The sequence below is a fragment of the Diceros bicornis genome, chromosome 4 (genome assembly GCF_020826845.1).
Source record: "Diceros bicornis minor isolate mBicDic1 chromosome 4, mDicBic1.mat.cur, whole genome shotgun sequence".
In the NCBI taxonomy this organism is placed as follows: Eukaryota; Metazoa; Chordata; class Mammalia; order Perissodactyla; family Rhinocerotidae; genus Diceros; species Diceros bicornis.
The window spans coordinates 43356820-43491710 of record NC_080743.1 but is presented as its reverse complement, the minus strand read 5'-3'; the positions used below and the strand labels follow the sequence as shown (position 1 = coordinate 43491710).

At 44.6% G+C, this 134891-nt stretch overlaps 4 protein-coding genes across 5 annotated transcripts; 2 read left to right on the top strand and 2 right to left on the bottom strand.

Annotated features, from left to right (window-relative positions):
* Nucleotides 1-21921: 21921 nt before the first annotated feature.
* On the bottom strand, nt 21922-27750 carry PROK1 (prokineticin 1). The gene is made up of 3 exons (XM_058537190.1): nt 27679-27750; nt 24599-24724; nt 21922-22951 (listed from the first exon to the last, which is right to left on the bottom strand). Exons 1-3 carry the CDS (start codon nt 27748-27750, stop codon nt 22832-22834), a joined length of 318 nt encoding a protein of 105 aa, XP_058393173.1. The 3' UTR covers nt 21922-22831.
* A 37172-nt stretch (nt 27751-64922) lies between these two features.
* Nucleotides 64923-69397, top strand: LAMTOR5 (late endosomal/lysosomal adaptor, MAPK and MTOR activator 5). Its single transcript, XM_058538753.1, has 4 exons — nt 64923-65030; nt 65996-66057; nt 67993-68110; nt 69060-69397. The coding sequence occupies exons 1-4, from the start codon at nt 64996-64998 to the stop codon at nt 69118-69120; spliced, it is 276 nt and encodes a 91-aa protein (XP_058394736.1). The 5' UTR covers nt 64923-64995; the 3' UTR covers nt 69121-69397.
* A 10455-nt stretch (nt 69398-79852) lies between these two features.
* SLC16A4 (solute carrier family 16 member 4) lies at nt 79853-104200 on the top strand. Of its 2 annotated transcripts, none has more exons than XM_058538750.1 (9): nt 79853-79903; nt 81139-81257; nt 87322-87454; nt 88171-88314; nt 88488-88649; nt 89960-90478; nt 92781-92992; nt 94064-94157; nt 103494-104200. In XM_058538750.1, the coding sequence occupies exons 2-9, from the start codon at nt 81171-81173 to the stop codon at nt 103616-103618; spliced, it is 1476 nt and encodes a 491-aa protein (XP_058394733.1). In that variant the 5' UTR covers nt 79853-79903; nt 81139-81170; the 3' UTR covers nt 103619-104200. The 2 variants fall into 2 exon arrangements, with proteins under 2 accessions (XP_058394733.1, XP_058394734.1); XM_058538751.1 differs by lacking the exon at nt 79853-79903 and adding an exon at nt 80501-80607.
* A 12467-nt stretch (nt 104201-116667) lies between these two features.
* Nucleotides 116668-124526, bottom strand: RBM15 (RNA binding motif protein 15). The gene is made up of 2 exons (XM_058538749.1): nt 121080-124526; nt 116668-117040 (listed from the first exon to the last, which is right to left on the bottom strand). Exons 1-2 carry the CDS (start codon nt 123943-123945, stop codon nt 117018-117020), a joined length of 2889 nt encoding a protein of 962 aa, XP_058394732.1. The 5' UTR covers nt 123946-124526; the 3' UTR covers nt 116668-117017.
* Between the last annotated feature and the right edge of the window lie 10365 nt (nt 124527-134891).

The window sequence follows — 134891 nt, the reverse complement described above, 5'->3', positions numbered from 1 at the left end:
TCTCAAGCCAACACAGGTGAGGCCACCGCCAGAACCTGTCTCCTGTTCCACCTTATGGTCTTTAAAGAGGTCTGTTCCTATGAGACCCTACTCCTATGCTAGCTGCCTCCCCCCTCTGGGCTGACTTCACAAGGAACTGGCAGCCTGCCCTGTCCAGGAATCTCCTAGCCCAGTTTCCCAGGGGGCACTCAGTCTGTTCCTGAAGTGGCATCTGAGGCAGAGAGTGCTTGGTCACTCTATCACCGTGGTCTAAGAGAGGTGACATGCCCAAGGCTCCTGCACCTCCAGGGCTGCGGACTTGGTTCCATGTTAGAGGGCGTTGGGAAGGTGAGGAGTGGGTGCCCGATGATGTGAACAGTCGGGAGGACTGGGGAGGTGAACAGGGAGGGCAGACACGTGCCACACACAGAGGGGAAGGAGGGAGACATGGCGTGATGGTCAGGGTTAGGGAACAGGTTACGCCAGGACTCGGCATCTGAGTCCCATGCAGGGGCCTCAGGCCTGTAGCCTGAGAGAGAATTAGGACAAGATGGAAAGCAAACACAGTAGCCGTGAAAGTGGTGGAGAAGATCATGTCCTAGGGGTGAGGGGACATGGAAAATCAGGATCACTTCAGGATAAACAGAGGCTTCAGGACCGCAGTTGTGCGGGAGACCACGGTGCCAGCCACCGACGTGCGGGACAGACGTCTGCGTGGTGAGGGAGGCCTGGTGGGAGCAAAGGAGGAAAGCGTGGAACTGGGACAGAGACGGCGGGCTGGGCAGCTGAAGTGGCAGGCGTGTGGCGGGCGCCGGACACAGCAGGCACTGCTGAGAGGGACAGACCCAGAAGTGTCCCGTATTTGACTTGTAAGTGCCTCGGGAGGGAGCCTCAGGAGGCCCATCAACAGGGCAACTCAGGGTTTTATGACAGGATTTAGGAGGACAGCCAGATCTGATCGCTGCCGCGGCAATCGCCCACAGCATCCCTTCCCAGAAGGCCAGGACACTGCTCCTCATGCCCCAGGAGGCAGCCACGAGCACATCCAGCTGTCGCCATGGCACCCTCCTTCCCCAAAAGCCAGAGAAGCAGAGAGAAAAACATGCCACTAAATGGTACAATTTGTCTCCTGCTTTCTTCCCTGAAGACGTTCCCCATCAGGCCAGGGCCCGTGCGTCCTGTCTGACAGCCCTGCATCTGAGTGGTGTTTCCTCCCACACACGAGCACCGAGTGAGACTGAGACGCACAGTAGATGCTCAATGAATGTTGGTTAAGCAAATGAACGAATGAATGGTCTTCCCACCACCCTTCAGGAATAGCAGGCCACGTCTTTATGATGTCCTGCAGATGAGGAGATGGAGGCTCAGAGAGGATAAAGGGCTTGCCCTAATAAAGAAGAGCTTGAACCACCCTCAGACTCCTGGTCTGACGCACTACACACTACACCACAGGGCCTGGCATGCTATGGGAATTTCATTCGTTTACAATGTCAAGTCGGGGGCAGCTCTGCTTCTAGCTCACTCCTACCAACCTCTGGACACCCCTTGGGACAGCCACACCTGTGTGCAGTGGGCACTTCCTGCAGCATCTGCGGCTGGGACCCTCTGGGGTCAGCAACATCAGGTGGGAGCATTGCACCACTCTGCTCCATGTCACCAATGGCCCAGCCTGACCCAGCAGCAAACGATCCTGGACAACGGGCCTTGGAAGTCAGGCTCAGCCACCTCTCCCCCTGGAAGGTGACCCTCAAAGCCAAGAACCAAAGATCCCTTAGCACCGATTGCTCTGGGTTTATTCACAAGATTGGGATCATTCCAACAGCATTCAAGTGCACCCTCTCAGGAATGCTGCCCCAGATAGCACAGAGCATTAGGACTGCTTATCCACGAGGAGCAGGCCAGGAACTGCAAAAAGATTTTAGAAAAGTCATGGTAAGATTTCATCACTGGCTAACCGGTACCAGGTAAAGATGACTCTCCTTGGTCTAAGATGCCTTGTGCCTGAGGACTGACCCACCAAAGCAGCTAAAACAAAATCAGGCCCAGAGACAACCTCCACTGGGCACCCAAGCTTGTGATCTCCCCAGACACGAGCAGCAATAGAACAAATTCAACTCAGTTTCTTGAGCATCTTCTGTGTGTTCACACTGGACATAGAGCTATGGGGCTGATGTCATCTCCACCCCGAGGCAGCCCACAGTCCAGTGGGACACAGATTGGCTCTAACATGTGACCCTGTTTTGATAAGAACTATGAGAAGAAGTCCACAGGGACAGACACCTCCTTCCGCAAGGGGCCGGGTGGCAAGGAGCATGGTTTGTGGAAAGTGCATGTGTGGCTATGCTGGACTTGAATCCTGGGTCTGCCACACGGTGGTATGACCTTGAACAAGTCCCTTTACTTCCCTTAGTTTCCTCTTCTGCAGAGTAAAGACAATGATATGTGAGGTCATGTGAGGACAAGATGAGAGAGTCAAGTGCTGTCCTTCGTAGGCCTTCTGCAAATATGAGTCATGCATGTCTGCAGTGGTGTGACTCTGAATGTTTCACGTCATTCCCCAGCCCAGTTCCTCATCTGTGGAATGTGGGATTTACAAGCTCATGGAGCTGGTCTGAATCTCAGGTGCATACAAAGCATCAGTTCTCCTCCTGTTCTAAAAATCAGTTAAATTTCTGCACTTTCAGGCCAGGCGGCAAAATAATCTTAGTGAGGTTTGCGCAAGCCCCACAGATGTGCTTCAGCACAGGTGACTGGCCAGCATGCCAAGTTGCACGGTGTGACCGGTAGTCTTTCCTTGTCCCTGCCTCGGCCCCTGTTGCCTTCCTGGGCCACCTCAGCCTTCTGGAAGCTGTCATGGTCATACTCCCCCAGACAGGCCACACGCCAGTCCTCTCTGGTCTTGCCACCTCCATGGGCCACCCCCAGGAAGCAGGATCCAGGTCCCTGCCACTCAGGACCTGCCTGTCTCCCCTGCTTCTTCCTTCTATGTCCTCCGAGGAGCCCCAGCTTCTCCTATGAGCTCAGGCTTCAGGCATCAACGTCCTGAGCTGGAAATCCTGCAGGTCACTTCTGCTTTCCGCCCTGCCCACATCCTCCCTGAGGCAAAGAAGGGCAGAGCTGGCTCTTCCCTTCCTGAAGAAAAGAAAAATGAGAAGGTTTTTTTGTTTTTTTTTTCCTGAGGAAGATGAACCCTAAGCTAACATCTGTTGCCAATCTTCCTCTACTTTTTATATGTGGGTTACCATCATAGCACAGCTGGAGAGTGATGTAGGTCTGCACTTGGGATCCGAACCCGAAAACATGAGCCACTGAAGTGGAACACGCTGAATTTCACCACTACGCCAGAGGGCCAGCCCGAGAAGATTGTTTTTTTAAAAAATCATAAATCAGTATCTCAAAATATTATTCAGCCACACTAAAAGTCTATAATGTGTATCATATGCTTACTTAGTGTCAGACGCCATGCACTTATTCCTTTAAAATATCTCCATTTTACAGGACCGGCCAGGTTGCATAGTGGTTAACTTCGCACACTCCGCTTCAGCAGCCCGAGGTTCATGGGTTCAGATTCCACACTTATCAACACACCACTTATCAAGCCATGCTGTGGCGGCGTCCCACATGTAAAGTAGAGGAAGATGGCCATGGATGTTAGCCCAGGGCCAACCTTCTTCACCAAAAAAATATATATATATCCATTTTACAGACAAGCAAACAGGAGCTTAGAACGCTTAACTAATTTTCCAAGTCGCTCAGCTAATAAAAAATGGAGCTAGGACTGAAACTTGGGTCTGTTTGATTCCTGACTGCACGTCCTCTCAATTCAACCACATGACCCTTCCCAGCACCAAAATCCTTCAGTTCTGCAAAGATGACCACATAGTGTCCCTACTTGACAAGCTTCAGGCTGAAGAAGATCGAGGGGCTCTGGGGTCTTTAATGTAGGTTAGAAATGGCAACGGCCAACTGGGGGAGACTCCAGGAGGGCGAAGACCTGGAAAACACATCGGAAGACAGCCCTGCACATTTGCAGAAGTCCCCACCCTTCTCCCTTCCTGCCCCCCGAGCTATCCCTGTGAGTGATGTACATACAGGCATGTCCTTCCTGCCATGGTCAGCAGAATTTTCAGATGAGAACAGCCCCCAGCCTCCAAACCTGCACCTGTCTTTGTTCTACATCAAGCGCCCTGGGCCCTGGAAACCTCTGCCCAATGCACCATGGAATTGCCAGGTCCTCTTGGGAGAAGGGTGTGGTTGGGGGTCCCTCCCTGCACACAGGAGAGCACATTGTTAGTTACGGGAAACAGCAATGGGGAAGCCCATTCTGGCTTCCTGAATGGGGCGGGAGAGGAGAGGGAGAAGGGAGGAAGGAGACAGGGCATTTCCCATGGCTCTGATACAGGACTCTGGGCAGGTGGGCAGCTCCCAGGAGAGAGAAAGGAGAGAGAAGCACACAGGCTGGTCATCCAGCACCTCGCCACGCTGCTCCTGCTGGGAGCCCTTATCAGCAGAGTCTGCTCCCGACCGAGCTCTGACTGTCAGGTGTGCGGCCCAGCCACCTTCCCAGCCTCACCTCCCACAGCCTCCCAGACAGAAACCAGGCACAAATACTCATTATGCCCCGATCACGACCCACGTGTTCCTGCCTCCGCACTCTGCATAGTGGTTCATCTAGACTAGATGCCCTCTCCACGTCCCCTCCATCTTGAAGATCTTCCCCCCAACTCCTGCCCCTGCCCCCGACTCCTCGGCTGTAGCACCAGCACCCATTCTCACAGCCAAGTCCACACCGTTCACAGGGCCAGCTCTTTTGTACCACATAAAAGACACAAAAGCATTGCTATTTCACTTTTCCTGGATTTTTATTTTATTTCCCTAATTAAATTATATCCTGCTGAGCAGGAGTCAGCAAACAGCAGCCTGTGAACCAAATCCAGCCTCCCGCCAGCTTTTGTACGGCCTGAGGGCTGAGAATATTTTTTACATTTTTAAATGGTTGAGAAAAATAGAAAGAAGAACATTTTATGACATATTAATATTATGTGAAATTCAAATTTCGGTGTTCACAAATAAAGTTTTATTGGAACACAGTCATGCTCATTCATTTACCTACTGTCTGTGGCTGCACTAGAACAGACTTGAGTAGTGGTGACAGAGACCATATGGCCCACAAAGCTAAAATATTTACTATCTGGCCCCTTTACAGAAAGAGCTTGCTGACCCATGGTCTAGAGGCAGGGAACACATCCTACACTCCTACACACATGCACACACTCCTACACACACACACACACACACACACAGAGCCCAACATTGGGTCTTGTTCAATGTGAGTGACTGAAGGAAGCAACGTTTACCATACACCAAACACCTCTTGATTCTCTTTAATGCAGCGTGCAATTTCTCCCCGCACTGTGCTTTGCCTATGCTGTGTCTCTCCCCAAATGCCCTGCCCCCCCTTCTCTGCCTAGGGATCTCCTTCAAGATTCTACTCAAAGATATGTCCCATGTGAAGATGTCCTTACATCTCCTACTAAATCAGTTAGGAATGAGCTTGGCTGCAAATAACAGGAAATCTGACTTCAGCGGTTTAAGTGAATATCAGTTTATTTTTCTCACAAAACAAGAAGTCCAGAGGTATATGTTATCGGTTTGCTGGATATCTCTGCCATTCTTTTGACCTTTTCCTCATGGCTACAAATGACTGCTGCAGCACCAAACATCACATCTAATCTCAAAGCAGGAAGAAGTGGAAGAGAGAAAGAGCAGTGTCAGCAGACTTCCACTCACACCTGATTTGCTAGAACTTCCTTTTATGGCTGTCTCGGGTATCAGGGAGCCTGGAAAACTGAGTATTTCACTTTATTGCCAGTGTATAGAAGCAGGCACTCAGGTGCTGTTGAGCCATACCACAGGGTCTGCAGCAACCACTCTACCCCCAGCACAGTTTGCTGCTCAATCTTTGATGCTCTCACAGTGCTTATCTCACTGCAGAGCGACGGCTTACACACCAACCTCCCTCTGGACTGTGAACTTGAGGGCAGGAACTTTTATTTATCCTTATAACTCTAAACACCTACAACAATGCCTGACCTACAGTGGGCATTCGACACATGCTGAATTTATTCTCTCATTCACTCAACAAATATATACATGGAAGAAATAAGCAAATGAGGCCATGGAACCTTCTTCCCAGAAGAGGTCTCCAGGGGTCAAGACCAGGGAATAGGTGTCCAGATGGTGCACGTATGGACTCTCAGTGGCCAGTGGTCCACCATGGCTACACCACTTCCCCTCTGCCAATGAGTCACCTGGCCCCTGGGCCAAGCACTGAGCACGTAAAGATGAGTAAGGTTCTCTCTCTGCCCTCAAGGAGCTCGTAGTCTAGAGGAACACACAGACATGCAGACGACTAAGTATAATTCAACGCGTGTGTCCTTTCATCGGCTTATGGACGAGGCACTGTGGGGGCAGGGAGAGCAGAGCTCTTGACTCTGCTGGGAAGGGCTGGGAGCTTAGTCGGGGAAAGTACACGGATATAATGGAAAGAGATCTTAACCCTGCCCCTAGGCAGCATCCAGCACATTTCTGGGCAAGTCTAGTCAGGGAACCCAGCTGACAGGTGCTCCACCGGTCAAGGTGGCCATGGAGATAATGACAGATGCAGAGGGAGAGACAAGATGACCCCTGCACAATCCTCTTCCCCCCAGCTTGGACCCTCTAACTTGCTCCCAACTGGATGTTAGTTACATGATGCTCCTGCCACCAATATTTCAGGATAATCTGGGGGAGATAGTGATGGGAGATCCAGCTGCCCTCTCAGCCAAGCATCCAGCTTAATGATGTAATGTTGGTTAAGTACCTGCTCCTGATCAGGCACTACCCTACGCCCTTCACGGGAACAAAGTCATTTATTCCCAACCACAAACCACCACAATCCTGTGAGCTAGATCCTATTTTGTTCCATTTTAAAGAAAGGGAAGCACAGATCAATTAGGTAACCTGCCCAAGAGCACACAGCCAATAGTGGCAGACTCGGGATTTAGACTCAGGTAGTGTGACTCCAGAATCATGCTCTGGCCATGACAACAGGCAGTTGGAGGTGACACTTCTGGCTTTGTCATTACAGTTACCTTCCTGGCAGGCACCTCGGAGAGAGGCGGAAGACATCTGGAAGCAGAGGAGATGCTGAGTGGAAAGCACAGGACGAAGGCTCTTTTCCTCCTGTAAAGCAGCTGGGTGGGTCAGGCTGGCTTCCGTCTCCACACCAGGGAGCGGGTGCAGGGCCTCCACGGGGCAAGCACGTGGGAGGAAACAAGACAGTCAGCGTCCACCCCTGGAGCCCCATCTGCTGGAAGAGGGGCAGGGCTCCCAGCACCTGGGCCTTCCCGGCCTCTGTCTACAGCTCTATCCCACTCTTTCCTGCGTGTCAAGAAATAATCCAAAACGATTTTCCCCATTCCTCTAAAGGACATTATTAGGACAACTAGCAAATCAAGGTCTCTAGATCACTGTGTTGTGCATCTCAAGATCATGAATGTTTTGCCTTATAAATGCAATTTTAAGGAAAGACTAAATAGTTGGGGCAGAGGACTTGGTCAAAAATGTAAGTAATAGTATTGAATTGATGTCAATATCCTGGCTTTGATATTTATAACTGATTTTGATTTTAACAATTATAAGAAAATGTCCTTGATTTGCAGGACGTATATTTATATACAATCATGCACCGTATATCAATGTTTCGGTCAACGATGGACCACAAATACAACAGTAGTCCCATAAGATTAGTACCATATAGCCTAGGTGTGTAGTAGGCTGTACAATCTAGGTTTCTGTAAGTACTGTAGGGGAGGAAGAAATTTTTCTCTACTCTTCTAAGTTCTTCTGGCTGGTCTAAGAATTAAATTGACATAAGACACATTAACAGGAGAGAAACAAACAAAAATTTAACAGCATGTATACGTGGGAGAAACCCAGGAAAATAGAGTAACTCACCAAAATGGCCAAAGCCCTCACCTTAAATATCATCCTCAGCTAAAGACAATAGAAGATTTGGGGGAGATGTCAAGGACTTCAAAAGGAAGGAAAGCAATTCACAGGTAGGTGAAAAGGAGCAAACATTTGGAAAACAAGCGTTTGGCTGCACAGACACAGAAGAACACAGAGGGGAGCCCAACAAACAGGCTTTCCAGGATCCTCCCAGTCTATCAGCTAGTTCTTGTTATGCTAAGGTGACAGCTTGCTTCCTGAGCCAGGTTTTTCTATCTGAATTCTTGTAGGCAGCTAAGGGGGAAGTAACAAGAAACACTTTGCCTTTTGTTTCTTAAAAATAATCAGCCTAAAATAATCCTCATGTTAAAGAGACACATTTTGGGGTGGAAAAATTTGTTTCCCTTCAGTACACTTTATGATGTTCACACAATGACTAAGGCTCCTAAGGATGCATTTCTCAGAACGTGTCCCCATCGTTAAGGGGTACGTGATTATATATACAGAGAGAGAGAGAATAAAGCAAATGTGTCAATATTGGGGGTATCTGAGTGAAGGAACGCAGGAATTCTTTGTACTGCTTCTGCATGTTTGAAATGATTCCTAAATAAAGTGTTTTAGAGATTCAGATCATCCACAGATCTCTCCAAATAAATTCCATATTTATAAATTTGACACATGCCGTCCAGCACGTCCAGAAAGAAGAGGATGGAAACTAAACAGCAACAGAGCTGGCTACTCGGGATCCCAGGCCCTGCTCCAGGGGAAAGCCACCCAGCTGAGGCTGCAGGGCAGCGAGGCCAGCAGCCGGGCCCTAAATCCCATTTGGGGCTATTTCTCATGGTCCTTATCTGTAAACATCTTCCACCTCGTAGGGTTTTTGTGATGATCCATGAGGCCGTGTAAGGTGCCTGGTAGACAGCAGGCACTCAATAAATGCAAGCTCTTGTTATCATTCTCCTCGCCTCTATGCATCACCAAAAGCATACAGAGTAAACATTATTACCCATATTTTACAAATGAGAAAAATGAAACAAAGAGATTGAGTCACTTACCCAGCTCCCAAATGAGAATATGGTGGTGCCAGGATTTCAATCCAGGACCAGCTTGTCTCCAACCCGTGATCTTTCTCCTCCACCCTGCAGGGGCCTCATTTAACACTTGAGAAACCTGAGGCTAAGTGACACTGGGCAGGAGGACAAAGCTCAGATGCGCGCAGGGCCAGGCAGGTAACACAGAGCAGTGTGATGGACAGTGTAAGAAAAATCATCGGCCAGAGGTCCTACCAAATAACGTTTGTTTTTACTAAACTATGGGTTAAGCACATAACATAATATGAGCCTACATGACACTGGGGATTATGTTTCACATTCTAATTTTAATGGAAATATTGAAAAATAGACATCTGCAATTAATTTAATCCCTTGCAACAATTTTTTTATTGATGTCTTAATAGTTTATAACATTGTGAAATTTTGGTTGTACATTATTGTTTGTCAATCACCATATACATGTCTCCCTTCACCCCTTGTGCCCACCCCCTACCCCCATTGCCTCCGGTAACCACAATACAGTTTTCTCTGTCCATGTGTTGGTTTATTTTCCGCATATGAGTGAGATGATCCCTTGCAACAATTTTTAAGCATAGTGCAGGCCAACGCTGTGCAGACCAAACAAATTATTTGCAGGTCCGATGCAAACTCCAGCCACCCGTTGGCCACGCTGAGGAGGGTGCAGTGGAGACCCCAGTGAATGGTGGGTTCAGGTATGTCTACACTACCACCACCAACTGGCCACCACAACTACCAGTCAGCACCATTGTGGGAGCCCGACCCAGGGATGCTAGGATTCTCCATTTTCCAAGAGATACAGGAAATGTGGATTTGGGGGAAAATATATCACCTATTAAATAAGGGCAATTATTTATTTTTACACCATACAAACGAAATAACGTAGGGCAAGCCCCCAGGGTCGGTCTCTGGTATGAGCCACGTCACTTATTGGCAGAGCCCAGGCTAAAGGGAAGTCCCGGACTCCCAGGACACGATGAAACCAACCAGTGGTTCTCCAGCCTGGACTAGCCCAGAACCGGAGCAGGAGGTACAGAGGAGAAAGGATGGGTGGAGGGAAGGAAGTGCAGGACGTCCAAACCTGACAGTCCCAGCCCGAAGAGACGGGTCTACAGGAGAAACCGACTGCAGGGTTCACTTATTTTCTTCTATCAGATTTTTGCCTGAAGCTACACCCAAAGACTTTTGGCTGCCCCACAACCACGGAAGGACTACACAACATCCAGCCACATTAGTTGAAGAGGATTTTTTTCCTCTGAGATGAATGTGTGTTAAAAATATCAAATATTAATCACTGGCAACATTAATTTATAATAATGCCTGTCTCCCTCTCAATTTCCAAGTTGACATCTGGCGTGACTGCTTTGAAATTAACACCCACTCCATCGCAGGAATTATAAATAGCCCCATTTAAAATCTGCACCTTGGGGTGAACAGACTGACTCCATGGGGTGGTTTACAGAATGAGGAGGGCTGCAGCGTGCACTGAAGTCCGGGGTGGGTCTATTTGGGGTAATGTTTAAAACTTTAAAAAAAAAAAGACAGCAGTTGTGGAGCGGGGGAGGGCAGGTGATAGAGGGGCAGGAGCAAGGAGGAGCTCTGACCTGTGTCCTCCTTGTGGGGTCAGTGGAGGTCAGCCTCACTCCCATCTGGCCCATTTCATGATCAGTCAGAGGCAGGACGGGACACGGGACACGCACTGTCTCATTCCACCCTGGCTAAGTTCACGGTCCAGTTTCTAGACTTGCCCTTTGGGCATTGCCTGGTGCAGACACCATCCTTTATTGAAGGAGAACAGAACCCACTTTACATAAACAGAAGAACAATTCATCTATCAGCCGACAGAGCACTTTCAGTCCACGAGCTCCCGCAGTAATCATAGTTCCCACTGTGCGTTCACGATGTGCCAGGCCCGGGACTTGCACCACCTCACTCAGTCCTCACAACAACCCAGTGAGGTAAGTTCCAGTGGGAACACCATCTTACCAAGGAGGAAACTAAGGTTAGAGAAGCTGCTTACCCAGAATCATCCAGCCGGCAAGGGGTGGGCAGAGTCAGGATTCAAGCTCAAGAGTGAGTCCCTGGGATCTCCTTGCCTCATCCCTTTCCAATGTTTCTCCAGCTGCTAAAGCTGCAGCTTCCCAGGCCCCCCTCCAGGTATTGGGATCCAGCGGCTCTGGGATGGGGCACAGGACCCTGGGTACCCAACAAGCACCCACTGCCGTGGGGTACTCCTCATGGCAACCCTACAACGCAGCAGGAATTATTGCCCCACATATCAGATGTGGAAACAGATTCTGAGAGCCACCTAACCCCTCAGGGAGCTGAGATGAGAATCTGAACCTTTGGTCTCAGTGTCACCAGGAGAGATTGGACCCCCAGACGGAAGGGCAGGGAGAGGACAGAGCACTTTGTGGACGGGAGAAGATGGGTGGGAGATGGGGAGGGCAGTGTCTGGGAAGGAGGGCGGGAGATGCTGGGGCAGCATATGGTCCCATTTCTGATTGTCCCCAGCTCCCCAAGGGCTCAGGGCATCTCTGGGGCAACCCAGCGAAGCCCATCCTGGCCCACATGCTTTGCAGTTAGACGGTCTCCACAGGTCTCCCCTGATCAGGGCTCCCAGGCGGGTGCAGGTTGTCTGGGGATGTGGTGGCCATAGGCAGCCTTTCCCATGATCAGAGGCCCTGAGGAGAGGAAGAAAATGGATATCCTGAGACCAGGCCACTGACAGAGCACCACGTAGTAATTTCACAGCTGCCCCTCCAGTTAGGGCCCTGGGGGTCCACCTTGTCCACTGTGTCCACCTGAGACTGCAACTGGGCAGAAGGCAAGAACCTTCTCTCCCATCTTTCTCCAGCTGGGGCTCAGGCACCCTGCTGGGACCAAATTCTCCCAAGTGCTCTGTCCCCCGAGAACACCCACAGTCTCCTCCCTCTGACCTGCCTCACTGGGCCTGCGCCTGGGCCCCTTCTCAGTGTCGCTTCTTGGAGACGACCAGGGGAGGCATGTCTGACAGAGTAGGGCTCTCAGATGTTTAATTCCCTTCCCCTCGCCCTGGGAGGGAGCTGTGGGCTGCCTCTGCCCGTGGGGCTGCTTACTGAGGTACCCGCCTCAGCAGGCTCCACAGTGGTGCAGCCCCTAGCCGAGGGGCCTAGGGCCCATTTCTGTTACCCTGACTCCTTACTAACACCCCCTCCTGACACCAAGCACCCCATTTGGGGGCTCAGGTCCCTGTCTCTCCCTCTCCCAGATGGGCCCCAGATGGGGGCTGGGAGCACATGTGGGACATGTGTGTGCCTCCTGGCTGGGGCCTCGAGGCTCCCAGTGCCCCTTGTCACCTGCAGGCTCTCCAGCATCCAGGTGCCGGCCCAGCTGCTGGCCTTCAAGTGGGCGGAAATTACAATCCCTTAAGGGAGCCTCCTCTCTCCCCCACAGTCGCCCCACTCTCTGTGTTCCTTTCTCCCTTTGCCACTTTGATGATTGAGGTTTTCACAGGAACAATCATACCCTCTTTGAAACCTAATTCCAGAGGGACGCAGACCCAGGCACAGCCACGCACAGACCTTTCTGTCTTGCTTTCCCCTCTCCTGTCTTGCTCGTCCTTGTTTTAACATTAAGACCACACTCTAGCTTCAGTGGAGCTTTTCCTAATGGAAACTAGTCTCTCTGCCCCTTGTGGAAAAGTTAGAATTTTCATTATATGTTTAATTTAGCTCCTCCAAAGGTTGGGGTGACAGTAGAGGCGCAGGGACCACCTGCATCAGTCATAGCTGGAGGGGGCTTGTTAAAGGCCCCGCTGAATCCGAGTCTCTGGTGGTAACCCAGGAATCAGCATTTTAACATCCTCCTTTGGGCTTCTATACACTAAAGTTTGGGACCTGCAGGTCGAGGGGGTAAATGACATTTCCCAGTACTGCCTGCTCCTGGGGGACGGCCACCAGCCACGGTGAGGTCTGTCTCAGGGGACATGCACACTTTCGCAGGTTTAATTTGAACACAATCTGAGAAGAGCCAGGATAGAATGCAGGGCCCACTCTCCTTATGCTTTTTCTAGAAAAAAAAAAATTGAATAGCGCAGTATAACAATCATAGCCCATATTGAGCAAACATTCCATTTTACGTGGAAACAGTGACTCACGTTTTTAAGGAAAGTATTAAGAAGCAGTCAGATCAGATTTGCATCTCTGTGTTCCAAACGGAGCTGTTACGGAACTTTGCCCACACAGACCTGCGCGTCTAGACTCCATAACAATAACAGAACACGATCTTGACAAACTGATTCCTTCCTACTCTGTTCAAATTCTGCGGACTCGAAGCACATCCTGAAGAAGGTTTTCCTTCCTTCCTGGCAGTTTTGTTCATTAACCCCTCTGAGGAGATGCCTCCAGGTAGCCGGGCCTCAGGAGCCGGAGAGGCACCGGCACCTGGTAGACGGATCCCAGTGCTGATGGTCAGAGACATCTTCATAAATAAGCAGAAAGTATAAAACATTCCCACAGTGCTTCCTCAGCAGCCCGTCCTGAGCACTTTGCATGCACTAACGTTTAATCCTCACAGCAACCCTGAGGCAGGTATTATTATTATTACGGCCATTTTACAGATGGGGAAACTGAGGTAGAGAGGTTTAGTAACTCACCCAACGTCTGTAGCTAGTAAGTAGCCTGACCAGGGTTCAAACTTGCACAGTCTGTGGTATTGACCACTGCACTACCCACCCTGTCAGAGAGATAAACAAGGTAAGTTTGCTGCGAATTCCACGAGAAATGCCCACCAAGCAAAATGCAAAATGACAAGAAAATGTCAAGCTGCCATCAACATATTTGTTTACTCAGTCTTGAACGCTGAGTTTTGTGACAGAATTTCACGGGTTCGTCTGTGCCTCGTCTCTGTCAGGACTGTGCCCATGGCTTCTGACTCATCAGTGTTTTTCTCTGTCTGGACCCAGTTAATCCTCTTCACTAATCTTGGGCCCCAAAATAAAGGCCCCTCCATCCTTTCTAGGCCGGGAGTTTTCTCCTGCCTGGTATAAAGTGAGGTGCTCCGGGGGCTCTGATCCGTTTTAAGAACCACACGCATATTTTTCCTCCAAGTTGCATTAATATTCCAGGTAGACAGGGACTGAGAGAAGAATCTTCGGACAGAAGGGCCATAAATCATATCTCTCTTGTGGCCTGGGCTACGGGGTCTTCTTGAGGCCCAAGTGCTGTTCCCTCAGGCATGCGGGAGAGATCTGACAGGAGAGAGCGCGTGTGGCGGCAGGCTTGGGCCCTTTCCTTTATAAACCTCTAGTGGAAGGCCTCAGCGGTGGGTTGTGGAGGTCCAGAGGGGCCCCAGGAGGGCTGAGGGGATAGCTGAATCTTCCACCACCTAAAAGTTGTTCTCCACAGTGACTCTACGGCTTGGGGCTTCTGAGGCTAGGAATGGCCCCAACCAGGGTTGGGACAAGTTGTGGACCATATTTCCTCCTTGTTCCTACCCAGGGTCAGCTGTCCAGGGTGCAATTCTCAAAGAGGCACAAAACATCCCTGTAATAAATAGGATACTTGGTGCCACTTAACTCAGCTGCCACATAGGAACTTCTCTGCTCCCACCCACATGGGCAGTGCCCCTCAATGGAAAAAATACAAACATTCTTGCAGAAGACATCTTGCCTCCAGAAAACATTTTTGCAGCACACACGTGTGAGGCCTAAGTGCAGCAACAGGGCAGTGTCGTTTCCGTGGCTCTGAGTGCAGCCAGTGACACTCGCTTTAAGATGCAGTCACGATAAACTGCAACCCGACTGCACCGTGCACGGTAGAGTGCTCTGTACTGCTAGTGAGGGATGCTCTCATTACCCAAATGGTACATAGTTTAGTATACCACTCAAGAAGTTGTCTGGTGCAGACAACCACATATTACAAAGGCCTTATTTGGTGCCTCATCCTCCCTCCTCCACAAAATAAATGTAAAGTGAACATTAAAGGACACCAAATCATTTGCCAGCCCGGAATGTCTCAGCCCAAGACCCTGAGGACCTCCCGGGTCCCTGGAAACACCAAACTTTAGAAGCTGAGCCCTGGTTTTGGTAAAGATGGGCCCTTTTGTCCAGCTATGAGCAGCGCTGAGCCCCATCCTGGCCTCATTCCCTGCAGCCTGGGTGCATTGGCCACACCCTGTGAACGAAATTTGGGGAACTATTGCTTTCTTTTTTTTTTTACTTTGTGGATTTTCATATTTATTTTTTTAAACAGCTTTATTGTGATATAATTCACATCCCATATCAATTCATCCATTTAAGGGTATAATTCAATAGTCTTTAAGATATTCACGGGGTTATGGAACCATCATCACAATCTAATTTTAGAACATTCTTGTCACCCCAAAAAGAAACCCTGTACCCATTAATAGTCACTCTCCATTTCCCCACCCTCAGCCCCTGGCCACTACTAATCTACTTTCTGTCTCTATGGATTTGTCTATTCTGGACATTTCTCATAAACAGAATCACACAAGATGTGGTCTTTTGTGTCTGGTCTCTCACTTAGCATAGTGTTTTCAAGGTTTGTCCATGTTGTAGTGTGTATCAGTACTTTATTCTTTTTTATGACTGAATAATATTCCATTGTATGGATATAGCACGTTTTATTCATACATTTATCAGTTGACGAAGAAGAGCTGTGTGTGAAAGATGGTTCTTCGCTTTCCTTTCTAATTCCCCATCAGAAAGAGAGTCCCTGAAGATACCCAGACAGAGAGCGTCCCCCCAGGGCCACCTTTTGCTTCCCTCCCCATCCAGTAGGATCTGATTTTTGGTACACTCCTGGTAAATCCTCCAGGTTGACTCTTGGGCTGCTCTGAGAGCTCATACAGGGCAGATTTTCCAGTAGCAATTTCTGGAATCCAGGATTGTCACTGTCAAGGGTCTTAAGGAGCAGGAACACCAGCGTTGTCCTTGGGGGCTTGAGGGCCTTGGTCCCCTCTCAACCCCGCCCAACCAGCCTCCTAGATGAACACACAGTCTAAGTAAAATTGTGTTTGCTGTGCAAACTCAACTCTGAGACAAGTCCCAGCCCAGGAGCCTCTGCCGAGCTGACCCTTCTCCTTGGCCGAGGGAGGCTTGTGCTCCCTCCTTGGGTCTCACCTCTGCTCCCTGCCCCTGGAGCCTGGTGGCCAGCATCCCACAGACGGGAGAAGGGGAGAGCAGAGACAGCCATCCCCGTGAGCTCACCCTGTGCTTGCTTAGTTGTCAGCCAACTGGAGTTCTATCGACTCCCCTATCGCACTATCTCTTGTTCACCGGTAAACATTCAGGGGAGGAGGGCTGAGCAGCACACTCTGCTTCATCTTCTAGCATGTTAGGCCATCAGGAGACCTCCCTGGCAGATTCTGGGCTCTGGCTCCAGGTGCTGGCCCACTCGGCTTCCCTCGGGCCCTCCCTGCTCAGCTCACAGCTCTCTCCTAGGACTCCGATGGCATCTCTGCTCCATTCACCGCGGGTTCAGGCCCCTTCCCTCCCCTCCCTCCAATTACCATTCTCTTCCACTGGCAGGTCCTTTTTTTCCTTGTTTCTGCTCCTACAAAGTCCATCTAAGAAAACTAGATGTAATTTACAGGCATTAAGATTTTCTCGCTCACAGGCAGAGAGCGTTCCTGCACACTCCCACCCCTGTCCTGCCTTCTGAAGCCCCATCCTGCGGCACCGTCCTGCTCTCTCAGGGCTACTGGGACTTCGTTCTGGCTCTCCCCCATCTCCGGACCTCAGAGGCCCCCTGTGTGGAGAGAGAAACTGGAAGAGGACCATGCACAGTGAGCGCTGGGACTGTGGGGACGAGGGGAGGAGGGCTGTGACAGGCAGAAGCTAGGGAACCCCCAGGTCCCAGAGGCCCCTGAGACCCACACCAGCTGTCTCCTCCTAGGAAGTGATGCTGCTGCTGCCGCTTCATACATTCATTCATTCAGTCAGTCAGTCAATGTTTATTGAGCCCTGCTATATGCCAGGCACCAGACACAGGGGAAAAAAGCCATAGTCACCATCCCCCAGTGGCTTACAGTCCTCGGTTCACCATGCAATGAAGGGATCCCTTAGTTAATAAATTAGATCGAACCGCCGTTCCACTTCAGATGACCAGAAACTTCTCAACCCTCTCTTGGCCCCTGCTGAGATCAGCCAAGGTGCCCCACTATCTTCTCCATCCACAGCACGAACCCAGGCTTGGTTCCTGAAGGCCCGACCCCTGGTCCAGCCTCTCAACCCCGAACACTGGGGGTCTGGGCCAGGCAGGCCAGCTCAGAACACACCTGCCTCCTCCCCCAGCTCCTTCTGCCGTCAGTGACAGACCACAGTGCAGAGGGCAGGAGGCCACTGCCTCACGTACCTGGGGGTCTAGAGAGAGGCTGCCGCAGGTGGCAGGCAGCGCACCACCATTCTTTCTCAGGTGCTCAGTACACCTGGTACAGCCCTGGGTTTGGTGTGTTGAGAACTTTGGCCCCCAAACCCAGAAGCCAGCCCTGTCACAGGTGGCCTGTGGCCCCAGTGAATGCAGGGATCTGCTCCTGAGGGGCTGTGAGACCTTGGGAGGCCAGCAGGCCCCTGAGCCTTCTTCCTCCTCCTCTTCATCCCCTGTACTACCCGTGGGCCTAGGTCACTCTTGGTCCCTGGGCCTCAAGCCCCTGGGGGTTCAGTCTGCTGAGGGTCTGACTGGGCTCAAAATAGGAATGGGATCCACGCTCAAGGCAACTTTTTAAACTGCACCCTGAGCTGCTTCTAAGATGAAGAAAGAGAAGCTGGTGGAACTGGAGCCATGGCAGGGCGAGGCCAGAGCCTGCAATCTGCGCTGGACACAGGAGGGGAGTCCAGCCCTGGGGAAGTGAGGCCACCAAGAGGACAGGCTGGGGGGTATGCCCTCAGCTGAGGCCTCCATCCTCTGGCTGTGCGGCTGCTCCAGCCCTGGCCGCCACCGTTCAACCCTGGGGACTCACACAGGACTCAACATGCCTTCCTTCTCTCCCGGGTGGAGGCTGACCTGGGCACGAGTGCTTTCTAAGAGCAAGTGCCAACTCGGTGCCTGAGCTGTGTGCCAGGTGCTTTGTGTGGACAGATGCAGATGGGGGCGGGGGCCACATCTGAGCTGATCTTGAAGGATGCACTGAAGACAACAGAGGAGGAGCAGAGCATTCCCCGCAGGGGGAACCTCCCAGGCAAAGACACACACGGCATCTTCCACAAACTGTAGACAATCTTGAGGCCCGGAGCCTGATGGGTAGGGTGGAAGGGAGAGAGAAAAGCGGGCCAGGCCAGCCCACAGGGGCTTCGCACTCCCTGCCAAGGGCTGGGCTTTCTCTGGTGCTGAGAAGCCTTTGGGGAATTTTTTAGTTTTTTAATTATAGCCTCTTTTTTTTTATTGATGCCATAGTAGTTTATAACATTATGAGATTCCAGTTATACATTATTGTCAGTCACCATTTAAATGTGCCCCTTCACCCCTTATGCCCACCCCCCAATTCCCTTCCCCCTGGTAACCACCAAACGGTTCTCTCTGTCCGTGTGTTAGTTTATATTCCACATATGAGAGAGGTCATACAGTTTTTGTCTTTCTCTGTCTGGCTTACTTCACTTAACATAATACCCTCCAGGTCCATCCATGTTGTTGCAAATGGAACGATTTTGTCTTTTTTTATGGCTGAGTAGTATTCCATTGTGTATATATACCACATCTTCTTTATCCAATCATCTGTCAGTGGACACTTGGGTTGCTTCCACTTCTTGGCTACAGTGAATAATGCTGCGATGAACACAGGAGAGCATAAGCCTCTTTGGATTGTTGATTTCAAGTTCTTTGGATAACTACCCAGCAATGGGATAGCTGGATCATAAGGTAATTCTATTTTTAATATTTCGAGGACTCTCCATACTGTTTTCCATAGAGGCTGCACCAGTTTGCATTCCCACCAGCAGTGAAGGGTTCCCTTTTCTCCACATCCTCTCCAACATTTGTTATTTTTTGTCTTAATGATCAAAGCTATTCTAACTGGTGTAAAGGTGATATCTTAGTGTGGTTTTGATTTGCATTTCCATGATGATCAGTGATGTCGAACATCTTTTCACATGCCTATTGGCCATCTGGATATCTTCCTTGGAAAAATGTCTGTTCATATCCTCTGCTTTGGGGAGTTTTTCATGGGGAATGAACTGGGTAAATGTGTTGCCTAGAAAGATGACAGGTAGACGTGCATGGGTGGATTTGAAGGGGAAAACTGGAGGCAGAGAGAATAGGTTGGAGCAGTTGCGAGAGACTGTGCTGGGCGGGATAATCACTAGACACAGCCAGGCTGGAGGGAGAAGGGGCAGGACTGAGAGACATTTAGGAGGAAAAACAGAGCTCAGTGACCAGTTAACAGGGAGTTCGGGGAGAAGGGACAGTAGGAGAAGAAAAATCTAGACTCACCTTGAGCTTCAGACCTGGGTACTGGGGGGTGGTGGGAGCACTGAGATGACCAGCAGAGAAAATGGAGACTTGGGGTGAGAGGCAGCTCTTCCAGTGCTGTGCCCTGGAGCACACAGGTAGAGGGGGACGGCTTCCAATCCCCCTATATTGATCTCCCCCAACCTCCACTTTCCTGATCCTGGAGAAGCTGTGAGAGGAGATGCCACCAGAAGATGACAGCCACTTCTGAGAAAGACGTACCTGGGATGGGGCAGGGCCCAAAGGGGCAACGAAGCATTTCTCCTGTGCTCCTTAGGGTGACAGACCTCTTTGCACAGGTGGAGACGTTGTCCGTTTAAGCCTCTGATTGACACTTGGGGATATCTGGGGAATGGGCCCCATCTACTTTGGGAAGCTTGCATCTTTCTGACGCTTCCATCTTTTCCACCTCAGCTCTTCTTGCCATCCCCACTTTAGCCACTAGATGGCACCAGACTCCACCAGTTGGGGAGGAAGGCTTGGGGCCAAGTAAGGGGAGGCAAAGGCTGTCACTGAAGGGGCCTGCATCTTGAAGGGGTGTCGATTTCACCTAATCTTAATTCAATTTAACTCTTCTAGGACACATTCTTATTGTGGATATATTATTCTTATAAGCAGATTCTTTTTATAGCTATATCGATGAAGAATATATAGAATTCTCACAAATATGCTGTTCTTAGCCTCACCAGCCTCCTCTCTGCTCTTCAGACAACAGAAAAAAACAGCAGGCAACTGAAGTAGAGACCAATTACACATTCCTCAAAATTCTGATATAAAAAATGAGAATTGGTGGCCGGCCCTGTGGCCTAGTGGTTAAGTTCAGCACGCTCTGCTTCAGCAGCCCGGGGTTCAGTTCCCAGGCGCATACCTACACCACTCATCGGTGGCCATGCTGTGGCTGCGACCCACATACAAAATAGAGGAAGACTGGCACAGATGTTAGCTCAGGGCCAATCTTCCTCACCAAAAAAAAAAAAAAAAGAGAGAGAGAGAGAAAGAATCAGTCCAGTTATATTAAAAGGGTGGTTCTCCCCATTGACTAGTCTGCAAACTGGCCAGTTCCCAGGCCTGGATGGTGAGGAGCGGGAGGCGGCCTGTCAGTGCACACCACACCTTGGGCATCTTTGTGCCTGCAGCAGCATTGCCTCACCTCGAGTGGCTCTGCTGCAGGGAGGGCACAGCGTGATTGGGAAAGGTCCCCAAAGAGAGCGTGACCGGGAGCAATCGGCAGTACGCGGAGCTCCAAAGGAGAAGGAGAGGCAAACTGGAATCCTGTACATGGAGAGGAATTCTATATGCAGGACCTGAGCCTGAAATTAGAGGGAAAGAGACTCGTGGGCTGCAAGAGGAGCACAAGTCAGCAGAGTGGCCACAGCATCTGTCAAAGGAGCAGAAACCAGAGAACAGCCCCTGCAGGGGCCAGGCCTGGCCTGAGTGGGTCCTGGGGTGAAGCCTGTCCTGAGCAGCCCCTGGCCAGGGCGCTGACGGGATCAAGGGCAAGGGCAGAGCAGCCCCTCAGGGAGAGCAGAAGAAGCCCCCAGGCCTCAGAAACCACAGTTTTCTTAGGGGCTTCTGAGAAACAGGAGGATACGATGTACTTTCATCTTACATTTTGCATTTTTCTAGACGAGGAATTGAGAAGAGAAGGGGCCATGGGACCAGCAGCCTGGCACTTAGGAGAAGCTCCCAACCCTGGGTTCAGACACAGGGCTCAGGGCCTCACCAGCCCATCCCTGATATGGATGTCCTCGCCCCATACGTGGTGGCCTGGTGGCATCAAGTATTTGACACTAAGCAGAAGGGACTAAATTGCAGAACTGGGAAATCACAACCAGTCCAGATCTCACCAGTGGAGTCTTCCCTCCCAGATGCCGGCTCACAGCCCCCTTCCTGCCTCCAGTGCATCAACCCCTCTGAGCCACACCCTCCCTCCCGGAGCCCACAGAGCTGCCTCTCAGCCTTCATTCAAAGAGACCCTGAATTCACTTTTTCCAAAAAATGCCCTAGCTGGGAGGAACACTAGTCACATCCTTCCCCAACCTGGACCCAGCCCGGTGCTGCCCCCCACCCCCTGCCGCAGTCCCCACACAGGTATAGCAGGAACACCACGGCCACTCACCTCTTGTTCATGCTTTTATTCTGCAATTGGCAGGTCAGTGTGCACAGCTCCTGGCTTAACCCGCTGTCCTGGGTGAGCCTCGGGTGGGGTGCAGCTGTGAGGTGCTGAGTGGGCTGGGCCAGCGCTTTGAACGAGGGTGGAGGCCAGGGACACCACCCCTGACAAACCGCTTTGAACTTCAGGAAGCCCGTGCTCTCCAGGGAAGATGCTGACTGGGTGAGGGGCCTGTGCTGCCTGGCTGTCGTCCTTGGGTGGTCTTTGCCTTCCTGTGACCCCGCCTGCTCCGCCCCTCCCCCCACCCCCTGCTGCAGCTGGGTAGAAGCGAGTCCTCCTCAAGGTCACAGACCTGCTCTCAGGGGCTGATGCTTGGAGCCCAGCTGCTTAAGCTAACTCCCTAATTGCCTCCTAAAATGTCAATAGCTGATTAGACTGACGGCCACCATCTGCATTTTAATGGGGAGGCTGTGGGAATTGAGGGCTCCACAAGTTGACATTAGAGTGTGCTAGGAGGGCCTTGAGGCATTGCAATTCTGGCCTAGCGGGCAGGCCACAGTCTGGTCACGACAGGGGCGGCCCGAGGCTGACTGACCTCCCTGGCTCCCCACACCTGAGTCAAGGTCACTGTCCACTGCCCTCTGGGAAGGGGTGACCTTGGGCCTGTGGCCTACAAATAAGGAGCTAGTCCATCAAAGGAATAGGTCACCTCTCAGGTTGATCCTCACAGGCCTCAAAAAAAGGGACTGAGGCTCAGGCCAGGACCTGTGACTCCAGCCTGGCACCCAAGGATCTGTGGGGGGAATGTCCAGTCCAGGCAGAGGAGCACGTGCAGGGAGGGAGAGCGGCAGGGCCCAGGGAGGAGGACAGGTCACCTCTGAGGAGAGGAAGGGTGCGCGAGGCAGGGATCAGGGAAAAGAATACCCTTCCTGATACTTACACCCCTCAGGCAGCCTGAGCCGTGGAGAGAACCAGCCAGGCTTCCTCCAGGACCACAGCCATAGCTGGGACACCCTCAGGCCGGCCTGGTGGACCGTGTCACGGGTGTCGTGTGTCTGCACACATGCGCATGTGCACTAGGAAGGAGGGATCAAGGTGGGCAGTGTGGGGAGAGGGGACGGGGGCAGCTGGGGGGAAGCCGGGCCATGTGGCAGAAATAAAAGTCTATAAGAGACGGCCCGAGGCTGTGCTCAGGAAGAGGCCCGGTGGGTGTCCTGAGACCAGACAAGCTCCTAAAAGTTGAGGCCCTTCAGGTCCCCGGAGCAGCGGTACCTGCCGTCCAGGAACCTGGCGCACAGCAGGTTGGGCAGGCAGGGACATGTGTGGTGCCGGCGTTTTCTGAAGAAGGGGATCTGGGGAGAGAGGAGAGGACGGATGACACCTTCACCAAAGGGGCGTGGCCTCCTGGCAGGAGCCTCTGGTCAGCCCAGCCCTGGCCAATGTATCATCACCCCACCCCAGCACAATAAGAGCTACGAGAGACGAGGAAACTGAGGCACAGAGTGGCTAAGCAACGTGCCAAGATCACACAGCTAATTCGTGGAGGAGCCAGGATTTTAACACAGGCAATCTGGCTCTCAAGACCATGTGATCAGCCACAGTACAATGCTGTCCACCCCCAAGCCTAAAACCCCACAACCCCCAACACTGCCACCCAGGTCCCCTCACTGACCCAGCACACTTATGCACGCACACACTCATGCACACGTTCATTGATTGAATATCACTTATAGCTCACCCATTATGTGCTCGACACTGGTGAGTGCCGGGGATGCAGCTGGACAGACAGACACATCTCTGCCCTGTGACTCACACCCAGAGGAGTGCTGAGCCACTGAGCTTTCCGCAAGGGGGGTGGAACAGGAGCAGTTAGGAGCATAGGTAGTGTCAGATTGCCTGGGTTCAAATCCCTGATCTGCCACTTCCCAGCTACGTGACAACTGACAAGTTATTTAACCTCTCTGTGCCTCAACTTTATTATCTGTAAAATGGGTTAATAATTGCACCTACCTGATATGGTTGTAAAGAGGTTTAAACTACATATTTACAAAAGGCACTTAGTATGAAGAGGGGAACCTAGTAAGCCCTCGGCTTTAGCTTTTATTACCACTGTTGTCCCCTTTGGGAATACAAATCTGTAGCTGAACCACCTCACACACCCCAAGGGACAAGGACTGCTGCTCTGGCCCGTCTTATCTCCCCGCGCCTCCTCGTCCCCCAGGTGGGCCCTGATTGGGAGGGAGACTACTGGAGGATGCCCTGAGCCCAGATGAAACTGGGGCCCCTGGGGGCATGCACGTCCCACAGGAACACCAAGGACCCTTTAACCACACGAAGCCAGGAAAGGGGGCTGGCAAGCCTGGGCTCCGCGCAGGCCCCGCCCCGCTCCTGCTGCTTCCCTCGCCCACGTGCAGGCCCCTCCCTGCTTTGCCCGACCCATCAGAAGCAAAGGCCCGTGGCCCTGCTTTGCCCTCTGGGCTGGGAGCTGGCTGTCACGGGTGAGCTGGACAGGAGCAAGGTGCCTAGAGCACAAAAGAGTGAGTGCCTCCTTACCGTGTGTGCCCTACACCCCGGCTGGCCTCACCCTAGGCCGGCCCTGGATGGAAGGCCGTTTTCCAGGGCTTATTTCCTGTGCTTAGGGGGAAGTTCTTATGGAGCAAAGGGCCTTCGGGACCCTTTCAAAACCTGAATGTGTCAGATCCAAAAGAGACTTTAAGGGTAATTGGTCCACTCCCCTCGTTGTATACGTGAGGTGACTGCAGCCCAGAGCAGTTATGCTAATTGCCCAAGACCCCTCAGCAAATGAGGAGCTGGGGTCCCAGCCTCTAGATGTACAGGCTGTGTGATTAGCACCCACACTCCACCCCAGGCTCCCCCAAAAAGCAAGGAGGTAGTGCCCAGCGTGAGTGAGATATTACTAGAGCTGGAGCCAGAAAACTGCGGTTCCGGTCCCCACCCTGCCTCGCCTGCTGTGTGCCCCGAGCAGGTTGGCGCAGTACCTTATGGCTGCCAGGGTGGCAGTCCTCTCCTGCCCGCCCCAGAGGCGTGCACATGCGCAGCCCGCGCAGCCACAGGCTGACCGCACAGCAGGTGCCCGGCCAGCACTGGACGTCCTGCTCACAGGCCTGCGGGGAGAGACAGAGGGGGGGGCCTTAGTGCCTGTTAGTGGCCACCCGGAGAAACCAGAAGGAAAAGGTACATCCAAAACCCCTTTGTTGGGGGGCGGGCAGGAGGAGGGTCTGAGAGCAGCCTCCATCCCCCCTCAGACTCGCAGGACACCTTGGGCTGTGCATCATTATTGCCCCTGCTCCCTTCATGGCAGGAGGCTCAGGGCTCAGCAGGACGTCAGACCTGGATCTGAGGAACCCTCCTAGCTCCTCTGAGGCCACTCAGTACGGAGGCAGTCCTCCTTTTCTGACAAGCCTAGAGGTCAGGAGACATAGCTTTCCTAGCGCCGGTAGGTGCTCAGTGGATGCTGGTGGAGCTGAATTAGTTTGAACTCATAGAGCAGGGAGGGGCTCTGACGGCCCCAGCTCCTAGGTGGTCAGTGCTGAGTTTCCTTGGAAGGGGGCTCTCCAGCCCTGACCCTGCACCCGGGGTTGGTGCCTTCACTCCCCACATTGGCACTCCCTTGGCCCTCACCAGAAGACCAGGCTCATCTGAGGTGCCAGCGCCCCACAGACCAGATATCTCCCCCAGTGCTTCTCTGCTGGCCTCCCTGACCCCCAGATAGGGATGGACCCTCCGGGCTGGGCTCCCAGAATAGAGACTGAGTGGCCCTGCCTGGTTTCTGCAAGGTGCCATTTGTAAAGAAGACCACACAAGCCCACTTTTGACAGAAGCCTGGATTGAGGAAAAGAGAACTCTGAACTGCTCCAGACCCAAGGGGGGCCACGATGGAGAAGCACCCAAACTTTCCACTTCCAGAGAAGCTTTGCGGCTTTTCTGAGCTGAAGTTCAGAGCTGTGTCTTGGTTCCCTCTTCTTCTCCAACAGAAGGCCATGGAGCACCCTCTGGCTGCCCATGGGGGACGTGGCAGGAACTGGAAGCTCCCAACCCGCTTGCCTCCAGGAGGGAAGTGGGGGATGCTGGGGCTGCTTGTCACTCAGAGGAGGTGCAGGTGGTGGTCACCTGGCCGTGCCAGTCTCCAGCCTCTTGAGGGCACATCTCACACACTGACCAGCCCCTGAAAGCTCAGGGGTAAGCCCAAGTAGACCCCACCCGACTCTCCTCCCACAGAGGTGGGCTGTCACTGTCCCACTGTGGGAGGAGGGACCACCCAGGCCTGAATTCAGGAGGTCGCAGTCCAGGGAGCAGGGTAGTGTGGAGATGGTAGAATAGCGGCCTTCCTGAGAGTCCCACTGGGGGCCCCAGTGGGACTAAGACAGGGCATGGGGAGGGGAGGGAGGCTGGGAGGCCCGACCTGCCTTCTGCGCCCGGTTCTAACCGCCCACATCTGTCGTGCATTCCTCGTGCCCTAGCTTTCTCTCTCAATGTGCTTTTCAAAGGGGCCCCTTGACGGCTTTACCAGGAGGATGCTTTCCCACGTCTCTCAGAGCTGCTTCCTGCTGCCACTCTGGGCCAGATGTCAGAGCTCACGCGGTGAGGGACCTGAGTTTGGAGTCACCCTGCTGCTCGAATCTCAGTGGGGTACCCATGGCTTCCCTCCTCTGCCCTTACCCTCCCGGATCTTCACGCTGCACAATAGGAGGACGGCCTCCAGGGGTGTACACTCATTCCGTATAATTCCACCCGAACCATTTTATTTATGCTCTGGGTCTCAATGGCACTGGCTTTCCTTTAATATTTGCTCTTCTTTGAAACTCAGTCTTTTTTCTCTAAAAAGGAGAAGAAAGCAATTTTCCTTTCTATGAAAATTAAAACTAATCCGATTCCAGGAATTGTTTGGCATTTCTCTACATTTCCATTCTCTATGTAAAAAGTTGGGAGAGGTTGAAATAAAAATGAATTTCTCTCTCTTTTTTTCTAGTGGCTTTTATCTGGAAAGCGCTCGGGTGACGAGTTACTTTCTGTTTTAATAAGAATGGTCCCACCACCATAACACCACCTGTGCCCCATTTGAGGGTGTTCCACGTAAAGCCAAACTTCTGAGAGAGGACCACAGCCTGAGGATTTTGAACACTGAAGTGTGCAGTGCCCATGTGGGCAGAAGCTCTGCTGTGGGGCTGGATTTCTCCTGTTATCTGAGGCCTGCTTTTGGGGACACTCAGCCAAACGTTGGTGTCGCCCATATTCCTATCAGAACTGGGCACAGAGTGAAAACACACAGTGATGGAAAGAAAGAGATTCAAGAGTAAAGAGGGGCTGGCCTGGTGGCTTAGCTGTTAAGTTTGCACACTCCGCTTCAGGGCTTCGTTGGCCCGGGGTTCTCAGGTTTGGATCCCGGCGTGGACCTACGCACCGCTTGTCAAGCCATGCTGTGGTGGCGTCCCATATATACAGTAGAGGAAGATGGGCACAGATGTTAGCCCAGGGCCAATCTTCCTCAGCAAAAAGAGGAGGATTGGCAACAGATGTTAGCTCAGGGCTAATCTTCCTCAAAAAAAAAAAGAAAAAAAGAGTAAAGAGATTCAAGACAGGCTTTCCTAAGAGTAGAGACAGCGGAGGTTAAACGTACCCAGTAGAAGTTAATAAGATCACCACCTTTAACGAAGTCAACATGCTGTATAAATTAGACTTGGCACGTGGACCAGACAGTATATGAAAACCAAAACTTACACAAAACATAAATTAGGGGGTGCTAATCCACTTTGTAAAGGAATCCCTTATTACACAATAGGAATCCTCATTTTACCAAAGAACTGAACTTCAAAATTTTCAACGCTCTCCTAATGCATTGAAAACAGGATTGATTTACACACGGCTTCTCAAAAGCAGATATCCTTTAGCAGGGTGAGGTGTAACGAAGGGGAGAATCATGTGGGATCCCTCTTGGAAGTGCTGTCTGATGGCTAACACCCCGTCCTTTTGGTCTGCCTCCTGTGTGGTTCCTGCTTCCCCTCTCATGCAGACCCTGACACCCTCCCAAAACCCAGGCAGAGACTGTGAGAGGACTTACCCCCGTGATCACGGCACAGTCGGACACAGTCACCAGGAGGAGCATGAATGAGACTCCCATGGCACCTCTCATGGTCACTCGGGGTGAAGGCAAACACTGCCCACTCAGCTTCCTCCCACTCAGCCTGGTGCCACCAGCTGGGAAGGCCAGGAGCTCCGGCCCCCTCCTTCCTCCTAGATTTATATGGGCCGATTCAGGCTGCCTGTGGACGCCGGTCTCCTCTCTTCCCTTCCCCATCACCAGTGTTATTCAGATGATCTCAGACACGAAGATGAGACCTGCATCCCTAATGACATCAAATCACCATCAAAACCAATAAAAATGAACACATCGGGGGCTTTGACAGTTGCTGTAACTCTCCAAAGAACGCAGCGATCCATGAGTTATGCACCTTGCACTCCATAGTCTTCTCTGCCTCTGGGGGGTCCTTCTGTTTTGCTTGGGGTAGGGGTAGGGCTTTGGGAATTAATTAAGGGATTTGCAGCATCACCATTTATCCTTCCCTGCACCAAACCGTGCAACATATAAGACCATCCGTTCCCTCACATTCAAGCCAGCAAGAACTATCTGGGCATATACTGTCGGCTCAGCACGGAGTTGGCGGCTGAGAGGACACAATGGGTAAGGCAGTGTCTCTGGTCCTCTAGAAGGTTAAAATTCCAATGGGGAGACATGAGATGGTGAGACAACAAGGTCAGACTGTGGGGTTGATGTTCCTGAGAGGCGCACATAAGGACGTGCTCTCTAACAAGCTCAGGATGCACACCGAGTGTCACTTGGTACAGGAACCAAAGGCCAGAAGATAAGCCAGCACGCAGATCCCTGCAGAGAAGCGTGCTTGAGCTGGAATGCAGCTGAGAGGTACCAGGAGCCACACTGTGCCTTCCTGTTTTGTGAGTGAGCGTGAGAGTGGCCTCATCTACAGGCGAGCAAATACCGTGGGCTCAGACGCCAGTCTTGTGGGAAGTGGACTTTGGGCATGGCCCCCCTGGTCTCAAACACCCCCCCACCCCAGTGCGAGACAGCCCAGAGATTGCTCCCGGGATACTCTGTCTGACAATTCGACTTCCCTCCACAGTGATAAGAGCCATCATTTCCCAAGGTCCGTCCTGCAATGTGTTAATAGGCGCTACACACACAAATGAATAAATAAAAGATCTCTACAGCCAAAGCTTTGAGAAACACTGATTCCACAAGTTCGACCAGCTTTTTCACTGCAGGAATTCTCAGGGTCTTTCATACGCCAGCAAGCGTTTGAAACACCAAGCAGGGAAATGCAACGTGTCGTATTTCCCACACAGATTCATCCACAAAACGCTTTCTTGGAGTGTCTCAGGGGAAGAGGGCTTCCACACAGAAAGGTCGACAGATGTGCATGAGTGCAGAGAGAGGACCTAGCACAGCAGCTAAGAGCTAGACCCCAAAGACAGACGTTTGGCTTCTGATCCCAGATGGCTCGTCAGCTTCGTGCCCCTGAGAACAGTGTTAACCTCTCTAAGCCTCAGTGTTCTCGTCTACAAATGGGGGTAATAGTAGCACTTACGTGGTGGGGTTTTGTGAGTATTCATCCACTTATTTATTCAGTGACTGTATATTTATTTATAACAGCTCTATTGAAGGCACCTTTCTTAGTGCTGGAAATAGAACAGTGAGCAAAACAAGGTCCCTGACCTTACGTAACTTTGATTCTAGTGGGGGAGAGGGGTAATAGAGAAATAAACAAAAAGATTTCTAATAAATAAAAAGCTAAGTGTGCTGAGTGCCATTAAAAAGGAAGGCAGGGAAGATGACAGAGCGTGATGATGGGTGCTATTTTAGATGAGGTGGGGGTCTCTCCGAGAAGACACTTGAGAAGGCCTGATAAAGTGAAGGAATGAACTGGGCAGAGCCTGGGGGAAGAACCAGTGCAAAGGCCCTGTGGCCTTTGGCCCATTCCAGGAGCAGCAAGGTGCATAGTGAGCAGGGGAAGGGAGGGGAGGGGATGTGGTTGGAGCAGGAGCCAGGGGCCATGCCCTGCCCACCTTGCAGGACGTGGGGTGGGCTTGAGTGCAGGTGTGACGGGAGCCCTCAGTGGGTTTGGAGCACGGGAGGAGCAAGATGTGATTTACGCTTTGAAAGGATCTCTCTGGCTGCACGTGGAGAATTAAGTGACATGATGCATGTGAAGTGCTCAGTGGTATGGCACTTAGCAGCATTTGCTAACTATTGGTGATTCCTATCATAAAAATGATGAGGCTGTCTGCCTTAACATAAAATTCTCCTGAGAGGTGAAAATCAGAAGAAAAAGTCTGTACGGCCCACCTGTACACTGTGACACTGAGCCAGGCACACGACAGGAGAACCAAGAGACCACTCCTGCCTGTCAGGAGCTCAAGGGACCTAGGGAGAAGGCAGCATCGGGCTCTGGGTGCCCTGCACAGACGGCCCCACCTCACACAGGTCACCTTGCGAGAGACAAAGTTCAATAATAGCTGATTCTCAGGCTAGCTCCTCCATCCCCTCCCACCTCCCATTCTCACCCTCTCCCTCCCCAGCTCCTCCCTGAAACACACAGAACTCGTTATCCCACACAATGGCATGAAGAATTGGAGCGAGAAATACTATTGCAAACAGAACCAATAGCGTTGATTGAAAGCATGTTATTTATCTTGAGCGCTGGTGCTTGAGGAAAAGCCAGTTTCATGAGAGAAAGGCAAGGGGTGGATGGTGACTCAGTGGAAATCTCAGAGGAGACTTTGGGGAGCTTTAGGGGTTCTTTACCCAATTACTCGATTAAGCAAACTCTCGCGGAGTGCCCTCTACACAGTCAGGACCGGGGGCTCACGGTTATTGTGTCTAATTTTTCTCTAGAGCTTAGAGCTCTCCCGTTCCTGCACAGGTGCATTTCAACTGTATTCTCGACACATTTTAGCCAGATTAGGGTTACTTTTTGGCTGACAGATGTCATGCAGAAAAGGAGAGTGGGAACTAAGCAGGCGGGAACGGGAGGAAATAGAGAAGGAGGTGGGAGGTGAAGTGAGGGGGGAAAAGCGGGGAAAATGGTGACAAGTGCTGACAGTGCACTTGCTCCTCTTAAGGGAGAAGAAAGCTAGTGAGCTGTGCCAGGCACACCTTTCCTGGACTCCGACCCATCCAGAGGGAGTGGGCGGGGCAGGAGGCAGCCCACTGTGGAACCTTTGTATGAGAGGGCTTCACCTGAGACTGGGGACTAGGCCCTACGTCTCTACTTTGGTTTATGCCAATGTCACCATTTTCCAGGACTGTACAGCTGTGTGTGTGTGCGTGTGTGTGTGTGTGTGTGTGTGTGTGTGTGTGTGTGGTGAGCAAGGGCCACTCTCTCGGGTGCAGGGCAAACCCTGGGACGGAGGTCAGGGCCCAGGACAGCCCTGACCTGGCCTAGTGCCTGAGGTTGTTCATCTGCAGAATAAGTTGGCCTCCAAGGGGGTCTGGGGCCCCTTCCAGCTCTACCAGGGGGTCAGTGAAAGGGGGTGCATGAGTGTCACAAAACGTGATCACTTCTTTATTTGTTCCTTGCTAACGATTAAACAAGAGTTGACTCTGACTCATTTAAGAAAGATATGAAGAAAGAAATAAGCAATCCAACAGTGGAAACCCCAGCATCTCAACCAGGGTGCTCCACCTGGGTCACAGCCCCCCCAGGAGCTCACTGAACAGAACTCAGAGGATCCATGAACTTGGGTAGAGAAAAGAATTGTGTCTTTATTCTCACTAACTTCTAACTGAATTTTAACCTTTTCTTCTACTCTAACTGTAGGCCACAAACACAGAAGTATTAATAGTACCTGTGTCTTTGTCACCAAGAGAAATTACGGACGTTTCAATATCAGATTACTGTTGTTGCAAGTGGCTCAAAACATTTCTGCTCATCACTACACTGAAATCGTGGTAGTTATCAGGCCCACTGCGAGACTATTTGATGTGTTAATAAAGAAGCATATATGTTACCATATCACAAATTTGTTTTTAACATAAATGTTGATAACTGTATTTCAATATAATTGATTTGCTTTGTAATCTTACATCTTTTATTGTATACATTTAAAAACATTATTCTGAGCAGGAGTCGTGGGCTTCAAAGGGGTCCGCGGTACAAGAATAAGTAAGAACTCCTGAGGCACAAGGAGGAGACTTAGAGAAAAGATTCAGTTTAGTGACACGTAGGGTCATAAGTTTGGGCTAGTTAAAAGAGAGAACCTGAAACTGGACACATCTGAGAAAAGATTGTAAAGAAGGAGAAGCAGGAAGAAGAGGAAGGAGAAGTAGAGGACACAGCAGCAGACAGAACAGGCAGGAGAGAGCAGTCTCTGGGGACAGAACAACAGGACTGAGAGAGTCGGAGGCTGTGTCCACATTGAAGGGCCACAGGAAGAGTTGGCTCCTAATCTAGCTCCAGGCAGACTCCTTCCCCAGTCCCTGAGTCTTCCTAACTCATATATAACTTACGTCCCCATCTACCTCATCTTCAGAACCCTTTGGGTTTTAAAAAGCCAATGTTGGGGCCAGCCCGGTGGCGTAGTGGTTAAGTGTGCGCGCTCTGCTGCCGCAGCCTGGGGTTCAGATCCCAGGCACGCACCGAGGCACGGCTTGTCAAGCCATGCTGTGGCGGTGTCCCATATAAGGTAGAAGAAGATGGGCACAGATGTTAGCTCAGGGCCAGTCTTCCTCAGCAAAAAGAGGAGAATTGGCAGATGTTTGCTCTGGGCTGATCTTCCTCAAAAAAAAAAAAAAACATATTGCCAATGTTACCGCACCAGATCCGTTTCTGCCCGCTGGGCAGAAAGCCAATCACAGACACAACGAGATTGCAGAGAGAGAGGGTTTATTAATCACAAGGCAGCCAAGTGTGGAAACGGGAGAATGAATCTCAATTCCACTTCCCCGAAAACAGGGACTCAGGAATATTTATGGGGTAGTGGGCAAGGTGGTCTGAAATGATTGGAGGTGAGGAGAGGTGAGGTAATTGATGATCTGCGCAAGCGTAGTCAGGCTTCATGCCTCTTCGTAGGATGCATGTTCACAGATTGGTGGTGTTAGCATGCCCTGAGGATGGAGTTCTAACCTATTGACGTCAAAAGGTCGCTTATTGGACATATGTCTGCGTGGGCCCAGTTGATGGGTTGGTGGTCTCAGTCTGGCCTGAAGTGGACAAGAGGTTCAATTCCTGAAGAAAATAGCTCAAACACCCATTACCATGGTGACTCGGGCTCCAGGGGGATGTTACCTAAAGGAACCTAGTGGGAGTCAGATAGCGTGTTGCTTAAACAGCACAGTCAACAATGGGTAAGTTTATCAAGCAGATTTAAGTCCTCCCTTCTAGTTCTGATAAGTTTCTAGGTAAGGCCATCCCCTCCCCCTCTGGTACAGGGAAGAAGATACCTTTACAAATGGAGATTTCTTTTACAAATGTAAATGTCTCTTACAATGTTGTAACTAGAACTAAGAATGGGCATAGTAAGGACCCTCCAGGTACCTGGAGATGTCTATGGTGCTGGCCTGTTCTGTGAGCAGGCCTCCCATCCCAAACTCCTTTGGTCAGTCAGTGGGGGTGGGGCCCAAATTGTCTTTCAGTTAGAGACATATTTTGAGGTGGCCAATTCTCATCCCCCATAGTTACTAGCTGCTTAACCATCAATGGCTAACTGTTTGCCGGTTTCACCAAGGACCAGCTTCCCATCAGTCCTTAAAACTTGAGTTTCCAGGGTGGGCCCGGTGGCATAGCAGTTAAGTGTGTGTGCTCCACTTCAGCGGCCCAGGGTTCCCAGGTTCGGATCCCAGGTGCAGAGTGATGCACCGCTTGTCAAGCCATGCTGTGGCAGCGTCCCATATAAAGTAGAGGAAGATGGGCACGCATGTTAGCCCAGGGCCAGTCTTCCTCAGCAAAAAGAGGAGGATTAGCAACAGATGTTAGCTCAGGGCTAATCTTCCTCACACAAAAAATAATAATAATAATAATAATATTAGAAAAAAAAACTTGAGTTTCCACTCAAGTTACTTTGATCCCAGTTGTCTGAGTTTCCAATGGTTGCAAGACATCTTTACTCTACAACTTGAAGATGAAATTAAAGAGAAGACACCACTGCAATAGTATCAGAGAATAGCAAGTGCCTAAGAATAAACACCATGATACCCTGGACCTGGCGTCGGGGGTTATTCTGACGACACCATCAGTATGGAATGCTCTCTGCTCGCTGCAGTGCCCTTCCACTCGGCCTTGAACACAGCCCTCTTCTCTCCTTTAGCTTGCACATTATCATCTTCTTCCCTGCACAGCAAGCTTCTAGAAAGATAGTCTACATTCCTCTTCTGCTATTCCTTCAACTCACTCCAAGCTCACTTCTGCTCCCACCACATCAGTGAAACTGCTTTCTGTAAGTCACCCTTGTCCTTCTAAATGTCAAATACCAAGTGTTATTTTCAAACCTCATCACACTTAGACTTTTGTGGCTTTTGGCACAGGCAACTACTCTTTCTTTAAATTCTTCTCTCTTTTCATGACATTGTTTTCTCCAGGTCCTCCCTCTTTCTCAGTCTCCTCTAGAGGTCCCTCTGCTCCTTTCCAGCCCTTCAACAACGCTGTTCCATGAAGTTAGACACTCAAAAGTCTCCTATCCCGCAACGTGCCCCTGAGTGAACTTCATAGCCACTTAATTGCTTATGATCCCAAATCTGTGTCCCACCCTAGGCCACCCAGGCCCCTTGAACATCACCACATTGATACCCCACTGGTACCTCACACTCATATGCCCTGTCCTCCAGCATCCCTTTTCATTCTCACCCCTAAACCCATTTATATTGCTCAGGGTTCTTTGTTGCAAATAACAGACTCCAGTCTGGCTGGCTTAAGCCAAAAGGGAATTTAATAAAGACTAATAAGTAACCTGCTGAATTGTTTGGGGTCTTGAGAAACAGGATAGAGCTGCACATCCAAGAACAATGCCCAGAACCACACACAGAATCGTCTAATGAGGAAAGCACCTTCCGAAGGCAGGTCTGCTGCTGGCGTCCAGGCTCCCAGTGGAGCCTCTTTCTTCACCTTGCTTCATTCCTACGGAAGGTGCATGTGGGCTGTCTGAGTGCAGAGCTCGGGTCTCCCACCTGCACCCTTCTGTTATGAGTCGGCTCATAACTCATAACAGAACACTGGGGAAGTGTTCAGAGCTCTTGGGCACCCACAAAGCATGGCTGCCTGCTGCCCCAGTCTTCCTCCTGTGCTCCCTGCTCAGTTAGTGGCACCACAACACACTCACTAGCCGAACCTGGGAGTTTCCTAGATTCCTGAATTTCCCTGCTTTCATTAGTCATTTAATCCTGTCGCTTGGACCTCCCCTAGAACTCAGATTCTTCCCTCCCTTTTTATCTTCACCACCACTGTCTATTAACATCCTCCTGACTGGCCCCCTCCCTCCAGGCTTACCCCCTCTTTAGCCCGTCTTCCACACAACCCAGAAATCTGCTCTTCACCTCTTGGAGATCAGAAGTTCTCTAAGGACTCCTCACTGACCTCGAGATCAGGACCAAACCCTCTAGCCTGGCATCCAAGGGCTTGAATGACCTGGCCTCACCCTCCTTTCAGCTTCATCTCCCATCATCCCTGTCCTCATACACTCACCCTTCCTGCAGCTGAAAACTACTCAGAGCTCCTCACCAGGCCCATCAGTTTCACTCCTGCACACCTTTCACGTGCTGGTCCCCCGCCCTCTTGTCAGGATGGTCAAGCCCTACGTTTCCGTCCTAGTCCAACCACTTACTGATAGTATGAACTTGGACAAGTTATCACACCTCTCTGAATCTCAATTTTCTCTTCTGAAAAATGAGAATTATACCCTTCTCCCAGGTGCACTGTGAAAAGTACATGACATAACTCTACAGTGCTTAGACACTGTAGCGGGTTGAAAGGCGGCCCCCAAAAAGACATATCCCCGTCCCATTCCAACTGGTGCTCTTATATGGAACAAGGGTCTTTGCAGATGTAATCAAGTTAAGGATCTTGACATGAGATCATTCTAGATTATGTGATGGATCCTAAATCCAATGGCAAGTGTCTTTTTTTTTTTTTCTCCTCAAAGCCCCAGTGCATGGTTGTATATCCTAGTTGTAAGTTCTTCTAGTTCTTCTATATGAGCCACCGCCACAGCATGGCAACTGACAGATGGGTGGTGTGGTTCTGCAACCAGGAAACAAACCCTGGCCACCAAAGCAGTGAGAGTGCCAAACTTGAACCAGTGGGCCATCAGGGCCAGCTTGGCAAGTGTCTTCATAAGAGAGAGAAGAGGAGAAGGCCACGTGAAGATGGAGACAGAGATGGGAGCTATTCTACCACAAGCCAAGGAGTGCTGAGAGCCACCAGGAGCTAGAAGAGGCAAGGAAAGGTTCTCCCCTGGAGGCTTTGAGGGAACATGGCCCTGCCAACACCTTCATTTCTGACTTCTGGCCTCCAGAACTGGGAGAGAGTAGATTTCTGTTGTTTTAAGGCACCAAGTTTGTGGCAACTTGTTAGGCAGCTGTAGAAAACTAGAACAGACACTCAAAGGATATCTGCCCTCCTCCTCCCTTCCTCATCCCTGCCATCAGGGGTCCCATCAGGGATGCTACTGGACTGGGGACCAAGGAGGCCGGGCCCTGGCCAGCCAACAGCACATCAAAACCCCGTTCCCTTTACATGCATTCACCTCAGAGAAGACCTCTCTGAAGAGCAGTCCGAACAGACACATTGCTCTACCCTCACCCCAGGAAGAGAGCAGGCCTCCCAGATGTTCCAGAGCAAGTAAACCCAGGGGACCAGAAACCAGCAGCTGGTCTACCAGCTTTACCACTCAAGGGCAGGGCGGGGTAATTAGTTCTCAATTATCTTGGCTTCTTGAAGACACCTCAGGAATTTACAGCTACGTTTGCTTCTTACCCTCTTCTAAGAAATGCTGGAACACTTTTTATGTGAGCCCTGTGGCATACGATTATTTTGAAAAAGCTCCTCTATCATGATTCCTAGGGATCTACGGGATAGGCCTGGGCTGGTGAAGGGGAGTCCGGAAGGACACGGCCATAGGAAGGAAAGAGCTTTCTTTCCGCATCTCTCCAGCATCCTGCAGGATACCACATTGCATTTTCATTCTCAAGTTTTAGTGTCAAGGCAACTTTGTCTCTCGCTTCACTCCACAAGAAGGAGCTGAGCCCAGAAAGGTTGCAGAATTGCCTAAGGTCACACAGCTAGACAGTGGCAGAGCCCAAACTTTGCTCAGACCAAAGCATAGAATGAAGAAGCCTGATTAGGAATCCTGGCTCTGCCACTTAAATCAGCAGGGATTCCCTTACTCTTCCCCTCAGGTGTATTTGAGAGGACCAAAAGAGAGCGCATGCTGACACACTGAACTGTGATGTCTTCCACTGAAGTGGGAGGGTCCTCATCATTTAGCTTTAAAGTTGAAAATAAAAGTAACAGAATCACCTTCTTGTGGGTGGGACTCGTGTTAAAGAAAATCATGTTGATATGGCAGGGCACTGCAAAGGAGAGCCAGCCAGGCAGGATCACACCACAAGCAGTGTTGGTACCTCCTCGTTGCCTGGCCAACATCAGGCACAGAATGGGGGCTCACACAGGAAGCGCCAGGCTGCCTGCCAGCCAATAAGGATTGAAGAAGGAGCACAGGAGGTTATCAACAAACTGCACTGTGCCCTCCCCGCCTCATTCCCATCCCATCCCCACTTACGCTCTCCCATTCTGGGGCTCTCCCACCTGCCCCCAAAGCCAGGCTTACAGCTCTCCAGTCCAGCCTCTTCCCTGCTCTTGGGTGGGGATCTCCATGGAGGTTCATATTTGAGGAAATCTGGGGCAGAGGAGGGAAAGGACGGCATGGCTCTTCCAGCCCTGAAGCGTGCTCCACGGTCTGAGCCTGGTGGAGCTTTTCCCATAAGGCCCAGCCTGGGAGAAAGCGTAGGGTCCCTTCCCTCTTAGCCTGTGTTCCCAAACTGTGGGGATCAGGTTGCATTTGGAGGTTACACTGGAAGATTGACAGGACAATTTCTTACCCCACCTGCCTCACCAGCCCTCAGGTTCCACCCAGAAGTCCAGCCTGCTAATCTCCTCACCACCTTCCTCCCCAGATAGTCCACAAGATGTCCTCTTGCCCACCACCTTGTCATCCATCAGCTGGATGGATGAACTGTCTCCCTGCCCCCACTGCAGGACCATTTTCAGGCAAAGAGTAGGTAGGCTATTTTAGGCAGGTCTGGAAATGGCAACCACGCATGTGAGGAAGAGGTAAAGGAGCTGCAGATGCTTAGCCTGAAAAAGCAGGCAGGATGGCAATCTTCAGTTGTAATGATCCATTATTGAGCAGTCTACACGTGTCATCTGATTTAATTCTCACAACAGTCCCAAGGAGATAACATTACCCCCATTTTACAGCTGAGGAAATGGAGGCTCCATAATTACCCAAGGTCAAACAGATGGTGAGTCACAGGGCTAGAATCTGACTTTAATTGTCTGCGCCTAACTACCATCTACACTGCCTCCTACATATGAGAAAGGCTGCTCAAAGGAAGGTGCAGCAAGCTGGCTCTTGCTCTAGAGGGCAAAAGTAGGATTAAAGTTTGGAAGTTACAGGGAAAAAGATTTTAGCCAAGTACAAGGAAGACGATCCCAGCAGGTAAGGGAAGGAGCTGCCATGGAGGCAGTGAGCTTCTTGTTGCTAGATGTGTTCAAAAGCAGGCATTGTGGCTCACTGTCTACAGGGAGGCCATAGAGAGGATTCTCGTCTCTGATAGCTTTTAAGATCCTAAGAGACTGAATACGCAAATGGACAGTGGCCAGAACAGATATAAAAATAGAACTCTGACCCACAATCTGCAGCAACCAGCCGAGGAAGCCAGCCCCTTATCTACAGTAACCAGCCCAGGAAGCCAGCCTGCTAGAAGTCAGACTTGGAGGAAGTCACACTGCTATCTCTAGCAACAGTGCAGGATGCCAAACAAGAACCCCTGCAAACAATCAGCCCCAAATAGCCAGGACTTAATTAATAACTGCCAGTTTCCCTAATTTTTGTCCTACTTACAACTTGGAACCAATCAGAGAAAGTTAAGTATACCTAACCAGTCACACAGGAGGCCCTCTTCTAGTTGGCCAGCCTACAGCTTCCCCAGGCCATGGCTTCCAATCACGGCACACCTGAAGCCTCCTTTATCCCACTGTAGAGCTTTCCCATCCTCTGCCTGCCTTTGAGTCAAGAAGCAAGTGATGGTGGCTGACCCCCTTGCTATAGCAAGCTCTGAAAATTGCCTTTGCTTTTTTCATTTGATCTTTATTTCTACAATCATTACAAATGCTGAGTCAAATGAATGAGTGTGTGTGTGTGTGTGTGTGAGAGAGAGAAAGAGAGACAGAGAGAGAGACAGAGAGAATGCGTCTGTGATTTTACACCTGTGTCAGATCATGTACATCCACGTACATTGGTATAAACCTCTTATGTCTTTCTTGCTTGTGGAGCCCTGGGATCCTGGGCCCAGCTCATTGACTTTCTGGACCTTGCATAGTCCCTCATAGAAGATCCAAGTGGGGCCCCATGATGTCGTGTCCCCTGGACCCATCTCTGATTTCAAGTGCAGCTGAGGTGGAAAGTTCCATGTGAGCTCAGATTTACCTGCGCTGACAGGGTCTACCTGCAGAAGGCCACTTCTTTTCACTTGAGGCCACAAGGCCTTCTCTGCCCTGCAGGAGCTCAGCCTACAAGTGCAGGGAGTTGACTACCCCACCCCAGGGGACCCCTCCACTGGGGGGACGGGAGCCAGTGGATAAATGCTCCAACCTGGAAGGCCCTGAAGAATCCAGCCAACTACCAAGAGAACGCATTCAATACTGGCATTCCCTCCTTCCCTGCCCTCCTTTCCCTACCCCTCTCTCCTATTTGCTGGAATCACCTCCTGAATAAACCACCAGCAACCAAGCCTTTGCCTCAGGCTCTGCTTCCTGGGGAACCCAAGCCAAGATGTTACGCAGCGTCTTAGGACTTCATCTTCCTCCTCCACAAAATAAGGGGCTTTCAGACACTGTGCCTCAGGGACTATCCTGAGAGGAAGGGGAACCTCCACTGGCTAGTGAGGTCCAACAAAGGGCTCCCCACCCTGTCCAACAGAGCAGTCCTCCAGCTGTCTTACATACTGGGGTTCCACATGAGTCCGCTTTTTCAAAAGACTTGTGCTTTGACTTGTTGGAAGATCACTGGGTGAACTGGTCTCAGATGTTCTGTCCAGGCACTGGAGTTAGTTCCAGAATGGAGATCCCAGTCCCGCAGGCTCCCTGCTGAGGCAGAGCCCCTTGTCTGAGGTGGTGTTATTCAAGCCACCTTTCCAAGGACACACTCAGAGCCCTCTGCCTGTCTAGTCATAAGGTCACATCAAAAAGAAGCATGGCATTAATATGCGCCCTTGGCTGGATATTTCCAATACATTTCTGGACTTTCCTATCTGGGTTGGATTTCTTCCTCCCGTAAGAGGATCCTCCAGGCACCAGAAACCTCTCTGGTTCATTAACTTGTTGGTTCCCCTATAAATGTCAAAGCCATCCCCTCTATGGGAGTCCAGCAATGTCTTTGAAGTGGCAGGGGCCATAAACAGCCCTGGCGCTGCCTTGCTAATGGCAGGACAGGGAGGTCTCCGCGACAGTGGGACGACTCAGCCTCCCTACACTCTAATTACTCCCAGCCAAGCGGGAAGATGTCCCAGAGCTGCAGGGCAATGAGGGCAAGTGCTAAAAGCCAGAGGCCCAAAAACAAAGAAATTTGTGGTGGGCCAGACCCCCTTCCCTGAGCAGTTGGGAGAGATTTCTTCTACTTTATGCAGGCAGAGCAGGGTCCTCAGGAGAGGAAAACCTAGGGGTCAACACTCCCAGCTAGTTCCCATCTGGTCCAGTCTACAAAGCTTCTTTGTAGGCATAGTCAGAGCTTGAGCCAAAGAAAACTCGGGGTCAGGAGGAGGGTGGGTAGACAGCCCCTGAGGGGCCAGAGCCCCTAATCTTGCCCCTGAGCTCTCAGTGGGTGGTCTCCTCTGCTCCTTGGTTTTCCATCCACAGAATGAAGTGGACACCCCTCTGAACACCACAGACTGTTAGAACGGCAGAGGCATAGAGGTCTTCCAGCACAGTCTCGTCACCTTAATCAGAGGCGGGGAGACTTACTCGGCTGGGCCGGGGTGGAGACTGTAGCACGGCCCGGACTCCTGACCTCCGCCGGGCATGCCTCCACCTCCCAGCCGACCCTCCTGAGTCTGACCTCAGCAGTTCAGCTTTCTCCTGGCCAGACTCCTGCTTGTCCTCTGCCCGTTCCCCCGGCATTCCCAGGTCACTACCAAAAACCTCTTTCACGGCCTCTCTTGTTAACTCGAGGCATCTTCCCCAGCACCTGGCCTCTCAGGTAGGTAGGTGACATCCAACCCAGGGGACAGCACTATTGCAAACAGACCTCCTTAAGAAGCTATTTCCAAGTCAAAATGAATAGTGCGCTTACTTCGGAATCTATACAAATATCGAATCATTATGTTGTACACCTGAAACTAATATAATGTTACACGTCAATTATACCTTGATGGAAAAAAAAGAAAGAAAATGAAGAGTGCTCTAGTGCAGTTTTCAAAACTATTTTGACCATGGCCCATTGTAAGAAATAAATTACAACCCAGCACCCACAATGTGAATGTATGTTTATATAAAATTGAAAGAAGGGGCTTATACAATAGTATTCATCCTTACCACATGCAATGCACTCTGATATTTTCTCTTCTGGTCTAGCCTATTTCATCTTTTTTTGTGTGTGTGAGGAAGATCAGCCCTGAGCTAACATCTGCCAATCCTCCTCTTTTTTTGCTGAGGAAGACTGGCCCTGGGCTAACATCCATGCCCGTCTTCCTCCACTTTATATGGGACGCCGCCACAGCATGGCTTGACAAGTGGTGCGTCGGTGCGCGCCCGGGATGTGAGGCGGCGAACCCTGGGCCACCGCAGCCGAGCACGCGCACCTAACCGCTTGCGCCACTGGGCCGGCCCCCCTATTTCATCTTTTAATGCTGGTTGAAACTCTCTAAGTCAGGGATCAGCAAACCTTTTCTGTAAAGGGCCAGATAGTTAATATTTTAGGCTTTGAAGACAATATGGTCTCTGTTGCAACCACTCAACTCTTCCATTGTAGTGAGAAAGCTGCCATAGACAATAGGAAACAAATGGGCAGTGCTGTGTTCCAATAAAACTTTATTTACAAAAACAGGTGGTGGGTTGACTGTGACCACTGGGCCATAATCTACGCTGATTTCATGACCTACTAATGGGTTAACTTATGGTTTGAAAAACACTGTTCTAGAGACTATTCCTCACATCTGTCCTCCTAACAGAAACCAAATTTTGTTCAGTATGTCCCTCTTCTCTATAGCACAGTCCCCAGGGAGCTTATAAACTGTGATTCAGGGGAAAGTGACCATATTCTCCATACTAGCTGGATCTCCATCAGTCAAAGGTGATCTACCATATCTTTCACTCGATAATTGCTATTGCTCCAGGGTAGACACGTGACTTAAGTTGGACCTATCAGCCTAAGAGAAGGACTTAAAGTCTATGCTCGGAAGAGTGGTTTCTTTCTCCCACTGGATGAAACAAGGAAGCACAGAGCCCCAATTTCCTCTGGCACCATGGGGGTTGGAGAGTTGGAACCATCAGTCTTAGGGAGAAGCCGACGTTGAGGACAACAGAGCAGAAAGATGAGAAGAACCTGGATCCTTGGTTGGACCACACGTTAAGCCACTTTAAGTTGGGGCTTTCTATCTTGTGGTCAAGTGCATGCGCACCAGTACAAATGCTGCACATCAGGGCAGCCCTCCCCATGCACACAGATGGAACCTTGGCTCTACTGCAAACAACTATGAGGTTCTGGGGAAAGACCAACAGTCCTCACTCCGAGTAGCTGGGCCCCAAGCCCCCTCACCTGCTGCCCACCATCCTCTCTCCCCCGGGTGGGCCAGCCCCACGGAAGACGGCAGCCTGCAGGACGTTTTAGGCTCTAACACTCTTCCCTTACTCACATGTGCTGAGAAGAGTGGGTTACACGTTCTGAAATCAAGACCAACCCACTTTAATTTTTTCATTTAAAAAGCCTCCCCTTAAACTTCTAGGCTGAGGGAAGGCAGGCTCAGTAGGAACTTTACGTTTATCAAATGGGTGGTTGTTTAGTAATAGAGTATTTAGGGCCTGGCCCGGTTGCATAGTAGTTAAGTTCACGTAGTTAAGTTCACTAAATACTCAATAGAGTATTTAGGGTGGCCCGGGGTTTGCAGGTTCAGATCCAGGGCGCAGACCTACGCACCATTCATCAAACCACACTGTGGCAGGCATCCCACATAAAGTTGAAGAAGATGGGCACGGATGTTAGCCCAGGGCCAATCTTCCTCAGCAAAAAGAGTAGGATTGGCAACAAGTGTTAGCTCAGGGCTAATCTTCCTCACAAAAAAAATAAAAATTAAAAATAAAGTATTTAAACAAGGAGGCCATTATGCTGAGCGTGCTCTGATGCCTTGGTAGCTGTGTGAGCAAACCAAAACCAAAGCCAGAGCCAACGCACTCAAATCCGAGAAAACGAAACATAAGGACAACCAATCACAAACAGCCAACTAGGCTTTCCCAATAAGGCAACCACTTAAGCTACAGCCCATCAAATAATTTCTTTACTTTGCTTCAGGTCTATCTGTAAAAACTTTGCCCCTAGTTCCCGTCTGTGGAGAGCTCCTAACCACCTTTGGTTCGGCGCTGCCCAGTTAGAATCCATATATGCTCAAATAAACTCTTGAAAAATTTTAATGTGCCTCAATTTCCTTTTCACATGGAATAGAGACTCTTAATCCGAATGGGAGATATCAGACATCCAAGTTGACCCTCCCCTGTGGCGGGGGGAGGAGGACAACGGGACCACTCTCATTCAGGCTGCCAGGAGCAAGAAGGATGTACAGTACTTAATGCCACTGAATTGTACACTCAAGAATGTTTAAAGTGGTAACTTTTATGTAATGTATATTTTATCACAATAAAATGAAGAAGAAGAAGGAAAGAGAGACAAGTGAGGGGCTCAGAGGGCGGCGGGGCAGGGAGACAGCATGTGGAGATCCTACATAACTGCCTTAGAAAGACAGGCATGGGATGCTGTCCTGCTGTCTGCTGACCTGTGACTTCACTTCCAGGAAGGCCTGGGTGGGGACTGGCTCTGGGGCCATTAGGCTGATGGGCTGGGAAAATGGGGAAAGGCCTGGGCCTGAGTCAGTAGCAGCAACCAAAGCCAGAACCTTCTAGCAGGCGTCTTTCTCCCACTCCCCATCCTCCTATACTCCCCTCCCCACCCTGCCATGGGAGGTGAGGAGGAGCATTCTATTGGGCAGTTACTGTCAGCAGGTGCCGTGACAGGGAAAGCAGGGAGGATGGAGAGGACTAAGTCACCAAGGGCCTTGAACTTGTTGGTTCCAAGTCCACCTCACAGGCCCCTGGTAGGGCCCGGAGGAGGAGAACGAGAAGAAAGATGCCCAGGTCCCCAGCCATCTCGAGGAGGGTCTCTCTGGTTTTCCTCAGGTGCTGATGCTCATGAGGAATGTAAGAAAGAAGGAAGGACGGCACTATCTCCCCTTACTCCACCCTGCCCAGCCTAGCCTGGCACAGGCCAAGACTGAGACAACGCGGGTCTCTAAGTAGGGGGGCTCTGGTGTGAGAGCAGCAAGGCTAAGCTCAGCTCCTCTCTGTTCTTGGTTTTTGGGAGGAGAAGAGGAGATGGAGTGCATAACAGTTGTCCTTCTCATCAACTACATCCCACTAAGGCAGGAGGAGGAGGCCTATAATTCCATATGTCCCCATAGGACTGGCTATCTGCTCTTTCCTTCTGCTTCTACAGGCTGAACTGTAGGGTTTTCCCCTAAATATGAAATTCCACCACAATATAACAAAACCTTGGGGTGGGGATGGGGGTTGTTCATTTGTTAAAACGAAATTTTGCCAGGTGTGTGGGAAATAAATGGATTTTTTTTAAGTAACCAAGATCTCTTGGTGCTAGGCAAATAGTCATGGAGTTAAGGTACCCTATTTCAGAAAGAAAGAAAAAAAAATACTTTTTCTTGTCCTGGGAAGGGCCCATGTGAGAGTTCCAAAGAAAGTGGGAATTTGGAGATACAGCTGAATGAGGCCAGCGGCTAGGCAAGACTGTTGGAGGGCAAGATCCAGCTTCCTGCCCCAATGGACAGCACCTCCTCAGCGTGCTGATGCAACCACACACACACACACACACACACACTCACACTCACTCACCAGAAGTGCCGACCATCACTAACATTTTAATTTTCCCACCTGACAAACCAGGCTTCCTGACAGCTGGCCCAGGATCCAATCCTCACTGACGGAGCTTCAGCTCTCTCTGGAGGCTCAACAATTTGTAACCTCCAGAAACATACTCTAGATGTGGGAGGCAGGAAACCAGAAGGACCAGGAGATACATATAACATAGGGGATGAGGTAGGGGACTCCCAGCCTGGTCACTCATTCATAATAGTATTTACTGAGCATGTGCCCAATAACCCCGTGACGTAGATATTCTCGTGGGGAGCAGGGCACAGGGCAGCGGAAAGGACGTAAGCTTAGACACCAGCTCTTGAGTCCAACTCCTACTCTGCATACAACAGTTGGGGAGGTCAGTGGGCAAACAGATGATTCATTCCAGGAAGTGCGGGCTGTCACAGAGGCACCAGGTCCTGTGGTGGCCAAAGAAAAGGCCTCAAGGAGGAGGGGACTCTGGGGCCGAAGGGTGAGTGGTGTTCACTCAGCAGACATGGAAAGAAGATGTTCCAGCCAGAATAAGGAGTGTTTCTGAAGGCAGAAAAACAGAGCCCAGTGCTCTGCGGGGCAGTACACAGAGATACAGACTGGAAGTGATGAGCAGCAGGAGATAAGACTGGAGCCTGTCTGCCATGCTGATAAATTTAGGCTTCTTCTTGTGGGTGATGAAGAGCCATTTAAAGGGCTCTGGATTATATGAAGAGAGCTTCGGCAAGGGCAAGATGGATGAGCGGAGTCAAGTCTGGAGATGCTGGGCCAAGTAGGAGGCTATGTCAACAGATGGGGTGTGAGCAAAGGGAACCCAGCCTGCGGTGGTAGAAGTAGGGTGGATCCAAAGGGATAAACTTTAGACACAGGTGGGTTTTAGAGTTGGGTGAGGAAGAAGGAAGAGTAGCAGATGATGGGGGTTTGGGAGAACTGTGTAGATGCTGATGCTATTCACCAATTCAGGGCACGCAGGAGAAGGTACATGCATCTGTCAGGGTCCCTACAAGAAAAAGGGGGCCTGCTCAAATTAGGATAATGCATGAAAGGTTTCTGCACAAAGATGTGGGCATGGTGTAGGGTAAACACAAGAGCTAATGCAGGAACCCGGGGCTAGAAACTGCAGAGTGGAGGAGCTTCAACCACCTCCAGGCCAGAAGACAAGGGAGAGACCAGTCACTGCACCAGAAGGAGAGAATCTCATAGAGAAGTTGTCTTGAGAGGATCTGTGACCCTTTGGCCAAAGGACAGCCAACCCAGGTGACCTCACCAGGAGCATGTCAGAGGAATAAATGCCTACCTCCACTTTCTTCCTTTCCTCCAGTCTTCTGAGGGCTCCCCCTAGCCAAACGCAACTGGAGGCCAGCCAGCACAGGAGCCCATCGATGCCACCCCTACAGGTCAGCCTCTGGGACGGAGAACAGGGCAAAGGAGGCAGGGAATGGACTTGAGGAGCCAATGGACACTCCAAGTAAAAAGCAGATTTGGAGAAGTGCAGCACAGTGCCAGAGAGACCCCCTCTCTGCTGCTCCTCGCTGTGTGGGCTTTGGCCAGGTTTCTTAACCTCTCTGACCCTCAGCGAGAGGTTGCGGCTGAATACTTGGAGGCATCAGAGGAAAGGTAGACACCTTAGGTGTGGCTGCCATTTCCTGGAGAATGCGTAGCAGGGGCAGAGGGGCTAGGGGACCTGGGGAAGCTTGAGGAAACAGTCCGAGGAAGGACTCCAAGGAAGGAGGCTGGGAAAGAGCCACCAGAGAGAGTCGGCAGTGTTCTCCTCTGGGCTCCTCCAGCACTTTCCTTCAACTTCTCTCACAGAATTTTCTTGCCACTGTTTCCATCTGCCTCCCCATCAAAGTGTGAGCACCCTTGACCCCCAGCCATCTAGGCTGACACATGCTCAGTCCTTGTTGTTTGAGCGAATGAACCAACAACACAGAAGAATCTGCCCCTGAGAACTGGGGAGTTGGTTAGTGGGTTCCAGCAGAGAGTAGACCACAGCCTGGGGTTGGAGCAGGACATCAGGCTGAAGGATAGCGGCAAGGCCCTGTGTCCATTTGATGGACACTAACTCGGGATTACCACGTGGCAGATGCTGCACTCAAGACTAGAGACTCAGTCTCTGGGCTTGAGAGACAGCATCTGGATAAGCATGACAGTCCCCCATAACAGAGCTGCCCACATGGCCTCTCTGAGCACAGAACATTGTGATACCAGCTCAACACAAGGTTGACATAAGGGAAGCCATATTGTAGAAAAGAAACCATATTGTAACTTTGAATGACCTCTGATTAACTAACTCAGACATGCTCTGTAGATTTTACAGCCCCTCCCAGCTGCTATAAGTTGATAACTTTGTTCTTTTGAGTTCCTTAGGAATGTGATGATCCCCAGGCAGAGAGCCTATGCTGATAGCCATCATCAATGACAACTGAATGATCAGGGTGTAGGGCGTTGCTCTAGTCTCTGATGCATATCCAGTAAAACAAAAGACTATCAGATGTCTAAGACCAGATGTCTGTCCCCACCCAGAGATCAGATGCCCCCACCCGGAGACCAGATGCCTCCTCCACTCTGAGACCAGCTCCCTATATAACTGGCCTGTAGTCTTTGTTCTATAAGATGGTTCTTTCGGACATTAGTCAGCCATCTTCCCCCTTGCTAGCAAGCTGTAATAAAACCCTTTCTCTCCTACCACCCTGCCTATTGACTATTGGCATGTCTTGCAGCAGGCCGATGACACTCCTCCGCCTTGGGTAGTAATAGTTGTTGGGGGAGTGGGGGCGGGCAGGTTGGGAGGTGGGGGAAGTTGAAAAGCATCCTGGGAATGAGCAGAGCCTAATTTTGGGGGCAGGGGGGACATTCAGAGATTAACCCAGTTCAGTATTTAGAACAAAAATTGAATGCAAGAAGGAGTTGAGAGACCAGACTGGAGAGGTCAGCAGATAGGACCTCACGGAAGACCTGAGCGCCCAACCTGGACTTTTTTTTTGGTGAGGATGATCAGCCCTGAGCTAATGTCCATTGCCAAACTTCCTCTTTTTTTTTTTTGCTGAGGAAGATTAGCCCTGAGCTAACATCTGTGCCCATCTTCCTCTATTTTGCATATGGGATGCCGCCAGAGCATGGTTTGATGAGTGGTGCATAGGTCCGCCCTGGAGATCAACCTGCAAACTCCCTGGCCGCAGAAGCGGAGCGTGTACCGAACTTAACCACTACGCCACTGGGCCAGCCCCCCACCTGGACTTTTAAGCAAGTCCAAGACAGTGGGGACCCCTGAGGGGTTTTGAGCAGGAGAAGAGCATAGTCAGATGTGCTTTGGTGTGGACTACTGCCAAGGGATATTTAGTATGCAGCATCTGATGGTCGTTATAACAATTATTGTGACAAGGCTTCCTCAGAGTGCAGTTTTTGTCTTGCAAATGGGAACAAGGTCCCAGCCCACCAAGCCATGAAGCAAAGCCCAGGTCCCTGGTGAGGGTGGGGTCATTCTGTGTGCTGAACCTCTGAAAGCTAGCCCAGCCCCACTTATCTCTGGGAAACACGCGGCTAGTTCTTCTCATACTAGGAGCCTGTCCACCTGGAAAAGCTCATATAAGCGGCAAGGCCTGACATAGCCCCTCTGCTCCCTCTGTGCTCTGCTATTACAAACCCAGAAGGTTTACTGGGGGGTCGTGGTCTGTGAGTTGCCATGAAGAAGCAAACAGTTGTTTGCCAGTCCCTGGAAAAGAGTGGCAGAGCCAGTGAGCTCCATAACCCCTCACACAGGATAAGCCATGGAAACACTTGGAAAAAAAAATTCAGATGATCTGAACACAGGGTTGACGGAGCATCAGAGCAGACAGCTACAGGAGCCACCTGCGCATGTGGCCGGCCAGGAAAGTGGATACCCACAGGAAGGGGATATTATTTCCACCTGGTGTTGATGGACCAGGGCAATAAGCAGAAGCTGCTATGGGAATTCTGACAGCCGAAGCTTCATATTGGGTGATAAATCTGCAGTGGCCAATACCCATTAAAATATGCCGGCCGCATCCTCCTAGAAGCCTCCAGGGGCCCCTGACCCAGTTCAGGGGCTCCATCACTCTCTTCTTCTCATTAAAGAATAATCCTTCAATTTCTGAAGCTGCAGAGAGTATGTGGGTGACTGCTTTAATATTATTATTTAATCAAACTCTTTTATGCATTTTGAATATTTCATTAAATAAACAAAAGCAATTAAATTAAAAACAAATAACTCTCTTGGTGGCAGATTGGGGACCTTCTTCAGCATAGGGACATTTGCTACTTCCCTCTTTTTTTCCTCACATAAGATTTAATGACTGAATGTGCCTTTTCTTGAGGAGAAGATGAACAGGGTATGGATCCACACAGCCGGATTCTTTAAGGTCTGGGGTCTTAGGAAGCACAGTGGGCAGGGGGCACATGACCTGAGGGCATGGGCCAGCTGCCTGGCACCAGGGAGGGAGCTCTGCCCCTTGCCTGCCCTCAGGAAAAAGGTCACCCCAGCCCCCTGCTTCAAGCTGCCCTGCCCAGAGGCGGGAAGAGTCCCAGGGTTGGATTAGGAACAGGCAGGAGCGGAGGCTGCTTGTGGCATTGTGAACAGAAACACATCTAGTCTTAAATCAGAACATGGTAGGACCAGAAAAAGACTCCTTGGTTCTCTTTAACCCAACTTCCTCCATCTACCTCCACGCCTCCCAGCCACCTCCTGCCCTCATTTTTCCAGGAGTGGGGGAGGATGGGAGTGGGCACACAACCCGAGGGCCTTCTAAGTCTTCTATCCAATGGGAACTTGGCATACAATTTCCGCCATTGACTATAAAGTAATTCAGGAGAGGTAAGAGTTTCACGCCATAGGCGGGTGCCGATTGATGGTAACGGCTGCCTAGAGAAATGTGTTGAGACTGAGTCTGAAGCATGTCTGGGCTCAGCAGGAAATGGTGCTGCATTGATTGGTGATGTCTGCCTTGAGTTCAGATGGGAAATATTGGCACTCATGCCATGTGTTTCCTAACCAAGGGACTCTACTCAGAAATAATCCAATTACACTAGAAAATATCAATGAGATAATAACCACAGGCTCAGGATCAAGGGAGTTTCAACTTCCAGTGGGAGGCCCCAGTTGTGTTTTTGCTTCTGATCACAGAAGTGAATTCTAGCAATGCCTTTAGCCTCATGGTTCAGGTCACCCAGTTGGAATCACAGTTATTCTATTGAGCTATGGATCACTGGTGTCGGCAATGGAGTTATGATCCATCAATGCTTTCCCCAGCCCTGGCGTTTCATGGAATAAACTTTTTTTTGGTGAGGAAGATTGGCCCTAACCTAACATCTGTTGCCAATCTTCCTCTCTTTGCTTGAGGAAGAGTGGCTCTGAGCTAACATCTGTGCCCATCTTCCTCTATTTTGTATGTGGGATGCCGCCATAGCATGGCTTGATGAGTGGTGTAGGTGCGTGCCCGGGATCCAACCCCGCGAACCTGGCTGCTGAAGTGGAGTGCGCCAAACTTAACCACTACGCCACCAGGCCAGCCCCCTAACCTTTTTTTTTTTTTGTAACCTTTTGGCAAAGAGGCCAGGGCTGAATGCTAGAAAGGCTGCCTCTTGGGATGCCAGTCCTTTCTAGGGAGGTCAACCACCCTGGCCATCCCGGACAGAGGCTACGTGACACATACGTATGGGCCAAGATGATTCCTACAGGCTCAGAGGATTTCCCCCAAATAATGAAACACTCTTCATTTTTCTTCAGTTAATGTTTACCCTCTCAAAGTGGTTCTTTTCAGCACCGAGCTGAAAATAAGACCCAGCACATTCAGGTCTCAAAGTCAGTGGTTCAGGTCTCAAGGTCATTGGTTCCCACCATGCCCATGCAACATCACTTTGAGAACTGTTTCCCAGAGGCCAATAACTAATTCCCTTCAGGGGCTGGAGTGGCTGCAAGGGGTCAGCCATCCTAACAGGGATGTGCCTCATCCTCTACACACATCCCTCTGGTTCTAAATTGACTGTGGAGGTGGAGGAGGCCATACTGCCTTCGGGAGTCTCCTTCTGGGAAGGGCACTCTATCATGGGTGGGAGGTGCCTCTCTCTCTATCTCTCTTTCTCTCTCATTTTGAACAAGATAACAGGCCCAACCTGAATAGAGTTTGGAAGATTCACAAAGGCAGTATGTGTCACTTGCAAAGCAAGCCTCTCGGTTACCAACCAGCTCAATCTGCTGGAAAGGGCTTCAGTGTCCCCCTGGGGTGCAGCCCAACAAGGCCACATGTGACTGGACAGAGAAGAAAAGAAAATTGGGTAGAACCTGCCTTGGATGAGAGAGTTAATGAGCATGAGATTGAAGATCATTTATTGAGGTGGGGAAATGTTAACATTATATGGCTGGGTGGAAAAAGTTGGAGGCAAAAAAGAATGTGCAATGTGATTCCATTTTGCACTTGTATGTATATGAGCACACGCACAAACACACACACACACACACACACAAAGCCTGAAAAGAAAGGAACTGAAATATTAACGCTTCATCCTGGGGAGGAGGAATTGCTCATGACCTTGGGTTTGGTTTCATTTGTGTGTTTGTCTTGGTGGTTCTTTTGTCTTCATACATTTCTGTGTTTTCTATGTTTTCTGTTTGAACATGCGTTTTCTTTGTAACAGAAAACGAAGTAAACGTTATTTTAAAGTAATTATAAAAGGGTGGGAAAAGGAAAAATAAAAAAGAACAAGGAGTATTGGGGTTATTCAGAACTACGCTGACATCCTCATTCTGTCCCTTTTTAGTTGGTCTTCTTAGACAAATTATTGGTCTTCCTTGGGCCTCTGTTTCCCCTCCCTAAATCACCTAGACACTACATGCTTAGAGAGGGCAAACCTATTGTTTTATGATGGTTGGTTGTTTTCAGAGCAAGGGTGCTTAGCAGCCAGCAAAAGATGGTTGTGGGGCCAGGAAGAGATTTTAGGCTTCCTCTGCTGAGACTGAGGGTCTAGAGAGGATGTGAGGCAGCCTGGGGGAACCCAGGAAATGTACAACTGGCAGGCGCCCATACTTGCCATCCACATGCCCAGCAGCACTCCGACGCAGGCGTGGGGTGTGCAGACACCAGAAACCTTTGGGACTCTAGTGCAAGACTCCATCCCTGTCTGTGGCCATGACTAATATGAGCTGACCCTCAAGACTCTGGGACACAATCTCCCAATGCAGCCAGCAGACATGTTCTTTCTGAAACACTGTGTAAGTGCTTGCAAGTGGGGGGGCCAAGCTGGGCTGGGAGGGGGCGAATAGATGAATTCACCTGCAAGTTGGTGAGACCCACAGCCAAGTAAAGTGGCTGGACCTCCATGGCAGTGGCACAAGAGACATGGGGATGCCAGGATGGGGTTGAGCATGGCTCCAGAGGCCTTTGGGGGACATTGAACACCATGGGAAAAATAGTGGCCACATCCACAGTGGAACAGCAGCTCCTGCCAAAAGAAGCAGACCCGGCTCCATTCTGCCGTGTAAATCTCACCCCAAACACTCAAGTTAATTTCAGTGAGAGCTGCCCAGAGCTCCCAACTGGGCACATAATTTCACCTTCTTAATGAATCACCCGGAGTCCTTCTGTCCTAAGAAAAACAAGAAGAGGGACAGCCAGAATTTGTCAATAAATTAATTGAAAACAGCAATGAGAGTCTCATGAATACATAATAAGACAGCAATTTGCTCCTTTCTCAAAGGCAGACTTGGAGGCTGGGGACCTTCCCTGTGGGACCTGCTGACCCAGGGGCCCTCACTTCTGAGAGGAGATGGTCCTGCCACCAGCTAACAGCAGCTGTTCCCTCTGTAGCAAACCTAAAAAGTAACACATCCTCATCCACCTCCCAGCCCAGGAGCCGGGGCCACAGACATCACATGACATCAAAGGTGGCTCTTCCAAGAAAAGCAAGAAAAAAATGCCTCTGTGCGTTGCACGCTCCTGAAAGAGGCTCTTCCGTTTATTCATTATGGTTCATTTATGTGTTTGCATTGAGAAACTCCTTTCTTGTGTACATGAGACCAGACTAGACTCCAAGCATTTCAGAGCTGGAAGGAAACCCAGACATTAGACAGCAACCCCAGTGCCCATCGTAGCACCCAGGACTCAGGCACAATGTCATCCTTTGATGGGTGAGAATATGGAGGCCCTGGGAAATGTCAGGACTGGTCACGGTCACACACACAGTGAAAACGCAAATCTGCAGCTACCAACTCACTCTCTCACATTGCTCTTTCTTCAGTTTATTCAACAAACCAGAGCGCACGGTGAGGAGGCAAAGACGAATAAGACAGAGCCCCTGCCCTCAAGGGACTGGCGGGAAAAACAAGGACGTGAATGACTGTGATGCTAAAAAATAACACTAATCACCCAAAACCTGAAAATAAGGCCATGAGAGGACAGCATGTCCTTCCAATGTCATTTGGTGATTGTTTCACAAGCCCACCCAAGGATTACTTAATGACCTAGGGGAATGTATCTCTGTTTGGCCTGGCTGTTTACCATTAATTAAGGGCTCAGACTCTGAAGTTACATGTTAACTTGTAGATTGTGTCCAGTAGAGATATAATTTCTATCCAATAGAAAAGACAACACCAAAGATTGATTTTTAATTGCCCTGTAGGACATTAACCAGTTTTGTTTTGTTTTAATTGTGGTAAAATACACATAACATAAAATTTTACCATCTTAACCATTTTACAGTTCAGTGTCATTAAGTACATTCACATTGTTGTGCAACCATCACCACCATCCATCTCCAGAACTCTTTTCATCTTGCAAAACTGAAACTCTATACCCATTAAAAAAGAACTCCCATTCCTCCCTACCCCCAGTCCCTGGCAACCACATTCTATTTTCTGTCTCTATAAATTTGACTACTCTAGGTACTGCATATAAGTGAAATCATACAGTATTTGTCCACGTGACTGGCTTATTTCCGTTAGCATAATGTCCTTAAGGTTCATTCATATCACAACGTGTCAGAATTTCCTTCATTTTTAAGGGTGAATAATATTCCATTGTATATACATACCACATTTTGCTTATCCATTCTTCCACTGATGGACACTTGGTTGCTTCCACCTTTTGGTCTATTGTGAATAATGCTGCTATAATCATGGGTGTACAAATATCTCTCAAGACCTTGCTTTCAATTCTTGTGGATATATATCCAGAAGAGGAATTGCTGGATCATATAATAATTCTATGTTTAATTTTTTGAGAAACCTCAATACTGCTTTCCGAAGTGGCTGTCCCATTTTACAGTCCCACCAACAGTGCACAAGTGTTCCAATTTCTCCAGATCCTTGCCAACACTTGTTATTTTTTGTCTTTTTGATCCTAATGAATGTGAGGTAGTATCTCATTGCAGTTTTGATTTGCATTTCCCTAATGATTAGTGATGTTGAGCATCCTTTCATGTGCTTATTGGCCATTCGTGTATCTTTTTGGAGAAATGTCTATTCAAGTTCTTTGCCCATTTTTTAAATCAGGTTGTTTGGTTTTTTTTGTTGTTGAGTTGTAGGAGTTCTTTTTTATATTCTGGATATTAACTCCTTATCAGATACATAATTTGCAAATGTTTTCTTCCATACTGTGGGCTGTCTTTTCACTCTATTGGTAGTGTCCTTTGATGCACAAAAGTTTTTAATTTTGACGTAGTCCAATCTATCTATTTATTCTTTTGGGGTCATATCTAAGAAATCATGGCCCAAATCCAATGTCACGAAGCTTTTCCTTTATTTTTTATTTTTTATTTTTGCAGGGAAAGATTTGCCCTGAGCTAACATCTGTTGCCAATCTTTCTCTTTTTTATTTCCTCCCCAAAACCCCAGTACCCTGGCTGTATATCCTAGTCATAAGTCGTTCTAGTTCTTCTTTGTGAGCCGCCACCATAGCATGGCAACTGACAGACAGGTGGTGTAGTTCCACGACGAGGAAGCAAACCCAGGCCACTAAAGTGGCGAGCGCCAAACTTCAACCACTAGGCCATCAGGGCTGGCTCTTCCCTTATGTTTTCTTCTAAGAGTTTTATAGTTTTAGCTTTCACATTTAGGTCTTTGATCCACTTTGAGTTAATTTTTGTATATGGTGTAAGGTAAGAACCCAAGTTCATTCTTTTGCATGTAGATATTCAGTTTTCCCAACACCATTTTTTGAAAAGACTGTCTTTTCCCCATTGAATGTTCTTAGCACTCTTGACAAAAATCATTTGACCACATACATGAGGACAACCAGTTTTGTTTTTAACCTCGAAATTTTACTCAAACTTTTTTTTTAAGTGCTTATAAATACACAGTTCCTCAAAGATCAGCTTTGTCATCTTACTGGTTCCCTCATGCGTGAGTTACTGAATCTTTGACACCTGCCCCGTCCATATTTTATGAAAGCCATGTTTTCAAACATTTAAACACTATGCTTTGACAGTAATGTACGAAGTGTCATGGGTGTCAGGGTGAAGATCACTTCTAGTTGGGGGATTCAGCAGCCTTTTCAATTTTGAGGTCGGCTTTACAACTAACAGGTGGACATGTGTTAGGTAGAAATGGAGGTTTAATGTGGAAGACTCCAGGAACAGCAAGAAGAGCACTTCCTTCTGATTTGCTTCCTTTCTTGTGCGTCTTAGCCGGCAAAGTCCAATGGCCAGCACAGATATGACACTTTTACACAAGAAAGCCTAGGAACAAAGCTTCTTGCCTCTCTCATCACAGCCCTTCACAATAGGTCCCTGCTACAGCCCCAGGTCAGTGCAGCGCCTCCCAAGTCCCCCCCCCCCCCCAGTCCCCTCCTTTACCCCACAAGAGGCTAGAAAGGGTCTGGGCTTTTCCATCAACACTTCCGATTCATCTCCGATTCTCCCTTAACTAGGGAATTGCATTGTCTGGCTGTCTCCATCCCACCACACGGGGCATCCATGAAATATCTCCCTGACAGACTCTAAATGTTACCAGCATCAATCACAGGGATACACAGCAAACGAGCCCGAGACAGAGCAGCCATCTCTGTTGGATCCCAAGTGGTATTAACTAGAAACTTACTCTGGCCACAGAAGATGAGAACTGCAGCCCTCGGGTGACCTTTGCTTTGGCAGCCTGTGTCCCCAGCCAAGGCTGGCAGTGAAGCCCCTCTCTTGGGGCTCTTAACTCTGGAGCGTGCTTCTAGTTGAAGCAAAAGGTCAGAATTTAACGCGGTGACTCGTGTTTTCTGCGGATCTCAGATGTGCACATTCCTTCTTGGGTTTTTAAGATCACATTGTGGTAGTCCCCAGGCCTTCCTAACCTGAACTTCCTACCCTATGGCCATGGACCTCTCTCAAGCTCTCAGTGGCCACAACAGCCTGCACTGTAGCTGGACACTCTGGATGTCCTGGTTCCTGACTGGCTGAGACTGTCACTGACCTCACTTCTCCTCTGTGGCAAGTCATGCACAGCAGTCACAAAGAGGAGTCCCGCAGAGCCTGAGCCCTGCCTGCTGCTGAGACCCCAGCCCTCGGCTTGCCCGCCCCTCCTCAAGCCTCAGCTGTCCAGACACCCTGACTGAAGCCTCCAGGCATTCTAGCCCCTCAGCCTTGGTTCAGCCCCTATAACTAGCAAAGGGCACATCTCCCTTGGGGTCAGCAGGGCTCCTGAAGGGGCTGACCAAGGAAGGAGGGAGTGGAGTGGAGAGAAGGCACAGTGGTCTCAAAGCAGGGCTGTCTGGGCTTCTTGTCAGGCTGAGTGACCTGCATGCACTGTGTGTGGTTGAGGGCAGGCTCAGGGGCAACCAGCCTGCATCTGATTCCCCCCGTCACTAGCCTAGTAACTGTGGGCAAGGACTCAACCTCTCTAAAGCCCCAGTGTTTACATCTGTGAAATGGTGCTAACAAGACTCCTCATAAAGCAGCTGGATAGTAAATATAAAACTCCTAGTACAGTCCCTGGCAAGAATCAATCCTCAACAAATGTTAACTATTTCTTGAGGGTCAGGGTGGATTTTGCCCTGTTTGTGTGGGTGTGTTTATATAAAAAACATAAAGTCCTAGGGAAAGGAGAAGTGGAAAAAAGGCCAGGGAGCTTGCCACTCATTTCCTAGACATTCTCTTTGCTGATGGATGCTTCCACCAACTCATCAAGGAGGTGAGTCCCAGTTTCATATTCGCTTGTCCAGAGAGTGATAAACTGTTATCTCCTTAAAGTAATCTGTGCTGCTTTCAGATCGGCCCTTCTCCATCCTGACAGATGGGGTTATATTCATCTGACTTCCCTTTGGCAACTGAAAAGATCAATGAGACATTAGTCTCCTTGCTTCTACTTTCTCCTGGGGGAAAATGCTGATGGTCTAGAATTAATGTGGAATTGATTTACTGTGTGGTGTCTAAAGGCACGTAGACAAGTCCTCCCCCTGCTGGGAGGGGAGAGGGGGAGCAGGCAGCCCTTGGCCACTTTATGGACTGGCTCACAGGCCTGTGCTGTCTCACCAGGTTGAGAAGACGGAGTTGCAGAGAGACTGATCCATCTGGGATCTACATCCTGGAGAGTGGCGGGCCCTAGCCTTAAAGTCCCAGGGCCATGACACTTACAAATTCTATGACCTTAACCAGTTAGTTGACCTCTCCAGAACTTAGTTATTTTATCTACAAAATGGGGATAGAGATCCCTCACAGGATTACTGTGAGATTAAAATGAGATAATGTGTGTGAATGGATGTGCTTGGTAAATGTTAATTTTTCGCCTTTAAGTAAAAAAGTAAATTCAATGTTCTTGAGTGAAAAGCTAAACAAGTTTACAGATATTAAAACTGAGGCCTAGAGAGGTGAAATCTGTAGGATCAAGTAAGTTAGGAAGAGTGTCCACCGCCTTCACTGCTGTTGACACTAGTGATTCCCCCGTTTCTATTGGCTCCTTGGGAGCCAGAGCATTGTACAGCTGAAGGGCTGGAGGGGCTCAGTTTCCTGTGGGATTTCCGCAGGGGATTCCTTCACTCCTAGAACGGGCATTTATTGAGCACTACCCTCCTGCTGCCCAGCCCACGTGGATGCCTTTGCTGTGTTCAGGACCCCTGCAAAACAGATACAGATGGCAGAACATTTCCTCCTCAGCGTCCTGTGCAACTCAAGCCAGGCATGTGATCCAGGCTCCATTGCTTAAATTTACCTACACAGACTTCAGCTCAGAGGCTTGGGGAAAATTCCACGTTGCTGGCCAGGGCAGCAGCAGAGGGGTCTGGGTTCAGGGGCGCAGTGGTTATGGGATTAGTTTCTTGCCGCAGCAGTGGCATGGGTGCTGCAAGCTGCTGTGGTTGCGGTCAGGTTGGTGGCAGGGGTAGCAAGGTGTTTTCTTCATGGAGGTTTGGAGCTTTGTCACCGGAAGCTTAGACTGAGCTCTCCAGCCCTGCCAACAACGGGGTAACCACAAGCTACCCAATGTCATTTTAAAACTTCCTTTCCTAGCCCATAAGCCAGATTCAGCTTCTGTTGCTTGCAACTAAGAACTCTTAACGATAGTCTAGTTCAAATTTGCCCCAGCTCTCATTTCTTGAGGTCCTAGCAACAATCTTTCTCATTTGTTCAGTGTTTGCAATGGTCCCAGGGACTGTGCTAGGGGCTTTTACATGCATTATCCCATGGAATTCTCACACCGCCACCATGAGGCAGTTACTATTCTTATCTTCACTGATAGTGGGAAAAAACCTGAGATATCAAGGCATTAGAGGACTTGTCCAAGGTCTTACAAGAGGTTAATTAAATATTGTGATAGTAGATAAGCTCTTGAAGCTAAACATGGATTCCAAGACAGGGGGTGGCAGTCAACAAGAAAGCTTTCACTCTGCCCTCCACGGCGGGACAGGCAAACTAGGCAGGTCGTCTTGTCTTCACAACCTTCTCTACTCTGAAGTAAGGACTGGGGACATTTTACTAAGTTCATAGATGGTGAAATAAAGACACAAAGATATTTCACTGTCCAAGAAGGATTTTTCCAGGACAATGGTAGAGATTATTGACAACGGTACATATTGTTGGCCCACGAACATGTTCTCTGAAACCCACCAAGGGCTAAGGGGACGTGTGCCAGGTAGACAGTGAGGCATAGCAAAAGAAGCTGAAAGTCTGCATTTGACTAAAAGCATCAACGTGCAGGCCTGCATTGCAAATACATTTTAACACAGGTAATTTCTTCTCCATTCATTTTCAAGCACTTATTTCATTTACACAATTCCAAGGCGAATAAATCTTGGCATTAAGGCTGATTTGATGTGTGATGCAGACAGTCCAATTAAGGATAGGGTATTTTATCAGCTCCTCTAAATTTTCTTTTCCCTAGACTATGATCTTTTATACTGGGTTGATCTCTTTTTTATTCATAAAGGCTTCATTCCCATTTATCATGGCTGCATTAACAGGACATCTAATGAAGACTTGGATATGGAAGTCTGCACCTCATTTATCCTCAACAGCAAAATTAATAAGGCAGCAGGAAAATAGCTTCCCGAACTGGAACTTCTTTAGCCCACCCTGAGTGATCTAAAATATATTTTGCATATGTATTCCAGAATTAGGGCTCAGCTATAAACCTTAGGAGGCAGGGCCTAATGTCAACTTCTATCCTCTGACAGCCTGTATGCTATTCCCCTGTTCAACTCATGCTTGGAGAGGCTTGGATTCAAGTGGCCAGGAGCCCATTTGCCCACTCATTCCCTCTACACACAGTTTCTGAGCACCTTCTGTAGACCAGGCTCAGGGATACAAAACAGACTCAAGAAAGTCACAGTTAACTGGGTCATGGGACGACTGTTAGCCAATGGAAAAAAAATACCTTAGCCAAGTATTAAGGTTAGGAGCAAGCTGGAAAGATTATCTGCTCTATCCTGCTTCTGGGAAGATAACTCTCTCAACCAGTTTTCCTGTTAATTAAGGCCAAATCACAGACATTGACTTTGACTTGTAAACTTTATAGATATATGAATACATTGGTTTCCCAGAGCTGTCATAACAAAGTACCATAAACTGAATGGCTTAAACAACAGAAATTTGCTGTTCTGGAGGCTAAATGTCCAAAATCAAGGTGTCAGCTAGGTTGGTTCCTTTTGAGGGCCGAGAGAGAGGGATCTGTTCCAGGTGCCTCTCTTTGGCTTGTACATGGCCATCTTCTCTCTCTCTCTTCACACTGTCTTCCTTCTATGCCTCTGTGTCCAAATTTCTCCTTTATATTGGGACACTTGTCATATTGGATTAGAGCCCACCCTAACGACCTCATTTAACTTCATTATCTCTATAAAGACCCTATTTCCAAATAAGGTCACATTCTGAAGTATTGGGGGCTAGGACTTCAACATATGAATTTTGGGGAGACACAATTGAACCCATAACAAAGAGTTTCTGAAAGTCTCTGAAACTGGTTTAACTAAAGCTCTAAGACAGCCTCTAGCAGCACAACATTGTTAGAACACTGGATAGGAAGCTAAGAATCTGAAGGTCAAGTTCCAAATTAGCCACTTCCTCTCTCTGAGCCTCAGATTTTTTCTCTAGAGATAAGAGATCTGGACTGGGCCTCCAAAACCCTCTCACATTTCTAGGATTGTGTTACTGATAAAGTGAGAGTTGAGGCAGCATAGGAGTTGGGTAAATGGTGAGGCTTCACCACTTACAGGGTGGAGGGTAATCTTGAGCAAGTATTGATCTTCCGAGCCCCAGGTGTGTTTTTAACTGTAAAATGGGAATAGTGATAGTAGTTACTTTATAATTTTATTTATTTATTTATTTTTCCCCCAAAGCCCCAGTAGATAGTTGTATGTCATAGCTGCACGTGCTTCTAGTTGTTGTATGTGGGACGCGGCCTCAGCACGGCCGGAGAAGCAGTGAGTCGGTGCGCGCCGGGATCCGAACCCGGGCCACCAGCAGCAGAGCACGCACACTTAACCGCTAAGCCATGGGGCCGGCCCAGTAGTTACTTCAAAAAGGTTGTGAGGACTAACAAGACCCATGAGTTACCTGGCACACAGTTGTCACTCCGTGTAAGTGAACTGCTAATGGTATTACTGCTATTACGACCATTAGGCGTCAGGCTTTGGATGGAGGACTCAGCTCTCACGTGGTATCCACTATCAGAAGGCAGGGGTATGCCCCCATCCACCGGTGTCCTGTCCAGTAGCTCGCATGGAGTGAGAGCTTTAGCTGGCAAGACTCTTGTGAACCTTGAGACATGCCTTTCCCCACCTCTACCTTATCCAGATCCTATCCCATTCTATACAGATCATTCACATTCATGTCATCAGGCTTAGGGCTAGGATTTCAGGCGACTTTTTTTTCTCACTAAATTTCATAATTTTTATACCATAGAAAAGTGTAAGAAAACATATTTAATTATGTCATTTAAGACAGCTTTATAGAGCAGCTGTGTAACTCCAGCCCTGCGAGCTGACTCTTGCATGAACACTGGATGGCCTGAGGTCTGTAGTAATCATTTGGCTCTTACCTTCATTGAACTGTTAGTTATTTTCTCACGTGTGTCCTCCTCTAGACTGTAAGCAACCTGAGGAAAAAAACAAGTTTTCTTACTCAGATTTAGCAAAGCATAGTTATTGACTCCCACAATGTACCAGCCCCTCTTACATAAGATATCTCATACAAATAGGAATAATGCCTCCCCACAACCTGATGAGGCAGGTAATGGTACTTCCATATCACAGATGAACCCCTGAGGCTCAGAAGTCACAAGTGTAGGCAGTGGCCAAGCCAGGATTCAATTCTACCTCTGTCTGACTCCGCGGCCACCAACCTAGCATACTGCTATCCTCACCAAGTTATACCAGCTCAGTAGACTTGTGGGCCCTTTCCCTCACCTAGGATCCTGCAGTCTGAGTGGAGTTTTCCATGGCCTTGGTGCCCCCTAGTGGCATGTGAAGGCCCATTTCCCAGCCCAGCTTTAGGCTCATTTAACTGCAGGCCTGTGACCCTAAGCACTTGAAAGAGTGACCAGTGGGGTCCATCCTGGGGTAGCAGAGTCCTCTGCACCCAGAGGAGAGCTATGCCCTCTCCCAGAGTGGCACTTCTTAAATCGACCCCCCAGGAGGATTCAGCTCCTGACAGGTCAAGGAAGAGGGGTTAGGGTCTCAGGCCAACAGCAGTGAGATGACCTACAAGGCCTGGTTCCACCCACCTGGCCTCTCATCTCCCACTTCCCAGTCGGGACATGTGGGCATGGGCATTCTCTGCCAGACCTGCCTGGGCTTTTCATTTTCCAAAGAGCCTGTTTATGGAGGAGAGGAGAAAGAAGAGGATAAAGGTGGTTAAAGTTCAGGACTTAAAGGTTCTTTACATTACAGAGTCCTTTTCCCCAAGACCCATCGAGATTCTTCAATAAATATTAGTTGGATTCCTATAGTGCTCTGCAGCAGTCAGGATGCAGAAATGGAGACAATGCTCTTCCTGTCCTTGAAAAGTAAACATACAAAAAATTACAACACAATGACGCAAGTACTCTAATATGGGTGTCATTGGACTTTTCCCGTCACCCTAAAAGTTGTTACCAGTACACAAAACTGAGACCAAAGTACCATCAAATATCCTACAAGCTGAAGAAAGTAGAAAACAATTAGGGGTCAGACACCTCCTCCAACCATCACCCCGGCCCGTAGGACGTCCCCAGCTCACATAAGCTGCCTCACTCCCTCTACCTATCTGGGCAGGGGCAAAACAGCAACAGGGCAGAGAAACAGGGGTAGTGTGATGTAGCCTGCCCTCCCACCTCCGGTGCAGCAAGGACATGTGGGCCAGCGGTCATCCTCTTCCAGCTTGCACATTTTCCCTTCAGAGGTCTTCCCTACAGTTTAAAAAGATATCACCGGCTTCTCTGAGAATCCTTTAATCATTGATCTGGGTTTGAGAGAATCAGAGGTATCCTGGAGCTGCAGTAGCCAATACGGCAGCCGCCACCCACACGTGGCTATTGAGCCCTTGAAATATGGTCAGTCTGAATTGAAATGTGCTGTCAGTGTAAAATATACAACGGATTTTGAAGACTTAGTACAGAGGAAAAAATGTAAAATATCTCAGTATTGTTTTTAATCGATCACATGTTGATAATATTCTGGTCATATTATTTGGATAAATAAAATATATTATTAAATTAATTTCACCTGTTTTACTTTTTCAGTGTGGCTACTAGACCATTTAAAATTACAGATGTGGCTCACATTACACATCTTTCGACTGGACGTCACTGCCCTGGAGGTTAAAAAGCCAGAGCAGAGAAGCCCTAACCCTGCAAAACTTTACACCGCATGGGACCACAAGGGGGCGGTACTGCAGCGTCGAGCTTCCTCGGGCAGGACCGGCGGAAAGGAGGCTGGCTCTTCACGTTTTCTAAAGCTGTCTTTTAAGGGTAGTTTTAAACTGCTTTTCCTAAAATTTAAATGGCCCATCATGTTATCCCTAAGTTAACATAAACAATTTTTCTAGGGCAGGAGTCCAAAACTCCTGAATTACAACATTCAAGCCTGGAATTTTAAGGAAGCTGCAAGTTTCACCATTAGAGCTAGGGAATGGAGAGAGACTGAATTCAAGTCCAGAGTAGCCTTAAAGCTGGGCCCCAGACCAGAAGGTAGACTGTGAGTAAAAGCTGGAGGTGAGAGGGTTGGAGAAATCGTACATCTAAGAGTGATGTTAGGAGGACTTAAGGGCAGGGAGTGGGTAGAGGCTTATGGGGGATGGGAGAACCTATGGACATACTCCCATTTTTGTCAAAATGCTACGAATCTGAGTGTAAATTCGTACCACCTTTCTGGGGGGCAGTTTGTAAGTGTACATATCAAAGGTCTTGAAAATGTCCACATCCTTTGACCCAGTGATTCCATTCTAGTAACTTATCATAACGAAAATCTTAAACTGCACAGATATTTAGCTACAAGGATATTCACCCAGCGTTTGTAATAGCCTCCCTCTCAAAAAAATCATCAACCCAACTGCACATTAATAAGGGGTTGGTTAAATCAATTAAGGTACAGCTATAATAAGGAATATTTTGTAACTATTACAAAGGATGTAAATGAATACTTATTGACATGGAAAGACATTTATGCTAAATTCTGTGAAAAAGGACAGCTACAGGAATTGTATGGCCAGTATGTGTCCATTTTGCTTAAAAAAGAAAAAACATTAAAATTATCCATTTGCAAAAACAATGGGCTGGAAGGATACTCTTCAAGGGATTAATAGTAATCTCTGGACAGAGACGATGGGTGGCTTTCTTTCCTTACTTTTACAACTGCGTTTATAATTAACTTTTTTAAATTATTTTTAAGTAGTCCTACTCAGTCGTCTTTACAAGTGCCACCTTCTTTCTCAAAATTTCCTGAGCCCTCACCAAACTAAGAAGCAATGTCTTCGTTAAAATTCCGACACTTTCCCGATCCCCAGCTTGGGTTTTAACCTTGTTCCATCCCGTCCTCTAGTCCCTGTGTGCATGTCTTTTGCCCTACAAGCCTGTGGACCCCTTCCCCGGGGTTCTGTGTCTCTCTTCTCTGTCCCTGCCCCACCGCCTGGATCAGACCCTGCCTGACCGGCCGGACTACTCTAAAACCTGAACAAGATCTGGCCCGACGTTTCGGAGTCGGTTGAATCGGAATCCAAAGGTTTACGTCACTGAGACAAAGTGACAGGCCGGGAACCGAGGCACCGAGGCTTGGCTGCAGACCCCTCTCCTGAGGGGCATAACCCGCGCCGCCTGGTTCCGCAGGGGATCCCGGCGCGGGTCACCTGTCTGTCACAGCGCGGGCAGCACACCTCTCGGCCCGGCTCGGGCGGCGGAAGCGGAACGACGTCTTCCTGTATTCAAAGCGGCGGGCGCGCAGCGAAGTTTGTCCCTCTGGAGGCGCCGTCCCAATGTGCGCCCCGCTCGTGTCACGTGATCGAGGAGCGCTCGGGACCTGAGGCGGAGGGGGACGCGACGGGTTGCGGCTCCCGGGCGAGGGTGGACGGTGGGCGGTATGGAGGCGACTTTGGAGCAGCACTTGGAGGACACGTGAGTAAGACGGCCTCCTCGGCCTGTCCTGAGGTCGCGGCGAGAGGACCTGAGCGAGGCAAAGGGTGACTCGGGGACACCGTGCGGCGCCCAGAACGGGGGGTGAGGCGGTGATCCCTGCCCCGGGCCTCGGGGAGGCTGCTGACCCGGAATTAGAATCCCGTTGGGGCTCCGCACCCTCCCGAGGGAGCGAGCCTCCGCGGCCAAGCCCAAGGCCCAAACCGCCTGTCCTGTTACTGAGATTATATGGACAGAGTTGTTCTTCAGGAGTGTTAGGAAATGGGTTAATTTAGGGGAAACCACTTGTGCAAAGTCGAGCCCTGCAATGTAAACAAACACACGCACGTATCCCCTTCCTGTGTAACCAATTACTTGGTGCTTAAGAAGATGAAAGACATGCCTTAAATTTTTCAAACGAGTCATAGCTACGTAAAATCCAAAATTGGGAAAGTGTAAGAAGGCGTACAGGGAAACACCTCCCTCGCACCAGTGCCGCTCAGCTTCCCACTTCCCCTCCAAGACGCAACCCGTGTTACTTAAGTCTTTCAACAGTTTTAAATGAGTTTGTATGCTAAAGCGTGCATTTTTAACGAGGGCAACAAACTCCTAGAAATTGCAATGTCTGTGTCTCTCCAAAGCTCAACAGTACCTGACACAGTCTTTTCTCTCATCATAGAGAAATTGGTTTAACTATTTAACTTATATTAGCTAATATAAGTTAAATATATAAATTATAATAAATATAATTTATAAATTATAAATTATAAAATTATAAGAAATTATAAATTATAAGAAAAATATAATTTTTCTCGGCTGGGGGTGATAATGAAAAAAGATCGACAAACACTGACTTAAAGCACTTATAACATTGCCTGGTCCATAGAAACCCTGTATGTATTGTTATAATTATTTAAATTCATTTTCTCACATCATCTGCTTCATTCCTCCTGTGTTCCTGGAATTAGAATGAAGAATCCATCCGTCGTTGGAGTCCTTTGCACAGATTCACAAGGACTGAATCTGGGCTGTGAGTATCTCACGCCAGCCCTGTGGTGGATTGCACAGCATTTGATGTTGACTGGGAGCCTAGCGTGCTGTTATTCTCTCTTTTTTATTTCTTGTTACCCTGCCACTTTCCGGGTACTTTTGTGAGTATAGAGATTATCTCCAAATGACAAGATTAGATTAAAACTTTTCAGTTGGTGTGTATGAAGGTGGAAGTGTTCTGTGCAGTTCTAGCGCCACACAGTTGTTGCTACTAAAATTGTGTTGGAATCATTTTAAATGGGCTCTAGAAAGGACTTCAGATAATGACAGCAGTTACATTTACTGAATGTATGCTGGGACTGCTAGGCTTTATATACATTATCTCTGATTTTCACAGTCACCCTGCAAGATGCATGGTGCTATTTTTTAGTCTAGCTGCATTTAACCCTAAGTGAGTAGGCAGTAAAAACAGGGGCTTCCGAGTTGGACACACCTGGGTTCAACCCTCTGCTCTTGCATTTGCCAATACTGTGAACTTGGACCAAAAAGAACCTTTCTGAGCCTCAGTTTCTTATTGGGTTGTTGTTTAATAATGATAATAATTATAGAATTATATTTATTGAGCTCTTACTATGTGCCAGGCGCCATACTAAGTGCTTTACATATACTAAGTAGTCTAATCCTCATAACAACCCTGTGAGGTGGATAAAGAAATTGAAGCACAGAGGTTGAGTAACTTGCTTCAGGTCAAACAGCTAGTAAGTGGTTGAGCTAGGATTTGAGTCTGGCTCCAAAGCCTCTTAATCACAATACTATAAGATTATATAATATGTGTAAAACACCCAGATATAATGCCCAATCAATGGTAACAATTACAAATGAGGAAATAAATCCAGAAAGGTAAATATCTAAAGCATTCAGCTAATTAATCTCAGAACTAGTAAAACCAGGACTCCTTGCTCCTGCTGCAGGAATTTTTAAAGCACTGAATTTTAGCTGGGAGGGTAACTGAAAGAGGTAATCTGTGTAACCAGTTACGTTTTACACACAAATCAGTCAGTTGAAAAAAAAAGGCAGATTTTTTTTGAGGCGCTTGCCAAGCTCACAACTGGGAAGCTGAAGTTCAAGTGTAGAAGTCTAAAACTAAATGAGTTCTTTCAAGAAACCTTCAAGGCCTGAAAGACTGCACTGGGTCTGGCTAGTTAATGTTTTCTGTAACAATAGTAATCTGTGACTCTGCCATAATGGTGTGGCTCTTACCTGCCTTAATGTCAGGCAGTTAGGCTTGGGTTGCCTTTATAGACAGAAATAATATTGTAAAGTAAACTTCATGATTACTTTTGTACCTGGGACCCAAGAGTTAGTTATTATCTACAGGCTAAAAGAAACATTAATAAAAAGCCACTTCTCTTGACATTTGAAAACACCCACCTTATTCGGGTGGAAATAACTGCTCACAGAATATTCCCATGTGCTGTCAAGGTGATCTTACAGCTGAACTCCTGAGTAAAGACTTTTATATCCTTTGAGGTTGAGCTCAATAAAAGGAAGTCAGATTTCCTATGAGGAATTAATTAGTTTCAACAAGCCTCTTGCCCTTATTGACTGCTGTTTGTCAGTGTTGCCTCTGAATTTCTTGTTGGTTTCAGTAAGGTTCCTGTAAAATGAATTTATGACTTTCAGATTGACTTGAATTACAGCTTCCTTATATGCTTGAGAAGGTGTTTAGAGATGGTGATGGGAATGACTTTGAAAATTGAGTGTCTGTTATGAATTTAGTGATTTAAGAACTGTTGTCTGGCTTTCTCAATGATGTAACCAGCTGAGTATCAGGGCAAAATCATTTCATGTCAGTACCTAACTTAAGAGACCATGAACTGAGCCGCCTTTTGTGAATAATCAATGAGAGATACTACTATAGCTCTATACTCATTTTTGGACAATCAGGCGACATGATCTCATCTCTGTCTTCCAGGTCGTGGGACCCTGTCAGATGAGCATGCTGGGGTGATATCTGTTCTAGCCCAGCAAGCAGCTAAGCTAACCTCGGACCCCACTGATATTCCTGTGGTGTGTCTAGAATCAGATAACGGGTAAGTAGATGTCAGCAGATCCCTTCCCTTCCTTTTTATATAGAAAATCCCTGGGAAATTTGACAGGGGCCTGCCCTGTGTTCATCAGTGATTCCTCATTCAAAGTACTTTGAGGGAGGATCTTCACTCTTTGGAGCACAGGAGCAGATAAATTTGATCTGTGAAGCTAATGTGCTTTCAGACCACAATGACATTTAAATGAAGAGTCAGAATTGTCATGAACTATCAGTCTGTCAAGAAAAAGAAAGTAATAAATAGCACAGAGGAAGACTAAACAAAGAACAGAAACTACTTCTGTAGTAATAGAAATACCAAAGATATTCCAAGTGAGGGTCCTCAGAATAATAGTAAATGTAAAAAAGCAGAATACAAAACTAGGCACAGTATGATCACAGTTTTGTAAAAAGAGAAAAAAACGTATAGATAGTATACACACAGATAAAAAAACAGGAAAATATTGGGGCTGGTGCGTGGCATAGTGGTTAAGTTCAGCACGCTCTGCTTTGGCAGCCCAGGTTCATGGGTTTGGATCTTGGGCGCGGACCTACACCACTCGTCAGCTATGCTGTGGCAGTGACCCAAATACCAAATAGAAGAAGATTAGCACCGATGTTAGCTCAGGGCTAATCTTCCTCAAGCAAAAAAAAAAAAATAGGAGGAAGATTGGTAACAGATATTAGCTCAGGGCAACTCTTCCTCAGCAAAAAGAAAAATGAAAATAGTAGTAGTGGTTGTCTCTGGGTGATAGGAGTATAGGATTCATTTCATTTCTTTATTTTATACTTTTCTGTATTTCCCAAGTGTTTTGTTGTGTTCATATATTGCTTTTATACATAGAAAAATAAGTATTATTTTTTTTAGTTGTGTCCTAAACCAAACAGCATCTTTAATCTTAACACTGATTCTCACGTGTAACGTTTTACTGAATATCTTCCGCTTTGCCTTTCAGGAACATTATGATCCAGAAACATGACGGCATCACAGTGGCAGTGCACAAAATGGCCTCTTGACGTCTCCTGTCAGTTCTCCAGCAGCCTGTCATAGGGACTTGATCCTACCTGTGTTAATTATCTTGTAGAACTATTGAAGTTTCAGTAGTTAGGCCATTCATTTAATGTGCATTGAGCACTTCTCTACTAATTTTAGATTAAGCTGCGTTATGACACTCTATGACACTGTGGACTAGTAGTTAAGAAAGGATCATGTTTTGAAGCAGCAGGTCCAGGTCACTTTGTATATAGAATTTTGTTATGTTCAATAAATCTGGTTGGAGGAAAGCTTGTTAAACTCTTATCAAATGTTCCTTTTTTCAGTTATCAAATTGTAATTTTTTTAAAACAGGTCCTTGCTCCAAACTACTCTCTACTCTTTCAGAAGCTTCCTGAAGTACATATATTCTCACAGAAGTGTCCATGGATATTTAAAAAAATCAAGTATACTTGTACCCCATAATAATAACATAATACCTTTTATATCATTAAATACTTACTGTATGCCAGGAACTCATTTAATTCTCATTAGCAACCCTATGTTGTAGGTACTCTTATTTGCCCCATTTTGCATTTGTATACAGGCTAAGGGATTAGCAGAGTCACAGTTTGGACTTTAGATTCCAGTTCAGAGCATGGATAGTCATGCAGCGCATAATGATGTTTAAATCAATGATTGACCACATATACGACAGTGGTCCCATAAGATTAGTTCCATATGGCCTAGGTGTGTAGTAGGCTATACCACCTAGGTTTGTGTAAGTACAATCTGTGATGTTCCCACAATGACGAAATTGCCTAATGACCCCTTTCTCTGAACGTATCCCCATCATTAAACAACGCATGACTGTACTCCTAACACCCAGACCACTACAGAAGTAGGTATGTTTAAGCCAGAAAAATATCTACTATTTGCAAGTGTAGGACATTATCTTCTCTTCGATCCTTGTAGTTTTCAACAACAGAATGGTGCAAAAGCAGGCACAAAAGACCTCATTTTGTTGATTTTGAATGCAGCTCCTGTTGCTCTTTAGCAATTTAATATTCAACAGTATTAAGAAATCTCCAGAATATTATTATTTATTCAAAAATGTCAAGCATCTGCAAATATAAGGTGCTATGTGAGGAAACATGAATAAGACATGGCTCCAGCCTTTGAGCTTGTACTGTGATAGAAGGGATATGCATGTATGTTGTCTTCACCATACTTAGCAGTACTCAACATGTAGTGTATATGTTTATCGTCTGTCTTTCCCACTAGCATAGATGCTTTGAGGGCAGAAGCTTTGTCTTATTCACAGATGTATCCCAAGCGCCTAGAGCAGTCCCAGCATATAATAGACACTGCATAAGTACTTACCAAATAAGTGAATACATAACTAATGCAAAGGCGTTTTGTGGTGTGAACTGGGCCTTTCCAGGCAGAGGGAGTAGCAGTGGCAAAGACAGGTGATAAACCAAACAGAATATTTATGTAATAAATGCTTTGGTTTGGTCTGGGAGGTAGGAGGTGAAAAAGCTGGAAGGTAGGGCAACTACCTCAAGGAACTTGAATAGGAACCTCAAGCCCGGTTTTTAAGAATCCTAGGCCTTACCCTGTTAAAAGGATGGAATTTGGAACAAGGGAGGGTCAAGGTTGAGCTTTAAGATTAATCTGAGGTAGACAGTGCTCATTTTTTTTCAAGGAGAAAAACTTCCTCTTGCTTATCTATGTATCTCCAATTTCTAGCACAAAGTAATAAGAGCCAATCTTTAGTGAGTTTTTCCTGCATGCTAGACACAGGCTAAGCAATTCACATGCATTTAGCTCATTTAATCCTCTTAATCCTCTGAGGTATGATCCCCATGTTAGAGAGGAAGAAACAGGCTCAGCAAGATAATTAGCTCAGGATCAAAGATGAGGGACAAATGAAAAAACAAATTGGCAGAGAACAAAAGAGAATGAAGAATTAAAGATAACTGAATTGTCTAGAAGATAGGAAGAACTGGTTACCTTAGAAAGAGGCAGTCAGCCTGGCCCCATGGCTTAGCGGTTAAGTGCGCGCGCTCCGCTGCTGGCGGCCCGGGTTTGGATCCCGGGCGCGCACCAACACACCGCTTCTCCGGCCATGCTGAGGCCGTGTCCCACATACAGCAACTAGAAGGATGTGCAGCTGTGACGTACAACTATCTACTGGGGCTTTGGGGAGAAATAAAATAAATAAATAAAATCTTAAAAAAAAAGAGGCAGTCAACTCAGAGGGAAGGATTACAGAGAGGAGATGACTGAGTTTGATTTTAGATATGTTGCATTTCTGACAGGACATCCTGGTGGTAATGCTCAGTAACAAACGTACTGGGTGCTCACGGTGTACCAGGCACAGTGCTAAACCACCCTTCAGGGACCTCTCGTTGCATTTAGAACAAAATCTGAAGTTCTTACCATGGTCTCCCAAGCCTTGCACGATCCAGCCCCTGCCCACCCCTTGTGCTACATCATTCCACCCTCTGCCTGCACATATCCCCTCTGTCTAGCACAGTGCCTGGTACATAGGAGGTAACTTTATTGAATAAATGAACATACACTCTCATTTCCTCTTCGTAACTTTGAGGTAGGCTGTAGTGCACCCAATTTTATTGATGAAATGTAAGTCTTGTGCTGGAAAGAGCTCAGGGCTGTAGATGGCTGATTTTCTAGTCTGTACAGAGCTGAAGCTAAAGTAGGATTGTATGGGGGTTTCCTAAGACCACTCCTGCAATGGTTAATTTTGTGTATCAACTTGACTGGGCCACAGAGTGCCCAGACACTTGGTTAAACATTATTTCTGTTTGTGTCTGTGTCAGTGTTTCTGGATGAGATTAACAAGTGAATCAGTAGACTAAGTAAAGCAGATTGCCCTCCCCAGTGTGGGTGGGCCTCAACCAATCTGCTGAAGGCCGAATAGAATAAAAGGCTGAGTAAGAAACAATTCTTTCTCTCTGCCTAACTGTCTTCCAGCTGGGACATCAGTCTTCTGCCTTTGGTCTTGGACTCAGACTCAAACTGGAACTATACCATTGGCTCTCTGACTGCAAATCTTAGACTTCTCAGCCTCCATAATCACATGAGCCAATTCCTTACAGTACCCCATAGTATCACCGTATAATATCACATAGGCACCCTCTCCCTGGAATTTGCTCAAAGTTCTAGACTCCCACAAGCAAAGCAAGTGTTCAGCATAAACCATACTGTTTGCACAAACAGTTTAGGCACAGTGATCTACTCTTATAATTTAGGGAATCGTTGGAACCCTCCCGAAATCTTAACTCTTTTCTGCTCAAAGATTGAATGAGGACAGGGGAAGATTCAGCTAAAAATAAAATCTCTTAATTCCAGATGGTAGTGCTGTATTATACTCTTAAATCCCTGAGTGCTACAAATTATTCATGGGCTGTATTTGGCAGTGGAGTGAGGGTGATAGTGGTGACTTAGGAAATCGTGCTGCATTCTTGCTGAATAACTTTAGGGCCAAGAGTTAGAAGGGTAGAGGTTGAGGGAATTATTTACGTTTAGTTAAAGACCCTATAAACTTTATTAAGTCGATTGTGTACAGATGCCAAAATGTTAACTAATATCCCAATGGTTGCTCAAGAATTGTTTACTTTTGTTATTAGGACCCAACTGATTAATAAGAACCATTTTTAATGAACTAAGTACCAATAGTCGGTCTGTTAATGTGCAGTCACCTTATACATATAGTCAGTCCTCACAACAAACTTGCAAAATGATCCTAGCCACATTTTACAGGTTTGTAAACAGACTCAGAGAGGGTAACTTGCCCAGAGTCTGCAGGCTTAAAAAATGGCAAAGTTAAGATTCTAACCAAGTCTCCATTTCCCACTGTGCCTCAAAGCTTCCTGTATGAAAGGTATGTTTCAAGAGGTTCATCTCTGAGGACTTTGCAGCCCTCTTAGTCTCTATGAATGACTCCTTGTTCTGCCACATTTCAAACGTGACCCCAGCCCTCAGCATCAGAGCTCTCTAACAATATAAAGCTCAGCCTCATCTCATCCTGTGATCAGAATCATAGACAGCCTTGCTTTAAAAGAGCAACAGGCACTCACACACACACACACAAATCAGTCCTACATATGTTCACTCAAAAATGCTTTCTAGATATGTTAGTAACTACAAACAACCCTCTGAAAATCATTTACCTTCTCTCTTTTGGGTTTTTGCCTTCTGCTAAAGGTTTGATCCTTACCACTAGCACCACATAATTGCATAATCTTTTCCATCGTTAGACTTACAGAGTATCTTCCCAAACCACTAAGTTGTGCTTCTGCTAGCGCTTGAATCAAAAGTAGTATGGAGTTTGGTTTAAAGAGCCTAAGAAGCCCTTTACTTTTTAAAAAGGAACATGTATAAATATGTGCAGATTTTCCAGATAAAAGAAGAAAAATACACTTTGGCCTAAAATACACTCTGGTTTAAAACCTGGAATGTTGGTGCTAGGGAGATGAAAGGCAATTTCTCGTTGACTTTTTTTTTTTTTTTTTTTTGATGTGGTGGGTGGAGCAGAGGAAGGAAATGGGATAACAAAGCTGAATTATCCCAGTAATTTTCTAGGAGACTCAGCCTTAACCATTTCAAAAATGCAGTAAGAAAAAAAGTTGCATTAAAATTACAAGTATATACCATTCATGGAAGGTGTTTTGAGTGAGAGCAGTCAAGTATAAAAAAAAGCAATTAAAATGGGGCCTGGAACTCCAAATTACTAACCTGAATCTTTAGTCAATACACAAAGGTCATACAAATAGGCTGAACTTACTGAAGATGGCCATTTGTAGCCCAGGAGATGCATCTCCCAACTCTGGGAGAGTTGTATATTTTCTCTTGTAAAATAAATGTGTCCCCAAGGAACAGCAGAGGCACAGGTATCAGGGTTCTGGGGCCCCGCCCCCTCCCTTGAGCATAATGTTAAAAGATAAACTGAAGCATATTAAAAATTGTAAGAGTTTATTTGAGCAAAAATCAGCTTGAATTGGGTGGTGCCAAACCGGAAGTGGTTAGGAGTGCTCCACATGCAGGAGCCCGGGGAGAAGCTTTATAGAGAAAAGTGGAGGCAAAGCAAGGAAATTATTGATCGGCTGTAGCTTAAAGTTGAATTGGCTGTTTGTGATTGGCTATTCGTAGGCTTCGATTTCATAACCTTGAGGCATTTTCAGGCTTAGATTTTGGTTTGCTTACATAGGCCGCCACAGAGCCACCTCAGTCTAATGGTCTCTTGTTGTGTTAGCCATGTGGCTTGTTTGTTAATTTCTTGTATTTGCTAGAATACCAGAGGTATTGATCCAGGTACAGCAGGAGGTACTTGCTATGGCACAGACTCCTCCTTGTTCAGCCAACAAGTGATATAAAGCAGTTCTATTATCTAAAACCACCTCAGCAAGAAAGCCTAGGGACTTTGGCTGTGTGGCTATGGCCTTAGCAGTGGACTCAGTGATAGTTGCCAGAGTTCAGGAGCTTGTCTTTCTGTGCATTAACAGAGAAAGCAAGTAGCAAAGAGGCAAAAGGAATGAAGTTTTCACATTGGAGTTAAAGATGTTGATCCATGATCTCAGGAGAGCTGTCCACCTCAGGATGCTGCCTGCTTTGGGGAGGAGCCTCCCAGGCCAATTTTAATTTTAGATTTCCGGCTGGTGTGCAGTTACAAGAGTCTAGAGGAGCCCTTTTTAACTGGGAGATGTGGACTCAAGGTTCAAGTTCCTGCAGTTTGGCTACTGACCTGGTACGGTCCCTTCTAAAGAGGTTCAAGGGCAGTCTTTGTTCTTAGTGATTTCATATCAGAAGGATGGGAGAAAATTGGAAATCTTAGTTTGGAGAGTAGCCAGATATTTGAGAAAACTAGAAGAATTCAGGATCCAGTCCAGTTTACAGGTATATAACAAAACCTCAAAGACAATGAACAAGACTAGAATCTGATATCTACAAAGTTGTGTTATAGTTTTCTACTGAAACATAATTTTTTTTCTCTATACTCAAACTCATTTACTTTTTTTTTTTTTTTGTGAGGAAGATCAGCCCTGAGCTAACATCTATGCTAATCCTCCCCTTTTTGCTGAGGAAGACCAGCTCTGAGCTAACATCTAGTGCCAATCCTCCTCCTTTTTGTCCCCCCCAAAGCCCCAGTAGGTAGTTGTATGTCATAACTGCACATCTTTCTAGTTGCTGTATGTGGGACGCGGCCTCAGCATGGCCAGAGAAGTGGTGCGTCAGTGCGCGCCCGGGATCCGAACCCGGGCCACCAGTAGCAGAGCGCACACACTTAACCGCTAAGCCACGGGGCCAGCCCCTCAAACTCATTTCTATCAAAGATAATCACAGCAAGACTAATTTGTTTGCAAAATAAGTCTAGTCTCATTAAACTTGGCCCAATTATTTACATAGGTGCAGTAAGAATAGTGATGGACCATAAAGTCTCTTTTAAAATCTGCTTGGTGGAACTTTTCATAAGGAATCTTAGATTGGACTTTTAAAGCCTCTCGAGGCTAAGAAGCCAAGTCAAAGACTCACCATCAGACTTTGCCTGGAATACCTGTAGATTTGGGTTATTTCCTCTCTTCTTGAGGTCCCCAAGATATCCTGAGGTTCCTGGGCCTGCCAAGAAGTAACCTTCCTTACTTACCTGGTAAGGCTGCTGGGAACTCTGTAAACAAAGTACCAGGCCAGTTTTTCCAAGAGCCTTCATTGGCTCCATAAAGTCAACCATAGTTCCTTAAAACTGTCTGGTCATATCTAATTTTATGCATATTAGCATATTCTCAAATATGACATTCTAGTCAAAGCCTTGGTAATATAACCAATCTTTCCAATTATGTCCTGTTATAAGGACAGAGTCTTATTGAGTTTATACAAATAACTATATTGCCATGAAAATAAGAATACTCAACAAATTTCCAAATTCTGGAGGGATCAGGTAGGGAGAAAAGGTAAATGTCTCAATTCTATTTACAAAGGTATACTTTACCAAATTTCCTTAAATCATAAATAGCTTGAGAAAAAGGTTTCCTTAAATAATGGAAAACAAAACATTAAGGAACCAGTAGTGTTTCAAAGAAAAGTTGTAAGAAAATTATAATCATCCTATTAGTTCATTTAATCCCATGTTATTAATTCTTGTTCTGCTTGAATCTAGTTTTTCCATTAATTCTGGAAATTCTTACCCAGTTCAGTTTTATGATCTTAAAGTTATTTGAAACTTGTATTCTAGAGTACTTGTCAGAATCCTTTCCATTAATCTCTGAAGATGAAGCACTTTTGCAAAAGCATCAGAGTAAAACAATAACTGTTTGTAAATTATAAAAATACTTTTTTTTGGGGCCGGCCCGGTGGCGCAAGCGGTTGGGTGCGCACGCTCCGCTGCGGCGGCCCGGGGTTCGCTGGTTCGGATCCCGGGCGCGCACCGACGCACTGCTGTGGCAAGCCATGCTGTGGCGGCGTCCCATGTAAAGTGGAGGAGGATGGGCAAGGATGTTAGCCCAGGGCCGTCTTCCTCAGCAAAAAAAAGAGGAGGATTGGCAGATGTTAGCACAGGGCTGATCTCCTCACAAAAAAAAAAAAAAAAAAAAAAAAAAAAAAAAAAATACTTTTTTTTTTTTGGTGAGAAAGCTTCACCCTGAGCTAACATCCACCGCCAATCCTCCTCGGCTTTGTGTGTGGGTTGCTGACACAGCATGGCTGACTAGTGGTGTAGGTCCACGCCCGGGATCCAAACCCATGAACCTGGGCTGCCCAAGCCGAGCATGCTGAACTAAACCACCAGGCCATGGGGCCGGCCCCACAAAAAGACTTCAATAAAAATATCCTTCATACCTTTCCTCATCGAAAAAACACATTCTACTTTCCTTACCTACTTTTCATATACAGTTGCTTCCTTTCACCCTTATATTTCTAAGTAGTTTTAACTACATATAATGATTAGGATTCTTAACCTTTAGAATCCCTAATTTCTAGTGAAAACTAAGAACCAAGAAGTGGACTGTTACGCTAGCATTCTGTGGATTGGCATATTTATAAATACATTTATTAATTTCTGGAAGTATATTTTCCCTCACAGTAAATTTTTCAATGTGACACAAAACATGTTTACCAATAGATCCAAACATCTTTAGTTCTTCTGTAATAAGAAGCCAAAAGTAGATAAACTGGTGTTCAATAATTAATGTTTCATTATTTTGTCTTATTTGGAAATGATCTATATATTCAATAAATATCCAGCACTTAACTTAGTATAACTTTTGCCTAATTTCCAAATAGCCTCCCTCTTTTTTTGTTCTTCTAATAAGAATTACCTCCCTGAAGTTTGCATTTCAAAGAAATGGCTCCCAGTTCCAGAAAACACTGGGTAGAACATTCACATCTCAAAGGCACAGAGAAAGGATATGAGGTACACCCAGAGGGACTTTTAGTCCCTAAATCAAGATGTTTTGCAATATCTGCAAGCTTTTTGAGATGAATAGGGGAGGTTTGGGGATTGGTAAAAAGGATAGGCGGGCTTTGAATTGTTTCTAGAGCTGCATTTCTGTTCTTGTTGATTTGTAAGACAAATACAGTTTTTAATTCCTCAACCTGAATGATAGCAAGAGGCTGACCCTCTCATCCAACTACATTATCTTCAATTTGCTTCTTTATATCAGGGAGATTTCCAACTAAGATGGAAATCAAAAGATTCCTGCGTTCTATAAGAACATTTAGAGCTGTGTGTCTTTGTGATTTAGTAAATCTTCCACAGTGGCTTCAGAATGTTTTTCTTTCCCTCTGAGTAAATAGTTTCACTTTAGGTTAGAGGAGAAGGCCTTAAAAAAAAATTCCTATCAAGCTCTGAAAATCAGCTTCCAATTTGGCCAACTTCTGACCATAGAGCTCACTAAAAAAATCCTTTCAAATATCTTATTAACAGGTTTTAGGCGGGACAAACAGTAAATATTCCTGGCAGTACTGAACAACCTTTTTTCTTTTTCTTTTAAACCAAAGATATCTCTATCAAATGACTCAAAACCAAAACCAATAGCCTTTTATGGCTTAACCATGGGCGAAGAGGCATCCCCAAAGAAGGTGCAAAAGATACTACCCACCAAGATCCAGAGCCATTCCCAAAGATAACCAAAAGAAAGACAGACTTAGACAATTCCCCTGAGAGCTGGCAATGGTTGGTAGGACACTAGCTGCTAATGGGGTACAACTCACATTTCTGTCCAGCCATATTTTGGGGGCGACCAACCTGACGGTTGATCTGCCTGTACCTGCAAGAACTGACAACCTGTGTGCCCCAACAGGCAGAAAGCCAGGCCAAGTTCTCAGGACACAAAACAAGACAAATGAGAAAGCAATAGCTGTCACGGGGAGAGAAAGGATTGATAACCAGTGGGTACCCAAATGCAAATTCATGAGCCATAATTCAAAGATCTAATTCTTACAAACATTTTTCTCCCACCAATCTGAATTTGGAAAGGAAGAGCCAACATGAAATTTTACCTTCCTCTCATCTAGGCACCACAGATAGATATCCAGGATAGCTGACTTTGCTAAAAATTCTCACCCTTTTTGGGCTTCTGCCAGTTTTCCCAGGATCCCATCTGCAGGGTCTGGAGTGAGTGGAGTGTCCCAACAGTTCTCATCCTGGTCACCAGAAACTGTAGAGGAGGAAAAATAATTTTCCCTCTACCCTTTATAGTAAGTACTTGGCTGATACCCCTTTTTCTCTAGGGCAACTCATAAACGGATAAATTTATCTAGGTTAAAAGTTCTCCACTGTGGCCGCTGTAATTCAAGATTATCTTCAGTGAGGTTAATCTACTTGTTCAGCCTTAAAACAAAATTTTATTCACCTGAGACCTCACATTGGCCCAGTCCAGTTTAAGTTGGACCCAGTCCGATTCCAGCTGGTTTCTGGACCCAGTCTGGAAAAGCAAACGCTCAAATAAAGTCTGACAGTTCATAATGCAAAAGCCATGGAGCTAGGATCCAAGGAGGACTTACCCACAACCTTCAGAGGCAGTGAGAAAGCAGCAAGCTCAATGGGCTCAGTGGGCACCTGCACCTGACTGCTTGTTGCTCCTGGGGGTGGTCGGGGGCCTCCCTCCTTCGCTCCCTCTTCTGACACCAGAACTATTAAAAGATAAACTGAGGCATATTAATAATTTTAAGAGTTTCTTTGACCAAAAATTGATTCAAATCGGGCAGCGTCAAACCAGAAGTAGTTAGGTGGGCTCCATCAACAGGGGCTCAGGGAGAGACTTCTGTAGAGAAAAGGCAGAGGCAAAGCAAGGAAATTATTGATAGGCTATATCTTAATGCCTAGCTAGTTTTTCGTGATTGGTTGTCTTGAGGTTTTCGATTTCATAACCTTGAAACATTTACGGGCTTAGATTTTGGTTTGCTCACATAGGCCATCATGGCATTAGAGCCACCTCAGTCTACATGGCCCCCTTGTTTAACTAATTTAACAATAATTACCAAGAGGATTTTCTACTTGGTTTACTCCAACACTTGCTTTTGAGTCTGTGGTGAAAAATTCCACCTTCTGAGTCAGTGTGGGTGGAGAGGGCCTAGGAGGATGTCAAATCACAGTCTTTCCTCCTCCCCTCAGGAAGTAAAGTCCACTGGCAGGAATGCCTAAATTGGCTCCAACCTCCTGGGCTCTTACAACGCTTGCTTGTTTTCACAGTGCAGCAGAATGAAATGCCTGGAAAAAGAGTAACATTCTAGAAAACGGTATGATTTATTTTTCTTTCTAGATTGCCTCATCTGTGGAGGATTCCTTTGCTGAACACCACATCAAAGGTAAGATGAAAACAGGATTGTGTGTTGGGGTTGATTTTCTATAACGTTTTGAATGAGCGGCATCTCTCCCCGCCTGGCCTGCTCACCAGACGGCCATTCCACAGGCCCTGCCAGCAATTTCTCCTTTCCTGTAAAATACAGCCTGCCTGCCAACCTGACAGTGGGAAATAAAGAATGCTGTACGTCTTCCTCAGAACATTTACATTTTCTTTTTGCTATTTCTCTTCATATATATATATATTTATTTTACTGAACCTTTATGAGAAGGTAGCAGACTATGACTCCTGAATACTTTTTAGCACATATCTCCTAAGAACAAGAACATTCTCCTACAAAACCACAAGACTACCATCACATCCAAGAAATTCAACCTTGTCTACTATACAGTCCATATTCAAACTTCCCCAGTTGACCTCCCAAGTTGTGCTTTACAACTTTATTTCTGGTCTGGGATCCATTCAAGGAACAGTCAATGTATTTTGTTGTCATCTCTATTTAGTCCCTTAGAATATCTTCATTTTAGCAAGTGCTTTGTAAAGGGAATTCCTAAAACCAAGGTTCCCCGGCTCCTCCTCCCTTTTTTATTCCTCTAAAGTCAAGAGCTCACCCAGAGGACCAGAGTGATGCACAGCTTCCCCTAGGATTTGGCCTGCGGACCTGGGAGGACACTGAGGACAGTGCTCGGGGCAGCCACCCCACAATCGGTGAGGTCAGGCTTTGCAGCTAACTCCTTTGCAATTCCTGCCTGAAATAAACTGAGTGGTCATCTGAAATGCCATGCAAACTGGTGGAAGAGAGATTTCTGCAGTAGCTTTGATGTCCTGCAAATCACAGCCTTTCATTAGCTTTTTCTCATCTCTCCCATGGCTCTGCTTGGATTGTGATTATGGAATAAACAGAGCTAAGGGGACGTTATGGTCAGGCAGACTTTGTATGTAACTAAGGGCATGCTCCAAAAGAAACGTCAAAACCACGTGGACTTGCCAGGCGAAGCCAGGCAGCAGGCCTCCGGGAAAATCCCAAAGATGGTACAAAGCCTCTCTTGCATGTTTGAGGTTGAGATCAGAGAGTCTATAGACAACTTACAAACAAGAGAAAATCATCTATATTTAACAGGGTGGACTAAAAACAACAACAATAACAAAATATAAGTGGTTTATACCACAGAGAAAAAGTTTAAAAGTTTAGATCAGTTTCTTGTCAATTGAACCAACTCTGTCTTGGATTTGTCACAGGAATCTTCTGCATTTAAAGACAACGACGCATCATGCTGAAGAGAGGGAGGAAGGCCCACCTTTACACCAAAACCCCGGATGGAGGTTGGGGATGGATGGTTGTGTTTCATTTTTTCCTGGTAAGAATTTACTTTCCCCTTTCCTACTGCCTGAAAAAGGGCTCTCTGGAGAAAGGCTCAGAGCAGCGTAACAATAAGATCACTTATAAAATCCTTGGCATTTGAGCAAGGCCAGGAACTGCCAAAAGCTGCTCAAGTCAGTGTCCCGTACTGAACCCAGGAGAATGATAAAATGTCCCCCTTGAGTGAGAGTAGAAGCATTCCCATCCAGTCTCCTCCTCCTCCTCCCTACCACCCCTTAAACCTGCAGAGTGCTCCAGTCACAATCAGCAGCTCTGCCCTGGCTGCATGACAACTGGGATTTGGGGATAATCATACATTTAACCATCCCAGAAGTAGCACTGGGAAGTGCTAAAAAGTGCTTTAGGGGAGGGTTCCCCAGCTCAGCCCAGCACATACAGAGCACTGCTGGCATCAGCCTCTGTCTCCCATAGAGGACAGGGACATTTCCTCTATTCTGCCTTCTGTCCCCTTCCCAACCCATCCCCACCAACCATAACTTATGCAAGAATTAGGCCCACTGTGTACTTCTGATATGTCTGGAAAGGGTGAGAAGGATGTGGATTCTGAAACTAATGCCTGATTTTTCTCCTTCACCCATAAGCAACTGGATTAGGCACTCTGTTTTTTAATTAACTTCTTTCCCTCATCCTCCCAGAAGCTCTTGGGGTTATGTGAGACAGTGGTGATCTGAGTGATCAGCATGGCCATTCTAGAATATTGGTGAATCCCATCATAGCTATGCCCTAAACAACCCTGCACAGAGTGGCACTAGCTCCACAATTCCTCTAACGTGTTTCCAAGTAAGTTCTGTTAACGTGGAGGTGTACTAACAGACACCCTTCTCCCTTTCCCCGCATCCTCCTCGCCTGCTCAGCCCTACAGTAAGAAGCTCAAGGGGAGGGGAGTGCAGGTCCTGGGGACTACTAACAATCCTGTAGTCCACCACGTGGATAACTAAGAACTCTAAAAACAGACGATGGGAAAACATCACACCTCCTCCGCAGCGACAGAGAAGGGGAAAGTAGGGGCAGAGGTCCTCAGCCAGGATTTAAGTAATGCAAAACTGCTAACCAGAGGACTGTTTATTAAACATTAGCTTCATTACCAAAGAATGTGGCATCTCTTTTTTAATTTTCCCCCAGAAATGTTACTAATAAGGAACTAAGGCTGCCCTAAGTCTGAGAACACTTCCTGTGGCTGGGCCACCACTCCAAATCATAGGCTTTCCAGAACTGGCATTGTTGGTGAGGTCCTCGAGTTCTCCCACCTTTCTCCCCAATAACCACCCTAATTTTCCTACATTATCCTCTGAGAATAGGAAGTTATTTGACCAATTTAGTTGCTGGTAAGAACAATTGCCTAATAACCCGATGAATAAAAAAGTCCCATATTTTTGGGTGTGATGCTGCTTATAAAAGCACAAAAAATATCCTGGGCCCTCAAAGCGTTAACAATTAACTCAGGGGCTAATCGCCCACAGTGGTAATGTGGATACTTAGAAGACTATGCTTTTGTGTCTGCATGAGTTACAAGTATACTTTTCTACAATAAGTGAACTACTGAAAAGGGGAAAAATCCAATAACTAAATGTTCCTCGGGAGCTCCCTACTTTAAAAAAAAGGCCTCATTCTAACTTACCATACTTTATAACTATATATTTGTGTGATTGTTTTCTGTATTCAGTCTGTCTCACTGGACTGACTGTTCCATGAGGGCAGGGACCACGTCTGTTTGCTCACTGCTGCATGCTCACTGCTGTAAGCCCAGCCCCTACTACACAGCCTGGAGCATTGTAGGCACTCAATAAATTCCATCGGTGGATGGAAGGATGAACTGACTGATGGTTATATTTATGAATAATCAAATAAGAAGGAAGGTAATACACAATGAAATTGGAGAGATGAGCAGAGATCTTGTAAGACATGTTAAGAACACTGGTTTTATCTTGAGGCTATGAGGAGCTAACGAAAAAAATTAAGGGCAGTAAAGGAATCAGATTTGCATTTCAGAAAATAGCTTAGGCTGCAGGGTGGATAATGGATTGGTGGGAGATAGGCCTGGAAGTAGGGAGATCCATTGGAGGGATGTTGCAACAATCCCAGTGAAGAAACAATAAGGCCTTAAATTAAGGCAGTAGAAATGGGGATGGAGAGAAAAAACAGATCTGAGCCATATAGAGGAGGCAGACCAACAAAACTTGGAGAGTAATGGGATGTCAAGGAGAGAGGGAGTCAAGGAGTCCTGGGTTGTTGGCTTGGACCACTTAGAGGATGATGTATGCCATTTACTGAGTTGGAGTACACAGAAAGAAGGGGAGAAAATCTTAAGATGACTTGGACGGTTTAATTTTGGACACTGAGTCTGAAGGGCTTGTGACATAACCAATTGTGTGTTCAGCATAGTCTATGTGCACCTGGAGCACAGGATCTGCATATTGAAATTTGCGAGTAATCAGCATACATGGTGGTCTGAACTCTAGGGCAGGGTGGGTAAAATCGCCCAGGAAAAGTGAAGAGCGACTAGGACAGAGCTCTGAGGAAAATCACTGTTTAGGGGACCGGTGGAGAGCAGCCCACAGAGGAAACTGAGAAGAGAAGTAAGCAGCAATCCAGAAACATAGTGTCACAGAAGCTAAGGCAGAAATGTCCAGGAGGAGAAAGTGATAAGCAGGTACTGCAGAGAGTTCAGAGATAATAGAAATGACAATGGGCTATTAGTTTAGCAGCAAGGGAGTCTCTGACAATCTTGATAAGGGCTGGTACAGTGGAGTGGTGGGATGAGAGGAAGTGGAGATAACCTAACAGACTATTCTGTCTGTGAAGGTCAGAAAGAGCTAGGGTGATACTAGAAAAGGACCTAGGGTAGAAGGAAGTTGTTTATTATTAAACAATAATTTCTGACAAAGCCCAATGCTCTGTGTTCAAAAGGGGCCACTGTGGCTGGTCCAGCCTCCTCTCCTAAAACAATATTCTAATTAAAACGATGTGGTAGGCCGGCCCAGTGGGGTACTGGTTAAGTTCACGCACTCTGCTTCCACAGCCCAGGGTTCACAGGTTCAAATCCTGGGCACGGACCTATGCACTGCTCATCAAGCCATGTTGTGGCAGCATCCCACATACAAAATAGAGGAAGATTGGCAAAGATGTTAGCTCAGGGACCATCTTCCTCAAGCAAAAAGAGGAAGATCGGCAACAGACGTTAGCTCAGCACCAATCTTCCTCACCAAAAAAAGAGCAGAACTAAAAAAATAAAGGAAAAAAAAAGTTCTGGTGAGGGAGCTCTTGAGAAGGGGAGAGGTGAGGGAAGGCATGCTCTTAAAGAAGAAAAAAGGAAATGAGGGAGCTGGAGAATTTCTAGGGGCTTTTATTTTGGGGTGAGCCCATTTATAATGTCTGATGTGGACTCTGGGACGGGACTGAAACTCATCAACCTTGGTCCAGAGCATGGGATGAAGTAGGATAATATAGATTTATCTGTTCTGCTAACAAAGGGAAAATCGGGAAAAAGAATTTTAATATCTTTGAGTCAAAACAGAAACAAAGTTGGAAGGTTACAAGTTAAGGGAGGGAGGCAGTGTAGATGCAAAGGTTGTGTCCTTCGCCTTCTGGATATACGCAGTGGAAGACAAAGACTCAGTTATTAGAGACAAGTCATATCCATTCACTGCTGCTGTACCCAGACATCAAGGACAGACCCAAGAAAAAAGTTTACGAATTTGGGGGGGAACAGCAGCTAGCCAAATTCAGGTAACTAAGAATGTAGAGGTCAGCAAGCACAGAACTCATGTCCACAGAAAAAGAGGAAGGATTTTTTACAGACCGATGCCTCACTGTAGTGTTCCTCCTCCTCACCACCTCAAACTTTTGCAACTTCAAGCATCACTAGTGACTCTCAGTCCCTTACTCCAGACAAGAAATACTACTAGTCTCAAATAAGTGTCTATCAACAGAGATGGAGGGGGAAGGTCTTGATTATTTAGTAGGTAAGGGCTGAAGGAAGGAGGTGCCTAAGAGGAAGCAGGTCTCTGACTCGAGTGAGTGGGTGGATGGTACCAATCAAAAGAGAAATGAAGAGTAGACGTGGGACAAGGGAAAGACGAGTTTAGTTCTGGATGAGTTGAGTTGAGTTAGAAAGATATGCTAGACAGTTACATAAATGAGTCTGAAGCTCTTGGGAAAGCAGAATGGTTACACAAGATAAAATCATAGTTAATAGTCTGAGTATTAAGTGCTAAGTATTAAGTACTTTGCCAGAATTTTCTCAATCTTCATAGTCCTATGAGCTAGGTAACATTTACCTCATCTCTGCTTTACAAAAGAGGAAGCTTAACTTCTGTGAAGTAGTTTGCCCAAGGTCACACCCATAGTAGGAAGTGAAGCCAGGATTCAGGCCAAGGCAGGTGGACTATAGAACAGTCTGCATAACTACTACACCATGAGTACAAGAGTGGTAATTAAAACCTAGAGAGTCAGTGTTGTCTACAGAGCAGGTATAAAGTGAGATGCGTGCAGAGCCACAAGAGGAAAATATGTACCAGGTGGAGAGAGAAAGTAGAGTCAGTGAAAGGGAACCCAGAGTTCTGTAGTTCGTGAGAAGCAATGCATGGCCAGGTTGAAAGCAGAGAAAGTAGCCTTAAAAAACCAAGGACACTGAAACAAGGCAAGGAAAAGCTAGGAAGCCCCTGGAGACAGAGCACATGTGGCTCCTGGGCTTTGAGAGTGACTGCAGACCCTGCCTGGGTTTCCCTTCAAGCTCCCCTCATGATTCTGCACAAGATAAAGTTTGGCTGGTAAGCAAAAAGAGAACGGAGAAGGAATGGCTCTTCACTGCCCCCAGGCTAATCAGGATTCCAAGAAACAAATGTTAGCACTCCACAGAAAGAAAACCTGACCTCAAAAGCAGTCTTCCTAGTGGAGGGGAGGAAGGTGGTGTGGACAAGGATTACGGAGGACAAAGGAAAAAGAGGGGGCACATGATCCAACCGTAAGGTGACCATGCATCCTGGTTTATCCTTGCTGTCCTGCCATAAATGACTAGTGCTCCCTTTCACTCTCAAATGTTTGTTTGGACGATAAACTACATGGTCACCATATTTATATATCAAGTGAGGGAGGGTACTCAGCTCAAGAGTAGAGTTAAAGCAAAGCCAACATAAGAACTGATAGGAACAATTCTTCATCTTTTAGACCAATGTGCTTCTCACAAAGGTAACAGGGGGACCAGCCTGGTGGTGTAGTGGTTAAGTTCAGCTCCCTCTGCTTCAGCGTCCCAGGTTTGGGAGTTCAGATCCTGGGTGTGGGCCCTCACCACTCATCAAGCCATGCTGTGGCAGCATCCCATATACAAAATAGAGGAAGATGGGCACAGATGCTAGCTCAGGGCCACTCTTCTTCAAGCAAAAAGATGGGCAAAAAGGCATTAGCTCAGGGCCAATCTTCCTCACCAAAAAAAAAAAAAAAGGTAACTGGAATTAGCTTGTTGTTGCCAATCTTCCTTTTTGCTTGAGGAAAAGTGGCCTTGAGCTAACATCTGTGCCAATCTTCCTCTATTTTGTATGTGGGATGCTGCCACAGCATGGCTTTACAAGCAGTGTATATGTCCACACCTGGGATCTGAACCCACGGACCCTGGGCCACTGAAGTGGAGCACTTGAACTTAACCACTATGCCACCAGGCCAGACCCAAATTAGCTGTCTTTAATAGATGCTATTTTAACAGGACAGTAAAGTAGTAGTTGGTCTGGAGTCAGTCTATCTCAGTTCAAACCTCAGCTCCAGCACCCCCCATCTTGAGCAACTTCTAATTTTGACCTCAATTTCCTGATCTTTAATACAATATTGATCCATAGCCTTGTAATGAGGATTAAATGAGATGCTTTCATGTAAAGTGCTTAGATGCTCTAAGGGGACGATCGCCCCATAATATATAAATATAATGAAGAACCGCCAAATACTGGTAAATACTGGTGAGCCAAGGGAATCATAAACTCGAGCAGCTGTACCCTCCTCTGTAATGGCTCACTCACCACCTGACTTAAACTCTCTGGTCTGCTTTGATTTAGGTAAATATGTTTGTGATGGGGATGACCAAGACTTTTGCAATTTTCTTTGTGGTTTTTCAAGAAGAATTTGAAGGCACCTCAGAGAAAATTGGCTGGATTGGATCCATCATGTCATCACTTCGTTTTTCTGCAGGTACAAAGCCAGCAATAAACTTGCTGTCCATGAAGAACCACAAAGGGCAATTCCAAGAAGACTCATCTATCAGTCATTCAAGACTGAAGTGTTGCTAAAACTCAGGTTCATTTACTAATATGTAAAGCTGAGAAAAGTAAGGACTTGTAGTGTTTAGCCTCCACTTGGTAAAACTGGAAAAATTAGGGTTCAAACAAAGAAAGTTGAAGAATTCAACTATTTAATTCCATGATTCAATTTTTCATGCCTTGTTTCTTTCCACAGTGCCTCTCAACTGGAAAGTCATACCATGAAGTTCTGATCTGATCATCTAAGCATACTCAAACTCCAGAACTAATTCCTCTTCCTTTAGTTCTATTTGGAGCTATAAGATGGTGGAGGAGTAGATTAATGGTCGAACCTTGTTCTAGTCATAGGTCACTTGATGTAATCTCATTTTGTGGAGGTTTTGTAACGCCATTTTCAATAAGCTTCCCCTCCAAACCTGTTCATTTACAATAGTCTTTTCTTAAAAAAAACAAAAACCAACTCTTCTTCCAAAAAGCAACTGTGTGGAACCAGAAATATTAAGGACCCAACACTGACACCTTTTTGAAGGATACACAATACTCCAAAGTAGAGTCACCTTTTTTCCTTGAGCTGCTCCTTTAAACTGCACATCAGAAGGGATGCCAGAGCACATTTACCTAGTACTTGCCTTTCTTTCTTTTCCCAAGGTCCCCTGGTTGCCATTATTTGTGACATAATTGGAGAGAAAACTGCCTCCATTCTTGGGGCTTTCCTTGTTGCTGGTGGATATCTGATCAGCAGCCAGGCCACAGGCATTCCCTTTCTTTGTGTGACTATGGGACTTTTACCTGGTGAGTCTATTGTAAAAATAAGACTATAAAAGATGGAACTAGGAACCTTCCCTTTTACTGTCCACGGGTCCAAAAGGTCTAGTTATATTATCTCAGGTCCAGGAGAATATCTACCTGGAAAGGAGATATTCTTCATGTAAGTGATTCCAAGCTATTTATGTTTTTCTTTTTAGGTTTGGGTTCTGCTTTCCTGTACCAAGTAGCTGCAGTTGTAACTACCAAATACTTCAAAAAACGATTAGCTCTTTCTACAGCTATTGCCCGTTCTGGGATGGGACTGACATTCCTGTTGGCACCTTTTACAAAAGTCCTGATAGATCTATATGACTGGACAGGTGAGTCATTTAAGTTTCTGAACCATCAACTCTGCAAGATTGAATGTTCAGCTCTCTCCCTTTGATGACTGGAAGTGAAGACTTTTTGAGCCAGAGGAAATGAGCATGATTTCCACAGGAAACATGCTCTTGTTCCTTGGAAAATACATAGCAGAAGAGATCTTGAACTACTTGCAGGCCTTGCCAGGCTACACAAGCAACTCAGAGTGCACCACAGGGTTCCTGTCTGAGGGGATGGAGAGCACTCTGAGGCTGGGGAGACACCTTGCAGGGAAAGCGATACTCCTGAGGAAACAAGGATTCTCCCCTCCTCCCCTTCCACAACCAAAGCATTCTTTTCAAATTGTCCCTTTAAGAAAAAAATCTGCATTAAAAAATGGGTCCTCAATCAGACTCACTAAAATACACAAAACAAAGAAAAACATGGGTAAAAAGAGGATTATGTTCTTCTACACTTAATCTTTTATACATTGTCAACTATAGATTTTCACAAACAAATAAAAACCATTCACTCCACAATTTTCTTTGTACCTGTGATAAAACATTTGGATTAAAATAATCTTAAATTACTGGGAAGAATATGTATGTGCACATATATATGAATACACATAAGCCTATTTCTACCTACAGAGCCGTTTTGTTGAATCTTTCCTAAGTAAAAGACTACCAGTAGTCTCATGGTGAACAGGACCAGCTGACAAATCCTTAAGACAGGATAGCAGAACTTATGGCCAATTCTCTCTAGAAGCACCATACACGCATCACAGCTTTGGTCAGGCCATGCTGAAATCAAGCAACTACTCAGCTTCAAAGGCAAAACTGGCATCTGTCTTCTTTCAAGGAAATTAAAAATGTCATGAGATGAAAGGCTGTCTCCTCTTCAGTTTCCAAATGATCCCCATCATCTAATTCTGTATTTTTTGTACCTAAATCTACACCCTCACTTCAGGATATTTAAAATCCCTATTTAAAACACACTGTAATTTTCTAACATTTAATATCCTCCCCACCCAAAACCTTATTCTTTCTTCCTTTAGCACAAATAACACCCTCTCTCCTCCATGCCATCTGTTGGTGCAACTTCCTGGTTTTCTACCTCCAAAGAACACCGTTTTCACAAGCGTACAGCAGTGTGTATGGCTAACAATTAAGTCGGCAGATTTAAATACTTTCAATAAGTAGTGTTTTCAGGAATTATTGCACTATGACTGAATATTTAGTGGTGGGGCCTCTTCTGAGCCTAAGAACACAGAGTATTGTGAAATGAGAGAGGTAAATTTTTAACTTCTCAATTTTTCTCTCCCATTTAGGTGCCCTTATATTATTTGGAGCTATCACATTGAATTTGGTGCCTTCTAGTATGCTCTTAAGACCCATCCAGATCAAAAGTGAGAGCAATTCCGATATTAAAGATAAAGGGAGCAGTTTGTCTGCAAGTGCTTCAGAGGCAGTGTGTGGGACAGAAGCATCATCTTGCCATGAGATACAAGAGTCTACCACCTGGGACAGCACTATGCAGAAGGCTGGACAACCCAAAACAAGGTTAACAGTCTCACAAAGTCAAAATGAAGAGTGTAACAATGGTCCCAACAGAAACAGATTGCTCCTAACAACTAAGGAAGAAAGTTACAAGAAAAAGGCTATTTCGTGGAGCTGTAAACAAAACCTCTTTGATATTTCTCCTTTTAAGAATCCTTTCTTTTACATATTTACCTGGTCTTTTCTCCTCAGTCAGTTGGCATATTTCATCCCTACCTTTCACCTGGTAGCCAGAGCCAAAACCCTGGGGATTGACATCATGAATGCCTCCTACCTCGTTTCTATAGCTGGTAAGAAAGCCTACTTCAACCTCACACTCAAAAGGAAAATAGAACTTAATTTTACAAAAATGTATTAAATTTTATTTAAAAGCTGAAAAGACAATTCTTTAAAAAAGGAGTTGTGGAAGGGCCAGGAAAAGTAAGTTTTTCAAGGCTGGTGGGAGCACCAGGCCTTTCCCCCCACAGATCTCTGTCACTGCACCTTGCACACAGCCTCTCCCTACCAGACAGTGAACCTCAAAATTAAGTCTTATTCATTTCCACATGTCAGTGTCTGTCTGACACAGCAGACATTAATTATTTGTTGGAAAATACTCAGTTTTAAAAAGCTGGTGCTCAGTGGCAACAGCCACTCCAGGAGACAAAAAAATCCTAGGTATGGGCCGGCCCAGTGGCATAGTGCTTAAGTTCACGTGCTCTGCTTCACAGCCTGGGGTTCACAGGTTTGGATTCTGGGCGTGGACCTGTACACTGCTTATCAAAGCCATGCTGTGGCAGCGTCCCATATAAAGCAGAGGAAGATGGGCACAGATGTGAGCCCAGGGCCAATCTTCCTCAGCAAAAAGAGGAAGACTGGCAACAGATGTTGGCTCAGGGCTAATCTTCCTCACACACACACACAAAAAAATCCTAGGTAGACAGCATAGTGCAGTAGTTGAAAGCATTGGTTGTGCAGCTAGACTTCTCAGATTGAAGTTTTTGCTCTGTATTTCTAGCTGTGTGACCTTGGGCAAGTTACTTGCCTTCTCTGTGCCTCAATTTCCTCATCTATAATATAGAGATAATAGTACCTACCCTTATAAAGTTATCAGGATTAAACAAGTAATACATGTACAGTTTAGAATAGTGGCTGGCCTACCATAAGCATTCAATAACGTTCTATTAATATTTGCAGCTAAGTATTTTTTTCCCCTTGAATGCACAGTAAGACAGATATATACTCCTGTTAAGGCTAGTCACTAATGGATTGGCTGATATTTAATTAGAAATTAAATATTTAATTTAATTTGATATGTAATTAGAAATTAAATACTTAATTTCTGATTTGAGTTAGAATTTAAGTTAAAATTAAAAACAACTATTTTAGTTGAGTATTTATAAAAATGGATGGAAACACAATGCTTCATCCAGAAGATATGGTTTCTCTCAACTGACAAAATAGGGAGTCTAAAAAAATAAAAAGGGATGACATGGAACTGGTTTGCTCCAATTATCTAGAAATTCTCAGTAGCTCAACATTAACTTTTCTCTTGCTAATTTCTTGAAAAGACTATTTACCAAGCCCTTACAAAACTGACTGTACCCTGTTTCCAGTTGCAAAGATACTCTGCTTCAGTCAAATAAAGCTTGTGTACACAAGAAAAAGAAACAGAACTAAGCTGATTTTTTTTCACTAAAATGTCTGGTAGTATCAATTTAGATCAGATTAGGGCTATACTAGTGGACCAAAGAACATAACATAAAGTCTCAAGATGTAGCCTAGGAAGTAACTATAAAAAGAGATATAGAAATGGTAGTATGCATTTTTCATTCCCTTTTTTTTTTGTGAAGCAATTTTTGTTTGAATCATAGGAAGAATTTGAAGTACAAAACAACTGCAGCTCATGCTACTCTTGGTGAAAATCTCTCATTCAGTATTTAACTGCTACATTAGCTTATAATAGGATAAAGGATACAAACGTTATCATAAAACTGAGTGAAAAATGTGGTTCTTAAATTTTATTCAGGTTACACCATAGCTCCAATGTTCAAAACACGACCTCCCATTTCCAGACGTCCCACACATTTTTCAAGTTAAGCATAATAACCTTTCGAGGACGACTTAATTACCAAAATCTCATATGCAATTGTAAGAAAGAGTCCCAACAGCTATTTTTTTTAACATAAGACTTTATTATTTATGCTTCAATCTTCCACCATATGACTTCCCCAGGACACTGACCTGACGGTCTACTAGTCTTTAAGAAGTCACACCTCCTCACCTGCAGGACCTCTTCAAGGAAGCCTCCTGAGCCCAGGGTCCTCTGTGGTGGTGGTTATGAGCTTTCCAAACACAATCAGAAGAAACACCTGATGGGTCTTCTACCCAACTCGGGAGGAGCTTTTCTGGTATTTTATTAGATGTGTTTGGAATATGTAAGTAAATGATAAAATCTATTGACAGACAAATGAAACCTTTTTTTTCTCATATGTCCTAGTCTCAGAATGAAGTCACATTACTTAGGAAAAAATGCTTTATGCATTTACATTTTTCAAAGGGGTTAGGAAAATGGAATTAGGATTTCATAAGACCTTTTCAATATTGTTCCAGGTATCATTGAGGCAATCAGTCAGATTATCTCTGGATGGGTTGCTGATCAAAACTGGATGAAGAAGTATCATTACCACAAGTCTTACCTCATCCTCTGTGGCATCACTAACCTGCTTGCTCCTTTAGCCACCACATTTCCACTACTTATGACCTATACCATCTTCTTTGCCATTTTCTCTGGTGGTTACCTGGCATTGATACTTCCTGTACTGGTGAGTAGAGACACTCATTAACATTGTTAAACAATTGAGTAAAAGCAAGTATTAATAATAATCTTCCCCTAAAAGAATACATATTTTGCATTAATTTTATAATTTAAAAAAATCATACCCAAAGCCTCAGAAACCCTACAGCTATATCCTGTCCAGTTATTCATCTTACTTTGGGGGGAGGGGTGATGAGAGGACCATCCACATGGGAAAGAAATGAAATGAAAGCAAAAAAGGGATCAGCAGGATTCCACTTCGCTTATCAGTTTCCTAGAAGGTTAGGCTGTGTTCACTTCTTTTCTTCAGCTCCAGAAATTTTTTTGGCTCCTTCTAAGACACAATCGTGAAGAGCTCCCTGAGAGAAAAAGGGGCTTCCTGACCAGTGTGGCTTCTCGCCTGAGAAGTTCTGTGTACTTTAATAGGAACATTGGTTTTTTTAACTACTTTCCATTTTTATCCCAAATCGACTTAAAGTCCTGGACCTAAATAGAACTGAAATACTTATACAGATACTTCTGGGTTCTTCTTGTAACCCCATAGGTTCTTCTTAGAACTAGGTCCCCAATGTGCTGGAACAGAATCCCTGGGAAACTTCTGGCCTGATATCAATAGTAGCATAAGTGCTGCAGGATGAGGCTTAGGCAAAAATCAAACTTTCTAAAGGTGAAATCAACTCCTTGTGATATCTGATTTCTTATAAACCAATGGTTGCTACTCGGCCATAGGTGGATTCAAGAATACCACTATCAGGTCGGATTGTAAATACCATTTCCTAATAGAGAAGAGCAGTGAGGTTTAGGAAAAAAAGTACCCCTGAACCATCTGAAAGATTAAAACAAAACGAAAACCAATGTTCCTTACTAATAAAATGAAAAATCTGCCCACCTAGTGAAATTACTGTTCCCTATTTCCTCAGTTCCTTCATAATTTCAGGGCAAAAATCCATCCAAATTACCTCAGAAGTAAGCTGTTCACAGTTTGAGATGACATAAACTGTATTTGTCCCTTTGTAGGCATAGGTATCTACAGAATTTCACCCTCAATATGGCTGACACTGGATTCTAATCCCTACAGGTTGATCTGTCTGGGAATTCTATGGTACACAGGTCTTTGGGATTTGCCAGTTTCTTTGCTGGGATGGCTGTCCTTGCTGGACCACCTATAGCAGGTAACTGCTTAGCCACGTTCTGAGAAAACTGCCATAGCAATGAAAGAAAATGCTGATCCGTGATTAATGGTAGCATGTAATGACAATATCATATCAGGTTAAAAGAAACTGGTGCTATCTCTGCTGTTCCTGTAGCAACTCTCACACTCCATCACCAATCCAGGAGAATCTGAAGGTTAATTCAACAGATGTGCACTAAGCAGATTCTTATATTCTCTTGGGAGTCTCAGAGTAGGGATTCTATGTCTACTTGTCTGGGGAGACAATCCAGAGTTTACCAGATTCTCAGAGACCTATGATGCTTTAAAAAAAAAAAACCACTGGTATCTTTTATCATTATAGAGTTTGAAAACTGCAAGCTCTTCAGATGAGTCATAAAGCTGGCCAGGGTTTCCCAACATCTCTTATTTTCAAAGGGGGATGGAGGTCCTTCATAGTCTATCTGTATCAAAGGTGGGAGAATACCTGGCCTAAAGACCAGAATCTCTGTGGGTGAATATGTATGTGGGTCCGCTGGTGAACATTAAATACAAATATAGTAAATTTGGGGAATTCTGATGATTCAAGTTAGCTTTAAGACCGAGGCGCTATTTTACATTCACTTTTTACCTAACTGGACATTTTGTGCTTGCTGAACATTTAATCCCAGACTATTAAAAGATTGACGACTCACACAGAAATATTTCTAGGGAACAGACTTAAACTTTAGTATTTTATACACTATAGGTACTCAATATATTTTAATGTACAAATTCCTACAGCATTTCTAATCATCCACAAAAAGGAATTTAGCCTAAAACTTACTTTGGCTTCCTTCAGTTCTGAAGACAGAAAAAGGATCTGATCTTGCCCCACTATCATTTGTTAACAATGAAGTTTTATAATGATGTTAGGTTTGCACCTCTATAAACTTAAGAATTAGAAAAGACAAATATCAAAAGTATAAAAACTTAAAAACAAAAATTATTACTGGAAGGGAAAAAATGCACCACTGAGGTTCAGTTTGTGTGTACCTATTCTAAAGGAAAAATTTATACAAATATACAACTAACTCCTTATCTGCATTTATGAACACACTTCTTCCCATGTGGTCTAACTCAGCCTATACTTCATACTTGGAAAGCAGGCTAGAATTTTAAAGTCAAGCCCAGAATTGCTACACAGGGACTGGTCAAACGAGATCAAACACCAGAGGCGCCTAGCAGAGCGACTCTGTAGCTAGTGCCCAAGTCAGTAACATACAGAAAACAAAGGTGACATACAGTTTGCTGATGCATTTTTTCAATCTTGATCCTTCTTCACTGGCTGTCCCAATGATGCCTTGGAACTTTTCAAACCTACTAGGCCAAAGTATAGGGAGGTAACAAATACCAGGGCACAGAATATCTTATTCAAATAATAAAGGCAAGTAACAAAACTACAACGTATTTAGAGATTTTATGTTCTCTGTTTTTGTATACATCTTGAAATGTTTAAAGAGTTCAACGTATGAGAACACAAGGTACATTTTGTGAGTACTACTACTTGAAAGGAAAAAGCTAGAGATGTGTGTGTGGGTCTTGAAATCAATTTGTTGGGTCACGGTCTTTTTAATTTTTTTAATGAAAAAGGACAGACTACAACACAGCAGATTAGAAAACAGTGTGCATCACTTTATTGTGAAATTTTTATTTCATATACACACACCTATGTAATATAAAATATATGTGATGTAAAATACATTTCTTCCTGTCAATGGGTCAAAAAAAAAAAATTACAAGCCTTTTATTACCCAATGTCTACAATACCCTAGCACTGTATGTGAGGATGAAGAGAGCTCATGATAGAATTTTTACCCACTAATTCTGAGAATATTATTTAGGCAATCATAAATTTTATAAGTTCTACAAAAATGTCAAAAGAAGTGATAAGGCTGTTGCTGAAAGCTTATGGATAGATTATTAGTCTGGGAGTTGCTCACAGTATCTTAAACAAGATTATAATAATTAATACATAATTCAGGGGCCGGCCCTGTGGCGTAGTGGTTAAGTGCATGTGCTCCACTGCTGGCGGCCCGGATTTGGATCCCGGGCATGCATCGATGCACCACTTTTCAGGCCATGCTGTGGCGGCGTCCCATATAAAGTGGAGGAAGATAGGCACAGATGTTAGCCCAAGGCCAGTCTTCCTCAGCAAAAAAAAAAAAAAAAAAAAAAGAGGAGGATTGGCACGGATGTTAGCTCAGGGCTGATCTTCCTCACACAAAAAAAATACATAATTCAGTTAAATTTCCTTCTCTATACCATGATCTCCCACTGACTGCAACATTGTGCTAAGCATCTTGATGAAGAGAGAAACTTCAGGAAAGCCCTTGCTCCTGTAAGTCATTCCTCTGTGAAATGACAAAGAGGATTTAATAAAAGCCATTAGATTTGTTCCTAACTTCTGACTCCAGGAGCAACTACCAAAGAAACATCAGAAATTTTGATTTACAGATTCACTCAGTTCTCAAGAGGTATGGCAGTTACATTATCGTCTTGAGCTTTAACTAAATCGAAAGGCTTACTGGTTCTAAAATATTAAATTCTCAACCAATTGCAGATCTTCAAAACTGTATGAGATTCTCATTTTTTACTTACCTAGATCTGTTATTACCAAATTGCAAAAGTTGAAATTCCTATAAAAGATTATAGGCATTTTAAATTAGGAATCAAGCAAACAGTAAAACTTTTCACAATAATCCTCACTCAAAACTAGTTAAAAATGGTAACATTGATTACATGAACAATATTTTTCTCCTTCCTGTATGGAAATGAAAAAGAAAAACAAGTTAGTCTTATATAGCATATTTTAATAATTCAAGAAAAGAAAAAAAAAGCATAGGAAATCCACAGGAATCATATAAGTGAGTTTTTAAAAAATACACTTTTTTTCTTTTAAAAAATGTAAATAGAGTATATGGGCAAGAAAATTATTTATACACCTTTTTCAACTGTGAATATGATAAGAAATATATATAGTAGTAACAAAATTTTTTTATCAGATCTTTGCTGATTGAAATGGATAAAAGTTAAAAATTACCCTCCCACATACACACCTCCTCCACAAGCCACGGCCCTGCCACTCCACTCCACAGCCCCTCTATTCCCTTCCAATAGTCAGTGACACATGCAATTTTAGTTAGTAATATGGCCTGCTTCAGACTAGGTCAGTTTTAGGGTTGTTATAGGTTTCCTGATCTTGGGTGTCAGTAGACCTACGTGTAGGCCAATTGTCATCGCTCATCCAAACCCAACTGCTATTTTTTGCTGGTAGATGGCATCCAGAACTACACGCTGGCACCAAGATGGAAGCCTTGGAAGGTTGTGAAAAATAAAAATTATTGATATTTAGAAACCTTACTATATTTCTAGTAGACCCCTGTTAACAAAAGTAAACCTGCAGAAAGCAATACAAATAGAAAAATAGCGCCTCAGTCAAAAAAAGTAAGTATACAATCATATTCTCCAACATACAGGTCAGATAGCTGTAAGCTACTTATGTGAAATTCCCAATCCTGTATCCAAGGCATTTGTCATGTGAGCTCAAAATGCTAAAGGCTCAATTTCATTTGAAAATAACCCACCAAGGGCCCATATTAGTTTCCTATAAAATAAAACTGAATGCTGTTCCTCTCTCTTCCATATAATCCCCCATTCCCAACTGATGAATGCATATATTATGCTAACATATTTTATATATATTTAAATCAATCATAAATATCTTCTGAAAACTCCTTTAAAATACGATAAATATAATTATCTGACTGTAAGTCAATATTCATTCAATAATTATCAACCAACTTTTTTTTTTTTTTTGTGAGGAAGATCAGCCCTGAGCTAACAGCCGTGCTAATCCTCCTCTTTTTGCTGAGGAAGACCGGCTCTGAGCTAACATCTATTGCCAATCCTCCTCCCTTTTTTTTTTCCCCAAAGCCCCAGTAGATAGTTGCAGGTCATAGTTGCACATCCTTCTAGTTGCTGTATGTGGGACGCGGCCTCAGCGTGGCCAGAGAAGTGGTGCGTCGGTGCGCGCCCGGGATCCAAACCCGGGCCGCCAGTAGCAGAGCGTGAGCACTTAACCGCTAAGCCACGGGGCCGGCCCCTCAACCAACTTGTTAACACAGCACTCTGCTACCTGCTACATGGGACACAGAGAAGACAAAAGTTATTTCTTAATGTTCTTCCAGAGCTTACTGGGTCATGGCATAGCACGCACTCTGCCACATACACTGCCAGGACTTAATACTAAGGAGTATTAAAGAGTATTAATAACTAATATTAATATTAATACTAAGGAGTATAGTCTAAAACCTCTAAAACTGAGAAATATTAGAATCTGCATTCTTCTTCCACTTCATTAATTGAAAATTTGGTTAAGCCACTGTAACCCATGTCTCCATTTTCTTAGCTTTTAAATGAAGACGTTCTGAGCTATGGTATAATAAAAATGACCTTAAAATATATTGAAGCTTCGCTCAATCAAGCAGGTCGTTCACAAAAGTTATTTTTTTCAACAAACTCAAGGAAAGCCATTTCTAGCCCTGAATAAGTTGACTGTACTCCAGAAAAAGTTCAAGTTAACTAGTTCTTAAAGGAGAAATATATCTTTCTCTTGCTATTATTTGCCAACCTCACACCTCATCAGAAATACCATGAAATGAAACTGGTAATTTTGCACTTCTTCATCTGTGTTTCATAAAACAAGACAATAGCTAAAACAGAAATTCATCCATCTAAGCTTGTCTCTATTCCATTAACACAGATAAGTTCATCTCCTCATGAAATGAGAGGCCATGTCCTATCTCTAGTCCATCCTCATTTCACATATAATATTAAACAAATATTCCACCTGATCCTCACTCTACCTTTTACCAACCATGCCCTCTACAGTTTTGACCTATCATTTGAGAATTTCTCTATGGCCTGAAATTTTATTTGGAAAACAAAACAAGTCAACCTTTCAGTCGCTATAAATCCATTTTGGAGGTTGGGGGTAAGAGGGTGACAAGTGAGAAGGCAGAGAAAAGTCTGTCCTCTAAATCCTGAGGAATATATTATACCCTGAAGAGGCAAACGAAAATAATATAAATCATTTTTTATCCAGTGATTCTTTTCCCCATAAACCACAAAGCCCCATAGAATTTTACTTTGATTCAGTATTCCTAAGACTGATGAATACCTACAAAAACATTAAAAATAAATTCCAAATAGCTCTCTATTTTAAAAAGGGGAAGGGGAGTAGCCCTTCCCTCGAAAATATATTCCTTTGCATGGCCAAGCAATCAAGCTTCAAAATCCTAACACAGACCACAATCCTTCTAAGAAAACACAGCACAGAGCCAATTCTTAAAGCACTCTCAGTAAATATTACTGCAAATTTCTATCATGGGGCCTTTAGAGAGCACCCGTCTTAAAAGAACCTGAGGTTTATATTTGCTAAGCCACACTTCCCAAGATTTTTCCCATTATGGCACATATAGAAAATATTGTACAGCACACCCAAAGTAAAATGACAAAGCTGCAACCAGCCAGCCAGCGGCTCCAGTGACCCCAGGGATGAGAGAAGATCATTGTCTTTGTACACCCTGGGAGTCTGCCACTATGCTACAGACCAACAGCTAGAAGTTCTGGTTCAACAATGACCAGTCATTTACAGAATACTCAACAACTAATTTGAACTAGCATCAAGGAACTTTGGAATTAAGAGCCTTCTGGGTATTATTTCAAGTTTTAACAAGATGACCAACAATAAACTTAACAGCAGTAATCCTAATAAAAAAGATTCATAACTCAGCTCAACAATCAAGTTCTGAGATATCAGAGGTAAGAATAAGAATACTTTTTAAACAGGATGTTAAACTCATTTTTAAACATGTATGGCTCAACCCATAAAACGATGTAGAATAGTTTAAAAATGTTGACATTTAAAAAATGAATTTAGAATCCTATCTTAAGTATCAAACTGAAAGATTATTCTAATCCCTTTTTTATTGCCTGTAAGAAAACTAGTTTGCAAAACTGTTTAAGGAAGCTGAACCCTGTCTTAGTTGTTTTAAATAATCATGGGAAACATTATTAGACATTCCTGCCAAAAACAAGGTTACACCCATAGATATAAGGAAATAATGTGGACAACAATTTTATTGTGCATAAGAATCAACTGAGTGCCACCCAGGATGAGGTATGCTTGAGGGAAGCCAATGAATTTGCATGATTAATGTGCATCTCAGGTGAATCTGATGCAGGTAGTCTGGAGACACTGAAGAAATGCTGACAGCGGACTCCAGCTTAGGAAGTCTGCACCAGTTGCCAGTGTACTCGTCAGTGTTGGCTACATACAGTAATACTCAGCGTGGAGTAGACACTCAGATGCACGCACACTCTCCTGGATTGTGGCTGGTACATAATCACGTCTTTCTCTGTCATTCACAGTGCTTTTGCTATGACCACAAAGGAACCCAGTCTTTTGAATGTCAACTTGTGTGTGTTTCTATTTAAAATGGTTAGAATACAGTGGCTTCTGAACTACCAACAATAATTTCTTTCAAAAAGAAATATACTTAGAAGCATTAAACTGTTTAGGGTTGAAAATGTATTTGTATACAGCTGTTTCATACTGTTACAAAAAAGGTACAGAGATATAATAAAATCAGACCAAATACACAGTTTTCTTTTACTTTCAGTTGTGGGGAAGGGCTAAAAATTCCAACCAAATGGAGTAGATGTTTCAATACCAATGAAGCTCTGAATTTAACTTTTACCTAGTAGCCACTTAAATCTAAGCTTGATTATGACAACTAATACTTTCATAAGACAATCAATAATAAGATATAGTCTGTATCCTACATTTCACTTCATATTTGCTATTATAAATAGCACCCTAAAAGTAAATACTCACCTGCACATTATTATCCTACTGAATGGCAACTGGATCTTACTTAGAGATAGGATTAAAAAACTCTAATATCTCAATTATTAAGTATGAATGAGAGAAACACATTCAAAACAAACTATTTCATTAAATTTTGCATGGAAATACATGGAAACAATTCTAAAATATGCTAAATGATTCCCTGCCGTGATAAGAAAATAAATTAAATATATTTTAACCTTTAATGTTTCATAAACAATATTTTGACTTTAAATGTGTGTATGTGTGTGAAATGAAAGGCTTGTAAGCAGTTTTCTTTTAAACTGTTTCAGTCCCTCTGGGATTTATAAAGAAAACAACAATCCATTTTCACTGTTTTTGACTGTGCCCTCCTGACCTTTTAGCAGCACTATCTATCTCCTTGTCCAAGAATTTCTGGTCTTTTCCCAGAGTGTTACTTCTAATACCCCCATCTTATAATTCTCAGGTTATGTATATACTAGTAAATTTGCTGTACTGGTGGGACTAAGGCAAGAATGACAAGGAATAAGAGGGGGTGCTGCTGCTTTCCACACTCCCTCTTTTCTAGAAATTTTTAGAAGAGTTGAGAGACTGCTCACCTATTTCTTAGATATCTAAAAGTCAACCACAGTCAACATAATACGAAGACTTGTCCTAGTTGGTATAACTCCATTCTTTTGCTTAACTACAAGAAATATCTGAGATCACTGATCAAACAAGGAGTCCATATGTAAAAAGCAACTTAAAGTCAGCTGTATTTAAGAGGCTATAAAACATTCCATTCGTTCATTACATTAAGAACAGGAAACAGAAAGCTAATGAAACAAACAAACAAAAACATTAAAAATCTGTATCAGAGCCAAGTAAGAAAACAGACGACAGGAGATAAAGACGTACACAATCAGACGAAAAACAAAGTGTATACTCTATACATCAGTGAGAAATCAGGTTCCAAGATATGAAAATCAAAAGACACATGTAAGCTCCATGAAGGCAGCAATTTTCATCTATTTTGTTCATGGGTATATCTCCAGTACCGAGAAATGTGCTGGCATATAGCACCCCAATTTTTGGAATAAATGATCAGAATAACAGCTTTAACTTTCTAAGGTTTTTCAGGATTTTAAATATAAAAACTTATAAAAGCCATAATGTTAAGTTTGCATTACAAACATAATATGCATACAGCACTCTAGAAAAGAGGTTCTCAAAGTGCAATCAGTGAACCCCCAGAGGTCCTAAGACCTTTTTAGGGAATCTGAGGTCAAAACTATTTTCATAATAATAGATGTTATTTGCCTATTTCACAGGGTCGACCTTTGCAACAATGTTTAAATGCTGGTGACTTGCACAAATATTCTTTGACACACACTCTCACAGTTCAAAATAAAAGTGTTTCATTTAAGAAGTTCTGGTATGCGCCATTAGCCAAATGATTTTTGCTTTAAAAGAGCATTCTGATTTCAGGAGGAATTATAGTCATAATTTAACCCACTTGACCAAGTAGTCAGTTCCTTCTCATATGTTTGCATAGCCTCCTGAACCTTCCCTTCACTGCCCTTATCACATGTGTAATTTATGTCCCCACTAACCTGTTCAGTCTCTGAGGGCAGGGACCATGTCTGTTTTGGCTCATTGTCGTATTCTCAACACCTAGCACGTTGCTGGGAACATACTAAGTAGTCAGTTGTTTCTTCAGTGAAGGAAAAAAGATAATAATCAGCTATATCACTTTTATTTTTGGAAAATAATAGTAATTCACAATTATTTTCTTTGTAAGAATAGTGATCTTCTAATAAGATTCATCATAAAATGAAATGGTATCTGTCCTTCATTGTCTCCAACTTCCATTATAAGATTGAAGACGAGTTCCCGGTCCCCAGCAACTTTTCTCCCACAGGTTTTTTTAGTTCCTAACTCAGGTGGAACGGATTTAACTTCATCAATAGAAAATAAGACAGGTAACCAGGGCCGGCCCCGTGGCTTAGTGGTTAAGTCCGCGCTCCACTACTGGCAGCCCAGGTTCGGATCCCGGGCGCGTACCGACGCACCGCTTCTCTGGCCATGCTGAGGCCGCGTCCCACATACAGCAACTAGAAGGCTGTGCAACTATGACATACAACTATCTACTGGGGCTTTGGGGGAAAAAAAAAAAAAGGAGGAGGATTGGCAATAGATGTTAACTCAGAGCTGGTCTTCCTCAGCAAAAAGAGGAGGATTAGCATGGATGTTAGCTCAGGGCTGATCTTCCTCACACACACACACACAAAAAAAAGACAGGTAACCAGCTTGACCAACTTTCTAATGGGTCAGAATATAGACTGGTAAAGTACAGGAGGCTCCTTCCTTCAAGGAGGAGCTCATGGCTGAGAATTACTAATAGAAAGGTTTGCTTCACTAACAGAAATCATTCCTTCGTTCCAGGCTGGTTATATGATTATACCCAGACATACAGCGGCTCCTTCTACTTCTCTGGCATATGCTATCTCCTCTCTTCAGTTTCCTTTTTCTTTGTGCCATTGGCTGAGAGATGGAAAAACAGAGTCTGACCAGAAAGAAAGAGGACTGCAATCAAGTGAGAGCTTAACAAAAGAAAATCTAAACTAATAAGTCATTGGAAACAAAAGCTTGGAAGAAAACAATTTCCTCATTTGTAAAATGAAAAGCTCAACCAGACAGTTTTTAAGTTCTTTTTGCTTTAGCATTCTGAGGAATGTCTAATTGGTTGTAAGAAAAGAATAATAGCAACTTAAATTAAGCTGCTTGTTAGTATTCAATCAAATAGGCTAACATTTTAATCAGCTGAAGCAGCTACCTTAGGTATTAAATGAAAATCAGAATGTACTGTAACAGTAAATTAACCAAACTCTCAATTGTGCCATGGTCACTAAAATATGTGAAGATGGAAAATTGTTTTTCTTAATTTAAAGAAGTACTAAATACAGCCATTGGTTGACTAGAACTCTGGAATCTGAGTGAATATTAAAACCTTGTTTAGTGACTGGAATGGTACATACCCCCAAAAAAGTTTATCTTTGTGTATTGATTAGAAGTAATCTTTGTTTTCTTTTCATTATTTTGTTTCTTAAATTTTCTATGATAAACATATATTGCTATGTAATAAAAAATAAGAATTGCTAAAAAAAACCCCAAACCTTTATTTCAGGATCACTTGAATTCCCGCCCATCCAAACAATATTACTTTTTCACGACATCTAATTATCTAAAATATTCAAGCTAAATATCTAGATGTGTCTTTAGAACTACAAGTTTTATACGAACGTTGAATAGGTGGCTTTTAATAAGAGATATACTTAAAAGATTTTTCTTATATATGGAATAATTATGTTAACTAATTAATAATGTCACTTAGATTAAGCAATTACATGTGAATAGAGAGCGCTTCATTAACTGGGTGATTTTAAGAGGGAAAAAAACACCTAACCTAGAGTTGTCTTCAACACCAGCCTCCCTAATAATCTTCTTCAGAATGTTCCTTAAAACCATTATTCCATCCTTCCATTCCTCTCTGCTTTAAAATATCTATTGATTCCCTATAGAGAAAATCCTAAACTGAAAGCCTAGTTTTAGTTCCAGAACGCTATACCTTTCACTCCCTATGTATGCCTTTGTGTGAGCTTTGCCACCAGCTACAGTCCCAAAGGCTCGCCTTTTCCCACCAAGCAGTCTCATTTATCCTTCACCATCTGACTCACACTCAAAGGCCACCTCCTCTGCAAAATCTTCCCCAGCATTGTCATTCTCTCGTCTGGAATCCCATCTAACTTTTAACAGAGTACTATATGAGCTTACATGGCAATCTTTCCCATCTGTCTGCAAGATCAACAAGATGGATGATGTCTTATTCATCTCTGTATTCCCCAAGGCCCAGCATAACCTTTGGAACCAAATTAATCTGGGTTCAAATCTCAGTTATCTTAAAAAAAGCAGTTGGTCCTATTAAAAGTAGGGTTTACATTTAGATGTACATGTCTAACATTCTTTTTACATTTTAGATGTAAGATAATATGAAAAAAACAGTACCACCACCCCCTCTCACACACAAACAGCAAAAACAGTTAATAAATCCCAGCTCTGCCACTTGTTACCATGTGACCTCATGAAAGTTACTCAACCTCTCTCAGTTCCAATTTCCTCCTCTGTAAAATGAGGATAATGCCAGCAACCTACCTCACAGATATATTGTGAGGATTAAATGAAAATATACTTGTACTAAGCAAAATACCCCTCATACACAATAGCTGCTAATTTCCTTTCTTTTGCTTTCTACGTCAAAACAGAAGATAAAAGAAATCAGTGATTTACTAGAAACCACTCCTATCCATCTCTCTTTCCCTTCTGAGCAATAACTGTTCTCAAAGAGCCTGTAACTACCTAGGGCAACTAGATTCTTTCCTCCTATGAAAGCAAACTGTACAGTTCAAGTAGGACCAAATAAAGAACTTCAAGCTGAATTCTGATTTAGACAGGCTTTATGAATCTCATGCAACAGAGTAGTTCTTCATCCTACTCAAGGCTAATAGCCCCTCTAAATCTGAGTAGTGTGGATTAAGCAAGTCTGAATCCTTAGACTACAGAAAGCTAAAGACTTCTATAACTAATGTAGTCATTGTATTAACAATTAACTTATAATGCTTCTATTCATTGACTACTTTTTTTGGGCAATATTAGAAGATGTCAACACATTTCTAAGAATCCATAATCTAGAAATACTATCCCCGACATATATAGGGTTTCAAGAAAAGCACAACAGTACACTGACTTTCTCCTTCCCCATCAAGAGATCCCTATAGCACAGAGGAAACAAATATTAGACTTAGGATATAGAAGCATGTGTGTTTGGAGTGTCAGGGTAATGGATAACTCTACTTCAACATCTAATACATATATACTAGTCACTGAGGTAGGCACATTTTATGTTATTTAATCTTCACAACCTTTTAGAAGCAGAAACTATGATGTCCATTTTACAAATGACTAAACTTAAGGTCAAAGAAATTAAACACCCAGTAAGAGTGCAGTCACAATTCAAACTCAGACTGACACAAAACCCTCTGCCTTCCTCTCAGATCACCCTGACTTCTTGGCAGTAGCATGAGATTATGAAGATAATTTAATTGGAAGCAGTTATCTTATAATAAATTTGTTCTAACTCAAACTGGCATAAAATTTTAATATCTAGATTGAAATGAAAAGAAGAATGCAAAGTACCTAAGAACCAAAACAAACAAATTAAAGCCACAATGCAAAACAATATAGTTTTTAAGATAATTAACTTTTTTAGGTCTTCCAGTATTCACCAAACCTGACCAAAGAATGTAATGCTCAAGTATAGGCCACTTATAATTCCTTAATACTAAAATATTAGTTGGAATGTTTATAATGATAATTTTCTGATATTTTAAAAATAATCTAGGAATATTAATATATGTGATGCTATGTTCGTTTGCAAAAACTTAGCTCTTTAGTAAATAAACTTGTTTAACTGTAAAATCAGCTTTTTCCCTATGCGAAAAAACACACCATGGGGGCCGGCCCGGTGGCGCAAGCGGTTAAGTGCGCGCACTCTGCTTCGGCGGCCCGGGGTTCGCTGGTTTGGATCCCGGGCGCGCACCGACACACCGCTTGGCAAGCCATGCTGTGGCGGCGTCCCATATAAAGTGGAGGAAGATGGCATGGATGTTAGCCCAGGGCCAGTCTTCCTCAGCAAAAAGAGAAGGATTGGCAGATGTTAGCTCAGGGCCGATCTTCCTCACAAAACAAAAAAAAACCACCATGTATTAATATTTGATTTTAATTGTTTTTAAGAGAGACATAATACAAAACTTGGACAGTGGTTTCTCTGAAGACCTCAATACAAAACCAAAGCCCAAAACTTTTTAAAAACCTTGAGTGTTTCCCTTAAGCCAGAACCAACTTGTATAAGGCTTTATGCCTACATATCTGTCTCACCTGGCCAATCATTTGCCACAAATATCTACCCAGCTGTCTCACATGTATCACCTATGGTCTTTAACATATACACACAAATGAAAAATAATGAAAGTCCTTGGAATCAACTTTTAAATAAACCAATTTAAAATTCATGTTTTATTTCTATGAGAGGTAAATTGGCATTACCTAGGATCACTGAGATAAGTAAAACAATCATTTCTAAAAAAGAAGAACCTAATCCCTGGTACATTCCAACAGAAGCTAGTATATCGTGGAATCTCCTTCTATCCAAAACAATGATCAGTAACAACCTAGTAAGGCTTTTTTGGGATGCAGAAAACAAACTATGATAGGGTGACCAATTGCCTGGGTTTGGCTGGAAAAGGGAGTTCTTGGGATGTGGGACTTTCAGTTTTAAAACCAGGATGAGTTGGCCACCCTTACTGAGGAGAAGAGAATATATCTGGATGTCTGATACTTGATAGCATGCAGCTAAAAACTAGTTTTCTTCTAGCCACCTTCCCCCCAAATCACAAATTCAATTCTCTTTTTCCCCCATTTAACCCCCAGTGAGCAAATAGAAACTAACAGGATACACATTAGTAGTTAAGGAAGGAAAATATACATTTTTAATGAGAATCCACTTTCAGGCATTAACTGACCAGGGACTTGTGAAGTGAAATTTTTAAAAATGAATTCACTTTTCCCTATTGGAAAAACTTCCAACTTTTGCTTCTTATGCTATTTTTACAACACTGATGATGTGGGTTGAAATGAAGCCAAGATACTCCATTCTTTGGATGGTATCAACCAACATTAATGCTCTTTTAGCAGGAAAAAGAGAAGTCTATCCCTTAAGAGTAGTATGTCAGGACCAAAGAAATGACATAGGAAAGTTTTAAACAGTAAGAGCTAATACTGTCTTCCTACCAGCACCTAGCTGAGTTCAGGATAAATTATCTATATACACCAACCTGTAGATCAGAAGAGTTTATCACACTTGATTAAACAATTTCAAGCCTAAATGCCCCAGCTGTGCAGCATAGCCCTCTGAAGCCATACCAATAAGATGACTCACCAACTGGCAGGTGTCTTAGGTTCTACGAATAATGGATGTCTGCCTGGATGAGAACAAATGCATGTGCCCAACAGACGACCTCATCCTGCTCAGCTAAGAGAGGAGAAAGGCTAAAAAAACTGGTCAGTAGTACAGTACTTGTTTTATAATGGAAAGAATCAGACTTTGCTCCAAAGAAGAGACTTACAATTCATGCAGATTTTTAAAATGTCTTTTGTACATATTTTATATTCCAATTTTCACTTACCAGAAAAGCACAACAGAATAAGATCTAAGAGGATAAAAATCAATTTTATGGCCCTCAAATTAGAAACAACTGAAAGTGAGAATTATCATACTGAGTTCACTGCTTCAAGAAATGTGAAGTCAGAGTCATGAGAAAAATAAATCCATATTTAAACCCTCCTATTATATTTAATGACTTGATGTCAGTTTCCACTCAAGTGAAAATTAGTAGTTCATATTTGAGTTCTAGTTCACTGATGTATATCCTTATGTGAAAACTGACACCATGCCACAGTTAATAAGATATGGGTTTATAAATATGGAGTTTAAAAGAAACTTACCCTTTCCCTTTGTGCAGCTCTGACTTCCAACCCCAGTTTCTATAGAAACAGGAGGACAAGTGCCAGTGCCAGAAGTTTGCCAATTAGAACTCATCTTTTAGTTGCTGAATAATAAAGCCATATCCCAAAGTCGGTTATAGGTTTTTGATTGTCAGTAGTTCCTAAAAAGAAACCCAGGAGGAAAAAAAGATGTTTAACCAATTAGTGTACTTAGAAATGCTCCCTCCTTTAAACTTGGCTATTAAAAAAAAAAGTAGAGGAGGTAGATCCAATACCATATGTGTTACAAAAATTTTTTAATTAGGGCTTCAAACATCTCTAAACTTAAGTAGCAACAAACAGAAGGAAAGGTGTCTATGAAGGTTCAAAATACCTTCAAACCAATACATTAAAGAAAAAAACCACTGATGTATCACAGAAATAAAGTATTTTCAACCAGCAAACCTTAAAGTTCAGATGAATTAATTCTTTTTGTGGAATGAATTTTCAGTAAGATTATAACACTGCAGAGGGTAAACTTCACAAATGAAATTTGTCAGGAGAAATAAATGATGATATAGGTAAGTCTCCACTAAAAACAAACCTCTCATATCTCAGGAGAAATCTATAAATCACAAATGAACCTAGAATAGTTTTCCAGAGATGCTGACATTGCTGTGCTTGATGAAAACTCCCTCTGAAATACATATGCCAATTTAAAAATTAAAAAATTGTGGGAAGTAAGAATAATCTGGCTGCAATTTTTCATTTGATATCGACATGGTTGCTTGGTGAATGTACTTTAGAATATTTTATCATAAAAAACTTTCACATTAAAAACATCATTCCTGTATCTAAATTGATATATGGCAATTTAAAGTATTCTCTGAACATTCATACTGGACCATTCCCTTTAATATATATGAATCTTAATATTTATTATATTATTCATCACTGTGAACTTGAATATGAATTAGATTCTTGATTTTTGTTGTTATGTGAGGAAAATCAGTTTATTTATGAAGTTACTATCATATTACAATGAAAGAACAGAGGCAATTGGGAACCACTCCTCAATCCTGTCCATAACCATCCTCCCATAGAAAGCTCTAAACCTACCTCTACCAAATTTTCTAAATTATGGGGCACCTATCAGCAAACACAGTGCCTCAAATATTCTCATCTGTATCTATAAAAAATAATGTGTTCTATCTCACAATGAAAAGAGTAGACTAGAACAGAATAAGAAGGAGAGAAAAGAATATAAGCATAGCAAAATAACCAAGAACCAACCAAGCAGGCTAGGCAATAGTAACCCCTCCTCCTGTCTTGATAGCAGAGACCTCAGTAATTTTCTGGTCACCAGAAGCTTACTAGCTAAGAACTCTTTTGTTTCTACTTTTCCTGTTGAAAATATTTTTTAAATGCTTTAATGTAGATATTGACTAATGCACAAATCTGAGAATCTTATGCATGAGGAAGAAGATTCTAGTCATCCATTTTTATTACACGGAGTATTTAAGTATCTGCATCTTAAGCAGTGCTTCTCAAACTTGAAAGTGCATACAAATCACCTGGGGATCTCCCTCCATTCAATGGGTCTGGGGTGAGGGTCCTGGAATATTGCATTTCTAACAAGCTTCCAGATGATGCTAATACTGCTGGTCTGAGGATCACACTCTCAACAGTAAGCCTTCTAGAAGACTAAGCAATATACATAGTGCACTGCACCCAAATTATACTCTGAAAGTTTTTGGCTTTGATTTTCAAACAGTTCTTAAGAGGTTGACTGTATGTGTGTATGTTTAAGATTTGTCTCTAGAGCAGCGGTTCTCAACCCTGGCTACACATTAGAATCACCTTTTTAATACCAATAGCTGGGACTCTCTCTGAGATTCATTTAAATGAATCTAGGTGAGTGGGACCCTGCAAAGGCCACAGTACTGTTTTTGTTTTAAGCACCACGTGATTCTAACGTGTAGCCAGCTTTGAGACCTCTGCTATAGAAGGCAGAAAAATTCTAATTAAGGAGTCTAGTTTACTGAAATGTTTCTGTATATAAAAAACATACATAAACTAGATGCTTATCTTGGGAGCAAGGTAAAACTACTGACAGTCAATTTCTATATGCTAAAATACAAATTTTATGGAACATCAATTTTCCTAATATGCCTTAAAATATGTAATAAAAAAATAAATATGTATATAGCACCTCGAAGTGTTAATTTTGCCTGTAATGATAGTTCTACTCTGGACATAGATGTAATAACATGCTTATGCTTACAAGTTTTTCAGTAAGTCCTTTTCCTGGGTAAAAGGAAATCTGTTGGTCACCTGAGAAAGGTTAGATGCCAACTCAGCACTTAAAAATTGTATACACACATGTATCTAGTTTGCACGGGATGACAGCCATTTCACAAAAAGACCCTCTACATTGAATTTTTAGTATGGAAGTTTGGTTTGCTACTAGAAAAATTCCAAGTTATGAAATATAGAAAGGGTGGTCAGTGTGTTACAGCAGAAACTACATATGACTACAGTAGAAACCGTCATGACAGTTTGCTGAAAACAGAAAAAATAAGAATTGACATGTTGATACAACGAGGGGGTACTAGGAGGAAGGCTGCTTTGAAACCTAAGGGTGGCCAGCAATTATGAGTCCGAAGAAGAAATAAAATCTCTACTGTGGGCCTTAAAAGAACGCTGCTGCTCTCTGAACAAGAACATATTCACAGTCTTACACAGAATGTGAAATGCTAATTTATCTTCGAAGGAAATATTATCTTTGACTTGCAAATGGTTGACAGATTTCCTATTCTGAATTATTTATACTCCATTTGTCTTCCATTAGTGTAGCTAATTAATTAATTCTTCAAATATTTAGGTACCTATTATATACCAGGCATTATTCTAGAACTTAGGAATAACTGAACAAAGTTTATGTTACTTTCCTGAGATAGGCAGTCAAATCTTACTCAAATCACATCACTTCCCCTGCTTAAAACCTCTAACGGCTTTTCACTGCATTTAGCCTCTAGAATACAATCCAAACCCTTTGTCCTTGGCAAGAAGGCCCTAACTTATCGTTTACTATCTTCCTTCTCATGTCAGAATGTAAGCTCCATGAGAAAAGAGAAACTTCTCTGTTCTCTTCACCAATATACTCCCAAGATCTAGAATAATGCCTGGTACCTAATATAGGTACCTATATGCCAGGTACTTAAATATTTGAAGAAATAATTAATTAGCTACACTAATTGAAGGCAAACTCAGTATAGATAATTCAAACTAGTAAATCTTTTAACCATTTACAAGTCAAAGATATACTCAACTTTACCTATAATTCCATTGTCTCAATCCTATTAGTAACTTAGGGAGTAGCAGAGGTAGGTGATGGTTCATTCATGGAAAACAACTTACATGTGTGCATGCATATACACACAATCCTAGAATCATTTTCAATATAAGATAGACTACAGTCACATTATGTTTAGATTAACATCTGAAAACTCAAGGATATCTCCACCAGTTCCTGGCAGTGTCCCTTAGCCAAGTCACAGAACTTTTCTGGTATCCTTATAGCATTTCATAAACTAAACAGTGGCCATCTTCACAGACTGTTATAAGGCAAAATTAAATAACTAAGCTAGGTTGAATTCCTTGGACAAATAATTACATGACTATAAAACTGTTACTTAAGTGACAATTTTAAGTGATAAATTCCATGGCATTTACACTTTCATTCTTATTTTCTCTGCAACAGCTTTGAATTTATCTTCAGGAAGCTCTCCTGCTCAGCTTCAGGGACAGAACCCTATTCTGGCTCTCCTACCTGGGCTTCTTTTCCAGCACCATCTTCCCTTCCCATGCTTTAAACACATTACCCCAAGTTTATACTTGAGCACTCTACTCTCTGTGGGCCAGTGTTGCTCAACATGTGGCCAGTGACCACAGACTACCTCAGAATTACCTGGGGAGCTTGTAAAAGAACAAAGACTGCTGGACCATGCTGGCCCTAACAAATCCAGGAATGCCTGGGGTTAGAGCCAAGGGCCGGTATGTTTCCCAGGAACTGCCAATGCTGATGTACTCTACACTTTGAAATCCACTACCCAGACATTTTCTGAAGTTTGCAGCTTTAATCCTAATCCACCTCTAGAAAACAGCAGCGAGGTATGACAGTACAGTGACCATGAGCCCTAGCCGGAACAAAAGCCTGGTTACAACCCTGGCTCTATCACTTACTAGCTGTCAGATTATGGTCTGTGGTGAGACATGAGACAATGTGTGTACAGGACTTGGCAGAACGCTTGGTCTGAAGTGGGTATTTAATAAATGATTGCTATTATTAGGACTGTCACTTTGTATCAACATGCCTCAACAGATTATCCATCCTCACTCCCCACCCTCCTCAAACTGGCTTGCCCTTTAGCATTCCCTATTTTTGTTGACCCAACCACTTTACTAGTTTTCCAGGCTTCAGCCTGCATCTTTTCCATAGATCAAAAAACTGCTATATTATTACTCACGCTTGTCTGCCTGACATCTCAATCCCAACCTCCCTCCACCATTCCACATCCTTCTCCAACTAACAAATTATTTTTGGAAAACTTTCTTTGACCATTGCAGCTTAAAGTAACCTGCTCGTATACTCATTCATATACCCATATCACCTGTAAAAATTCATTGGCCATTAATCAAATACTGGCCTGTGACAGTTTTCCTATAGTTGTCTTCAACTGTGAACTTTTCCCCTAAATTTAATTATCTACCCGTTTATATTTTAATTATTTACCTGTTTATATAACTAGTTTCCCCAATTAGAGTATAAGTTGCTGACGGGGTAGAGACTACTTGATACTTCCCTCTATATGCTCAGTATCTTAGTTCTTAATGTACAGCCAGCATTCAAATGATTATACAGAAACCCTACCTGAAAGCTTACTATCACAGCACTCGAATAGAATTATGTTAAATAATTTCCCCTAAGGTCAAAATCTCTCTTGGTTGCTAAGAACGATCTTGTCTGAGGTTTGAAGAAATTTTGTTATTCACTAAATTCCTCTGCTAAGAATTTAAAACTAGCTTGTAATTCAAGTTATTAAGTAAAAGGGTCTTTTAACTAGGGAAGTTTAAAGAGAGTAAATTGGAATGGAAGATGAAGGTGGTGGTCAGATAAGCCATAATCAGATAGATATCCTATTTCAAAAAGAAAAATAGATGCTGTACAAGCCAAAAGCACTCAAGTTATTGCCTCAGACAAACAGCTTGTAAACAGTAATGTAACAAGTTACAGAAGTGACAACGTATAAAATCTAGCTTGTTTTACTAAAGTCAGGGTAATCCCTACTTTCAATTTTAATCCTCATAGACAGGCTTTTCAAAATGAGCACAAGTCAATTCAGAGGTGTTCTTGGAACTATTCCCTTTATAGTAGAATCCTAAAGTTAGATCATATGAAAGACACTGAGAAACCACACAAATACTTCAACACGGCAGTTTCCAATTTATAAAACCAGAACTCTAGATAAACATTCAACCCAATTAACAGTTTTTCCTTCATGGAACAGCTGGAAATAAAATGATTTCATGAGTAGTTCCAAAAAATTGTCATGCTGTGTACCTGTTTTGCATGATATGGTTTCATATACAAATAAACAAATGCCCTGTTAGCAACATTTTTCTCTTGTGCTTGACAGATGAAGCCTGAGACCTCAGAAAGAAACCAAACATGTAGAAACATGTAGAGTGTAACACAATCTTCCTCAAATTGCTATAGTGATTTAAAATACTTGTTAACTAATCAGAAAAACTACTTAATGGGCTTTCAGTGCTTTCAGTGTGGACTAGCCAGAGAAAGAAAATACACTGGAACTGACATTTCTAAAAGGTATAAAATGTTTAAAGAAATACAGGTGAGCAATCATTTAGCAAAGCTTTAGATGGCAGCTAACTCATAAGCAGAAGTTTTAAAGACTCTTGTAAATGACACACTAAGAACCTGAAAAAAATCACTGTACTTCAATTTTCCCCTTTGGAAAGACATGAAAAACAAAACTTTCATGAAAAAGAAAAATTCTATTCAAAATTTTTGATCCCATTTAAAATAAAGAAGGAAACCTAAGTTGTATTATACACTTAAAAAGGTGTGCTTGTGTTAAGTTGCCAAAGCCTCACACCTGCTTAATGTCGAGGGAAAGGGCTGGAAGGGCTCAGAACGCTGGCAGGACTAAATGGACAGTGAAAACGGTAAGAGCAGACAAAAGATAGATTTTCCTCAACACTGCCTATTCACTTCCCTAAAGTTGTAGTTGTATAATTTTGTAATTAATCTCTTTGTAGGATAAGAAAAAAATCTAACCATTTTGGCTAAATTATCTATCATATTTTTTTTTGCTATATACTATAAATATTCTTATAAACTCAGAGGTTTAGAAATCAGTGTTTGTAATGAGCAACATTTTTATAGCAGCAAGTTATTCCAGCACCACTAAATCACCACTAAGGGTGAGGGCCACGGTTAGTGAAAAATGTCAAAATTTTAAAGGAATTAAGACTGTAGGTCCCAAATCCATAACCAGGATTTTAATACCTTGGCTCGCACATTAAAAGTTTTTCATACGTTAAAGTAGATTTAAAACTAAAAATACCAAGTAGAACAAAATTCTGGCCTGGAATTTTGTAAATACAACACTTTGGTGAGGGTATGAAGCTAGTAACGGTAGCCAAGTGCCTACAGACTTCCAATCAGAGAAACATATACAAAACATTAAAAGCCCTCACCCTATTAAATTATAATGCATTTTTGATCTCTAAAAACCCTCTTACCTGTTAACAAGAGTTTATACAGCTGTTTGCCACTGGAACACCACCTTGCAGAGTATAACCGTGGCATCCTTTGTTGATAATCACCTGTTGCCTAAGTAATCATCATCCCGCATGGAGACAGACAGCACTAGGGCTCTTCCATCCGAGGTTAAAATTCAAAACAAGCCCAACAAGCCTGCATTTCAAGGTGGTCTTCGTCTGCAACTAGTTAAGTTTAAAACTGGCAAACAACAATGGTGTCTGAAGCCAATGGTACAGCACTGCTGGCTTCCTCTTGAACTCCAGCGTTGTCACTGTGCACCGAAGTCTCCTGCTGCAAACAGGGGAGTTGTTCTCCTGTACTGGGAACAGCTTCCAAAGCTCAGGAGCCCCTGTACAGGATAATGCAGGAACTAAAGGCAAACACTTTTTCCTCCTTAAGGATGCCTCCATTTTTCCTCACAATCTGTACTACCAACCGAAGTGACTGGGCCTGAGTGTGCGTTCGTACCTATGAAACCGTCACGGTGCATGCACATCCAAGGCATGTGGAACCACAGGTCAAATAAGGCACAGATACCAAGTAACGGTTCTAATTACAAACGCTAGCTCTCAGGAATTCTTCATCCATTCAGAACTAAACCCATCACTGCATAACTCTGGTAAGAAGCCCCTGGAGATGGAGGAGCTCCTCAAATGTGTCAGCAAAGGCTTTATTAACATCATCATTAACACTTAAAACGCAAACGGAGCATTTCTCCTTCTTTTGGCAATTTGGTGCAAAGGTTAAGTGCAAGATAAAGCAATTTCAAACTTTTCTTCAAATTAAAAATGAAACTAAGGCCAAACGTGATGGGTGAACAAAATAAATCAAAACTTAAATTTCAGCAACTCCGGCTCTTCAAACCAGCAAAGCCCCCGACTCGTGCACTGTGGTGAGGCTTACGGTGCTTGCCCCGGCTTCTTTCGTGCCAGCAAACAGCACCATTTCCTCATCAAGTTGAGGACCGAGAAGCAAATGATCCCCTTCACTGCAAACAAAGGGGGTCACAGTAACACTAGTGATCCTTCAGAATTGACACACCGTGATAGTCAAAATGATGGTCTCCCTGCTTCTTGCTCAAGACATACAAGATCTGAGCAGCAGCAAGTACCCCCTCAGCTGCAAACAAAGGGGTCAAAGGTTTGCCGTCAATTCACTTCCAGGCAGAAAAACATTTTCCTCAAAAGAAACAATTTATTTAGAATAAAACAAAAGCAGCTCAACTGTGAGCGCACGTTTGAGTGACAGCTACTTTTAAGCTGTGTGAGCCATAAAAAGGGTTTTTCTTTACTTTTCCAGAAATCTTGTGTACACAGCACAAAGCAAGAGGTCATTTTTTTTCCACTTAAAACACCGGCATTGGCATCACAATAGCAGATACACAACTTTAAGCTGCCATTCTAGTAAAATGCACAAATACTAAACAGATTAGCTTTCTTCCATCAAGAGGCCCATGTAAACTCCACATAAGCCACAAATTCTCTTCAAAAAGGTCCATTAGAGCTTTGAATTCCATGTCTTCATCCACTGTTCACCAGTTTTGCTTGCAGGGGGGGAAAAAAAGGTTATTCAGTACAAATGTTTACAATATTAAAAATATATATATTTCCCCTATGCCATTATAGATGAACATAATGTTAACAAGACCTTCCTGGATAGTCCATCTTGACTTCAAAAAGCACCAATAATACCCACTGGCACAAATCTTGAAATGAATTTACTGTATGAATAGACAAATAACAAGTAGAACAATAGGGTGATTTTCTTAAAGACTGCAATCAAGTGAGGATTATAGGACTGAAAATATCCTTTACACTCATGTAACTGAGTAAAACATGTCAAAAAATTCATAAAAAACCAAGTTTATAATCAATTTATAATCAATATATTCTAAATATAACTTAAAAAACAAAACCATAAAAAGGTGGAGTTTAGTCAAACTTTTACCCCCTCTATTTTCATTCTGTAATTTATATGGAGCAATACAGAACTACTCTGTTATTGTAGAAAGGGGTCAAGATACAAAGCCATTTAAAAATCCACCTTCATCTGTGTTACCAAAGACAGCAGCTGTCATTTTCTTTTAAGAAAACACTCATACAAACAATTGCTAAATAGCCAAAGAACCCTTTAGGACTTATACTTTTCAACTCTGTTTAAATCACACATATAGAACTCTTCATTAAGCTAGACAGTTCACTGTAGTTACCTGAAATTATTTTCTCCCTTTAGAGACATCACTATAACCAGAATGTTAACGGGGTCAGCTCCACTTCTCTTCTTGTTTTCATATCTAACTCCTACTCAAAATCAAACACTGTCACAGAGACAGAAAAAAAATGTCCAGAAATTCTCTCCAAAAATTTTTTTCACATGAAAGGTCATTAAGGCCCTCTTCTCAAGAGGATTTCCTAATTCTGTTACCACAGAGTTTTGGGTGAATGGTTCCTCTGTGGACCCAAACTGCAGTTCAAGCTGTACCTGCATAACGAGCAATTTCACTGCCTAAAGAAAGCAGATTTAAAATTAAGCAAAAAAAAAAGCATTGTCAGTGAAAACCCACTCATAAAATACTTTTAAAATAAACCTAAACAGTGTTTGACTCTGAAAGCAACAAACACACACCTTATTTTTACTACTGTACCTCAAATGATCTAATTAAAAAGGGCCCGAGTTATATTACCTTCAAAATGTGACAAAAGTTTATACCAACAAGAGGATGGACATTTTAAGATATAATCCATAAAGTGAAATCTCTATCTATTTTCAGTTGGGAGTCAAAGTATATACCTCAAACCAGGAATTTAAATTGTTGTGTGGAAAACTCCTTATAGGAATCCCGGTTACAACCAACAAAGGAATATTTAAAAAATTGGCTAGGAGCTGAATGATTGCTTAATTTTCCATAAAGTTTGAAGTTATGATCTACAAGTCTTAATTAGCTTGATGTTTTTCATCAGTAACACTTAATAAGTTATTAAGTGATACACTGAAGAAATTTTCTTTCCATTCATTTGAATTGAGTTCCAGAAAAATCAATTAAACAAATATTTAAAAAAAGAAGGAAAAATTGGTTGTTATAAGGAACATCCAATGTTGAGACTATGAAATTCTGGCTAATGAGAAGGAGAACCAGACAATTTTAGACTTTTGCTTTCATTCTGAAGGTTTAAGTAGATAGTTTACCAATATTACGAACCTGCACAAAAGAATGGGCAACACAAACAAGAGGTTCATCTGAGTGATGGCACTCTGTAGGTAAGCACTGAACTAAACATAATTAGTTATTCATAATACATACATTTAGAAATGGTATCAAGCCATTGTTTCAAAAACATTGAAGCACAAATTGCCCAGATCTAACAAAAGCTGCGATGTCAGATAAAGATTCAAATAAACATGGAGCAATAACCACAGTACTCGTCAGTAAGCTGTCACATCAACTTAAAAAAAAAAAAAAAAAAAGAAAAAGGGAAAACCAAACACACTTTGGATTACAGTAAAATTAGATGTCGTGGACTTCACTCCCTAAAGGAGCAAAATCTTTTGTCCAGCCATCTTATCAAAAGATATTCAAAAGTTAATGGTGAGATTCTTTAAACTGGAAAAATGTATCTAGCCACAAATTGCACTCTAACACCATATATGCACAGACTGCACACTCACATTAGTTTCTGAACTACTTCATATTAGCATGCCAAGTATGGCTTTTTAAAAGCAAAAAGCACCAAAAGTCTTAATTGTAGAATTTCAAGCATTTTCCTACAGGCTAACCAAGGACCTTTGTGCTCATAGCCTAGTCCCTTCCTTCTCTCAAAATGGCTAGTTTTTCCAGTTTAAAAACAAAAAACACAAAAACTTCCAAACTTAAAAAGAAAATTTATAAATGCACAGTGAAAACCAAAAAGGATGACACAGCAGTGAGGAGGCTTTCATGCTGACATGCATTAGACACCTGTCATAACAGAAAATAAAAATTATATGACATTTCCCTGGGTTATTATTGGTGCTATTTCAAAACTACTGGCTTTGATAACAGAAAGAGAACAGTTGGGTTCTGCCAGGCTTTCAATAAGTCACTTTCACAGAATAGAAACATGACCATGATCCAAAAGATCCTAAAGTTTCTAATCATAACTAAATATCAAGGGCCTGAGCTACAGTTCTCAGCATTTAAATCAACGGGGGAAATATACTTACTAATAACCTAAGAAACTAGGGGTGGGGCAGAGCAGTAGATAAAAAACAAGACAAAAAAGAAAATCATCTCTTACTGTTAAGCAGCAAAAGCCCTTAAGAACCCGAAGTTGATATAATCTTCAGTTTTGAAAAAAATGTGAGTGGATTAAATCACTTTGAAGTAATTCCAGATGTCTGGGAAAATAAAAACAATCAAAAAGAGTTTTCCTACACTGACATTTCAATTCTCTGGTTGGAGACCAGTGAAAATATTAAACACAAAATTTCAAAGATATTCAAAACATTTTCAATAATGTAATGTCATTGCTACTGTTTAAATATGAAAATAAAAATACAAGCATAATTTTAAAAGAGAATGTCAAAGGCATTTCACGATGACTTTAAAAAATTCTGCAATCCAGAAATGGCTGATTAATGCCCACTGAAGCAAAAGGTGACTTACAAGCCTGCAGACAACTCTTCTTTCTATTATTGAAATCAGAAATTTGAATGGATACAAAAACAAAAACTCATCTTTGATGAAAAACACTTAAGTTTTGAAGTATGCACAAATTAGAACTGTACCTGCTACACCTCTCTGAAAAAGTCAATAAAAACATCACCACACACCAAATAACTGACCAAAGAATTCTGATCTTCAAAGCACCTACTCACTTCTTGCATACTAGTGTAAGCGTAAGACAAATATGGTTTGTAACGTACTCCTCAATTTTTACTGAACAGTTACAGCTACAAACCAAAAGTGCGTATACGGGATACGGAACTCAAGAACTAATGATAAAAATGAGTATAGTAAAGGCAAACTCTCTGGGAGTAAACCGTGTACTTTAAGAGAAATACTCAAACACCTGATTTAAAAAATTACATTGCTACACAATTTACCAGCTTATCTTTTTGAGATCCCTGATCAAATTTCAGCCACACAAACAACATTTCTGGTACAGGAATTATTTATCTACATACCAATGAAGCCATTTTTAGGTGTCTGTTACCATCTTTACATAGTCAGTGGGCTCTTTTCTCCAAATTCTGACTTGTCAAAATTTTGGTTTTGTAACTTTGAGGATTTTTTTTAAACTCAAGGTTAAAAAAGAGAAAAAAACTGAAGAAAAAGAGGAAAAAACGTTACTCATAAGAGTGGGAATTCCTAATTAAAGTAAATCCACCTGCCTGCTACCCACAAGGACATCCCTTTTACTTAAAATAACAGCTAAACTGTCTTGACTTCTATTTTAAAGAGGTTTATAAAAATACAAAAAAACTACAACTGAACTACTAACTAAAAAGAAAATTTCATCCGATGCTGTATCCCATTACACATCACAAAACAAGAACCATGTCAAAGTATTAAATACAAGTTACACATGGACTTTAGGACGCACCACGGACAATGATCATGACCAGGTAATCTTCTTCAGATTTGGCCAGTGCCTTGGCAGGGGAATCCAGGAACTGCTGGGAGAACTCACAGGGTGGGAAGGCGTGAAGGACCCCGGTGTTTTCCTTGTCTTTGTTGCCCCCCACAGGGAGGCTGATCACCCCAGCGGCCTGCTTTTGCTTTAAATAGGACACAAGGTTCCTAAGAGGCCTCTGAGTAGAGGTGGCAGTGTCTGACGTGACGGAAGAAGAGGAGGATCTGCTGTCAGAACTTCCAGGCACAGCCAGAAGAATGGCATAACCATTGGGCCCTGCCACTTTGATGCGTCGAGTTACTTCATCCAACTTGGGCTGGTCCAAACGAAGACGCTGAGTAATCTTGAGCTGGGCCACTTTGCCTCCAGTCGAGCCCTCCACAAGAAGACTACTAGCCACTTGGAGGTCTCCCTGTAACAAATGCATGTTGGAAGGAAAGTTGCTGTTCTTCAATAGAAGCATGCCCTGCCAGGCCAAACAGAGTTTGGGAGAGGCTGCTGCTGCAGGGGCTGTCCCGCCATCCTGTTTCTGGGAAGGAGACTTCAGCTTCGATGAAGCAGTGCTGGTGCTTGCTGCACTCCCATCAGACCGGTCTTCTTTTTTCAGAGGGCTTTTTCCTTCAGTGGGAGCAGTCGTCCGGTGCTTCCTATCCCGTTCAGCTGATGCTGAGTTTTTACGGTCTCGCTTGTCACCTTGGCTTTTCTCCAAACTACCTCGTCTGTCTCTGATTGGAGAGGCCCTTTCCAAGAGAAGACGGGAAGATCGATCATTGTCACTGTTGTAGCGATCCCGGCTACTGCTCAATTCTGGACTGCGGTCAGGAGAAGGAGCACAGTGACGTTTTCGTGGACGGTCGCTCTCAGGGGACCTATCCAGATGCCGCCCCCCACTCTCCTCAGGCAGCCTTCGCTTCCTAGGCTGGTCTCTGCTGCTGGGTAGATCTCGCTCACCTCTGTCCCGGTCCAAGGACCAGCCATCCCGCCTGCGATCCAGGCTGTCCAGTGGCTCATAAGCAGGCACAGCAGTGGCTGCAGTCCGAGTGCTGCGTTCACGGACTGGGGGTGGGGGTGGCACCCAATCAGAATCAGGATAAAGGTCTCTATCACGATCTCTGTATAGTAAGGGTGGTGTCCTATCCCGAGCACCCCTCAAAGGGTCAGGTGCCCGATGTCCAAAAGCATCTGTTACCAGTTCATAATGAGTTAACGGCAGAGGCTGCAGATACTGCTGCTGGTAACGATGTTCTGTGTCTGCAAAGTCTACTCTAAGGCGGCGATCTGGGCCACCGAGTGGGAAGCCCCGCATATGGGTCCAGGCAGCATGAGCTGCATCCAGGCTTTCATATTGGATATATGCCCAACTATCACCTTTGCGGTAGTCTATGGTGCGGATGGTGCCAAATCGGTCAAACTCTCGTGCCAGGGCAGCAAGAGGCACCCAAGGTCCCAGGCCACCCACCCAGAGGCGGGTGGTGGGTGTAGCTTTACCATAACCAATTTTGATAGGATTCCGAATTATAATTTTGCCAGACATTGCTAGTTTGGCCCGATGAGACATGTCTAGGTTCTCAAATTTGAGAAAGCCATAGGTACTGGTCTGGCCCCGAGAAGGCCTTTTGATGTCTACTTCTGTGATGACTCCAAAGCGGTCAAAAGCCCTTCTTAGATCACTCTCTGTCACAGTGATGTCTAGGTTGCCCAAGAAAAGCGTCCGGTTAGCTCGCTGATCATCCTCGGGTGAGATCTCATCCACTTCTCTGAAAGGAGCAGCACCTGCTCCAGCTCCCACCCTCGGCTCAAGACTGTATGCAGGACGCACTCTCTCATAGAACGGGTAGTCTCGCTCCCGCTCTAGCTCTCGGGGCAATGGTGGCGGAGGTGGAGGGGGCAGGCGGCCAAGAGCCAACTGCTGCAACCGGTAGTCTCTGTATCCCAAGGCTGCGCCACCAGGTGAAAGTGATCTCTGGCCTCCACCACCTCCTCCAGGGGGGTGCCGGTGACCACCTACAGAGGCCCCGACCACGCTGGCTGACGGAGGATAAGCATCTTTGTCTAAAGGGGAGCGGCTGCGGCGCCGGCTCACATACACCGCTTCTATCTTCAGGGGCCGGTCATAGAGCACCAGGCGGCCTCTGGCATGCTTGGCCGCCCGCGCGTCCTCTGGCCGCCGGAAGTTCACAAAGGCTACTCGCTCATCCCCGCTGCTAGAACCCGAGAGATGACTGATTTTGACACTTACATCACCGAAGCGTTTGAACTCGTGAAACAGTCCGTCCTCCACTGCTTCGTCACTCAGCTGGGACCCCAACTCGCTTATCTTCAGCGTCTTGTATTCCCCGCCGTCCCCGCCGCCGGGAGCTGAGGAGGCGGCCCCAGAGGAACGTGACTCCCCGCCTCCACCCCGGGAGCTGCTGCGCGACTCGCCCCCGCCCGAGGAATTTTTGGTGCTTGGGGAGCTGTAACTGTGCAAGCGGCTACTGGAGCTGCCCCCACCAGTGTCATACTCGCGGCTGCCCCCTCGGCTGCTGGACTTGTCCAGATGAAGGCTGCGCCGCGACCCACCGCCGCTGTCGGTCTTTCCGCTGCTGCTCCCATTGCTGCCACCAGAGCCCCCTAACTTCTTGCTCCGCTCCCCGCGGGAAGTCGAGTCCTCGCCACCACGCGAGCGTTTGGGCTTGACTGGGGAGCGCTCCTTCCCCTTCATTGTTGCGGGCCGTCGGAGGTCGTCTCCGCGGAGCAGATGAACCCGCCGCCCCGCGCTCGTTTCACACAGCGGAACCGCACGCCGCCATCTTGGACTCCGCCGCGGCAAAGGCTCCCGCCCCGTCGTCCTCATTGGTCAATTAGCACTTCTCCTCTACAGTCTCATTGGGAAAACTGTTTGTCTGTCTTCACATCTCCCCGCGCTCGGGGAAGGCGCCCGCCCGTCCACTGTTATTGGGTTCCCAACGCCCTAGTCAGAGTACCTCATTGGTCCTACTCGTTGTCCATCTTAACGGTTCCTCGCGCCAGGCTGTAGCTCCGCCCCTTGCACTCTATGGTCACTTGACCCAAAGTCTGGAGGCGTTGATTGGACAAAAAGTCTGCCCTGTAACGGTACTTCTTGCGCGGTGAAAGCAGTGATCCCACTTCCTCATCCCTTTCATTGGTTTGTGACCCCGTCTTTTAACTGACTATTTGGGAAGTCCGGCCATCTGTTCTGGCGTTTTTTTCTGAAAGGCCGGCTTACAATGATCTCGCGAGAGAGAGAGCGCTCCCTCTTTCGACCCCCTTCTTCCAACTCCTCCGGCGGCTGACAGAAGTTTAAATCTGATTGGATATCGATGAGGACGTTGATAGGCTGAAATAACTGTCTATCACTAGCTTAAAGGGGTAGGTCCATATACTGAGGAGGCTGAAGGTGAAAGGGTAGAACACGCGCTTGCTGTGTGACGTCACTTAGACGTCGCGAGACGGTGATCACGAGTCTGTTCCGCCTGCTCGGGCTGTCGGCGTTCTCTTCTCAAACATTTGTTCGGTCCCGCGGCGTACTTGGCTGTGCTTCGGCCGTCGGAGTTCGAAACTGGGCTCCCCACTTCCTACCTGTGCAGGACAAGGGGCTGGCTGGGCAGGGCCTCCGGCTGTCGGGGCCCGGGAATCCCTCAGGCAGCCGTCCCAGGGCATCCGGCACACACCGTGTTAGTCCACCTCGCCCCAGTGTGAACAGCCTGAAAAAGCCCCACCCGCTCCTGCGCGCGAGGGCGCCGCCTGCGGTCCCTGGGGCGACGGGCAGGCCTGGCCGCGAGTTCACAGTTCACACCAACGCCCCGGGGCGGCGCAGAGGCTGGGCGCGGGCTCGGGGTCCCGCGGGTAGGAAGCCACGCAGCGCTCGCTCCGGAGCCCAGGTCTCTGGCGCTCCCGGTTCCCGCCCAAGTACCCCGGGTAACCGAGGGGAGTGACCGACTTTCCCAGGTTCTCCCAGCCCGCGAGAGTGGCCGGGACGGGCGGGCCACCGCGGAAGTGTCTGGACTTCCTGATCTATGTTGCGAATTCAAGTGGATTTTGGATTTTGTCGTCCCATAGTATACCTGTGTGTTTATTTATACGTAATGCCGCTCCCAGTTAAATGATCGAGTGACATTTACGCTCCATGCATTTTTTTTTCTGTGGCTTCTTGTCCTTGCCGGCACCTCCGGTTATATTCTGTATTAGAAGCCAGTGGCACAGCCGCCTTGCTGTCTCTCTAAATCCACTTCTTTTGGCTCCCTCAATCATTCTCGCTTCAAAAACCCAACTTTCGTTCTTTCCAGAGACCTTTCTTGTGTCAGACAATAAAGCACCTGTGCGAGGTGCTGGTGATACCGAGATTAGAAGAGGTACGTACCGTCTGGTGCAGGAAGGTAGTGCCCAGTTCATCACAGCAGTTAGGATAAGGCTTTCTGCAGTCCTCCCAGGTGTCCTCCTGGCAGAGGTTGTGAGGATTGGGCAGAGATTATGAGGGTTCTTGTGTTGATCCTCTCCTCAACCACCTCTCGAGGTCTGATATGTAGTAGAGAATGTGAGATGTTTTTATTTTGTTTTTTGTTTTTTGTGTGTGTGAGGAAGATCAGCCCTGAGCTAGTATCTGTCGCCCATCCTCCTCTTTTTGCTGAGGAAGATTGGCCCTGGGCTAACATCCATTCCATCTTCCTCCAGTCTGTATGGGACATGCCACAGCATGGCTTGACAAGTGGTGTGTCACTGAGCGCCCAGGATCCGAACCCCAGGCCGCTGAATTGGAGTGTGCGCACTTAGCCTCTATGCCACCAGGCCAGCACAGTGAGATGTTTTTAAAACATGACATTTTTCAAGATAACTATAGTGTCCGGAAAGCTGAAACCTAAGCTTGAAAACTATTTTAAGATTAGAGACTGCAACCTCTTTAGCCCTGCCTTAGCCATCCTTCTCTTTCTAAATAATCTTGAGGAAGGTGAAGATGTGGGCCTTTTATCTATTGATTATATCAAAAAAGCTTGAAAGAAGCCCAATATGTAAAAGCATAAAAGTCCACAGTGTTGTAGTGTGTACACATTCTCGTTGTATTAAAACTAGCTATTAAAATAAAACTTCATAAAGCATAGAACAATGTATAATATGCTACCATTTGTGGTTTTTACAAATGATATATATGTGTATATACATATATTTTCTATATATATTAGTAGAAACTTCATGGAGAATACTTGGGAAGTTGTTACTAAGATCAGGCTAGGCGGGTTGAGGGTCTGGTTGGGAAACTCAACTTTTCATTGTATGCCATATTTATGCATTATTAAAAGAAAACTTGTTTTACCATGTGCATGCTATGACTGTTTCATTTTTTAAAAATAGAAATTATTTTTAGCTTTCCTTAAAAACTTTGTGTGTGTGTGTGTGTGTAAGGAAGATTAGCCCTGAGCTAACATCTGTTGCCAATCCTCTTCTTTTTTTGCTGAGGAAGATTGGCCTTGGGCTACCGTCCATGCCCATCTTCCTCTATTTTATGTGGGACACCTGCCACAGCATGGCTTGATAAGTGGTGTGTAGGTCCAAACCTGGGATTCGAATCTGCAAACCCCAGCCACTGAAGCTGAGTGCGTGTACTTAACCACTATGCCACCAGGCCGACCCCCTTAAAAACTATTTTTTATGGAAAAAGTAAAAAATATACAAAATTAGGGCTGGCCCGGTGGCTTAGCGGTTAAGTGTGCCCACTCCGCTACTGGCGGCCCGGGTTCAGATCCCGGGCGTGCACTGACGCACTGCTTCTCTGGCCATGCTGAGGCCGCGTCCCACATGCAGCAACTAGAAGGATGTGCAACTATGACATACAACTATCTACTGGGGCTTTGGGGGGAAAAAAAAGGAGGAGAATTGGCAATAGATGTTAGCTCAGAGCCGGTCTTCCTCAGCAAAAAGAGGAGGATTAGCATGGATGTTAGCTCAGGGCTGATCTTCCTCACACACACGCACAAATATATATATATATATATACACACACACAAAAGTAGAATACTATAAAGAGCTCCCATGTATCCAACACCCAATTTCAACAATTATCAACTTATGTCAGTCTTTTCTCATCTACACTCTCTTCCTGCTCTTCCTCCTCTTCATTATTTTGTTCCAGGCTTATCTGGTACATTTCTTGGGCCAGACACAGAATCAGTCATTTCTCCGAAGAGCTCTGGTTCCTTTCAGTGGGAAATGATATTTAAAGATAAAAATCTGGATGCTAGGGGATAGAAAAAACCAACAACCACCAATACATTGTTTGTAAGAGCACAAAACACTCAAAGAAAAAGCTTTACATAGTTAGGAGGGTTTAATCTATTTCAGGGTTATATTAATACAACACAAAATTAAAGCTAAGCTATTATCTTAATGTAATAGCCAATCCAAATAAACCAGACTCCAGAGTGACTAATTTTGGCCTAAATTGGCCTGCTTAGGTGACTCACTGATCAAATAAAAAGATAATGACCAAACCAGTATAGTTTCCAAACCTCATGATAAGGATTAAGGGAGCACAAGAGTTGAGGGAAAGAATTCAGGAAGCTGGTACCAGTATGTGTGGCAGAGCCTGAGGCTCTGCTAGGCTTAGTGGCATACTGTTTGAAATACCAGGGAGCTTGATGGAAGCTACTGCCCATAGCTGGCTACAGCCTAAGGGGACTGATAGCATGTCTGGTGTCAAGAGGACTGGTAATATAATGGGTAGACAGAAAAAGCCTGGATTCCATTATCAGTAATGGAGCCAAAATATAGCCTGTGATGTGTATGTGAGTGTGTGCACGACAGAACTGAATAATGACAATATGTCGATCCATGCTGTAGTCAAAATAAAGGATTTATTTTGTTTTTATTTCTTTGTGTTCTTTAAAGTATGAAGCTGCTTAGTGAGGTTGTATCAGCCTGTTTTCACCCATGTGCTTTAGAGAGGGCTGAGAGAGGATAAAAGTGACCCATGGTTTAGAGGACCAGGACCTGGAACCCTTTTGCAGGTGTTGGTGATGGAGTTGTTGAAGTCTGGTCCAAGCTTTCATCTGATCTCCTTGTGATCTGTGGCCAGATTTGTGAGATCAGCTGACTTGGGTGAGGAGGATCTTTCGGTGGTCATGGAAACAGAGTTAACCTACCAACAGATTCCCTGAGCAGCATAGCAGCATGCTGATCTCTTCTTTTAGTGCCTTGTCAAAAACCAAGCAATAGCATTGAGGAAAAGCTACCATAGCCCATTCTGGCATCAATGTTGACACCCTGGAGCTGTATAACTCAAAGGCCCTAGAGGACACAGCCCAACAGGAGAGCAGCCACAACCAGCTTTCTATATGAAGTCATCTTCTTTAAAATCAGCTTTAGATTTAAAAGGGAAAAGCAAAATAAAAGTTGTGCACATGGAAGAAAACTGAGCAATTAAAAGATATCAGTATGTTTTCAATCAAATGTCTTTTTTCCACTCTCTTCCTTCCTCAGTTTTATTGTTTGTGTATCCTCAATACACACACAGACAATTATGATTGCAATATGAAATTTATCTTAGGAGTTGAGAGCCATTTGATTTCCTGGCAAATGCAAAAAGGCCTGAAGCAGGGAATTGAAATTTTTTTCCCCACCCACAATAGTGGATTAAAATTTTCTGTTTCATCTCCCTTCATAAAGTGAGTGGTCTCCTGACAGTGAGATTTGTTTTGTCTGCAGAAAAAGTGTGTATTTTACCCATAGGCATATATTAAATCCCTAAAATAGCAAACAATCATTTAGGACCCAGTTTGCATTATAAAGTGACTGACTTATTTGTGGTTTGTGGGGTTTTTTTAAACAGCTTTATTAAGATATAATTTACATACCATAAAGTTCACCCGTTTAAAGTGTACAATGCAGCTGTTTTAGTATACTTACAGAGCTGTGCAGGTCGTTCATCCTTTAACATCGTTACAGAAAGCACTCGGCTATAACTTCTCCTATGTGACTAAGCCCTAGTATAATTATCTCTTTCATTTATTTAGACATCTTAGAGGGCAGTGGTTAAGAGCATGGACTCTGGAACCAGCCAGCCTGGATTAAATCTCAGCTCTGCTATAGGCCTCAGAAGAGTTACTGTTAATCTCTCTGGGCCTTGATTTTCTTGTCTATAAAATGAGAATAATCATAGACTCTCTTCACTGGGATATTAAGTGGGTTAAAACATATAAAGAGCTTAAAACAGTGCCTGGTGCATGATAAGCACTATATAAATGTTTGCTATTACCAATATATTTTCTCTTTGAACTTAAGTACATAAAATTGCAATAATCATAATCTTTAATTCATGACACGCAATCATTGATGGTCCATCCATGGGCCTTTAAACTTTTCATTATTTATCAAGAACATAGTGAATACTATGAACCTACGACTCAATCTGAGGAATAGAAAGTGATAGATAATTTACATCTGCTAAAGGCTCCTCCCTTGTCCACATTACCCTCATGGGTAGCCACTACCCTGAATCTGGAATTTAGCAATCCCTTGTTTTGTTTTGTCTTAAGAATTTTAAAGAATTTTTTAAAGAAATTTTGAAGAATTCATATGTCTGTGTGTGTGTGCGCACGCATGCATGTACGTGCACACACATGCACCTTAAAAGTACATTATTTTATTTTTGCTTGTTTTTTAACTTTATACAAATTTATATTGGAACAATATAGTATTTATAATCTTTTGAGACATGCATTTTTCATTCATAATGGTACTATGATTCTTCCATGTTATCATATATAGCTATAGTTCGTTTATTTCCATTGCTATAAAATATTCCATTGTATTAAATATACTACCATTTATATATCCATTCTTCTTTTGATGGACATATGGATCGTTTTCTGTTCTTGTGCTTTTATGAAGAGTGCTGCCATGAAGATTCTTATTCATGTGTCCTGAGGCACACAAGCAAAAATTTCTCTAGGATAGGATAGGGAGGTGGCGGGTAGGGGATACCTAGGAGTGGAATTACTGGATTAAAGGACATATCGAATGGTCAACTTTACAAGTCAATACCAAATTGTTTTCTAAAGTGGTTTTTATCCATTTACAGTCTCACCAGCGATATATGAGATCTTATTGATCCATGTCGTTTGCATTTTATAACTTTTTTTTTTTTTTTTTTTTTTTTTGCCAAACAAATGGGTATCAAATAGTATCTCTCTGTGGTTTTGATGTTTTATTTTCCTGATTACTAGTGAGGTTGCATATCTCTTTATAAGTTTCCTGGCCATATATGTTTCTTCGCATCTTTCTTATATGTGTACGAGTTTTTCATATATTCTTGATTCTGATCTTTGTACGGTATATATATGGCAGATATCATTTTCTTGTTTGCAGCTTATCTTTTCACTTAATCCGAGGTTTTGGTTGTTTTCCTTTTTTTTTTTTATGAGGAAGATTAGCCCTGAGCTAACATCCGTTGCCAATCCTCCTCTTTTTGCTGAGGAAGATTGGCCCTGGGCTAACATCCGTGCCCATCTTCCTCTACTTTATATGGGATGCCACCACAGCATGGCTTGACATGAGGTGCGTCTGTCTGTGCCCTGGATTCGAACCTGTGAACCCTGGGCTTCTGAAGCGGAGCGCACGAACTTAACCACTATGCCACTGGGCCTGCTCGCAAGTTGTTTTTTAATAAACAGAAGTTCTTTAGTTTAAATAAGGTTAAGTTTAACAACCTTTTATAGTTAGCACTTTTTGTATCTCGTCTAGGAAATCCTCTTCACTTCCCCCTACCCTGTCACCAGTATTTTCACCTATATTAAAGTTTTGTTCTTTCTTATACATGTTAGAATCAATACATCAAGTTCCATGAACAGCTGTCTATAGTTGGGGTTTCATTAAATCTATGAATTAATTTAGGGAAAAGTGACATCTTTATGAAATTAAGTCTTTCTTTCAGTGAACAGGGATATCTTTTCATTTAATTCATTTAATTGTCTTATTTAATTTCCTTCAGTAAATGTCTATAATTTTATGAGTACTCTTGCGTGTCTTTTATTATGGTTTATTGCTATTGTTAATGATATCTTTCTTTAAAAAAAGTTATGCTTTCTATTTGTTGTCAGTGATTTGAAATGCAGCCACTTGTTACACTGTCCTATTACTTATATTAATTTAGTGTACAGATCACTTTGAGTTTTATATGCAATCATATCATCTAAAAATAATAAGAGTATTTCTTCCTCTCTAATCCTTATAACTTTAAGTTTTCTTGTCTTGCTGTGCTAATTAGACTCTTTGACATAATGTTAAATAAAGTGATAGTGAGCACTCCTATGTTATTCCTGATTTTAAAGACAATATTTCTAATGTTTCTCCATTTAGGATGATGTTTATTACATGTTTTGTTTCTTTGTGTTTTGTTATCTTTATGTTAAGGAAATATACTTTATTCCTAGTTTTCTAAAAGTTTTTAATCATGAATAGATGTTGAATTTCTTCCAGAGTAAAGGAAACTAAATAGACATAACAATAAAGTCAATGCATCCTGCCATATTATATCCTAGATGGGGGCGGAAGCTATATGGACAACACTAGGACAGCTAACGAAATTTGAGTATGTATTGTGAGTTAATAGTAATGTATCAATATCATATTGGTTTTTATCATTTTACTGTGGTTATTAAGCAAATGCCTTTGATCTCAGAAACACATGCTGAAATGTTTGAGGGTAAAGGGACATGATATCTCCAACTTACTCTAAATGGATCAGAAAACTGTTTCACGAATGGATCATTTCCTTCTATTTTGTTTCCTGCAATCCTTATGCTGCCTCACGATCTGATATGGCTTTTCAAGTTCCAGCCATCAAATAGCATTCCAGTCAACCAGCAGGGAAGAAGAAAGAAGAAACAGCAGCATGTCCTCCTCTTTTTAAGACACTACTTGAAAGTAACTCACTGAAATTCCACTTCTATCTTGTTGGCCAGAACGTAGGCATCCGGCCGCACTTAGCAAGGAAGGCTGGGAAATATATTCTGTATTTACTTTAGTCCAGTTAAAAATGAGCAGTCTTGGGGCCGGCCCGGTGGCGCAAGCGGTTAAGTGCGCGCACTCCGCTGCGGCGGCCCGGGGTTCGCTGGTTCGGATCCTGGGCGCGCACCAACGCACTGCTTGGTAAGCCATACTGTGGCGGCGTCCCATATAAAGTGGAGGAAGATAGGCACCGATGTTAGCCCAGGGCCGTCTTCCTCAGCAAAAAAAAAAAAAAAAAAAAAGAGGTGGATTGGCTGATGTTAGCTCAGGGCTGATCTCCTCACAAAAAAAAAAAAAAAAAAATGAGCAGTCTTATTTCTAAGGAAGAGGGGGAGCGCAGACATTGGGGTCAACTAGCACTCTCTTCCACAACTACTCTCTGGGCGAGTTACAGGACACAACGCATGTAAAGCTCACAGTACTTAGTAGGATTCAATTAAAACACGTCATTTCATGATTTCACTTCCATTATCCAACTTGATCCTCGAAGTAATCATATAAGTTAGGGCAAATAGGATTATCTTAATTGCATATGAGGAAACCAAGACTCAGAGAGGCTAAATTATAGTTGTTGCTGGTGTTAGTCCTGTTTGTTTATTTATTTGTTTTCTTTTGTTTCAAAAAAGGAGGCAGTAGAGTCAGAGGGAAAAGAGCAATAGCCCAATTCTGGAGTCCTAGCTTCTCTAGACAGAATCTACCTCCCATACAGTCCTGTAATCCTATGTTCTGTGACTTTCTCAGTCTGGCACATAAATCTGCAAGGTGTGACATAACGCAGGTCCACTGACTGCCACCGTGGGGTATTCTCCACTGTATCCCATATAAACCAGGTGGTTGGAAATGACATGTCTCTCCAGCAGCAGCCTCTCCTTCCTACAAGCAGAAACCTGAACAAATAAATCGTATTACGTAATTCATCAACAGCTAATAAAAATAAAAGCCAGCCTTCATGAGCACATATGACATACCAGGCACTCTGCTAAAACTTTCCTCACATTAGCTTACTGCACCCTCACAACAACTCCAGGAGATAGGTAGGCTCATAAGCCCCTTTTCTTAAGTAAAGAAAATGGGACTTAGAGACCCAATACATTTTACAAATATTTAAGAAGAATAATATGTGTACTCCAGACGACTTTGTTGTTTTTTTTCCTAGTCTGTGAAAAGCATTTGGTTTGAGGTCATCCTTTACATATTATGGATGACATTGCTGGTTGCCTAACTAATATCCATTCTCCCCTTCTTTGTTGTGAACAGGTACAATACTTTGACTGGGAAAATTTTACAACAAATGGTGTAGACAACTCCACAGGTCATAACAGGAAAATATAGAGTAACTGTGTTAGTATCTGCTTGCTTTAAGAAATTTGGTGCTTTAACCTCAGTAGTTTATAGAAACCTGAAGAGAGTGCAGTCACGTGCCACATAATGACGTTTCAGTCAACGACGGACTGTATATATAACAGTGCCCCCATAAGACTAGTACTATATAGCCTAGGTATAGTAGGCTATACCATCTAGATTTGTGTAAGAACTATAGGGGAGGAAGAAATTTTCCTCTACCCTTCTAGGTTCTTCTGGCTAGTCTAAGAATTAAATTGACATGAGACAGGTTAACAGGAGAAAAGCAAACAAAAGTTTAATAACATCTGTACGTGGATGAAACCCAGGAAAACAGAGTAACTCATCAAAATGGTCAAAGCCCTCACCTTGAATATCATTGTCAGCTAAAGACAAAAGAAGATGTTAGGGGTGGGGAGAGTCAGGGACTTCAAAGGGAAGGAAGGCAATTCACAGGTAGGCGAAAAGGAGCAAACATTTGGAAAACAACTGTTTGGCCACACAGAAACAGAAGAACCAGAGAGGAGCCCAACAAACAGGCTTTTCTAGGTTCCTCCCTGTCTACCACCTAGTTCACATTATGCTGAAGTAATAGCTTGCTTCCCAAGATAGGTTTTTTTAATCAGAATTCTTCTAGGCAGTTAATGGGGCGATAATAAGAAAAACTTTCCGAGTCTTTTGTGTCTTAAAAATAATCAGCCTAGGGGCCCGCCAGGTGGTGCAAGCGGTTAAGTGTGCACGCTCCACTGCAGCGGCCCAGGGTTCACTGGTTCGGATCCTGGGCACGCACCAATGCACCGCTTGGCAAGCCATGCTGTGGCGGCGTCCCGTATAAAGTAGAGGAAGATGGGCATGGTTGTTAGCCCAGGGCCAGTCTTCCTCAGCAAAAAAGAGGAGGATTGGCATTGGATGTTAGCTCAGGGCTGGTCTTCCTCACACACACAAAAATAATAATAATAATAATAATCAGCCTAATATAATCCTCACATTAGAGAGACACATTTTGGGGTGGCAAATTTTGTTCCCTTTCAGTACACTCTATAATGTTCTCACAACAACAAAATCACCTGACGACGCATTTGCAGAATGTACCCCCATTGTTAAGCGACGTTTGACTGTATTTAATTTGATTGTTGGCAGCTTAGAGGCAAAAATTCGGTGTCTTGCAAAGGAGGTGGTGATTCAGGGACTCTCAGTTACTGGACAAAGCTTCTAAAGACAGAGGCAGGGAAAGCTTGATTTGCTGCTCCATGTTGGGTATTAGGTAAAATCCTCTTGTTGCTCCCTGTGTCAAGTAGCGATTCCAGTTTAAAGAGCTCTTGCTAGTGTTTTTTATATAGTTTTCCTGTTTCTCACATGCCAAATTCTACCCACCTATAAAAACTGGTGAGTTTATAAAAGTTAATAGAATGTGAGTGCTTCTGTCACCAACTGTGTTTC

Coding starts and splice junctions, on each gene's coding strand:
- PROK1 (XM_058537190.1), bottom strand. CDS start 27,750: ATGAGAGGTGCCATGGGAGTCTCATTCATGCTCCTCCTGGTGACTGTG. Junction 24,725..27,678: donor ACTGTGCCGTGATCACGGGG/GTAAGTCCTCTC, acceptor CTCTCCCCGCAG/GCCTGTGAGCAGGACGTCCA. Junction 22,952..24,598: donor GCCACCCTGGCAGCCATAAG/GTACTGCGCCAA, acceptor CTCTCTCCCCAG/ATCCCCTTCTTCAGAAAACG.
- LAMTOR5 (XM_058538753.1), top strand. CDS start 64,996: ATGGAGGCGACTTTGGAGCAGCACTTGGAGGACAC. Junction 65,031..65,995: donor GAGCAGCACTTGGAGGACAC/GTGAGTAAGACG, acceptor TCCTGGAATTAG/AATGAAGAATCCATCCGTCG. Junction 68,111..69,059: donor TGTCTAGAATCAGATAACGG/GTAAGTAGATGT, acceptor TTTGCCTTTCAG/GAACATTATGATCCAGAAAC.
- SLC16A4 (XM_058538750.1), top strand. CDS start 81,171: ATGCTGAAGAGAGGGAGGAAGGCCCACCTTTACACCAAAACCCCGGAT. Junction 92,993..94,063: donor CATTGATACTTCCTGTACTG/GTGAGTAGAGAC, acceptor TAATCCCTACAG/GTTGATCTGTCTGGGAATTC. Junction 94,158..103,493: donor TGCTGGACCACCTATAGCAG/GTAACTGCTTAG, acceptor CCTTCGTTCCAG/GCTGGTTATATGATTATACC.
- RBM15 (XM_058538749.1), bottom strand. CDS start 123,945: ATGAGGACGACGGGGCGGGAGCCTTTGCCGCGGCGGAGTCCAAGATGG. Junction 117,041..121,079: donor GGTCATGATCATTGTCCGTG/GTGCGTCCTAAA, acceptor CCCCCCTGCAAG/CAAAACTGGTGAACAGTGGA.